This window comes from Tenrec ecaudatus, chromosome 3 (genome assembly GCF_050624435.1).
Source record: "Tenrec ecaudatus isolate mTenEca1 chromosome 3, mTenEca1.hap1, whole genome shotgun sequence".
Classification (NCBI taxonomy): domain Eukaryota; kingdom Metazoa; phylum Chordata; class Mammalia; order Afrosoricida; family Tenrecidae; genus Tenrec; species Tenrec ecaudatus.
The window spans coordinates 171,382,115-171,526,293 of NC_134532.1; the positions used below are offsets into that span (position 1 = coordinate 171,382,115).

Sequence of the window (144,179 nt, forward strand, 5' to 3'; positions counted from 1 at the left end):
TGACTCTCTCTTCTAGCTCTCATGCTCTCGATGACTATATTGTAATATTTATATATCTCCACCGTACAATTGTGCTTACTGACCCTGTGATTAGGGGTAGGGGGCTGGCACCCTGTCATACCACAAATAACAAAGCATAAACAAGCACTTCTTATCTGTCTGTAAGTCATTCCAAGATCTAGGATAAAGTGCTTTTCAAGATATGCCTCCCACTGAAACCTGAAGCCGAAAACAGAATGATCTCACTGCAGGAAGAAAATGTGCCATTTGCTCCCGCAACAGACCTGATCAGGACAATACCATCTTCCAGGGTTACATCATTGGTTCTCAACACCAAGGAGGAGGGAGGTCCATGTGTGGAGCTGGTTACCTGTGATCAGGGGAGGTGTCCACAGAGGCGCTGGGACTGCTTGTATGCCGTCAAGTTGATTTTGAGCTCATGGCAACCCCAGGTAAAAATAACTTAAAAAAAAATGCAAACCCACTGCCATCAAGTCAATTCTTCCTCCTGGTAACCCTGTGGAGCAGAGCAGAGCTGCTTCTGTGGGTTTCTGAGGCTGCAAATCCTTATGTGAGCAGAAAGCCTCATCTTTCTCCAGCGTTGCAACCTAATGAATCGGAATGTCCAGGTAGAAGAGCCAGAGATCTGTAGTTTCACAAGATCCCCAGGTGCTTCCAAGGATCAGCCAAGTTGAGAAGGTGAAGGGATCCCCAGAATCTCCCTTATAAAAGGGCCACACCTCCCAGGAGGCTTCATTACACTGTGACCTGATTGACAGGTTGGACTCCACCCCTACACAAGTGCAAGTAGGCATAAAGTCTGTTATATTTCACAAACTTATTTTGCCTACTACCCCTGTTTAGGAAAAAGAAATTACTAAGCACCTTCCCTGGGAATTAAAAAGTGTTGTACTCTTAGCTGGAATCCAGAATAAAGTGTAGGTATCTGCATTTGCAGCCCCCCTCACTCCCCGTTGATCCACTAGCCCACAGGTGACATCACCCACTTTGATAATGGAGACGGTTCAGAAAGCCATTGCATGAGTGGAGGAGGCAATATAGCTGGGCCCCCAAACACCATTTGTACTATGCGCAACAACTGCTCTGCAAAAATGACAGGATATTGTGAAATTTAATTAAGCTGACAAGGGGAAGGAGGCATGTTTTGGTTAGATAGTTACCTATTAAGAGCATTGTGTAAATATTAATTCAATTCTAATGATAGACTAGAGGGGAAATGTTTACTTTAGAGCAAAAGTGGCTCATACCGAACCTAGTATTTAATACCAGCCTTTTGTAAGTTGGATACATATTTATATCTATAAATCTATATTTATTCATTAATCTACTTATAGCCAGCACCTACCTCTCCGGCTGTTCAATGTTGATTCTAGGGACATCATTTGATTTGGATGCCAAGGCAGAGTTGGATTGGTGAAGCTTACACAATTTGGCTGTTGTTGCCATGTGGAGTTAAGTTGGTTCCAACTCTAGTGTCCCCGTGTACAACAGTAAAAAAAACCCTGTCCTGTCATAGTAAACCAGCCTCTAACAACCACAGGGTCCATAGGCGCTATTGTATGGCGATAATATATAAAGATTATAGTAAAGTCACAGAAGATAGGAGAAAAGATAAAATAAAGGAGTCAGACATATTTTATAGTAGCATGCTCACCTCAGCCCCTCTTGGGGGTCAACATGAGGTGGGAGAAGAAAGGAGGAGAGAGAGTATATTTCTAATCATGGCTTATATACACTTAGGGGGTGTGCAAGCCCCCTGGTTACATCATAAGGGGTAGGGATGGTACTATAGGTACTATAGGTACTACACTGTAGGTACTACATGCAATGGGAGGGGAACTATCCATGTGTATACACACAATAGGAAGGGGAGGGACTAGGGGTACATATGTGACAAGATGGATGGATCCTAGATTCAAGATGGCAGCCTAACCTTGGTTGTCCTTGAGTTGGCTTGACCTTGTCTCTGGGCTCTCCTTCAAGGAAGCAGTCCACTATCCTTATCAGCAGGGAGTGGGCCCCACCTAGGGTGTAACAGACAATAGTATCTGCTCTAGATAGCTGATGCCCTCAGGGAGATAACCTCTAAGCAGCTGACCTCCCACCATGCACCAGCAAGCAGCGTCTCTAGGTTTGGCATGCATTATGGTGGGAGACAATCTGGGCAATAACCCTTTCTGTATCCCACACTGACCAGTCCTGCACCATCCTCACAAATTATACCACGTTTGAGCCTTCTTTTGCAACCATTGTGCCAAGCCATCTCATTGAAGGTCTTCTTGTTTGCTGACCCTCTTTACCTGCTATTCTTTTTTGGGGACTGGTCTTTCCTGATCACTTGTCCAAAGCATCTGAGAGGAAGCCTCCCATCATTTCTTCTAAGAGCATTCTGCCCGTACTTCTTCCAAGACAGACTTAATTCTTTTTCTGGCAGTCTGTGGCACTGTCAATATTTGTCTCCAGCACCATAACTCAATGCATCAATTCTTCTACAGCTTTCTTTTTTTTTTTTTTCATTGTCCAACTTCCACATGTGTCTGAGGCGATTGAAAACACCATGGCTTGGGTTGTGTTCCCCTTGCTCCTCAAAGTGACATCCTTGCTCTTTAGCACTTTAAATAGAGTTCCCGTGCAGCAGATTTGTCCAAAGTAATAAGTCATTTGATATCGTGACTGCTGCTTCCAAGACCATTTATAGTGCATCCAAGGAAAAGGAAATTCTCCAGTTATCATGATGTTAGCTACTGGTCCAGTTGTGAGGATTTTGGCTTTCTTGGCACTGAGTTGCAATCCACACTGAAGTCTTTAGCCTTTGATTTTCACCGACGAGTGCTTCAAGTCCTCCTCACTTTGAGCAAGCAAGGTTGTGTCATCTGCATATTCCAGGTAGTTGCGGAGTCTCCCTCCATTTCTGGTGTCATGTTCTCCTTCACATAGACTATCAGCTCAGCATGCAGACTGAATAAGTGTGGTGAGAGGATGCAACCCCCGCATGCACCTTTCCTAAATTTAAATCACTCTGTATCACCGTGTTCCCTCTGAAGGACTGTCTCTTGATCCAGGCACACGTTCCTCATGAACACAACTTGGGGGGCCCTTAAAAAACAAACCCAAAAAACATTACCAAAAATGAGAAGCACCACACCCCTTGGTTCCATTTTCAGCCCAACAATAGACAGAGCCATAAGGGAACGATAACACTAGAGAGAGATGCATGCCTCAGAATGATCCAGAACTATCTGAGATAAAAAGAAGTCCTTGTGACAGAGTGGGTTAGGTGCTGGGCTAACAGCAAGGTCAGCACTCCTGGGAGAAAGAGAGATTTTCTGTTTACACAAAAGCTTTCAGCTCTGGAAAACCCTCTGTGAATCACCCTGAATTGGAATTCACTTGATGGCAATGGTGGCTGAGATTGTAGGATCGATTTGGCAGTGGAGAGAAAGCAGGAAGGCAAAGATAGAAAGTCGTTTCACAGGTTTATTTCAGAGCTCCTGGGGGAGGCTCACGGGGCCCCTAAGTCAGGGCCAGAGAGGTTGTGCTGCCCAGGAGGGAGGAGAGTATGGAGAAAGTGACAGGAGCATCCTGAGCTCCCATGAGAGGTTCATGGGTCCCCAGATGCGGGCTCCCGAAAAGTCGTGCTGCCTGGGAGGGAGAGGAAGCGATTTCTTAGTACTGGTCTGGGGTAGGGGCAGTTGAAGAATTTTCCATTGTGGTTTGGCTGTTGTGCAAGGTGGGCAGTTAGAACTCAGTAACAATGCAACAATGCCATCAGAGCTGCCATCCATCCCTCTGCTTCCGGGCTTCAGAGGCCATCGCCAGGAGTCGTTGTGCACCGTTGAGCACTGTCGTCAGGGTATTGCTCCACTTGCCGGCCCCACCAGTTCCCATTTCTGCCTAACAGAGACCAAAATGGAAGCATTTACCCCAGGAGCAGGTTGTTAGGAGGATTAGGAAAGAGGGAGGCAGGCAAACAGAAAACACAAGGAGGAAGTGGATAAGGGATGTTTTGTACGGGTTACAACCAATGATATGAAACAAAATGAATATGAATTGTTGGATGGAAAACTGATCTGCTCTTTAAACTTTCACCTTGTTCACATTGGTAAACAAAACAATTTAAAGATATTTTATAAGGAGGGAAAAAGAAGTAATTTTTCTTTTAAAAATCATTTTATTGGAGTCTCGAACAAATCTTATCACTATCCATACATACACCCCTTGTGTCAAGTACATATGTACATTTGTTGCCATAGTCATTCTCAAAACATTTGCCTTCTACTTGAGCCCTTAATATCAGCTGCTCATTTTCCCCCTTCCTCCCCACTCCCCCTGACCTCATGAACCCTTCATAACTCATAAATTATTATTTTGCCAGGAAGTAATTTTTCATGATATTTTCACATGCACATAGACCAACTTGGGGGTCGCAACCCCTTTGGGGGTTGAACGATCCTTTCACAGGGGTCATTTCCAATGATCTTAAGAACTGAGAAATCACTCCTCTATTCATCTCCAGGCTGGTCCGCCCACCTGCAGATCCACCCACATATGGGGTCACCACAACATCAGGAACTGTGTTAAAGGGTCATGGCATTAGGAAGGTTGAGAAACACTGACACAGACAAATGAGCACAGCGCTAGAATCGTTCCCAAACCCTGATGGGGGTCCACACAAACGAAGTACCTGGAACTTCAACGGGCCTTCAATAGTGGAGAATGTTGTTGTAGTCTACCATTCAGTCAGCCCCTATGTACAATGGGACATGCTATCCGGTCCAGCACTATCCCATAATCACTTGGAGAGTGGACCACTGGATTGCATAGTGTTCTTATTGGTTAGTTTAGGCCTTTCAATCTGGTCTGTCTCGTCTGGACGGTTCTTCTCAGCTGCATAGCAACTTGTAAGCCTTCACTGGCTGGGCAGTAGCTGCGAGTCTTCTACCTGGAAGTGAGGATTCTATGGAACCACCAACAGTTCAGGAGAAAGTGCTGGCTATTTTGTGTGTGAGCTTGGCCTGGCTATGGTTACCAGTGGTTTTGCCAAACACTAGACAAGAAGCTGTTACTTCTGGGCCTGCCACCACGTTCAGGGTTATTGGCTTTGTGCTTTGTATATTAATTTATCTCCCTGGAGTGAGTAAGGAGCCTAGGTGGTGTATTGGGTTATGGGTTGAGTTGCCAACAGCAAGGTGAGCAGCCCCAAACCACCAGCCACTCCGAGGGAAAAGACACGACTGTCTGCTCCCGTAAAGACTCACAGTCTAGGAAGCCCAGAGGGGCGGTTCTGCTCTATCCTGCAGAATTGCTGAGTCGAAATCAACTTGAAGGCAGTAAGCTTGGCTTGGAATAAGCGAGAAGGAGCTTCGTGGTGCCACGGTTATAGCACTCACTGTTACTGAAAGGTTGGCAGTTCAAATCCATTAGTGACTCCTTGGAAGAAAGAGATGGTCTGGCCTCACTATGAGAAATGATGCCCCTCAGTGGCTAAGGGCGATACAGGGGACAGCACCGGAGACACAGTGTGGGAATTGCACCTGACCTGATCCCACCACACCGAGGCAAATCACTGGGGGAGTGCAGCGGAACAGCAAGGGAATGGAGTGGCAAGGTCCCCAGGGAATGCTGAAAGTGGACTTTGGGGCCAGGGCATGGTGCCCCAACAGACTGGACTGGAAAACGCTCCTAAGGGCCAGCAAATGATCCCTGAACTAGCTACAAGCTTTTCTCTTGTGAAGTGTTCTGTTTTGTTCTTTGTCAGTGGTTGGTTTTTTTTGTTTTGTTGTCTGGTTGTATACAGGTGCTTTGTTTTCCTCTGTCTTGTTTTCGTGCATGTTAGTGTCTCCACAGGTCTGTCTGAATAGGACAGGCTGGATGAACTATCTGGAGGAAAAACAACGGGACCGACAGTTCCGGGGGGACTTGGGGTGGGGGGGTAGGGAGAGTAAGGAAGTGGTGTAAAAAAAAAAAGAAGAAAGAGATGGTCCTCTGCTTCCATGAAGATTTCGGCCTTGGAAACCGTCTGGAACAGTTGTACTCTGTCCTGTAGAGTGTCTAGGACTCAGGATCAACTTGACAACGATGAGCTTGGCCTTTGAGAGTGAGTGACGTACCAAGTTAAGCTCTAAAGGCAATGAGAGCAAACTGGCCTCTAAAAAATTCAATGACTGTAGATAGACCCTTTATGATTATTTTATGACTACAGAGATCTTTACAATATTGGCCACAGGACATACAGATGCACACCAGCTAATGAATTTGGGAAATTTGAATTCTCAATCTGAAGTCATTTTCTCTAGAGTGGCCAAGAACAGACTCATTTGTTGGAATTCTAAGCGAGCTAGACTTTCATTCTAGAAACATGCCATGACCAAGTACAACCATCGTTGCTTTAGGCACTCTCTCATGGTCTAAATACCATTTTTCCAACACCAGAAACTCCTGAGTCTGGAGAGCTTTTTCCCCTTAATTTAATAAAATGAAATGCTTTCCCTTAAATCAGTGGTTCTCAATCTGTGGGTCACGACCCCTTGGGGGTCAAATGATCCTTTTACAGGGGTCACCCGCTTCATAACAGTATCGAAATGACAGTTATGCAGTAGCAATGATAATAATCTTATGGTTGGGGGGGGGTCACCACAACATGAGAAACCGTATGAAAGGGTCGCAGCATTAGGAAGGTTGAGAGCACTGCCTTAAATCGATGAGCAATGCCAGTCAGGGTCTTGGAGTGGTCCTCCAGCTGCAAAGGGAGCTCCATTTACTCTGAGTGTCTCTTCAAGCAATTCCAGAGGAGAGTCGTAGTGCTCAGGGAAAAGGCACCAGTTCGTGGGCTTTGGGAGAAAAGTGGATTTTCAAATACGCAAGCGAAGCTTTGACTGTTCAGAAGGTGTTTATACTGTAGGAATGAGGGGCGGAAAGGGTCTGAGTACCTGCCTTAATAACTTCCACTTCCTGCTCAGTCCTCTTGACCTCATTAATCTGTCTACAGGTGCCTACAGCAAAATTATATACAGACTTCCCCCTCTCCCCACCCCATCTGAAAGTAGAACATTTGTATGAAACTTTTCGTGAGCTGAACTGGCATAGCGGGAAGAAACTAGTCCCATTAATTTATAGGGGGAATTTTTTTTAGAGTATTCCTAGACCCAGAAAGTAACCTACCAAATCATGCCAACACACAAAACCTACCATAGGGCTAATCTATCATGCTTACAGACACCGTTCACAGCTATGGTGGCGGGATGCTGAGCTGCAGCTTGTGGTTCTCCCAGGGAAGGGGCGTGGCCAGACCTCCAGCTGCTCAGGTGTCCACTGCCTCTTAATGGCTCTCTGCGGAACAACCGCTGAATGTGAACTTTGCTCTCCACCTTTCCTTCTACAAGCGCAAATCCTCTGTGGATTTCTTTCAGTTCATAAGACTGGTAGTAATAGAGATCTTTCGTAAAAGGGAAGTGGCGGTAAAGAGTATTTTCTAAAGTGGAGCAACACCTGTATTTAAAAGCGTTCTATGAGGGAACAGTTCCAGCCGACCCCAGAGTGAGCAAGGACTGGAACCGATCAAGCTTCAGCAATTGGCGACAGTTTGCCAGTCTTGTTGAGTGGTTCCCTACTCTTCTGTTTGCTCAAGTACATTCCCGCCAATCCCGACACTGCGTCATTTTAACCACAGACAATTTAGTGTGCCCTCTGCTTCATAACGACATCAGGGGAAGCCAAACCATCATGACCAATCTGTTATCCACCCACCTCACACGGATTCCTCCTATTCCGGCTCTTGACACCACCCCTTGTGCATCAGAGTAGAAGGATGCTCCCAAGAGTTTCCAATGGCAGATTCTTCAGAAGCATGTCATCAAACACCCTCCCACGCCCCATGGCACCTCTGGGGGAAATTTGCACCTACTACCTCTTGCTTAACAGCCAAGCACACTTGTTATTTACACTTCTCAGGGACTACTAATCCTCTGTTGTTGTGTTATTGTCAGGTATAGCTGAGTCAGACCCTATGTACAACAGAATGAAATACCAGCCAGTCCGGCACCATCCTGACAATGGTTATATTCGAGTCCTTTGTTGTCGTCAGTGTGTCAATGCATCTCCTCTAGAGCCTTCCTCTTCTACTCTGCCCCTCTAGTTTACCAAGCATGATGTCTGTGGGGGAATCAGCCTCCACAATTGAATAGGTCCAAGGGGGTGATTGTGTAATTGAGGGGTAAATTAAAGAGACACGAGACAAGCTGGCAAGGGCTTACCTCTTCCATGTTGACCCAGAACCAGAATGAGACCATAATATAGTCTCTCATAGGCTTATATAATCTCGGGCATGCACGCCACAGTAAGCACATACCTAACAAGGAGAAATATTAGAGGCATACACGTAGCAGAAGGAGGACGAGCTAGGGCTGTACATGCAATAGGAAGGGAAGGTACTAGAGGCATACGTGTGACAGGAAGGTACATATGTAACAAGATGGGCATGGGCTTTAGAGTCAAGATGGCAGCCTAACCTTGGTCGTCCCTGAGTTGACTTGACCTTGGATGTCTTTGAGCAATTCTCCAGGGAGATAATCTATGATCCTTATCAGAAGGGAGTGGGCTGTACTTAGGACTAGATCTGACTGCTTTGGATGGCAGATAACCTTTAGGCAGATAGCCTTCAACAGATGACCTTCAAGAGTATAAGGAACAACCATTGCACCATAAACTTGGAATTATTATGGGGGGATAGTGAGAGAGGGGAGGGACTTTTACTAATGCATCTCCAATGTATGAGCGTGAAGTTCCCTCCATGGAGCTCTGGCCTCCCACACTCCTTAATGTATGGCGGTTAAGAATTTGTCCATAAATGCTCTCTTCCCAGTTTTCAGTTTCCCACAGATGTCCTTCTGCAGGGACTGGTCTCTCCTGGCAACATATCCAAAGTACATGAGAGGACGTCTTGCCTTCCTTGCCTCTAGGAAGCATTCTGGTTATTTTTCTCCCAAGACAGACTTGTTTGTTCTTTTGGCAGCACACAGTACTTCCTATAGTCTTCTGCAGCACCTTAATTCAAGTTCGTCTATTCTTCAATCTTCTTTATTCAATGGCCAACTTTTACATGCAGATGAGGTGATTGAAAATACCATAGCATGGGACAGTGCACCTCTTCCCAAGCTAACGTCATTGTTCTCCAACACTTGAAGGAGGGTTAGTGAGACAGGCAAGCACTACCACTGTCACGCCGTCTCGTTGACTGCTGCATGACCTGCCTCCTTCCCCCTCCCAGGTCGGAAAGTCCCACTAGTGATTGATTTTACGATGTACTTTTATGTTCACAAGATCCGAACATTGTAATTAATAATATTGTTCCTTTTAATGTTGTAACCAGGATGCTACTATTCTTATTTATTAACCAGGAAGTTGTAATCAATGCTATACCCCATAATGCTCACTAACTCTACAGAATAATAACATTAATTTTGCTTTCTGCTCTGCCCATGCTTGCTTAAGTCCTGGACAAATCATAAATGAGGTTTTGCCATTAAAGATGGACTGAAATGTCCACTCGGAACTGCATCAAAGAATCACTCTTATAATCTAGCAGTCCAGTTATAACTGAATAAAGACTCTTCTAAGCTATCAAGGTACTATAGTGACTGTCATTTATTTGAACCCACAACATTGTACCCATTCCAAAGAAAGGCAACCCAACAGCATGCTCAAATTATAGAATAATAACATCGATATCATATGTAAATAGAATTTGGATGAAGGTCATCCAACAATGGTTGCAGCAATACACTGCCAGGGAGCTGCCAGAGGTTCAGGACAGATTCAGCAAAGGATCTGGAACAAGTGAATCTTGACTCAAAACACAGAATACCAGAAACATGTTTACTTTTCTTTTATTGACTGTGTAAAAGCTTTTGACTGTGTGAATCATAACCAACTATAGATCGCCTTGAGAAGGATGGGAATTCTAGACCACTGCTTTGTGCTCATGCACATTTCCTCTTCATCATCTTTTTACAGTTGGTTTTCTTATTAGGATCCAAATCTGGCTATGTCTTTGTGGTACAATCTTTGTGGCATAATCTGGTGTCAATTTGGGACATGAGAGGATTAAGAGTGATGGGGTGGAGTCTAGTCTGTCAATCTGGTGATAGGCAATGAGGCCTCTATGTGGGCATGGCCTTCTCCTGAGAATTCTGGGAAATCCTGATTTTCCTCCTTGGAGGCAGGAGACACTTTCTCTCTCTGCTGACTTCCTGTGAGACATCCCTGAGGACAAGCCACATGGACCTAACCGGATGCAGCCCTGGGATCTAGAGATGCCATGCCAACACCCCTGCCAGCGCTGAGATGCTTGCAATGCCGCTGGATCCAAAGACTTTCTACCCACTGGCCTGTGATCCTCCAGCATTCAGTGTCATCGCATGTGTTTTGTGAGTCAGAAGAGGGCTTTATAGATTGGTCTCAGGCATATGGGCTGATATCAGACTTATAGACTTGATTTGGACTGGGCTGTGATATTTTCTTAATGTATATTACCCTTTATGTAAAACTCTCTCTTATACACATATGAGTTTCTGTGGATTTGTTTCTCTAGTCTACCCAGACCAACAATCTTTAAGTTATTTTTATTCCGTAACAATCTCCTCACTTCTCCTGACCTCTGATTGGTTGTCAAAATAGGTCTTGTTCTGTCCAGTGACCTACTCTCTGCATTTGTCATGTTGTTTTATCTTAGGGTCATTTACCATGTGTTACCCTCTGTATTTCCTATAAACTGGCGACATAGGATTCCAGTAGGATTTTCTGAGCAAGAAAACACCACACTTCTTAGTGCATTACATCATGAGGCATAGCATATCCGCGTGTTCCACATTTAAGGAGCCCTAGAGGTGTAGTGGGGATACTAATTGGTCTGTTAATGACAAGGTCAGTACTTTGAAACCACCAGCCACATTGCTGGAAAAAAAATGAGGCCATTTACCCCTATAGATATTTACAATCTTGGAAACCCAAGGGACAATTCTATTCTGTCCTATAGGTTTGCTATGGGTCAGAATTGACCGTGAGTTTTGGGGTTGGGCCCGCATTTAGGGGTGTTCAGTTTTCTGAATGGCCTAGTGGTGTCCCTGTCACCTTTCCGTACAAAGTTAGGAACCCTTCTTACTGAATAGCTTTAACTTCCATTTCTGTTTATTGCTTACACGTTTCATTGGAATATCCATTGCTGTCAGGTTCATTCGGACTCATAGTGACCCAGTAGAACAGAGGAGAACTATTCCCTCGGGTTCCCGAAAGTTCTATCCTTACAGAAGCAGATTGTCCCATCTGTGCCCCCTAGTTACTGGTGCGTTCAATTTGTCTGCTCTATGACTGGCAGCTGAGTAACTACCCCCTGTGCACGGGCACTGGATGATGCAATGTGGCTCTTCTAGTCAAAGTCTCTGACTCCCACCAAGTGGCCTTTCCCTGCAGGTGTCTGGTAGGAAGGTTGGGGCAGATACTGATACAGATTCATTTGTCAGTAACTGTAAACAGGATCTCCTAGAGTGCCAACCTGCTGTGTATAAAATGAACCCTCTGAGAATCAGGAAGCGGGATCTCATTGCCGGCAAGAGCTAGGCGGGGAGTGTGTCTCCTGGACTCGAGATGCCCCTCGCAGTGAACCTTCTGGATCCAGAAAAGCAACAGCAGAACCAAGAGCCGGAGCCCAGAACAGAGTGGTGGACTTCCCGACACCCAGAGCAAAAGCAAGTCAAGCTGAGTGAAGGAGGCTGGCTTGCAGAGTGGGGTGCCTCAGGCCACCGGGTTCTGGGACTGGGTTTGCTGACCTGGGGCTTGAACTCAACACTATGCCTTCAGGTTGAGGCTTTCAGCAGAGTGGTATGCCCCTATGGCAGGGTGCTCAATATGTCGATCTCGATCTACTTACTAGCCAATCGCAAATGTAGTGTGGATAGATTGCATGGCATTAAAAAAATAGACATAAGCCTATCATCAGTCCTGTTATTTAATTGATATACAGCACAGCCAATCAGATGCAACCTTAGGTGTCAAATGCATGCACAAACAACTGCACCAAGTGCAGCAAAACTGACAAGCTAAGTTATCGCCGATTTTTAGACCTTGTTTTTTTCCCTCTTAAATGTAAGAAAGGGTATTAAATGAGTGGGCGAGCTGGACCAAGTAAGAAGACAAAAACGCATCACTTTCATATGGAATGGGAGATGTTGACACTACAAGCCAACAGACATTCAGCTGAAGTCCAGAGTGCACGAACAGTTCTGGAACTTACTTGTAGAGGGAAAGTACCCAAACATGAGAAAATGTGCTACCTCCTTGACTGCATTATTTGGCTCTACTTATTGATGTGAGTCAGCCTTTTAGCACATAAAGATCATTAAGTCCAAGTACCATTCCACCATGACTGATGATCATTTGGAAGTGTGCTGAAGGCTGGCTGTCAGCATCTACTGTCTGGACTATGCATCCCTGGCTCAGTCCATTCAGTGCAAGTCGTCAGAGTAAACTCAGGTCATGATAAAAATGTACATAGTTAATTGTGTTGTGTTGTGCAATATGGACTCATGCGGTTATGCAAGGTACATAAACATACATTGTACATATAAAGAATTCTCAATGCATTTATGAATGTAATAAATAAAAATATATATGTTTTGCATTTTTGTAGTTGGTAGATCATTTTGACTTGATCATTTCATAAGTAGCTCCCATGCTGGAAAACGTGTGAACACCCCTGCCCTATGGGCATTTATCAACAGCCCTGAAAGAACTTTGTACCGTGTCCTGATAAAGAACGTTTCTCATTGCCATTAGAATTTGTTAACCTCCTTAATAAACCCTTCAATCATAAATGTTGTCTGTGAGCTCTGTGTACCCATTGCAAGGGATATTTGAACCCACAGAGATAAACCAGAGATCATTAATTAATCATTCCTTCTGTATTGGTTATGGTTGATGAATCATGGAACTTAAATAATGAAGTTTAAATAAAAAAACTTGTTGGTAACCCTGAAGAAGTGTTCATCCAGGAAAAACAGGATGTAATCCTGTGTCTTTCCCTATACTCTGTAAATTTTGGCATAATCCAGCCTCTGCATAATGGTAGAGTAAATTTTGTTTTTTAATATTACTTTTGAAAATCATTTAATTGGGGCCCCATACAACTCTTATCACAATCCATCCATCCATCCACTGTGTCAAGCACATTTGTACATTTGTTGACATCATCATTCTCAAAACATTTGCTTTCTACTTGAGCCCTTGGTATCAGCTCATTTTCCCCCCTCCCGAATTCTTGATAATTTATAAGTTATGATTTTATTTTTATGTCTTACACTGTCTGATGTCTCTCTTCACCCACTTTTCTGTTGTCCATCCCCCAGGGAGGAGGTTATATGTAGATCATTGTGATTGGTTCCCACTTTCTCCTCCAGCTTCCCCTTCCCCTCCTGGTATCACTACTCTCATTATTGGTCCTGACCTGAGGGTTTATCTATCCTGGATTCCCTGTGTTTCCAGCTCTTATCTGTACCCGTGTACATGCCCTGGTCTAGCTGGATTTGTAAAAATTTTGTTATTATCATGAACTCAAGATTATGTGTATGCTAGATATCTCATCTGAAGTCACATGTTTGAAATCGATGCTGGAGATTACATTGTGAAATGCTATCAACTTTCTTCCTTCTAAATCCTGTTTCTCCAAGGAAGGGCACAGGCTGTTTACATCAGAATCCCCAGAGACCTTTGTTACTATGGAAATTCCTGGGCTCCACAAGGATTTAGTGGGTCAGCGCCTCTAGAGGAAAGCACCTTCATGTGCATCTCTAACAAACTCCTCCAGGGCCTTCCAAAATGGTGGTGGATGGAGTGCTCAATGCAGGCAGCCTCATGGCAGCGGGGGCAGAAAGCACTGTGTGGGCACATCCCATCAAGTTGGGCGCTGCCAATGGTTTGCACCTGACAGGTTGGCGGTTGGAGCCTACTGGTGGTATTGCCAGAGAGCAGTCTGGAGATCTGCTCGTGGGAAGATCACAGCCCAGTGCTGCCCTGCAGCTCAAGGGGTCGTCTGTCACAAGTTGGGGTGGACTTGATGACAATACATTTGGTTCTTGGCAGGAGCACATCAGAGCACTACTCCACAATAAAAGCAGTCTTTTTCTGTGGGTGGCTTCAAACTGCTGACCTTGAAGTTAACAGTCCAATTTATAACCCACTTACAGCTCATGTCTCCCTAATTCACTGTCGTCTCCGCCCAGCCCTTGGGTTTGAGATGCTGATAATTTAAGAGAGATAGGGATCTTCAGTCTCTTTGGGGCAGCCTAACGGACAAGGATAGAGTCATACAGAATAGACTCCTCGCAGGGCTGTGTCTTGGTTGGGAAAATACGGCCTCTGACTACCCATTGTTAGTACATCTCTGTGCAACTTGTGCCTTCCAAACTCTGGAATATGGCTCTATATGCCACTGAGCTAATTTCCCCTGTGGTTCCCGGTGGACGCAGTGTTAATTCTCATCCATCGCCTCAGATCCTGCACAGCTGCTCCCCACTGGGCCCCGGAGACTCCCACTGCATGATTTGTGTCTTCTCATCAGGCAACACGGTTCCTCCTCCATTAGGGTCTGGAGTACCCGTTCACATTTGAAGTATCAATTTGGATTGTTCTCCTACATTCTACACTTGAGAGGCTCCTTTCCTCAGGGGGAATGCATTTCCAATATTTTATTAAAGCCCCCTAATGCTTGCCATTTTGAGCATAACATTTGTTTAGTTGGCTTTCCATAAAGTGATGATCTTTTTTTTTTTTTTTGGTTGTTGGTAATTTCATTTGCCTTTATTTATTGAATTTTAAATAGCATTGCTGAGTACACTGATTCACAGGGGGGGAAATACAGATGCTTAACAGAAGAGCTAGACTTGCGGATCTCCTTGTCAATTGGATTTCTTGGCAGAACAGAGAAATCTAAACTTACATCTCTCAGCAGTTTTCTGCCTGAGCACTTGGGAAGAGGGAAATGGGAATCAGGTTGTTTGTTTTTTCGGGAATCAGGTTTGTGGGAGCATACCGGGAATTCCCAGATGGCTCTGTATGAATGCAGCCCACTGCGTGCCCGTGAAGCTCTGTGCTCTGCCAACATCCGGCCTGCAGAAAGGGCATGGCGGAGGGCAGGGCCGGGCTGCCCTGCAGGGAACGGAAATCATGTGCAGCCTGCACTGAGATTCCTCAAGCTGCTGCCAACGCCCTGGCACGGTCGCCTCCAGGCAGAAACCTGGCCTTGAGAATATTTTAATATGAACTCAAAGTGCCGATGAGGGCCAGAAATGTCACACCAAGGAGTGAAGACAGCTGGGTGAGAGTCTGCAATGAATTAGGGAGACATGGGTTGTAGTAGGTTACGAGATGGGCTGCTAACCACAAGGTCAGCAGTTCAGAACCCCCAGCTGCTCCTCAGAAGAATGGTGGTGTTTGCTCTCATAAAGATTTACATGATAAACAACCTGATCTATGGAGAAAAGATGGAAGCTGTTAAGGATTTCATCGTGTGTGGATCCACACCCAATGCTCATGAAAGCAGCAGGCAAGAGATCAAGTGACACATTGCATGGGGTAAATCTGTGGCACAGGACCTGTTGAGAGTCTTGTAGAGCAAGGCTGTTACTTTGAGGATGACACTGAGCCACACCCAAGCCATGGTATTTTTAATCACTTCACATGCATGTGAAAACTGGACATCGAGTAAGTGAAAAGGCTGAAGAATGGATGCATTTGGATGGCAGTGCTGGAGAGTATTGAAAGTACCACGGATGCCAAAAGAGCCGTCAAATTCTGTCTTGGAATTAATACAGCGAGAATGCTTCAAAGCAGTGATGTTTTAAGGATTATCCCATCATCCCATGGACTTTGGACATGTTATCACTTGAGCCCAGTCCCTAGAGAAGGACATGATGTGGCAGAGTAGAAGATGGAAGGAGAGGAAGGCCTGGACGAGATAGACTGGCCCAGTGACTGCAGCTATGGGCTCAATGAACTGAATACAGTGACCGACAGGGGACAGACAACAGGAACATGGGTGAAGGGAGACAGCAGATGGCGTAAGATATGATAATAATAATAATTATTATTATTCCTAATTTATCAGGGGTCTACGAGGGTGAGGGGATGGAGGAGGGAGGGGGACACAAAAGGAGCTGATAGATACCAAGGGTTCAAGCAGAAAGAAAATGTTTTGAAAATGATGATGGCAACATATGTACAAAAGTGTTTAATACAATTGATGTATGAATTGTTCTAAGAGAGCAACAATGGTACAAATGTGATTGTCACAATGGATGGATGTATGAATTGTGATAAGAGATTTTAAAAAGTAAATGATTTATTAATTTAAAAAAATAATCATGGGCTCAATGACAGCTCAAACGTAAGAGCCATGGTGAGGCTGGCCCTGGACGGGGCCATGCTTTATTCTGCTGTTCACCGGGAGGCTATGTCTCAGACCTGACTTGATGCAGATGGCACGTCACAACAAAGACTGACAGCATTGGGGACCCCAAAGGGGCAGCTGGACGCTGTCCTGGTTAGTAGTGGACTAGTCAGAATGGACAGTGGGTTTGGTCCCTACTGAAGGAATTCTTGGGTGGAACAAATGGTTAAGCATGTGCCTACCAAACAAAAGGCTGGCCTCTTGAACTCACTCGGAGATGCCCCAGAAGAAAGGCCTGGTCATGTGCTTCTACAAGGCCACCACTTGAACATCCTGCCGAGTGACATTGTCGGCAGCGGTAGAGTTGCCATGCATTGAAACTGACTCATTGGCAACTGCATTTTGCCTTTTGGGTTTTTTCCCAATCTCCTTGACGATGGTGTCCACCCTCAAACACCTCCTGGATGCTAACCTGACTTGGTTTTTTTTTTATGTTACCTGATCTACTGCTCAAGTGGATGTTCATATGAATTTTTCAGATTTCAAACATTGATAGATTTTTTTGAACATTTTATTAGGGACTCATACAACTCTTATCACAATCCATACATCAATTGTATAAAGCACATCTGTACATTCTTTGCCCTTATCATTTTCAAAGCATTTGCTCTCCACTTAAGCCCTTTGCATCAAGTCCTCTTTTTTCCCCTCCCTCCTCCCTCATGAACCCTTGATAATTCATAAATTATTATTTTGTCCTATCTTGTCCTGTCTGCCATCTCCCTTCATCCCCTTTTCTGTTGTCTGTCCCCAGGGAGGAGGTCACATGTAGATCCTTGTAATCGGTTCCCTCTTTCCAACCCACTACATTGGTCGATTTTAATGCAAATTTTTTTTTAAACACAGCTTGGGGCTTGTCCCGTAGGGAACACAGTACTTTAATACCACCACACAACTTATCAGAGTGTCTATTTTTCAGATCAAGATGAGCCAATCGCTGGTTTGCTGATGCTGTGGGCGGCGGCTCCAACCACAGGAATAAACTAGCTCGATTCTGGCCAGTAGCCAGAGGCTGGACTTCTGCAGTTGTGTGCCGTGTGTCAACTGGAGCTCTGGATAGATGAATATGGATCCAGACAGAACCATAACGCAGAGCCCCTGCTCTATTGATCAAGGGCCAGCTGTGACATCTTCCTACAAATGAGGTATCGTGTTACTGACTGCCCCCTCCCATTTCAAGAGTCCTCGGAGGAAATTAGAGCTCGGTATTTACATGTATTGCTTTATAGAATGGGAAGTTTCCACTTGCTGGCCAAGAAGGTTGTGAGAGTTGAGACAGGCAGATTTTGTCTTTCTGAAGAGTGATAACCAGATAGCGTGTTCTGTTGGGAGTGGATTTCAGTGTTGAGCTGTCTTCTAATTCATTGGGGAGAAAAAGTGTGGCTGTATATTGATGGAAAATGGACAACACGGTCTTTTTCAGGCCTAGTAAAGTGTATTTATATCATTAACCTGAACTTACAAGAAATTAGAATAGAGTGTCAAGAGAAATTTTGGGCTTAAAGTAAGTCTAGTGACACATTCTGGGTCCAAAAAAGGCTGGATGAGTGTGTACACGAGACTCTGGTCCTTCTAGTTCTGCCTCTGCCTGCAACGGTGTCTTAACCATTTAACTCCTCATGGCTGCAGACTGGGGCAATAAGAGGTCTCTAAGCATGTTAGGTCGGCATTGCCTCCATGGCTGTTAGAAACATAATACTCAATTATTCTACAGCTTACCTCCCTCTTATGTTTTTAACTTTTTATTCTGAACTGGATGCAGGCTTACCAATCAAATCCATCTTCTATTCAACAATTCATGTACTGTTTCATGTCACTGATCACACCCATCGATTCCCCACAACGGAGCACCATTGATCTCGTTTCCTTCTGGCTTTCCATTTCCAGTCCTCCTCCTTTCAAACCCTTCCTGTCTCCTGAACTTTGTCTCTGGGTGAGTGCTGGTCTCAAATGATTCCTTACAGAGATCAACTTAGAAAGTGATTGCTTACAAAGTGATTACTCACTAATGTTCCTGTTCACTTTATAGACATACCTGGACTTTGGCTGAAAATTGAGCTATGGAGATGCGTTCAGTTCCTGGCCTGCAGGATGATCAAAGGCCACCGTCTCAGGGGCTCTTTCAGTCTCTTTCTAACTAGCGAGCCTAGCCTTTTTTAAATAAAAATGATTTTCAGATAAATACACACATATGAAATAAAACACAGTGGTGAGGATGGGGGGTGGTGGCAGCCAATCACAAGGTTGGATAAGTAGCTCCCCACCAGGGGGATGAATGACAGAAAGGTGAACAAAGGGAGCAACGGACAGTGTAAGACATGAACTAACAATAATAACATATAATTGATCACGGATTCATCAGGGTGAAAGGGTAGGGGAGGGAGGAGAAACCAAGAGGAGCTGATACTAAGGGCTCAAGTAGAAATAAATTGTTTTGTAAATGTTGATGGCAACATATGTACAAGTGTGCTTCATGGAAGGATGGATAGTTTTAAGATTTGTAGGAGCCCCCCAAGAAAACAACTAATTATATATATATATACACACACACACACATTAACCACAGGAAAAGCTAAGTTATGAGACTAGCAGTCAGGATAGGGGTTGCTCTTGAGGAAAAGAGGGGTAGTGCTTGCGAGGGACCATGAGAACAAACATCTTGGAAGACGCCCAGACTGAATTCTCCTTGAGAGCAAGGGTGGTGAGACCTCATCTCAGGTGCTTTGGACATGTTAGCAGAGGAGGTCTGTCTTTGGAGAAGGATAAAGTGGGGGCAGCGGGGAGGTGGGCAGTGAAAAGGAGGAAGATCTTCAATGAAACGGTTTGGCCCAGTGGGTGCGGTGTGGGTTCGACCATAGCAGTCACTGGAAGGACATGGCAGGTCCGGCAGTGTTTCATTCTGCTGTACATAAAACAACATGACATCTTAAGTGTCTTGGAAATGAGTAGCCAATTCCTTCTTTGTAGTTTGTTCTTAGTCTGAAGCCTGTTCTCTTTGGGTGACTCTGCCGATGTTTGCAATACCAGTGACATAGCGTCTAGCATCACAGCAACATACAAGCCCCCACAGGACAACCGACTAACTGACAGGTGGTGGGCAGTGAAAGTAGAGTGGCGACCAAAAACAGCAAGGTCCCCCATGAGATGGACTGACACCGTGGCTGTCACCATGCGCCCAAGCCTAGGAACAATTGTGGGGATGGTGCATGGCCATGCAGTGCTTCTTACTGTTGTGCAGAGGGTCGCTATGGGTCAGAACCAATCCATGGCCCTACCAACCATAAGAAGAACCATCTGAGTACTTGGGGATGAGTGGGGTGGGGGGGATAGGGTTTCAGGGGTGGTGGTGGTGGTGTGTTCTTTGACCTGGGTGCTGGTTATGTCTGCTTTGTGATAATTCACTTGGTTTGTCAGCTTTTCTGTATGTATGCTATGTTTTGATTAAACTATTTTAAAAATATAAAATAGAATGTTTTATGTTTGGCATGATGACGATGATTAAAAACTTGTAGCAACCTATCGGGATCAACAATGTCTGTTTTTCCACTCCCAAAGCTCAGTGTTTTATAACACTCCCTCTGACCACACAGTTCAGAGCCGGTGGTTGTCTTCTGACTCTTAGCAATTCCATGTGTGTCAAGTACAACTGTGCTCCCTTTACATAAGCTTTACATATGTGTCTTTACATTAACATAGGCTTTTCAAGCTGGTCTTCCCCCCACCCCCCCATTTTTCTTTTTAAAAATCATTTTATTGGGGGCTCTTCCAGCTCTTATCACATTCCATCCATCCATTCATCCATCTATTGTGTCTAGCACATTTGTACATATGTTGCCATCATCATTTTCAAAACATTTTCTTTCTACTTGAGCCCCTGGTATCAGCTCATTTCACCCCTCTCTCATGATCCTTGATAATTTAGAAACTCTCTTTTTCATGTCTTACTCCGACTACTGTCTCCCCTCCCCCACTTTTCTGTTGTCTGTATATCTGGGAGGGGGTTATATGTCTATCATTGTGATCGTTTCCCCCTTTCTCTCCCTACCTTCCCCTTCCCCTCCTGGTATCACTACTTTCATTATTGGTCCTGAGGGGGTTTATCTGTACTGGATTCCCTATATTTCAAGCTCTTATCTGTACCAGTGTATGTGCTTTGATCTAGTTGGATTTGTAAGGTAGAATTGGGATCATGACAGTGTGTATGTGTGAGTTTGAAAGCATTAAAGAGCTAGTAGAAAGTTGTGTGTTTTGTCAGTGCTATACTGCACCCTGACTGACTCATCTCTTCCTTGTGACCCTCCTGTAAGGGGATGTCCAATTGTCTACAGATGGGATTTGGGTCTCCACTCCACCACCCTCCTCATTCACATTGATACAATTTCTTGTTTTGGGTCCTTAATGCCTGATGCCCGATACCATCGATATCTCATGATCACGCAAGCTGGTGTACTTCTTCCTTGTGGGCTTTGTTGCTTCTCAGTTAGATGATGCTTGTTTATCTTTAAGCCTTTAAGAACCCAGACGATATCTTTTGATACCTGGGCACCATCAGCTTTCTTCACCTCATTTGCTTATGCACCCATTTTGTCTTCAGCAATGGTGTCAGGGAAGGTGACCATCACAGAATGCTGGGTTATTAGAATGCTGGGTTATTATTACATCGAGGGGGTGCTTGAGTGGAGGCCAAATGTCCTTCTGCTGCCTTAATACTTAACAAATAAATATATGTACATAGATATATTTCCCTATCATTATATAAAATACATTTACATATGTACATGCCTGTATTTAGACCTATATAAATGTCCTTTGCCTCCTAGTTTTTATTTCCTCTATTTCCTTTTACGTTCATCTTGTCCCACTATCATTTTGGCCTTCATTCAGGTTTCAGTAATTCCTCTCAGCTACATTGCTCTTCATCCAGCCTTCCAGGCACCCTATGCCCTTCTCGCCATCGATTTTAGATCACTTGTTGTTCCCTTGTCTCTGGGTTTGTTAGATACCCACTTCCTTCCCCCCATCTCCTCCTCTCCCATGACCCCTGGAACCATCAGTCCTATTGTTTTTTCCTCCGATGGTTTATCCTGCCTATCTTATCTAGTTGGACATGCAGTGACAATAATAAGCACAAAAACAAAGCAAAGCAAAACAACAAACAAAACAAAAACAATAACAACAACAACTAAAAAAAAAAAGCAAAAAAAGAGAAGCCTATAAATAGTTCCAGGTCTGTCCATTGATCTTTATGAGTGTTTTCCAGTGGGGTCTGATGGGATGCCATGATCTGACTGGTTTTTTTTTTAATTTTTACTTTTCTTTTGTTAATAAGTGGCTGGACCTTTCTTCTGAAGCACCACTGGTAGACTTCAACTTGCAACCTTTCCGTTAGCAGCCGAGTACATCAGCCATGTGTACCATCCATCAGGGTACTTCTTAAATCAATACATATCTTTGAAATATTTGAACCTATTGATCTAGCTCATGGAGATCTTGATAAAACCAAACTCACTGCCAGTGAGTGGGAAGTCAACTCAAAGTGTTCCTGTAAAGCAGCGTAGAATGGCTCCGGTGAGTTTCTGAGAGTGGTCACAGCAGCATTGAGCAGCAGTGGGGCCCTCGTGGCACTGGTTAAGTTCTAGCCAGATGACTGCACAGTCAAGAGTCCAAACACAGCAACCAATCAAGGAAAGAAGAGGCTGTCTGCTTGCGTAAAGGTTATATTTGCTGAAACCCTAGGAGCAGTTCTAGGGGGTGACTATGAGTCAGGTGATCTTCATGGCAGTGGTGTCTGTGTGGTGTGTCTTTATAGTGTGTTGATCACTACACATACCACTAGAAGAATGTGGCCTTTTTGATGTAAACCACAGTTTTGCTGTCAGACATTTTTTCCAAGAAGAAATGGAAGAGGAGAACCTTTACTCTTGGCTGCAGAGTTAACCGTGAGAAAGTTCAGGGCAGCCTCACCTTGTTTGCAATAGACCTACCACATGGTTCGGTTCGTAGCCTGTCTAGAAGGGCAGGGCCAAGGTGCTGACTCTCTGGGAGGTCTCACTCCAGGTGTCTTCAATGCTCTTTCACCAGGTGGAAGTGTGTGTGTGTGTGTGTGGTGTGCGTAGGGGTGTTAAAGCTATAGAAGTGATCACACGTGGGCTGGGGTGTAATCCAGTAATCCAGCTACAAGACATAAATTTTCCTTGCCTGTCAAATCATGTGAGAAGTCCTGGTGGCATAGTGGTTCCTCTTGGGTTGCTACTGCAAAGTCAGCAGTTCAAAACCACCAGCTGCTCCTAAGGAGAAAGTTGAGGCTAACAGGCCAATCAGGCAATAGAACAGCTATTCTCCTGAACTCTTGTAGTTGTGAGTTACCACTTCAAGTCATGGTCCCCTTCAACCCTAGGTGCAACAGATTGCAATGGCGTCTGCTCTTTCCCCATCTCCATGAGTCTCAACACCCGTGGAGCTTTTGGGTCAAATGATCTTATGGATGATTTTGGCTTTCCTGTTTGTTTTTCCTAACCCTCAACCAAATGGATGGCTTTTCCTAGTGACTCGCTGCTATTGAGTCTATAGTAACCCTGCAGGGCAGAGAAAAACTGATCCATAGGGTTTCATAAGTTGTAAATATTGAAGAGATTGCCACAGTTTTTTCCCATGGAGTGGCCAAGAGTGTTAACCATTAAACCACCAGAACTCCTCTGGTCTTACCCTAAACTGAAAGCCAAAACAAACAAACAAACAAACAAACAAACAAACCCCAAACCACTGCCATTGAGTTGATTCTGCCTCATAACACCACTACGCAGGACAGAGTATCACTGCTCTACTGAATTCCAAGACGAACTCTTTAAGGGAATAGAAAGCCTCGGTGTTCTCCCTCAGGACAGTTGGTGGGTTCAAACTGCTGATTTAAAAGCCCAGCGCTTAACTCACAGCACCACTAGGGCTCCTTGGGCTTAACGGAGAGCCTCTAATTGTGGTTGTTGCTTGATGCCATCGAGTCGGTCTGACTTATTGTGACTCGGTGCACAACCAAAAGGAACACTTCACAGTTCCGCCCATTGATGCAGCCACTGAGTCCATTCATCTGGCTGACAGCTCCATCCTGGATCTTCCTCAGCAAGGGCTTTAATTCTTCCTCACTTTAGCAAGCGTGGTTATGTCATCTGTCTACCGAACTTTGTTAATAAACCTTCCTCCAAGCCTGATGCCGCATTCTTCATATAATTCAGCTTTTCAGGTGATTGGCTCGGGATGCGGGTTGAGCAAGTAAGGTGAGAGGGCTAAAACCCTGACACACACACCTTTCTTGATTTTAAACCAGGCAGTATTCCCTTGATCTGTTTGTGCAACTACCTCTTGATCCACGCACAAGTTCTACAGGAGCACAATGAAGTGTTCCAGAATTCCCATTCTTCTCAAGGTCATACCGTTTATTAAGGTCTGCACAGTAGAATGCCTTGGCATGGTCAATGAGACACAAGTAGACATCTTTCTGACATTCTCTGCTTTGACCCGAGATCCATCTGACATTAATAAAATGATATACCTTAGTCCATGTCGTCTTCTGAATTTGGCCTGAACTTCTGGCAGTTCCCCGTCAATGTACTGCTGTAACCATTGCTGGATGATCTTACACAAACTTTTACTTGTGTGTGAAATCAATGATATTCTACAGTTTGAGCATTCTCCTGGGTCATCTTTCTTGGGAATGGGCACTCTTCCAGTCAGTTGGCCAGGTAGCTGTCTTCCAAATTTCCTGGCAGAGACCAGTGAGTGCTTCCAGTGGGTATTCAATGAGTATTAGAATCTCTAATTAGTATTCTTCCAACCTGGCCCTCAGTTCCTCTTATTCTCAATGATACCCCATTCAACCAATATTTACTGAGCATCTATTATGTGCCTGTGGTTTTGAGATATCTCTCAAATGAAAGTAAATCCAAAGCCATCAACTTGCTTCCAATTCATAGTGACCCTATAGGACAAGGTAGAATTGCCACTGTGAGTTTCCAAGACTAAATCTTTCCTCTGCAGAGCAGCTAGTGGTTTAGAACTGCTGGCATTGCAGTCGGGCCCAGTGTAACCATGGCACCCTCCCTGGGGTCAAAGGCTTTATATTCCTGCCTATTCTGGAGAAGGCATCACTGGGTGGTACAAACCGTTACTGAACTTGGCTGCCCACCCATAAATTAGAAGTGTGAGTTTACACAGAGGTGCTTTTGAATCCCTTTCTCCCTCAAGATTTATCACAATATTCTCTAAGAAATCCCTTTTATTGGGAAGTTCATTTGCTTCAACTTCTTCCCCTTACACTTAAGTGCTAAACCTCACCCCCAACTCCCTATTCCTAAGGCCCAAGCAGTCATCGTCCTCCTGTAGAATTCTGATCTGAACTTGGAGGCTATAGACCATCAAAGGAAGGCTGGATGGTGAGTAAAATGATGCTGGTGGAGGAAAGCAAGCATTTCAGGTAGAAGAATTACCTGCTAAGTATCTCCTGCTCAAGTGCCTATTATGGTGCTAGGCTTTTTAGGTTTCTGAATACATAAAGTAATTTTTAAAAATCCCGTTTACAAGGAAGATGAGACTGAGATTTCTTGTGGAAGAGAGGTTGGAGTTGAGCTTTGAGGAATGAGATGGATCAGTTGACTGAAGATATGGTGTCGGGGTAGGAGGTGCAGCTGTTTGGCTAGAGAATGGATGAGGTAGGATGAGAAGTTACTTGCAAACCTGGCTGAGACCATCATTGATGGTATTTTTGAGCTGTCCAATGATCTATTACACCATCTCTCTTTTCCTGCAAAGACAAAATCTTTACAGGTTTCCATGTGTCTTCCCTTCCTTGCTTCCTTCCTTTTCATTTACCAAGCCATCTCATCTGTCCTAAGTACAACCCGCAAGGTCAGTGGTTCAAACCCAACAAATGTTCTTTGGGAAAGAAAAAGATGTCAGGACTTACAGCCTTGGGAACCCTATATAATGTTGACCTGATGGTAGTAGGTGTTGGTGGCAGGGAGTTTATGGACCCAGTGGCTGCAATGATGGGATCAAGCAGAGCAGGACGGGATAGTGTTTCCTTCTGTCATCCACAGAGGTGCCTGACAACAGCAATCCTCCCACCCAAGCTGCCCTTGAGCAAATTCAAAGGACTCTGGTGAAAGAATGCTCACATGACCCGAGATTCTCAATTATCTCTTCTTTAAAATGGGAATTATAGTGTTACCACCTTGATAGAGTTGTTGGAAGGTTTAATGAGAGAAAGACCAGGCTTTCTACTCTCATAAAGAGTTACAGTCCAGGAAACCCACAGGGGCAGTTCTACCTTGTCCCAGAGTCCCTGTGACTCGGCATTCAGTTTGGTTTTGAGTTTTGGAAGGATTAAATTTGGTAATGCTTGGTTAAGCCCTTGCCAAAAAGTAACCATACTTCTTTTAAAAAAATCATTTTATTGGGGGCTCATACAGCTCTTTCACAATCTATACATACATCCACTGTATTAAGCACATTTGTTGCCATTATAATTTTTATTTAAAAAATAATTTTATTGGGACCTTGTACAACTTTCATCAGAAGTCATATATATATATATATCCATTGTGTCAAGCACGTTTGTACATTTGTTGCCATCATCATTCTCAAAACATTTTTTTTCTACTTGAGCCCTTGGTACAGCTCCTCATTTTCTTCCCTTGCCTTCCCAATGAACCCTTGGTAATTTTTTTTGTATTCCATTTAATTTTTTTGTTAATATATAGATCTTAATCGTTTTATTAGCGGCTCATACAACTCTTATCACAATCCATACATACATACATCAATTGTGTAAAGCACATTTGTACATTCATTGCCCTCATCATTCTCAAAACATTTGCTCTCCACTTAAGCCCCTGCCATCAGCTCCTCATTTTTCCCCTCCCTCCCTGCTCCCCCTCCCTCATGAACCCTTGATAATTTATAAATTATTATTTTTTCATGTCTTACACTGACCAATGTCTCTCTTCACTCATTTTTCTGTTGCCAATCCCCCAGGGAGAGGATTATATGTAGATCATTGTGATCGGTTTTCCCTTTCTCCCCCCCACCTTTCCCTTACCCTCCTGGATTCAATACTCTTGTTATTGGTCCTGAGGGGTTTATCTGTCCCGGATTCCCTGTGTAACCATTAATTCTATTGTCCTTCATCTCTTAGCTGCATTTAATACATCTTGACTCCTCCCTCCCTCCCTCCCTCCCTCCCTCCATCTCACTGTCCTGTTGTTTATTTGCCTGCAGTTTTTCAATTTGAGTTGAAGGTTTGGCTTTAGTTTTCTTTGGATTCTCTTTTTCCACCTGAATTTGCAAGGTGGAGCTTTCCATGAGTCTATCCTCAAATCAAACCAAACTCATTGCTATAAAGTCAATTCCAGCCCATTGATTCTACCCTAGCCCCTGTCCATTCTCGCTTTATCCCCTCTCTGTAAGCAATCTCATGTTTAACCTTCTGTTCTCTGCAGTCATCTCTATATTAGTGCTTAAATAGAGGAGTACATCTCCAGCTCAGACTTTTCTCTGAGCCTAGGACTTACTTATGCAGTCCAGGGCTTCTATTAGAAGTAGCCATGTGTTTCAGGGCTAGCTCAAACAGAACTCACCTGAATGGAATAAACTTCCTAACCCAGTACACCTGGAGCTCCCTTAGGAAACACAATCTCAACGTAGGGGAGTGCTCTTCAAGTTAGAGGGGCCCTGATGTGGAATGGTTATGCTGCGATCCTCATGTTCAGCAGTTCAAAACCACCAGCAGCTCGGAGGATGAAAGACGGGGCTTTCTACTCCTGTGAAGAGTGAGAGTCTCAGAAACCCTTAGGGGCTATTATGCCCTGTCTCATAGGGTGGCTCAGAGGTGGAATCCACTTGATGGCAGTGAGACAACAACAGTCTTGGAAACCACATGGAGCTGTTCTACTATGTCACTAGGAGTCACAGTGACCCGATGGCAATATGCTTCTTTGTTTTATTTTATCCTTTTATGTGGAACACTTTCCCTTCAAGCTCTCTTCTAACCTGTGAGTGGTCTAACGATCTTATCTTCTGAATAACATTTCCTCACGGAGTCAAGCTGAGGTTCTAATGATGCTTCAATCCAAGCCTCTTCCGATTTAGATCTGTGAGCACTTACCACGTGTAGAAGTGTAAAATGTGTTTAATTATTCATGAGCCTGACAAGAGCTGCTATGTTCAATTGATTTGTTGTGTGCATAATTCACCGGTCTTGCTGTAGTCCACATTGAACACTGTGGTTTGAGCTATGGGCTGTTACGACACGGAAAAGATCCTTTAATTTGCGGATATAACATCCAGCAAGCAGATGACACTCATTTCTCATTATGGTGATTTCAATTCTGTGGACTCTGCCAACCTTGGCAGAAATACCAAACTCTATTCTGGTCTAACTTCTCCATGTCCTTTAAAACCTTGGGTTAATGGCGTTTATAAAGAAAACGTCTATGAAATTGAGTCCCTGGGCCCGAGTTTGAGCCTGGAGGTTGCTCAAGACATGTTTTGGGACTTTTTTTCAAATCATTCCACCTTTGTTGGCCTCAAGGACCTGACTGGCCCTAGTTTGGGCTGTGTTGTCCTTGTCATCCCCCTCCCCCGACAAACATGCTCAGCCAGAAGAACGAGCCAGTTTCATTGGTAACATGATCTAGACAGGACAATAGCTGGGCCAGCCTTACTTTACTCGTCTGCCAAAGGGAGTTCACAATGACACCCTCACCTGGCAGGGTTATTGCGCTGATGGAGACGTCGTGAATATAAAACTAGGACGAGTGATCACTGACACCCTCACCTGGCAGGGTTATTGCGCTGATGGAGACGTCGTGAATATAAAACTAGGACGAGTGATCACTGACACCCTCACCTGGCAGGGTTATTGCGCTGATGGAGACGTCGTGAATATAAAACTAGGACGAGTGATCACTGACACCCTCACCTGGCAGGGTTATTGCGCTGATGGAGACGTCGTGAATATAAAACTAGGACGAGTGATCACTGACACCCTCACCTGGCAGGGTTATTGCGCTGATGGAGACGTCGTGAATATAAAACTAGGACGAGTGATCACTGACACCCTCACCTGGCAGGGTTATTGCGCTGATGGAGACGTCGTGAATATAAAACTAGGACGAGTGATCACTGACACCCTCACCTGGCAGGGTTATTGCGCTGATGGAGACGTCGTGAATATAAAACTCGGACGAGTGATCACGACAAGGAAGCTCTAATGGGGATCACCTTGAAAATTAAATCCCAGCAGAATGAGTTACTACTTAAAAGAAGAATGCGCATTATTCCTTAAACTCATTGAAAAATACAGTATCCCTTCCACGCCCGGCCAGTGTTTGTTGTCCGGTATTTCTCGGCCAAGGTTCCTCATCTATTAGATACTAGGGTTTTCAAATCGTAAGGGCGGAACACTACAGGGATGCTGGAGGATAAGAGAGCAACATTTTTCTCAATATGTTACCCTTGGATAGATACAAGCTATCCTCAATTATGTTAATTTTCCTTCTAATTCAATTTGTCATTAAGTATACTCGGCTAAGTTTTATCGCCTGGCTCACTTCTACCACCTCGCCGTGGGAAGCACGGAATTGCAACTTTGTATGTTTCACGCTCTGGGAAAGGCGCTTGTCCCACTTCCGAGACCCACTCTGGGAAGCGAGTTCAGGCTCGCGATGTGAGCCCCAAGCTACGACCTTTTATGGCAGGAAATACGTGTTCTGAGTCCTTCCAGCGCTCTCCCTTGGGAAAGGTACACCTGCGGGGTTGTGCTTCCCTGGACGAGGTGGAAACATCTGGTTCTCTTTCTCAGGTAGCTCTTTTGACAGCTCCTGGTCCACAATCAGCCTTGGGACGTCTCCTTTCTCACTGTTAAGGTCACAGATGGGCTGCGACCCACCGTTTCTGGCCTCCACTCAGCCCCAGATTCCTCTCCCCTCCCGACGTCGCTTCTGACCACTCCCTTGTCCTGACCCCATTTCCCTTCTTGGGGGCCCGGTCCGGTGCCTTCTGGCTGGAACCCCGGAAAGGAACTTAAAGTTGGATATAGTTCCTCCTAACCACCCCCCCCCTTTGAAAAACCTAGGGGTCGGGGCTGCGATCCGGGTGGGAGGGAAGATTCGAAGGAAAAGTGAAGACGGAAAACGGGGCCGCAACCCTGCTGGCCCGGCCGGCGGCGATCGTGTCCGCGGCTCTGGTCTCTCCAGCTCCCCGCCGGCCTGAGACACGGCCCCTTCCGCCAGCTTGCGCCCAACGCCCGGTGCGGTCCCCAGTTCTCCCCGGGCGATCGGCCGCCGCCAGGGCCCGGAGGAACCCCGAGGGGGCCGCCGCGTCGGGGTCTGCCCGAGGCGCGGCTCCTGCAGTCGCGGAGCCCCGGCGGCCGGAGCGCTCCGAGCGCCGGGCGGACTCCACGCGGCGAGCGGGCGGGCGCGCTCGGGCCGCCCCTCCTCTCGGCGCCGCCGGCCGCGGCCCAGGCTCCCTCGCTCCGCCACTCCCCGCCTTCCCGGGCGCTCCCCCTGCGCTGCCTCCCCGCCCTCCTCCGCGCCTCCCCGCCTCCTTCCCCGCCTCCCGCTCCCGGCCTCCCTCTGCCAGCCCAACTGAAAGCCGGACCCCAGGCCGCCTCCCGCCGCCGCCTCGCCGTCCTCCCGCGCGCCACCATGGAGAGCCCTGTTTTCACCTTATAAAGATGGCGGTGCGGGATCGCTGCAACCTTTAGACTAATGACTGTCCGAAACATCGCCTCCATCTGTAATATGGTGAGTGGCCGCCGCCGCCTCGGTGGTCGCGCCCCAGGCGCGGGGAGGCAAAGAAAGGGAAACCCGAGCTGCACGCGCGTCCGGCGGCCGGGGGCGGCGGGGGGCCCGCGGGGCCGGTGCATAGAGCCGGGCACAGAAGTTCCTGGCCCCGGGGCTGGGCACGTCGGCCGCAGCACCCCCGCACCCCCGAGCCGCCGGGGGAGGGGCCGAGCCCCCTCGCGCTGGTCGGAAACCTGGGACCCCAGCGCCGCCGGTCCCCCTCCCTGGGGTTGCGGTGGAAGCGGTTTGAAGGGAAGATGTGGGGGAGGAGGAACCCGGACGTCCCGCGGGGGAGGGGGGTTGGAGGGATAGCTTGGGGGCGGGGTGGGGGGGCACCCTTCCTATTCTTGCGGGTGATATAGATTCCTGCTGGCCGCCCCGCCCGCCCTCTCCTCAATTTGAGTTCTGGCGTGAGGCTCTGTTTGCAGCGGCGGTCAGCGTATCTGGAGAAATTTGAAATGCAATGGAGCTATTTCAAAAAAACAAAGTGCAAAATCGTGCTTAGGGAAGCGAACTTCAACCGGGTTTGGAAACGTTCTGGCTGCCTCAGTTTCCCCATCAGGGCCAGGTTATCTGGTGGGAGCATTTGGAGGCCCTCAGTGGGGTGCCGGTGGGAGTGGAGGAGGTTTCCAGGGGTCTTCCTGCCTGCTCGCAGGTAGAACCAGTGGAGGCTGGTGGGCGTGGATCCAACCAGGGGACATTTCTTGAGCGTGGGTGCACGACCAGGTGGCCCACTGGAAGCTGCTTCTCTTTCGCTCCCCTCTGGTCAGTGTCTTCAGGAGCATCATCCTGCCCTTGGGTCCCTAGGGTGCACTGTGCAGCCACAACTTGTTGGAGACTTTGGGAGTGCGCCTGGACAATCAAAGGAGATGGGGTGGTGCAGTGCGTTAAGCATTGGGCTGCTAACTGCAAGGTCCTGCCTTCGAACCCACCAGCTGCTCTGGGCAGAAAGAGGAGGCCGTGTACTCTCGCCGCCACCCTTTGGAGCCAGCCTCTGCCTATAGGGTCGCGATGAGTCAGACTCCACTGCAGTCGAGGTGGGAGTGGGGGGCTTGCTCCTTGGAAAAAGGTGGTGCCCTCCTTGGAGGGTTGGAGGTTGTGCTAGTTTTGCCTCTACTTAAGGGCTCCCCCTACCACCATCCTAGCCTCCTTCTTCCCTAACGTGGGATATGCGCTTCGTAATTTGTTTTTAGTTGAGGCACATATAGATAACAATTTTCCCCCCAAATATTTTAATTTTGCTACTTCACAATATTTGCCACTTCAGTCTTCCCCATGTGCAGTCCAGTAACATTAAACACGTTTCATGTTCAACCCTCACCATTGCCAATGTTTCCGCTGCCCTTAGCGGAAGCTCCGTGTCCCTAAGCTGCATGCTGGGGAAACCTCTCCTGAAGCTAGTCATAGAGGTCCCTAAGAGGAATCCGAGGCACTTGGCTCTGAAGCCTTGGGGTAAGGTGAGCTGGCTGCCCTTCCCCCACCACAGGGCTTTTAGCTCCTGTGTTCCACATTCTGTTGCAAGATCAACACATGCAAGGGAGCGTCAGGGAAGCTTGTGTTAGCTCAGGGGTGGAATGGAGACCCGCAGACGCTGGCTTCAGTCTTCAGTTCTGTAGGACGTAGATTGCAGAACAAACAGTGGGTTACCCCCTGAGATTGGAGATTGGGGCCTGGCAGTGGGGTGGGGGGGGGGGGGTGAGGTTGGTGGCAGCAGAGCCACCCTGCACCCTTTCCCATCTCCAGGAGGAGACAGGTCTTGTCGAGTGACATGCATGTTGCTTGGTGCAGTGGGAAGGCGATGTCTGCTCTGTTTCTCTCCCAGCTTCCCTGGGCTCTGGAGGGGAACCATGGCAGGCCTACAGGGTACTCAGGCGGGGTGGTCTGTGTGTGGTGACACCTCTGCACCATAGCAGCTTGGAAACTTGAAAGCTAGAATGTCCCAAGAGGAAGCCAGCCTCCAGTTTTCTTTTGGAACCTCAGTGCAGCTGGGGCCTTTTGGCACACCTGGGCAGAATGTCACAACGGGTTTCCAATGAAATGCAGGCTCAACGCCTCCACGGGGAGCTGGTTGGTGCTGCCGCAGGCCCAGCACTTGTCCACAGTGGCCACCTAAGGAGGGGGGTTGGTGTGAGCATCCTCATCCCGGCCAAGTGAGGAACCGAGAATTGAGTTTGATGTTCCAATTTGGACAACACGGTTTTGAGCGAGTGAAGATGAGTTTGACCTCTGCCATCAGCCTTCCTGGGTTCTGTCCTGGTTCTACCTGTGTTAGCTTTGTCTCCTTCAACGGGCTCTTCTGTCTTTGCTGACCTTTAAAATGTGAGCATAGGTGAGTGACGGAGGTCCCGGGGTTAGTACATAGCCGGGTACTCGCTTAAAAGTTAGCCGTGATTGCCATCCTCCTGGATGCTCACTGTAAGGTTGTCTGAAGTAGGTGGCCCTGCTGGTACTAGCATCCCACGTGTTCATTTATGCAAACCAAGCTGACAGGCAGTGTCAACAAAGGTGGGAGGCCCCAACCCCGCCCCTTAGAAAGGCTGCTCAGGTCACTCCCGCCCCTCCCAGCCTGGCTTCGCAGAGAGGGCTTGGCGTGGTGAGGACTCACTGGCGGTTTTGTGCCTGATCAGACAGAAATTGCCACTGGGCCCCTTCCAGATTCTGCCCCTGATGATGAATTGTTTCCAGGTAGGTCTTTTATGAGTCTTTTCTCCAACTTTCCTCTTCTCTGAGACCCTTTTAGATGCTCTCCGTCTGCCTCCTGTGGTCCCAGATGGTGTGACTTGTACAAAGAAAAATGAGGATTACATTTTTTTTCAAAGCAAGCCATTTGCCCGTATTTGGACACACGTGTCCATCCAGGAAGGGTGTTAAAAAGATCCTCTGGGTGAGAGGTGAACAAACCCAGGCTTAGCATTGAAAAATGGGTTTGTTCCCGCCACCAAAATGAAAGGACCTAGCAGAGGAGATACCAGAATTTGTAGGGAATCTTTTCATGGCGTTGAGCAATAAACACCTTCTCTCCCTCCTCCTTGCCTCCTCCCTCCCCTCCCCGCATCCCCCCTCTCCCATTCTGTGGTGCCCAGTTAGCTATAGGGCCCTTGGAAATGACCAGCATCCTTTCCTCCCGGAAGTTTCATTGTCCACTGGGAGTTTAGTGGGGTTCCTGTTTGCTTTAATGTTTCCGCCCGTGCCCATTCCTGCCATAGTCATTTTTGATGAACTTGCTTAGGGCATGTCAGCTTGGCCGCACAGCAATGTCTGCTTCGAGATAGTAAAGCTTGTTTGGCTGGTGTGTTGTAATTTTCAAAGTGGACTAGCTGCTACCAAGCGTGAGGAAATATCTCCTGTTGATAATCCTGTGATTTTTGTCCAAGCCAATGGGTTTAACTCCCAATGTATTTTTATTTCCCTGTAAATGGGGACGGCTCTCTCTCTCAAGTTTTCCACTTGAGGAGCTTGAGGAATTTCCAGAAGAGGAGAGCATTTGTTAGGAGAAAGCAAATATACCTTCTAGAAAAGTTTCTTGGATCCATGCACACTGGTCTAAATCGCTATCTGATGCCTGGTGGAGGGACCTCTGAGGAAGGGCTGCATATCAAATAACTTACAAACCGTGTTCCTTTAACTTGTGGCTTTTATTTGATCTAAGGATATGATTGTAGAAAATATCATTTAGACTCAAAATCTGTAGCTTTGGAGGTGGCTCTGCAGTGGCACTCGAGTACCAGTGTGCAAATTCCTGTATTCTTGGGACCTTAGCTTCTCTCGCATGTAAGCTGTTAATGCTTCTAACCAAAACATTGGTTGTTCGAGTCCACCCCCGTCCCCGCCCAACCCCCACCACACACACACCATATGAGGTCACCATGAGTCCACAGGATGAGTTGCCAGCTGCTGTGTCAATGGCCTCAAACACAGGAACAATTGTGACAATGGCACAGGACCGGGCAGGGTTCTGTTGTTGTACCGTGGGTCCCTGTGAGTTAGAACCAACTCAGTGGCACCTGACGACACCCACATCACCAACAAGCTGCTGGTTTTGGTTTTTCCTCCCCTCCCGCCTCAGGTTGTAAGACTAATACGTTTCTGTCATTAAAAGTTTTCTAGTAAGTAGTGTTTCTCAGAGGTTTTATACAATTCGACTTAATTGGTTAGTACCCACTTCTGAGCCAAATGACCTGGTTTCCAATGCTGTCATACATTCCAGCTAGTAACCTTTCAGCATGCATTGAACGGCCCCAGGGATATTATTTCATGCCAACTAGGAATTATTTTAAATAAAAAAAGTCTCCTTAAAGTGAACATAAAATTCTTATGGGAAAAAAAAAACGAACAAAATACGAGTTTTTATAAAAGGAGCTTCATTGTGGTAAGTCACCTACTTAACCTGAGGCAGGTACTTTGAGAATAGTTGGAAAATTACCCCCAAAAGCCTTCTGATTTGGGGGAAGAGGTAAATGACTTCTAAAACTGTCACTGTATTTAATGTGCATGGCACATGCCTGGCCTGTGTGTCTGCCAGCTGTTCCTCTCTACATCTCCCTCTAGGCCCAAGGTATTTGTCCACCACCTGGAAAGACAGCCCAGAGTCAGAGCAGTGGACAGTTCTGAAGGTGGTAGCAGAAGGCAGGTGATTTCCAGTCCTGAGTGGGCAGGCGGGGAGGGGACCCAAGGGCGGTATAACACCCTTCCTAGATACAAAGACACCTGTCCAAAATATGCCAAACCACTTGCTTAACTAACACACACACACACACACACACACACACACACACACACACACACACACACACACACGATACAGGTCTCTCTCAGTGTTCTTTCCACAATTGGGACTACCTGGAGTAGAGGGGAGGTGATCAATACGAGCATCAGAGGGGAGGGAAGATGAGAGTTGAGATTCATGAAAGGCCTACTTGGAAACAACTCATTTGTATCAAGTGAAGAATCTGAAAGGGGGAGAAAAAAAGATATAAAAGAGGCCTGATGAACATGTTATTTTGGGAGAGAATATTTTTTGAAAATACCTAATGGGGGAGGGGGGGGTCAGGGTGGCTAGAGTGCAATTGGTAAACAAATGTATTTGCATAAAAAACAGCGTAGTTAGTTAGTTCAGCCATAACTGGAGACAGCTTAGTCCTTGTACCAGCTTCTAGTAGTTCCGATCATGTATGAGGGTGTACACCAAGACTGCCCTGAGTTTAGCTTTAGTTTAAGAGACAATTCTGTTCTCCCGCCCTGCAGATGGAGTATTCAAGGGCTCTGGGTTAGGTCAGGTGCAGACAATTAGGCCCGCAGAGTTTTCTGTTTTCCTTGAATTCTTAGGGGTAAACAACATTGAATGCCAGTGTTGAATTAGAATTGGATATTGTTCTACTGCGCCTTTTCTGGGTATCAAGTTTGTGCGCTCCATTCCACCCGTCCGATAGAGCCTCATTTATCTGGTTTTTGCTGATGTGGAATGCTTGGTATGTTTGGGTTGTAATTGAAAGTCATTTTCAATTTTGAGTCCTTCGCCATGCAGAGAAATGTGTGTAATTCATCAGCACCCCCCAACCTCTGCTCTCGCTCACCCTTGTCTCCCTACTTGTTTAGGATGGGCGGAGGTTTCACGGTGGCATGTAGTCCTGTGGGGCAGCCAGAATGCTGTGTCTTGGCTTTAGCTCAGCCTTCTGGTAAAGCCAGCTCAGAGCAGACTGGTTGAAAGAATTGTAAAAGATGATTTCCTCTATTTGATCAACATTTGGTGCCTAAATATTTTAATGCAATGTTTTATGATGAGCTTTTAGTTGCGGTAAAGCCTAGGTTTGAAAGGCCTCACCCCACCCCCAGCTTTAACCCTCCCTCCTAAACTGCCCCCACCAAAAACCCCAACAAAAACCTCGCTGTAATCAAGTAGCTGTACATGAGCAGGCAGCCTTATATTTGGCTGGTGATGGGCTTGAACTGCTGACCTTTCAGAGAGAGGCCCAATGCCAACCTACACCACCCTCAGAGCAAAACTAGTTAAGTCAGAATTACCAGCCAGTTCGAACTCATGTCTAAACCTGTGTCTATCAAGTAAAAATGCTCCATAGAATTTTATGGACGTAGAAGCTCGATTTGTTTTTTTTTCTTCCACAGTATCTCTCCATGTACTTGAACATCTAACCTTCCAGTTAGCTCTCACTGCCACTGTGTGGATTCTAACTCATAGGGACCCTATGGGATAAGGTGGAACTGCCTCTATGGGTCTCGGAGACTGAAACTATGGCAGCAGACGGCCGCATATTTTTTCCACTTAAGAGAAGGTCACATAAAAATGAACCCACAGAAAAATCCAACTTTTAGCATTAAAAGTATTTTGGAAACAGAAAAAAAAAGTATTTTGGAATATATCTGCTGGGATTCTGTCTTGTCTTAAAGCAAACAGCCACCTTAGCGAGGCATCAGCTAAGTCCACATGAAAGAGGTAACACCAAAAGAGGGAATGCTATCAAAGCTTAAATTTGGACCACTCGGTTTGCAGAAGGCTAAGGATGACAGAGGCAGCCCAAAATCCATTTGCAGGGTCCTACATGGATGAAACCAAAGGTCAGGGAGGTGACTGGCCACGTTAGCAGACTGAGGCATTGTAAAGTCAATTATGGCAGAAGTAGTTAGGTTAAAACGTAGTACCTTAGCATATGGTCTCCCTTTTAATTAATTTTAAAGGTGTTTCTGCTTTTAATATTTTCTGTGTTCTTTTTGATTGAGGTTGTGTATACATTGTCTAGTCATTGTTATTGATTGTTTGTTTTTGTGCTTGCTTTCTTTTTTTGTGTGTTAAATCCAGGATAGGTAAATCGATAGAGACAGTAACTGGATTGATAGTTTCCTGGCAACATGGTAGGGGAGGAAGCAGGGGCTGGAATGTGGGGAGCTAACAACGAATATAAGAAAGAAGAAAATGTCACTGGATAGGGCAGAGGTTGTACACTGGTACATATGGGAGCTGGAGGCACAGGGAGTCCAGGGTGGATGGTGCCTTCAGGACCAGGGGTGTGAGGGGCGATGCTGGGAGAGTGGAGGGTGAGTGGGTTGGAGGGGGGGAACTGATTACAAGAATCCACATGTGACCTCCTCCCTGGGAGATGGACAGCAGAGAAAGGGGGGAAGGGAGACTCTGGATGGGGCAAGATATGACAAAATTACAATCTATAAATTATCAAGGGATAGTGAGGGAGGGGGAAGCGGGGAGGGAGGGGAAAAAAAAGAAGACCTGATGCAAAGGGCTTAAGTGTAGAGCAAATGCTTTGAAAGTGATTAGGGCAAAGAGTGTACGGATGTGCTTTATACAATTGATGTATGTATATGTATGGATTATGATAAGAGTTGTATGAGCCCCTAATAAAATGTAAAAAAAAAAAAAGAAAGAAGAAAATGTCATGAAATCGATCGGGGTGATGATTGTACACATGTTCTTAATAAGATTGAATGATTCATTTGAGTGATAGGTGAAGTATTTGCTGATAGAACTATTTTAAATATTTAGGGGATAGAAGATGGATGTTACCCAGGGTTTTCCCATAATTCTCCACCTGGTTATTTGTAAAGGGTCATTCTGAGTCTGGGGGGAAACCATGTTGCTTTTTAAGGCTTCCATTTCAGTTCCTGGAGCCAGCCTTCCTCCTGCCCCTGGGTGGCTGGTGCCTCTGCCAGAACCTCCAATTGCTCTAATTTGAGGACTAAGTATTGGTGGTTCAAACCCACCAGACACTCCTCTGGAGAAATACGAGGCTGTTCCTGTAAAATCATGCAGTCTCAGAAAGCCCTAGAAACAGTTTGGCTCTGTCCCGGAGGAGCGCTCTAAGTTGGAATTGCCTCAGTGGCTGTGATTTGGTCCATTTCAGGCCCATGGAAATGTGTGGAAGAAATAAAACCCTAATAATGGAAGGACCCATGTCTAAACTCAAATCAACCTCACTGCCATTGAGTGGATTCTGACTTAGCAACCCTGTAGGGCATAGAGCTGTTCCTGTTGGTCCCCAAGGCTGCAAATCTTTATGGGAACAGCCAGCCTCATCTTTCTCCCTCGGAGTAACTGGTAGAGTTGAACCACTGTTCTTGCAGTTAGCAGCCCACTTCGGCTCCTTAAATGTAGTACAGTACTATGAGAGGCAAGGTTGGCAAGACTTCGCCTTACATACTTTGGATCTATTGTTTGGGCCAAGCATGATGTTGGGACATCGTGTTTGGTAAAGAGGAGGGGCGGTGAGGAAGAGGAAGGCTTTGATGAGATGGATGGACCCCGCCGGTGTATCAATGGGCTCAAGCATAGGAACAGTTGTGAGGCTGGCGAAAGGCCATGCATGTAGTGTTTCATTCTGCAGTGCATACAGTCGCTATCGGTCAAAGCCAACTTGATGGTACTTACCAGCAACTGCAACACTTGTCAATCGAATATTGTATTTTCTCTTGTTTCTGAGCATGCTCTGTAAACCAGGCTCTCCTTTTTTTTGCTGTTGTTTAAATTGTGACTTTGGGCTTAGATTCTATAGCTATTACAATTCTAGTTTATTTTGCTTGCTGTCTACTATACCAGCACATCTGTGTTACAGTTTATGCATATTCTTGTTGATAAAACACACAGACTTACGCTGCTCTTGTGTGTGGTTTCAGTGCTGTGAGCAGCCTTTTCCTCACCTTCCTGGATGCTTGAAAGTCTTCCTGGTTTCTACCTGGAAGGGTAATTGATGGGCTGAAGGAAGTAGTTCTCTCCAGCTCTTTTGTGTCTGCACTTGCTCTCCAAAGTGGTTCCAGCAGTTTGCACTTGAACCAGCAGTGAGGGGGTGTTTCAGTGGCTACACACTCTTGGGGACACTTGGTATTCTTGGAGTTGACATTTTAGCAATCTGTGGGGTGTGAAATATGGTATCGTCATGGTTTAAAACGTGCATTTCCCTGTTTATTAGTGAGGTTAGACATCTTTGCATATATTCGTGGTGCTGGAATGCTTCCAACCCAGGGTCCCAGGAACTCTTTCCGAGAACTGGACATTTAGATTTGCTGCATTAGTTTTAAGGAGCCCTGGTGGCATAGTGGTTAAGTGTTGGGCTGCAATCCAAAATGTCAGCAGTTCCAAACCACCAGCTGCTCTGTGGGAGAAAGATGAGGCTTTTTACTCCCACAGTTACAATCTCAGAAACTCACAGAGGACCTTTGATTCTGTCCTGTAATGTCATCGTGACTTTTTTCTTTTTTGGTGGTGGAGTGGGTTACAAGTTGAACTGCTAACTGCAAGGTCAGCAGTTCAAAACCAGGCAATTCAGGGAGAAAGATGAAGAGTCTCAGGGACCCACGGGGCTGTTGTACCGGGTCCCCTACCGTTGCTATGAGTCGGAATTGACGCAATGGCCGTGAGGTGTAGTCTGCTCCCATAAAGATTTATAGTCTGTGGAGCCCTACGGAGCAGTTCTACTCTGCCCTGTAGGGTTGCTGAGTCAGATCTGATTGGATAGCCCTGGCTTGGGTTTGGATTTGGTTTACCTTTGAATTGTTTGGTTTACCTTCGAATTACTCAGTTCACTGTTGAATTGCTTCTTCCACCTTCCCATTAAGTTTGCTAAGGGTCCTTTCCAACCTCCAGGTTGCTGTGATCAGCTTGATCCCCTGGAGATACCGTAGTTTTAGAGGACGCGATGCTCTGGGCACACCTGGAGTGGGCTTTGGTGAAATGTATGTGTGTGTGTGTGTGTCCTCTTCCCTCTGAGAGGAGCACAGCTCAACTGGGGAGTCGTCCTGTTCCTCCACTTGCTGTTTGGCTTTTTAGGAAGGTGATGTGAAAATCTGCTGCACACACACACACACACACACACACACACACACACACGGCTTTCCATAGAAAGCTTGTGGACAATTCCATCGCTTTTAAATCCATTTTTGTATTTTGACATCCCTTTGTGTGCATGTGTAAATACACAGTGGGTGGAGTTACACGTTATCACAACCTCAATTTCAAGGATAACTAACCTAGGATTCCCTCCCTCCCTCCCTTCTCCATAAGGTTAAGATCCTGCTCAGGACATTCTAAGTTTTATCAGCATTTGCTCGAATGTAGTCGTGGAGTTACCATCTCAAACATTTAGAAAACATTCCACTGTATTTTAATTCTTGGAGTATGACAAATGTCACTTTATTGGACACAGACATGTCAGTTATAAAACTAAGTTCTACTCCCCGGGCTCTTTGATGTGCCACAGATCCATGCCCCTGTGTGCATACTCTTCCTGCAACATTCGGGCTCTGGCAATTGTCTTGGCGATCTTACTCCAGTCCGTCCGGGGTGGAGCGCTGGTGGCGCTGTGAGCTAGGCACTGGACTGCTGACCAGCAGGTCTCCCTCCCGCTGCTCTGGGGCGAGGGAGGAGGCTGCTTCCTCTCATCTCAGAAATCTTACCACAGGGCCGGCCATATGAGGCAGAGCTGACGTGTTGGGAGTGGGTTTGGTTTGGATTCTGGTAAGGTGGCACCCTGGAATCTGATGTAAGTACACCCCCTTCTCCCCTTCCCAATTCTGTTATGAGCAAGCTCAGGACCACACTGTGGAGAAGACTGCTTGCTATTCCTGGTTAATAATCTTGGCCTATTTAAACAGAAAAAAAATCACCCACTACCTGAAAGCTTTCAAACTTCTCTGTGAGATTATTTGCTGCAGTTCGGTGACTTCCAGAGTTACGAACTATTGCCCTCCTGTCGTTCTGTTCGCGGGCACTGAATAAATAGCCCAATCTTAACTACTGCATGCTTTTAGAACAGAGGTCGGCCGGCGGCCGCTCTTTTGGTTCGGTTCCCACAGGCGGTTCTGAAATCTTGAAGGATCTTTTTCAGATAATGGTGATTTCATTTGCTTGTGCAAATATATTTATGGCTCTCGGATATTTTTACATGGTTGCGAGGGACAGGATTGATGCTCTAGAACACAGTGTGTGCATCACATGGACCAAGACGCTTTGCAGAGAAATGTCAAAGCCATTGCATTATGAAACAGGGCCCCTGGAGAGGAATGGGGATAACTTGGCGCAGGCATACAGCACCCAGCCAGATAGCCCCTCTGCAGGCGGAACAGATGCTAACCTCCGGTCGCACTCAGTTCAGGTTGTCTTTTTCCCCTTGTCCTTGTGGTACTTTAAAGGCACAACTAAGATCCCATCTCATTTCTCCTGAAGTTGCTATGTTGACCTTACTTTATCCCTTTCCTCCATTGTGGCCCACCCGGAAGCAGGATGTCAACCTTTACCTGTGATACAGAATGAGAAAGACACCCTGGTGTCCGTGCCCCCGTGGGCTGAGCACAAACCGGGAGTGGTGGCAGTGGAGAGCTGCGGGTACTTGGGATCCTGTGCGCTCTCTTGTTTCCTCATCTTTTTACCACAAACAAAGGGAGGTGATGAAATACCTTTGTCACAGCCTTTTTTTTGAGGAGAGGAGGGAAGGAGAATTGCAGGTGATCTTGCCCATGGGAGGATCCATCCATTGTGCACGTGATTATTTTATTTTGATTTTAATTTTCACTCTTCTGGTGAGCTCCCATTTTCCAGCGGTTGTGGGTTCTTTGATGCTGTCTGCCTTTTTTTGTGTGTGGGGGGAGGTTCTTGGGAGGAGTGGGGGTGGGGCTGGAGGTTGGAAAGAAGCAGAGGGACAGTTCACTGTGGTTCAATTCTGGCTGTGGGGGCCAGGAGGTGAGGGGTTTCCTAGCAACCGTTCAGAAGGATACTGAGTAGTGGCATGGACCTTCAGGTTTCCAGGGCTGTGAGTCATGCCACAGACGGTTCGAGCTGCCGCCTGGGCAGCCCAAGGCTTAACCCGTGGTGCCACCAGGACTCCTGTGGTGGAGCGAGCCTCTGACTTATTTTCTAAAGCAGCCACTTCTGAAAGGGAGAGCCGTGGCTCAAGTCCATTGACTAGGTGTCAAGTGACCCTGTACTACTATCAGATGGTATAATTTGAGCTTCTGGGGCCCGCTGCACCCCAGGAGTCACCGTGAGCTGCTGCTGTGGGTTACTTGCAGGGTTTAGGAGGCTGGGATGCCGCCCTGTTGCTTGGAGGGAGGCTGTTGGGGGAGGGGGGCAAAGGGGTGCTCGGAGGGTAATTGCTAGCACTTGGCAATTACTTAAGCTCGGCAATTACTTAAACTCGGTCTTGGTGTCCTCACTTTGGAAAGGAGGATACATCTTAGCCGTCTGACTGAGTCCTTGTGAGGATGAATTGAAATGGGAAAGCCCAAGCGCTGGGAGCCTCAGCCTCTGGTACCTCAGCAGTATCCTTTGAATGCACACCGTCCCTGTCTGTGGCCTGACGCACCGCCACCCCATGTGTGTCGGACAAGAACTGGGTCTCTAAGCTTCATTTCTGCGGGTGACTTGCTTTATCTTCCTGGTGGTTCTTGGCGGCAGACGCTGCAGGGCTTGTACGAAGTCCTCTAGTCGTGCGCGCAATGTCAGCGACACGGAATCCATGCTTTTTGTGCAACCTCCTCCCCCGAGTAGCTCCATCCTCATGAACAGAACTCAGTGCCCACTAAGTTTCCTGTCACATCTTTCAAGTTGCTGTGGTGCTCTGGATGTAGCTGGAGGTTAGAAAGGGCATGTGATCGAGGCAGACGCTGGTTTACTAAACCAACCTGGCTGCCATTCCGACTCAAGATGACCCTGTAGGACAGAAACACCGTGCGTTTCTGAGACGGTAGCTCTTGGCTGTAGTAGACAGCTTTGTCTTTCTCCCATGGAGAGGCTTGGGGCTTTGAATTGCCGACCTTGTGCTTAGCAGCCCGTGGTGAGCCACTACACGACCAGGGCTTCTCTTGGGCGTCTCTACTAGTTAGAAGCTAAATTCATCATGGTTTGGTTTTAAGAAAAGGTGTAAGGCTTAAACATGATCGTCCACAGGGCACTAGTTGCAAGGATTAGTCTGGCCTCCATGATCCCAGAAAGTCTCGATTCTATGAGAATTTGAAATTGTGCATTTCCTACCTCTTGATGAGGATTCAGCTATAGAATCTTTTATCAAAATGACCCATTACAATAGCCAGGCACCATCCAATTCTGCTGTTCACATGGCAAAGCGGGGAGCCACACACACCCCATCCCCTTCCTCTTATGCCTGACGTGCTTCCTCAGTTGCTACAGGTGAACAGGACCAATTGATGAACCATGGATAGTCACTAGCAGACTTTTAGACCCTAGATGCCATCCACCACACTAGGAGACAGAACAGATGCACTGAATACATCATTAGGCCAATTAGCTATGATGTCCCATTAAATCATGACTCCTACCCAGGGAACTGAATCCCATGAGGTGTCAAATAGATAGTATACAAGCTGCCTCAGCAGCTAGTTCCTCCCCCCCCCGTTTTTTATTGTCATCCTCATCAGTCTGTCTCATGTATTTTGCCAATTCTGCACTCTGCAAGTCTCTAACTTATTGACCACAATTACATCACTAGGCTGTGCAATCCTATCCTTAATGTGGTTTCTCCATCGCCATAAACTGTCACCAAGTGCTCCGTAGCAAAAGTTCTCACCCCCTTCCTCCCTGCTTCCCCTCCATTCACTGTCATTGAGTGGATTCCCACTGAAGGTGATCCTGCCGGAACCCTGGTGGTGGAGGGGTCATGTGTGGGGCTGCTAACTGAAGGTTAGCAGTTTGAAGCCACCAACCACTCTGCAGGAGAAAGATGGAGCTTTCTTCACCCTTAAAGAGTCACAGTCCTGGAAACTCACAGAGGCAGTTCTTCCCAGTCCTACAGTGTCACTGTGTGTTGGGGTCGACTCCATGGCAGTGAGTGAGTTTTGATTTATAGGGTGGAGTGTCACTGCCCTTGAGGGCCTCTGAAGCTGTACATCTTCATCTTTCTTCCATGGAGTGCCCGGTGGGTGTGAACCGTGGACCAAGCAGCCTCAAGGGTAATCCACTACCCTACCTGGCCTCCTGCCTTCCCACCCCTTCCGACCACGAGTACATTTTGGACTTTGTACATTTGCCTTTTCTTGTCTTTTTATCATATGCATTAGAGCCTGGCAATATTTCTCCTTTTGTGATCGACTGATCACTCAGTATACCGTCTTTAAGCTCTATTCTTACTGTCTAGCATGTATCAGAGTTCAATTTTTTTCTGACTGATTAAATAGTCCATTGTATGTATAAGCTGCATTTATTTTTAATTTTTTGTTTTATTATTCCTTTTTAAACTTTTAACTTGTTGGTTTTCTTTTCTGTCCACCTTCTGGCTCTTGTGCACTGTGCTGTCATGAGCATGGAGGTACACAGATCTATTTGAGCCTCTGCTTTCAGGTGTTTGAATATATGAGGGGGCTTCAAAAAGTGTGTGGAAAAACTTCATTATCTGTCCATTCCATTTTCCCACATGCCTTTTGAAGCCCCCTCTTATGCGTCGAAGTAGAAGCTACATAGGGTCTTCATTGACTTGATTATTTTTGGAAGTGGATCACCGGGTCCTTTCTTCCAATAGGTGGGCTTGAACCGCCAACCTTCTGGTTAGCAGCTCAGTGGGGGGACCATTTGCAAACCCCAGGAACTCCAATGGCTTTGTTTTGACTCTTGCTATTGGTTCCATCCCGACCATGGAATGGATCCAGGCCCTTAGGCCTGGAACTCCCAACTGTCAGCTTTTTGTCCTTTTGTGGTTTTCACCCTGTCTGGGCACCACCAGACGTTGTTTACTTAGCAAGTGCTCTTGAACTCTGTCCACCGTGTTTGTCATTTGGCCCCACTCTTTGCTAAGAGGGTCGGTCACATCATGGGTTTGATGAGCTGGTTAGATGCTTCTCCACCACACACGCAGTGCCCAATTGTGGAAGTGGAAAATGCTCCTTCTTGTGCCATGTAAGGCCATCTCACATCCCCGAGTCTGGGAGACAGTGGCCCAGGGAAGGGACTCTCTATGGTGTTTCCAAAAAAATAGAGGCTGCCCTTGTTTAACTGGTGTCAGAGCCATGGCAGGAGGGTCAGCACGTGCATTTGCTGGGGCCTGCCCTCCCCCGGCTCCAGTCATTGTCTGCCATACACAGAGGGATGCTCAGCAAGCTCTCCTTGGCTGTTGCCGGGCTCAGGTGCAATCCTTCCAGTCTGAGGCTTTGCTTGGGGCCTGCCCGTTTTTCTCACTGTTTTCTTTCCATGCCATTTGCTTTTGACTGGCAAAAGGGCCCAAAAGATGCAGTACGGACAGCAGTGAGCTAGGGAGCTGCGTCTGACCCTGCCACCTTTGGGCCATTCACGTGAGCCTCTCCGGGTCTATGAAGTGGTGAGGACCATTCTTTGCTGCTGAGCATCGGCAGTGGCAGGCGAGACGCTGTCAGTGCCGGAGCTGCCTCAAGCAGCGGTGGTTCCCCATCCACGGAGGGGAAGGGCCCCTCGGAGGTGCAAACGGCGGAAGAAGCGCTGGCTTTGGACAGACAGGTCTCTGGAGGACGCAGTGTGGGCAGTGTGGGTTCTGGTTCTTGCTGCTCACAATAGGCTTTTTCTTTTCTTCCCCATCCTTATAATGGAGGGCCCGTGGTGGTGGTTAGTTGGTGCGGAGTTAGTGCTGAGTCACGGCAACCCCAGGTGTACAGAGTCGATCTGCGGTATGGCGGAGTCAAAGCTGTTATCTTGGGGAAGCAGAGCATCAGACTTGGCTTCCCAGGCACCACGAGGTGGGCTCAGACTGCCGACCTTTTGGTTAGTGGTTAAGCACCTCACTGTGTACACCACCCGGGGGCACGATCACGTATGGTAAAAGATACTTAGTCATGTAATAAGCATATGCTTTGTTCTTGAAGGAAGTACAACCAGAATGCGCCTTAGAAGTGTGGATGGTCGTGGGTGAAGAGAGGCAGCAGACAGTGTGAGATATGAAAATAATAATAATTTATCAATGGTTCACAATGGTGGGAGGGAAAAACAGGAGCTGATCCCAAGGGCTCAAGTAGAAAGAAAATGTTTTGGAAAGGATGATGGTAACATATGTCCAAATCTGCTTGATACAATGGATTATGAATTGTTATAAGAGCTGTAAGAAGCCCCAATTAAAATGATTCATTAAAAAAAGGAAGTGTGGATGGTGAGACTTTGCTTTACTCCCTGTCGGCGCCAAGTCTTTCTTCAGCATCTCTGTCTGGAAGCTCTGCTGAGACTGTTCGCCATGGGTGACCCTGCTGGCCCTTGAGATACCAGGGACGTAGCTTCCAGCGTCAGTGGGGCAACATCTGGTTGGTCTGGCCTCAACAGGGCGACTGATGATCTCGTGGTCCATTCGTGTGTTGCTGTTTGTTTCCATACATCTTTTGATTTTCCTCACTCGTCTTTCGTCTGGTACCCAGAGTGGCACCTTAAGACAGTCCTGCACGAACTTTTTAGATCCCAGTCAAGGAGCAGTATTTTTTAATTTGAAGCCGCTTGGATTGGTTTCTTTGATTTTTAAATAATGCTTATGGATGGGTAATATGCATTCAGTCACATGGCAGAACATGAGAAATGTAAAAAGGGTACGTTTGAAAATATACTCTTTGTCTCAGTTTGGTCTACCAACTTAACTTGTCCACCGATACTAATGCGCGTTGGCGTGTACTTTCCCTTAGTGTTTGAAACACAAATAGCGCATGCGTGACACACAGATCGGGCCTGCTCTGCCCTGACATTGTTATCTTGGAGGTGAGTCCAGGCTGATGTTTAAAGAGCATCGTCGTTCATTTTTTATGGGCATGGAGTATTCAGTTGCTTGAACGTATTGAATTCACCTACCCAGTGGGTGTGCAGGGAGCCTGCGTGCATACGTGCGGTCAACAGCTTTACCCGTGCATCTGTGGAGGCATGCTGGAGTAGATCTGTCAGCAGCCTCCTGGGATGGAATTGCATTTGTCACTCGGTTGGATGGTGCCAAGCTGCCCTCCACTAGCAGTCTGGGCGGCTCTTGCCCTTCACACTCTTGCCAAGGTCATGTGCTTCCCTCAAACTTTTAGGTGGTCACCAGCCAAGGGAAAGAAGGACGCCTGCTATAGGTTCCATTTGTCCTGCTCTTAGTAGGCCCGCAGCAAGATCGAGCTTCCTACTGCTGTTCAGAGGGGCAGCCTCAGAAACTCACAGCAGCAGTTCCCCCTGTCCCGTAGGGTCACCAGGAGTCAGCATGGATTCCGTGGCAGTGAGTCGTCTCCTATTAGGTGTGAGCTTAAATGGCTCTTCACATGTTTAAGAAAAGACACTGAGGCCACCTCAGGCTCTGAATTTTGATTCTTATAATCCGGGGGTGCGGGGGGGAAGGATCTACTTTATATCCACATTCAGTCCATCATGAGGAGCCCTAGTGGTGGCACAATGGTTTAAGTGCTTGGCTGCCAACCAAGACGGTGGTTTGAACCCAGCGGCTGCTACGCAGGGGACGATGGGGCAGTCTGCTTCTGTAAAGTTTCTTCTTTCTCACTGCCTGTACGCTGATTCTAAACTCAGAGCCGCCCTATAGCACAGGGTTTCCAAGACTGTGACTCTTTATGGGGGTAGAAAACTGGATTTTTCTCCCTCGGAGCAGTTGGTGGTTTTGAGCTCTGCTGACCTTGCGGTTATCAGCCCAGTGGGGGAAGTTCTGGCTTCTCCTCTAGGTTTGCTATGAGTTGGCATTGACTGGAAGTCTTGTGTTTGGTCAAAGTGTCAAGCACACGCACAGCCATCAAAGTGAGTTCTCAACCAGAGTGACCCTACGGGACAGGGAGTGGAGAGCCTCATCTTTCTTCAGAGGAGTGGTGGTGGTTTCGAACTGTTGACCTTGCAGTTAGCAGCCCATTTCATAACCACTACGCCACCAGGGCTCCTCTCACAGACCGGCATTTGTGTAAAAATCAATGAAAAGGATGACTAGCAAAATGAAATGGAAAAAAAAATCTCTAAGCTATAAAAAACACAGCCTCGAGTCTTTTCCCAGGATGAAACTTGTCAGGGATAAAACGACTCTACCCACTTGTACACGTTTCAGTTTCTGAACTCAGTCAGGGCATGTCATTAGCTCTTTGAGTCAAGTTGCTCAAAGGACTTCTTGCTTATCCATTGCCCTCCATTGAGGGTGAGAGGAGAGCCTGCAGAACCTTGTGGTTCACATCGGTACGTTTCAGAACGTTGCCACTATTTAACAGTGGCACCCGCTGAGTTGACTCCTGCCTACCCCACAGGGGGCATACAGAGTAGAGCTTGGCCTTACAGGCTTTGAATTTTTTTTTTTTTTAGGCTTTGAATATTAAGGGATCCGTTGTCTGCCTGCTCTTTCTTTCTCTTGTGGAGTGGCTGGGTGGGTTTGAACCTCCAGCTCTTAGGTTAGTAGCTCAGTGCAAACCGCTAGTGTACCTTGAGACTCCGGTTGTTGTCATGTAGGATTAAACTCTCTCTGAGGGTGCGGGTATTGCTCCAGAGGACTTGCCTTCTCAAAGCAGCCAGGCCGGCACCTGAATTCCCTTGGCACATACAATGCAGTGAAGGACCCACCGCTTTCACTGGGGAAGACCAGGAACTTCAGAGGGACAAAGGGAGGCGGGGAGGGGGTGCCAGAGAAATATCGCAGATCAACCCATTAGTAAAGATCCCAGAGCTGACCAGCCTGTGTGATCACGAGGTGTCAAAAGGATCAGTTATCAGGCATCAAAGAACAAAAAATCATTGTGAATGAGGGAGAGTGTGGGGTGGAGACCCAAAGCCCATCTGTAGGCCACTGGACATCCCCTTACAGAAGGGTCGCGGGGAGGGGATGAGCCAGTCAGGGTGTTGTGTAGCAATGATGAAACATATAACTTCCCGACATTGAGCCTCTACTGAAGTACTCCCTCAATGCAAGAATACTTTCTTCTATTAAATTGGCATTCTATGATACTCACCTTCTCGACACAACCGCTGAAGACAAAATGGGTACATAAGCAAATGTGGTGAAGAAAGCTAATGGTGCCTGGCTATCAAAAGATATAGCGTCTAGGGTCTTAAAGGCTTGAAGGTAAACAAGCGGCCATCTAGCTCAGAAGCAACAAAGCCCACATGGAAGAAGCACACCAGCCTGTGCGATCACGAGGTGTTGAAGGGGTCAGGTATCAGGTATCAGGCATCATCAGAACAAAAAATCTTACCATAGTGAATGAGAGGGGGAGAGCAGAGTGGAGACCCAAAGCCCATCTGTCTGCCGCTGGAGATCCCCTTGTAGAGGGGTCTCGGGGAGGAGATGAGCCAGACAGGGTGCAATGTAGCAACGATGAAACATACAACTTTCCTCTATTTCCTAAATGCTTCCTCCTCCCCTCACTAACATGATCCCAATTCTACCTTGCAAGGCTGGCTAGACAAGAGGATGGACACTGGTACAGATAGGAACTGGAAACACAGGGAATCCAGGGCGGAGCATCCCTTTAGGACCAGTGGTGTGAGTGGTGATACTGGGAACGTAGAGGGAGGGTGGGTTGGAAAGGGGGACTTGATTACAAGGATCTACATGTGACCTCCTCCCTGGGGGATGGACAACAGAAAAGTGGGTGAAGGGAGACATTGGACAGTGAAACATGACAAAAATAATAATTTATAAATTATCAAGGGTTCATGAGGGAGGGGGTAGCGGGGAGGGAGGGGAAAAATGAGGAGCTGATGCCAGGGGCTTAAGTGGAGAGCAAATGTTTTGAGAATGATGAGGGAAATGAATGTACAAATGTGCTTTACACAATTGATGCATGTATGGATTGTGATAAGAGTTGTATGAGCCCCTAATAAAATGATTTAAAAAAGAAAGAAACATACAACTTTCCTCTGGTTCTTGAATGCTACCTCCTCCGACTATCATGATCCCAATTCTACTTTATAAGTCTGACTAGACCAGAGGATGTACACTGGTACAGGTAGGAACTGGAAACACAGGGAATCCAGGACAGATAAACCCCTCAGGACCAATAACGAGAGTAGCAATTCCAGGAGGGTAAGGGGAAGGTGGGATGGAAAGTGGGAACTGATCACAAGGATCTACATATAATCTCCTCCCTGGGGGACGGACAACAGAAAAGTGGGTGAAGGGAGACGTCAGACAGTGTAAGACATGAAAAAATAATTATGAATTATCAAGGGTTCGGGAGGGAGAGAGGCAGTGGGGGGGAGGATGAGGAGCTGATACCAAGGGCTCAAGTAGAGAGAAAATATTTTGAGAATGATGATGGCAACAAATGTACAAATGTGCTTGGCACAATGGATGGACGGATTGTGATAAGAGTTGTACGAGCCTCCCAATAAAAAGATTTAAACGAAGAAGAAACAAACAGCGTGTGCACCTTTAAAATAAAGTGTGTTTAGTCTTTAAAAAAAAACCAAAAACCTCCCAGAGCTGGGCATAACATCCTGTGCCCTGCCAGTAGCCCACAGTGTCCATGCTGCTTTTGGGGGAGCAGGTCAGAAAGGTGGGGCTGACCGTTGAAAGGCAGTCTCCCAATGACATTGTAAAGCATCGGATTGGGATTTTTGCCCTCAGCTTGCCAAATGTGGGTGACCACACAGTTGCTGGCTCCGGATGGGCAGACTGTTGATTCGAATACACTCACAGAAAGCCTGGTGCGGGATCTCCCCAAATGCTGCCATCGAACACCCACTCTGACCAACGTGGACCCTGCAAGTCAGGGTTGACTCAATGTCTACATGCACAGCTGGTCAGGTTTGGGTTTTGGTCTGTTTTCTGGCTTTATTCAGTGACTGTGGGTGAAGACTTTATCCTTCCTCACCTCCCTCCAGGAAACACAGGCTGAACAAGGCTTGTTTGCTCCGCTTCTGCGCTGGAGTTGTTCCTCTGCCGGGGAGACAGTCCCGGTGCTTTCTTTCTAAATGTGCTGCAACTTGTCGAACAGCCTGTCTTTGTTACCTGGTGCTGCTGTCGCAGGAGCAAGCACCTCCTCCAGGTGACTGTGCCAAACGGAAACACCTTTGCTTACAGTTTAGGAGGCCCAAAGTCCGAATTTAGGACGCTGCCTCTAGAGCAGCAGTTCTCAACCTGTGGGCCGCGACCTCCTTGGGGGTTGAGTGACCCTTTGACAGGGGTCGCCCGATTCGTAACAGTAGCAAAAATGACAGTAATGAAGTAGCAACAAAAATAATTTTATGGTCGGGGGTCACCACCACATGAGGAACTGTCTGAAAGGGTTGCGGCATGAGGAAGGTTGAGAACCACTGCTCTAGGGCAATTGTTTTTTGCCAGCTCACAGTTCAGGAGGGAGAGCCCTGTCTCCTTTCAGCGTCTGTGGGCTCAGTGCCTGCCCCTTGGAGAGCTCCTGGGTCTTGGCGTCCATCTTCCCCTGGGCCCAGGAGGTTCTTATCACAGGGATCCTGCTCCTCCTCAGGCACCACTTTGGCTGCTTGCGCATCCTCTCCTTCATCTCTTGCATGAGACAAGGTGATGCAGGGCTCACATACCCTCCCCTGCACCCCTTACCACTGCCGGGCTGGTCACATCACTGTGTGTGTGTGTGTGTGTGTGTGTGACCACATCACTGCCAAACCACTGAGAATCATGGACAGCCAAGTTGACACACGTATATTGGGGACATAATGCAACTCAAGACCAAACGAAAGCCTATAATAATTCTTCAGTGTTTCATCCTTATAAGAACTCGGGTTCACTGTGAACCCCCCTCCGGGTTATCTTTCTTCAGTAGGAGGAGGAACTCTTTGTGCTTCTTCATGATAAACTCTGAAACCAGACTCTGCCATTGAGTCAATTCTGACTCATAGACACCCTGTAACGACAGAGCAGGACTGCCCCTGGGTTTCCAAGACTCTAATTCTTTACGAGAACAGAAAGTCCTGTCTTTCTCTCCAGGAGCAACTGGTGAGTTTGAACTGCTGACCATGCAGTTAACAAGCCCAATGCATAACCACTATGCCACTGGGGCTCCTTATTATCAACTAGAAATCTTAAAAAGAAGCCACTTGGTTTCTCTCCAAAGGCATTTCTCCCCACCTGCATCCTGTAAAGCATGGACGTGGAAATGATATACTGCTACCATGTAGAGTGACAACGGCCCTTCCTTTTGGGTGTGTGGTAATAAATGTACACACACAAGCCTGCCATGCCACCATCTTTTTACATGTAGAGAGCCCAGTGACACGGGTATCTATTACCTCTTTCTGTTTCCAGTGTTTCTCTCATGGAACAGCTGGTGGTCTTGAACTGCTGACCTTGAGGTCAGCAGCCCAATGCTTAACCCACTGTCCCACCAGGGCTCCTCCTGCCCTTGGTAACCATTAGTAAACTCTGATCTTGCTACATTTGAGAAAGCCCTTTCACCTGCCTTATTGATGGCCGGATGCCCACCATATTGGAGGGGAAGGGGTTCTGGGTAATCTCTGCTGGACCAGGAGTCCAGGCTGTGGTATCATGAGACCAAAGCTGTAGCTCTCCAACCATGTCTGTTGTGGCCTGGGTGAGATCTCTCCATCACCCTCACTGGGCGGGTGGGTCTCCATCAGCAGCCACTCAGGGTCTGGGTAATGTGTGTGTGTGAGCCAGCAGCCCGAAGCAGACCAGTTCACCGACCGCCCTGGCTTCCCTGCCCTTGCCTGCATCTGAGCCGAGAACGAGAAGATCAGCTCTCATGACTTGTAGTGAAAGAAGGGCTCAGGCTGTGGAACTGAATGGCCCAGGTTTGAATCCTAGCCCTGCCTTTCCTGCCTGTGGGAGCTGGGGCAGGTGCCATGAGGACTTTTATGTGAGAAGCCAGGGAAAAGGAGAGCATGCCTCTTGGGGTGAGTGGGTCCCATGAATAACCTGTGGGTGTGAAGCGCCCTGAAGGCGTGGACCATGTGCTTCCTTGTTGCTGAAGGACACTCAGCTGATAGATGGATGGAGGGCTGTCTGTGGCCCTGACACCGTACCCTGGAGGTGGTGTTCCCGGCTGCCGACCAGCCAGCCTCTGGCACGGGTGACCCCTCCCAGTGATGGCGGTGCTGCCTGGCTTAGCTCCCTGGTGCTGCGGTGACGGAAGCACAGGGAATCTCTCTCCCAGTGCTGAGAGAAGCCCAGCTCCAGGCGCCGTGGGCTTTTTCTTCTCTCTTCAGCTTCTGTTTCCGGGATCATGTGGTTTTCACATGACATGGCCCCTGTCTCCCCAGCCAACTCTCCTTCCGGAACCTGCTCCTTTTCTAGCTCCAGAGACACTGCAGACGACCCTACACTAACACTGCCTCATTGACACAAGAAAGAGTTGCCCCAGTCCGGAATCAGAGCTCAGGTGTTGAAGGGGTCAGGATTTACGGCACATCTATTTGGGAGCCACGGTCGCCTCTCCCCCAGTTGAGGACTGGGCCATTGGGATCTCAAGGCTTTCCCTGATGGCCTTTCAGAATAGATCACCGGCCGGTCTAGTCTGAAAGCTCAGCGGAACCTGTCCAGCAGCATAGTGACACGCAAGCCCCACCAACAGATGGGGGTGGGGGCTGTGCATGTGGGGCCAGGGATTGAACCCTCATCTCCTTTGTGGAAGGTGTGACAGCTCCACTCCTGAGGACACTGCTCCATGGCCATTGAATCAATTCCCACTAAAAGGTCAGTGTGGAACTGTCCATGGGGGATTTCTGAGACTGACTATAGGAGCAGAAAGCCTCATCTTTCTCCTACACCGTGGTTGGTGGGTTTGAACTGCTGACCTTCTTAGCAGTCCACTTCATAATCCCCACACCACCAGGACTCTCAAACCAGCAGTTCTCACCCTGTGGGTCGCGATTCAGTGACCCTTTCACAGGGGTCCCCCGATTCATAACAGTAGTACAATGACAGTTATGAAGTAGCAATGAACTAAGAGCCCCGAATAAAGTGATTTATTAAAATTTTAAAAAGGAAAACTCGTAACATGAACAAAAAAATATAGAGTACTAATCTAGCAATAAATGCACTATATCAATCTAACAATAAATATGTAAAAATTAATTAGAAAACAAATATATATATAAAGAGGAAAATTTATGGTTGTGGGGGGGTCACCACCACGTCAGGAGCTGTATTAAAGGGTCGAGGCATGAGGAAGGCTGAGAACCACTGCCTAGACAACTCTGCTGGGCTCTGCCAAATGGTTCAGACACGGCCCTCGTCCTGTTGAGCTGCGGCCGCGTGTGGGGCGGGGAATCATTTTGGAAAGGACCAGAGGGATCTCAGTCCTTACAGGCCTTAAGGTCCCTGTCCCCGCTGCTTGCCTCAGCCGTTAGACGTGAAAGTGAACGTGCTAGGTCAGCAATGAGCTGCCTGTGTTCCAAGAGAAGGGTCTTTGCAGAAACCATTGGCAAGCCGGCCCTGGCCCTTGGGCTGTGGTTTGCTGCCCAGTGATGTACTGGCCAGACATGCGAAAGGGTCACAAGTAAGTTATTAAAAACTGATAAATGAGAAGAAGCTACACAGGGCCTGTGAGAGAAGGGGCAGAGAAGATCTCTCTGAAGATGTGCTCTTTCGGGCCAGCGGTGAGGAGGAGGGGCCAGAGGACGAGGGGTGGTATTCTGTTCCAGGCAGAACGGACGGTTTTGGAGAGTCAGAGAAAGGACCAAACTGGGATTGAGCATCTTAAAAATCCCGCAGTGTCACGGACTGTGCATTTCTCTCTTTCAAAGACCAAGCACTTACATTCTGCAGCTTTGCTTTGGATAAAGACGGTTACTGTTTTCTGATTTGGAATGCATGCGTATTTCAATAAATACCAAAGCACATCAGGTCGACGCTCTGGTAACATCATAAACTGAAACACTAAGGCCCAAGGGGACTCTTCAGGCTAGAGGAGAACTGGCCCTCTGGATACCGGAGATGAAATCTTTATAGGAGGAGGCACCTCATCTTTCTTCCGCGATGCTGCGGGCGGGTTTGGATGAAAAGATTGGCAGCCCAAGGCTAAACCATTGCACCATTAGGGCCTCTACGGACATTCTTGCTCATGAACTCACTGCCATTGAGTCGATTCTGACTCACGGCGACCCCGTAGAACAAGGCAGCCATGCCCCTGTGGGTTTCCAAGATTGCAATTCTTTATGGAACTAGGAAGCCTCATCTTTTTTTTAAAATCATTTTATTGGGGGGCTCCTACAAATCTTATAACAATCCCTCATCAATTGTATTAAGCACACTTGTCCAAATGTTGCCATCAACATTTCCCAAACATTTTCTTTCTACTTGAGCCCTTGATATCAGCTTCTCTTCCCCCCCTCTTCCTCTCCCCCTCATGAATCTTTGATCAATTATATATTATTATTTCATGTCTTACACTATCCATTGTCTCCCTTCACCCATATTTCTGTTATTCATCTCCTGGGGGGGGGCGGGGAGGCTATATATCTAACCTTGGATGGGCTTCCCCCTCTCCCCCTTCCCTACCATCTCCTTACCCTCATGATAACGCGATTCCAACTACTGTTCCTGAGGGTTTTATTTGTCCTGAATTCCATGTGTCGAGAACTCTTACCTGTAGCAATGTGTCTGCTCTTGTCTAGCTGGATTTGTAGGTAGAAATGAGTCATGGTAGTGGGGGAGGAAGCATTCAGGAACTAGAGGAATGATGGGTGTTTCGGTGCTAGGCTGCACCCTGGTTGAATTGTCTCTTCCTTGTAACCCTTCTGTAGGGGGATGTCCAATTGTCTACAGATGGGCTTTGGTCTCCATCCCAACCCCTCTCTCACATCGATATAATTGTTTGTTTTGAATCTTGTGATACCTGATACCTGATCCTGTCAACACCTCATGATCCCCAGGCCTGTGTGCTTCTTCCAAGTGGTCTTATTTGCTTCCCTGTTAGATGGCTGCTTGTTTGACTTTATGCCTTTAAAACTCGAGATGGTATATCTTTTGGTAGTCGGGCACCATCCACCTTCTTCACCACATTTGCTTTCACACCCATTTTGTCTTTAGCCATCCTGTTGGGAAGGTGAATATCAAAGTGTGGTAGATTATTAGAACAAAGTGTTCTTGTGTTTAGGGAGGCCTTGAGTAGAGGCCCAAAGTCCATCTGCTATCTTAATACTTAGCATAAATATATATACATTGGTCTCTGTCCCATTCATTATAAATTAGTATATTTACATATATACATGCCTATAGCTATACCTCTATAAATAGTTTTGCCTCCTAGTTCTTTCATCTATTTCCTTTCACCTTCCTCTTGTCCCACTATCATGGTTACCCTTCATTTGGCTCTCAGTAAATCCTCTCAAATTGCACCTGATCAAACCTGGTATGTTAAGGAAACAGCCCAGCCCAGTTCTTAAGTCCATAAGTTCAATATTAAGCCCATATGTTGATACTGGTCGATAAATTCCTCTTTAGACTCACGCAGCCATGCAATGACACAGTACAGGGAGACCACAGCCCAGTGGGTGGGAAGTCTTGTGGATCCAGTGGTGCTGGAAGCATCTCAGCACTGTTTTGGGTCTCCACGTGGCTCCTCCAGCTCCAGGGCGCTGGCTGCCAACAGCATAGCTCCTTGTGGCTGGTCAACAGGAATGTCTCGCAGAGTGTGCGGCAGAGAGAGTATGTCTGGGCTCCAGTGAGCTATTTATCTCCTTCGTGCCTCCAAATGAGGTCATCAAGTTGAGACCTGATTGATAGGCTGGACTCTACCCCCTTCACATGTTGACAGGAGATTATGTAACTGTCACAGTTCTTTATCCTGGACGTATGCAGAGCAGATGGTCAGTTTCACACAGAACGGAGCATGCCCCTTCTGCTTCAGCGTGTTTGCTGCAGTCCCCTCCATGTAACGTCATTCATCCCAGGTCCCTTGCTTCCGGTTTCCATCCTCCTCCTCTCCTAACCCTTGTGGACTTACCCGTTCATCCTTGGGTAATTGCTGCCTTTTTGGTCTTGGATGGGTGATTCATTCCAAGAAAGGCATACCTCCCTCCCTTGGGTTGTTGTTCCCCTAACGACTTGTCCATTGTTTGGCTGGAAATTGAGCTATGGAGGGGAGCTGAGATCCAGACCTGAAGGGGCCATTGTCTCCAAGGTACCACCAGTCACTAACCAACCAGAAGACTTACACCATTTTTATGACTTTACCTCAGAGGGTTAACGGAAGACGAAAATGACTACAAATGCATATAGCGTGAACAATGATTGGACATGGTAAATGCTACTTATGTGTTATCTATAAATATTACTAATGATATCTGAGGAACCATGGACTATAATTTCGCCTGCAAGTTTTCCCGGGGTTTGGGCAGGCTGCTCCTGAATCCTCCTCTGACTGGTGGCTAAGTCGTTTCCTCTGCCCATCACTTTCTTCATGGGGCGGTAGCAATGACTTGGGCATTGGACATCTGGCCATACTAACTCTCTGAGGACTCACCCTTTACGTACTGCCTGCCCTTTGGACACAGTTGATCAGGAAAATAACCTTTTGAACATAGACCTGAAAATGGGACTTAGTACAGAATTCTCCTGTGTTGACTGCTAACTGAAAGGTAAAGGTTGGCAGTTTGAGAACTATCCTTTCCCCTCAACATGGTGGCAGAAAAAAAACCCTGCCATCTACTTCCAAAAGATCACCTCCATTGAAACTCCATGGTGTACAGGCTACCGCTCCCATGCTAGCCCAGGCTAGGTCGGGCTGGCTGGAGAAGCAACAGCAGTGACACGCACATCTGTACAGGAAAGAACTTTGTGCCAAGAGAAGTCCTGTTCAACCAAGAAGGCATCCCGGTCAGTTCCCCTGAAGCCCATGCGTCCAAGGCCAGCCGGAGTCCTCTTCAGACTCACGGCGTTACGGGCCAACGATGCAGAAAGGTGAATCGGGATGCAGGAAGATCACAGGCTGGTGCTGAGTCACTGGATCCAGGGTTGGTACTAACGTGGCCGGGTTCAGACCACCTGGAGACAGGTACAGCGTCCAAGGGAAGTCTCAGTGAGGAGGCAGGTGAAATGCCAGAGAGGAAAGCGAAGTTCCCAGTGTCTCACCTCTGAAAAGGCCACACCCACCAGAAGGCACCATCGGGCTGACCTGAATGACAGATGGGACCTCACCCGTACACCTTCACACAGGGTCAAGCTGACATAAAATCTAACTGCCACAGAGACCCTTCGGGGTCATCCTGCATTGAAATCCACTCAAAGGCAATTATTCCCGGTGTTTATTTTGTTTTAAGCTGGTCATAGACTCATGGTTTGTAATTCATGACTTCTTCCCTGGTTACCTAGAAATGTTTGCCTTTTATTTTTGACCTTCCTTGGCTCCTCCCTTCTCCACCTTGCACAAAGGCGTGAGATACTGTGTCTCCGAGTAAAGATCAGTGGGCTGCCCTGTGGTGCTCTTGGGCAAGTTCACTTGTCTGGGTCTTTGGCCTCTTTGCTGGTGAACTGGTCCAGCTGAGCCCCAGGCCACACCTTGGCCCCCGCGGCTCCTTGGTCCCCCTTGCTTCATGCTGCGGCAGGTTTCTTGTTCTCCTGCCTGGTCTGGTACTGCCCCTGCTGTCCTCCTCTTGGGCAAGGGCTGCCTGGCTCCCTCCCTCCCTTTGTACCTCCTTAAGAAAGAATTTCCAACTTGTTTTTCTTCTAAATTGCTGTAAAAAAAGAAACCCTTTTATGCCCATCTTGTGCCTCTATGAGTCATCCCTTGTGGGCTTTTGTGACGGTTTGTTTTGGGGTTTGGTGCCACCCCTCTGCAGCCACAGAATTGCTTTCAGGGGTGCTTTGAAGAGCTAGTGTTACGGTCTTCCTGTTGGAACTTGTCCCAGCCCAGGTCTATTTTTAATCAAGTTGGGGGCGTTGCTTCTCGAAGGTCCCCATATCTCTTATTCCCTCTTTCCTCCCTTCGATGGAAATTAGGACTCTCAGTCTCTTCGTGTGGCAGAACCTATGATTCTAGCCCCCTCCCTCTTCCCACCATGAACCCCTTCCTGGCTTAGCATCTGGTCGTACAGTAAGCTTATTCCAGCTCCTCCGGTTTGCTTTTTGTGCCCTTGTGCTGGGTGCTTGAAATAGACTGGCAGCCTCTCAGGTTTGTAATGCATTCCCTCCTTGCTGTGCTTGGTTCTCCTAGGAACAGGCAGGTTGGGTGTCAATGGCCAGACCCCCTCAGTCAGGTAACCAAAGTCAAGGGAGGTGGCGTGACCAGCAGGTTCCTATGGACAGCTCTCAGGTGTTTGCTGAGGGCCTCAGGAACTGGCCTGCCCAGTGTTAATATACTAATGTTTTACTACAGTTTTATTTGCAAACACTAGATAGGCTCATTGAAAGAAATTCTAGCGGTTGAAACGATAAAAAGGAAAGCCCCTTCCTGACCTCAGCTCCCAGCTGCATGCTCCAGACACTGGTAACCACTGATAATAACTTCTCAGGGACTCTTCCAGGACTTTCAGTGAAAACACAGGGGATGGGGCTCCATTATGCCTTGGGCTGCTAACCACAAGGTCATCGGTTCTGACCTACCAGTTGCTCCATAGTAGAAATGTGAGGTTTACTGCTCCCCAAAAGACTTCTAGCCCTGTAAACGCCCCAGGGGCAGTTGTGCTCTGTCATGCAGGACTGCTATGAGTCAGAATGACCCGATGGCAGTGAATCTGTGGTCCATTTCTATAGCAAGGGAAGACTTACCCAGACATGGCTGGTCAAGTCTACATCTACAGGTAGCAAAGGACTCCCTTCTGAGCTCACTTGATTGGGCCATGTGGCTAGACTGGCCAGGGGGTCTTGAGCAGGGCTGATGTATGCAACTTTTTAGATACCCCCTTATGAGGGAAGGAGAAGACATTACCTTTGTTTTCTGTTTCCCACTGGCTGAGGTGAGAGGATGGGGTGAGGTGGTGTAGCTTGCTTGGTTCCAAAGACAGAAGCTGATCCTGGAGGATGGCAGAGCAACAGGGCAAAAGGAGCCTGAGCTTACTACCCCCACCCCTCTTGACCTATGAACAAAACTTGGCCATCATCTAGTTGATTCTGACTCGTGGAGACCCTATAGGACAGGGTAGGACTGTCCCTGTGAGTTTCCGAGATTGCAACTCTAAGAAACTAGAAAGCCACATCCTTCTCTCGCAGAGCGGCTGGTAGATTCAAACTGCTGACCTTGTCGTTAGCAACCTAACATGTAACCCACTACACCACCAGGGCTCCTTCCCCTACCCTCTAGAGCTGCCATATCAATCCTGCACTACTATTTCTTGAACATTTACATGAAAACAAACCTGGACTTACATCTTGTTTAAGCCCCATGCAATCGCCTCCATGGCGGTGAGGGAGTTTTGAAGTATTTGGACGAGGCAATCGCAGAAGTCCACAGGGGCAGTGTACTCTGCCTAGAGGGTAGTTAGGAGTCAGAATCAACTCAACCTTGTCTTTCTCCCCCTCAGAGCATCTGGTGGTTTTGAACGGCTGACCTTGCAGTTAGTAGCCCAATGCATGACCCATTACCCCACCTGAGTTCCTTCTGGAACCCTAGATAGGGTCTATACAAGTCTGAATCAACTTGCTGGCAGTGAATTTGGTCTGGATGTTATTTGTCAGTTCTTGCGTGGTCCATCAGGAGAAAGATGGGGCTTCCTGCCCCCACAAAGAGTGGCAGTCTCAGACACAGGGTCGCCTCTATAGGGTTACTGTGAGTTGGCATCGACTCAGGGGCAGTGAGTTGTATTGGAAGTGGTGTATTAGAATTGACCTGAAGGCAACAGGTTTGGTTTTTCTTTTATAGGACCTTTTGTGGCAGTCATACCTTTTGGCACTGGTGTAGCCTAGCATTGCAGGATCGAAAGATATGGTCATTGAACGTTTGCTCCAGCCTACCTAGTTGATCTTCGGTGGAGACATAGTAAGTACTTGCCATTGTTCTCCTCTCACGAAGCAGTCCACACCTGTCCGTGTTCGTCTATCCTGGAGAGGGTTCCTCTGAACACCGTGACTTCCAAAATCTCTTTGGGATGCTCACCTTCATGTTATCAGTGGAAGAGGCCAGCATGTGAAGCAACGGATTGCTTTCAAATATCTATTTGTGTGTGTGTGTGTGGCAAAACCTTCACTTTCTGTCCATGAGCGAGCAACAATTCTTAGAGTGTGTGTCTTGCAGAAGACAAGGGGGGTTGGAGGAACAGGGGCACAGGGCACTGAGTAGTCCTCCTTGTACGGCTGCCAGGGAGAGTCTGCACAGCTGTGTTCAAATCATCATGTACATGGAAGCTGCTCAGCCAGCCAGCCCTGTCTGAGCTTCCTCTCTGCCCATCAGCAGGTGTTGTGGGCTTTCTGTGTCTTGACCCCAGGGAATACAGCCCTGAGCAGATCAGGCTTTGATCTTTGACCCCATGGAGAGAGGTTTTTAAAATTATTAACCAAATAAAGATTGGATGTTTAAATTTAAATTTAAAAAAATACAAACAACTAACTCATAGCGGCGGAGTCAGTTCTGACTAAGTCAGACTCCGCAACCTGGAGAGCTCGGTACAGGCATGGGCACTGACTCGCAGGTGTCAGGGCTAGCATTTACCTGGAGATTTTTTTGGCGGGGGTGGGTGGGAGGGTGACTACATTCAATCTCGAACATCTGCCTATCGCTTCACATCCTTTCAGCTGCGTGGGCTTGACCTTCAATGTGGTGGGGGACCATTAGCTTGCTGTTTTTAACCCCTGCACCCCCTGGTGCCTCCACCGTGCTTCCTGCCCCTCACCCTGTAAAGGCTGCCCCAGCCAAGGTCTCTCTTTCACTCACCACCACACGCCACTCAAACTCACTGCCATCCAGTTGATTCCGACTCATCATGACCCTGTAGGACAAGGTAGAAATGCCCCGGAGAAATTTTGAGATTGTAACTCTTTATGGGAGCAGAAAGTCCTGCCCTTCTGCCTGTGGTTTTGAACTACTGTCTTTGCATTTAGCAGCCCAATGCATAACCACGACGCCCCTCCACCCCACTAGAAGACTGTTAAGGTAGATAGGAAAAGAAGTAGCGGAGACCCTAGCTAGAAATTTCCCAGTAGCAGAAATCACAGGTTAACTCAGACTCGATGGCCACCTCAGACAGAAAGATGTCATGAAACCTGGTTTCCTGTGCCATGCTTTTATGTCTGACACGCCTCCTGGGCTCTCAGCCACCCGTTCTCATTACGCTTCACAAATGGCTACTGGGGGTGTATTTAATATGTGTGATGCACATGGATTCATGGTGGAGATGGAGCTTTATTGGAATTGTTTAGTGGTTTTTATGTTATATCATAAAATTCTGCCAGAATTTGATGAGTACCGCTAAAAAAAATTCTGTTTTGTGTATGGAGGTGTGTTTTGTGTGTGTGTGCATGGAGGCAATGAAAACCAGGCACGCGTGCACACACACACACACACACACACACACACACACACACACTGAAATGTATCTCTCCTATCAAATAACCACTGCGCTCACGTCTCAGATGACGGGACGGGCGGAGGATGCAGAAACAGTGACAGGCTCCAGGAATCGAGTGGAAACAGATGATCTTGATATGAAGGTGCAGGCTTCTGAAGTTCTGTTCGCTCAGAATTCGGTGGCTTTTGCATGAAGCATTTGCATGGTGGTAAGTGGCCAGGTGTAAGGAGCCCTGGTGGTGTTGTGGGTGACACATTGGGCTACCAACTCCAAGGTTAGCAGTTCAAACTCATCAGCTGCTCTGAGCGGGGAAGATGAGGCTTTCTGCGCCTGTGGAGAAATCGCAGGGGCAGTTCTACTCTGGGTTGTAGGGTCACTGTGAGTCTGAATAGCCCCGATAGCAGTGAGTTTGTGTTTTGATGACCCCACTTCTGGGCCATGTCTTCCCTCAAGGAGAAATGATAATTATATGAGTCAAGTTAGGTAGCTTTGGTTGGTTTGTGCCCTTCAGTGAGATTCCTCCCTTGTAACCCAGCATGGTGTCCTTAGCAGATGTTGGAAACAACCCAACGTAATCGTCTCTTTTTACCATTTTTGAAAATACCTGTATCCTATATCTTTACAATCTGTGAAGGGTGATAAATTTAGGATGTGAGATTGCTCTTGAGAGAGCCGCAAAGGCAAACAAGCTTTTCCTACCCACCCCCCAAAGGCCTAACCATGTTGGACTGAGTTTTGGGCACTCTCTCTAAGCCCAGTATAGTCACCCAAGCACTGAGGTGCAGTGATATTGCCAGGTCCTTAGTGGGGCTCAGTAGTGGTTTTGAAGGATTACTCTCATGTAACTCCCAGGGTTATGGAACCCGAGGTGAAAATGCTAGCATCACCACGTGCTGCTCGCTGCTGTTGAGGGGCCTGCTGACTGATGATGACCCACACACGGGCAAGGAATGCTGTCCGGCTCTGCGCATTCCCATGATGGGTTAGCAATCAGACCGCTGTGGTCCACAGGTTTTTAGTGGTTGATTTCTGGAAGCTGATGGCCAGACCTTTCTTACAAGGTTGTCGTAGCCTGGTAGCTCTTGGAAGCCCCACTGACATCTGTTTTATAGCTAGACATCTGCAGACAAGAGTGGTGGTAGCTTGAGGTGTATCGGTTGGGAATCTCCCTACGCGGAAGGTGAGAATTCTTCCACTGCTTTGCTCCACCACTTACTGACTGCGGCCCCTGGGCAGATTGTGCAGCTAGGTCAGCAGTTTGAAACCACCAGCTGCTCCGTGGGAGAAAGATGGGGCTTTCTACTCCCGTAAAGAGTTACAGTCTCGGAAACTCACCAGAGCAGTTCTTCCCTGTCCTGTAGGATTTCCGTGAGTCGGCATCGCCTCGACGGCACTGAATTTGGTTTGGGTTTTCTAAGCTTTAAGTTTCTTGTTTGTTACATGGGGGAAGGGGCCACACTTCCTCTTAGGGTCAGTGTGAAGGTATGTTATGTGATGTGCATGTATGGAAATTGTTAAAAATAAATATACATATACATGATATACACATAAAAAATAGGGTCAGTTACTCTGTCCATGTTGAAGTGTAAAAGCGGTCCCTGTAGCTAACCATTTGAAAATTGGTAAGCGTTAGATTGTATTTCACCATCGTGCACAATATGCCATGGAACCTTCACCTTGGTGTCTACCATACTGAAAGCTGCTGCTGCCCACCCTACTTCCGCCAGCCGTCTCTTCTCCCCAGCCTCCTTGTCTTCCCCTTGCTCTGCTTTATTTCCCCCATGCTACTCATCGCTCTTTAGTATTCTGCCTAATGGGCTGCGTCGTGGCCCAGCTGCTTGGGTCACTAGAATGCAAACTCCATGCCAGTGCCTCGAATAGTGTCTGCGCAGAGAGGATGCACACTAACCGTTAGGATGAAGACGGCAACCGTGGAACCATGGACCGGGCTGACGTGATTCTTGCTCCAAGCTACAACCAAGCCCACAGCCAGTGAGTCGATTCTGACTCACAGTGACCCTATAGGGCGGAGTAGAATTGCCCTAGTGGGTTTCTGAGGCTGTAGCTCTTCAGCGGAGTGGAAAGCCTCATCTTTTCTCTTGCAGAGCAGCTCTGGGTTTTGAACTCCTGACTTTGCAGATAGCAGCCCAACCCACAACCCACTACGCTGACAGGGCTCAGTCCCATGATTCTACACACCATCAAATATCACAAGAGCCGCTGCCGCCCTCTGAACTTACACTCTGTTCTTTGGGAGGCCCCAGGGAGGTGTATGGAAGTGGCACATGGAAATTCTCCCCTGATAGAAGATCACGGCGGCCAAGTACAAGAGGTTTGCAGGGCTGGGTGCGTTGGTGAGGAGAGGGATAGGAGCGACGGGCTTGACGACTCACCTGTTCACATTGAGCGCCTTTACTTTCAGCCTCGGAGCCATCCAAGGGACATGCTTGTCTCAGGGGAGGACGCTTTTAAGTTGTCTTTTAACTTTCTTGTCTCCTTTGCTTGGAACCAATCCTTTGTTTCTTTTTGCCTTTCCTTAGGGCACCAATGCCTCTGCTCTGGAAAAAGACATTGGCCCAGAGCAGTTTCCAATCAATGAACACTACTTCGGATTGGTCAATGTAAGTATTTCAACATGCATGCTTTGAAAAAGAAAATCCAATGGCTGAGTGCTTGAAGCAGTTCTACTGGCATTTTCATCATTACCGTCTTCAAGTAATTGTTCCTGCTCCTTAGTAGCAGCAGATAACTGCAGAAAGGGACATTTTGATCCATTTGCGAAGGGCTGGGCTAGCCCGGGCGTGGGGGAGGTTTTAATGGGTACATCTGATTCTCATTTTTTCCTTCTGTGCTTCAAGGGGTTTCCTTTGCACCCACTACTTTCCAAGCCATCATGTTAGACTTTGTAGCAACGTCTACAGTGAAACTGTCTCCCTCCAGTGTCTGGATGGTTCCCTCTCGCTTCTTGTTTCAGTCTGTGTCCGTACAACCAGGGTTTTCAGTTACCAGCTCATCACCAGTCATGCTAACATGATAACCTGGTGGTGGCAGAGCCCGAGACTGAAACTCCATGCAGCAGGTACAGATGGGGGCAAATTTCTCTCGTTTCTATTTGACTGGCCCTCAGCAAGAAAACCAGCTGCCATCGAGTCAATTCTGACTCAGGGTGACCCTGTGTGTGTCAAGGTGGAACTGTGCAACTTAAGCTTCCCAGTAGCTGGTTTTGGGGTGTGGATTGACAAGCTTTTCTTCTGAGGTCCCTTGAAAATTTCATTTTTATTGTAAGAAATTATTTTATTGGGGGCACGTTCAGCTCTTCTAACAATTCACACATCCATTGTATCAAGCACATTTGTACATATGTTGTCTTCTGAGGTACCTGGGAGGAGATTCGGACCCCTAGACGTTCCATGAGCGGCTGAGTCCTTTTTCACCACCCAGAGACTCCGTGTTCACCACCCCCACCCTTGTATGTGCCTAAGCCCTGTGTCCTTGCTGTAGCCGCGGAGAATGGTAGTATTTCCCTCCGCCCTCCTGAGCTCTCTGCCTCCCCGGATCTGCACGGAAGTGTTAAAGTGCCGTCAAACATTCACTCGCAACACCGATTTTCTAGGACAACCGCCTGGACCACGTTATGTTAGTGCCCAGGTGTGGTAGGTAGGGCTTGCCACCGGGGAGGTCGAAGCTGATCTCGGCAAGCGAATGGCAGCCGGTGTTCTCGTGAGAAGGGACCTGGCTTTGCAGAAATGCTGCTTTAAGGAGGAGCTTGAACTCTGCCTGGGCTGCTCACTAGCAGGGCAATCTTGGGTAAGTTGCCTGACTTCTCCAAGCCTGTTTTCCCATCTGCCAAAGGGGGGATGGAGATGTCACCGGTGTCCTGGGCTCATGCAAGAAAGTCAGTGAGAGCTTCTATTTCCGACCCTGGCACGAGGCCAAGAGGCAGGTTTTGGGCACTTGGTAAATGTTAGCTCTTAGGGACCCGGTGTAAGGCATCATTGGGAAAAAAAAGAATATATATATGTGTGTGTGTGTATGTACATACATACACCATAGTGAATGAAGGGGGAAGTGCAGAGTGGAGACCCAAGACCCAAGTGTTGGCCACTGGAGATCCCCTCATAGAGGGGTTTAGGAGAGGAGATGGGTCAGTCAGGGTGCGATGTAGTACCGATGAAGAACACAGCTTTCCCCCATATCCTGGATGCTTCCTCCCCCCAACTACCATGATCCGAATTCTACCTTGCAGGACTGGATAGGACAGAGGTTGTACACTGGTGCATATAGGGGCTGGAGGCACAGGGAATCCAGGGTGGATGATACCTTTGGGACCAGGGGTCTGAGGGGCGATGCTGGGAGAGTGGAGGGTGAGTGGGTTGGAAAGGGGGAACTGATTACAAGTATCCACATGTGACCTCCTCCCTGGGAGATGGACGGCAGAGAAGAGGGGGAAGGGAGACTCTGGATAGAGCAAGATATGACAAAATAACAATCTATAAATTATCAAGGGCTCATGAGGGAGGGGGGAACGGGGAGGGAGGGTAAAAAAAAGAGGACCTGATGCAAAGGGCTTGGGTGGAGAGCAGATGCTTTGAAAATGATTAGGGCAAAGAATGTACAGATGTGCTTTATACAATTGATGTATATATATGTATGGATTGTGATAAGAGTTGTATGAGCCCCTAATAAAATATAAAAAAAAATGTTAGCTCTTTTTCTTCCCCAGAAACTGTCACTGGACCGACCCTTCCTCACCAGGCGGTGGGGCAGGGGGACTTGGGTAAAGGAGGGGAACTTGAGGAGAAAGACAAGAAGGTTGGATGGAGCAAGGCTAAATTTGTGGAACATAGAGAGCTGTGTTGGTTAAACTCTGCTGTCAGTCTCCCCGCATGGTCACGTAGCCATTGTGCCCAGGCCTCCGCTCAGCCCCGGCTTGGAGGGAACGGAATTAAGGCCACTTCTTCCTGGGTGGAGGGACTGTGAGAGCCAGGCGGATGAACTGCCCCATGGACGCTCCCTTCAATGATAATTGATGGACATTTCAGGCTCTCGGTTAAAAAAAAAGAAGAGAGGCTTATCTATTATATAATTGTGGTGAAGTCGATTAAAATTGCATGTGGCGATAGGAAATTTCCTATTTCAGCACACGTAGACATGCCCTCCAAAGTACAGTGGAGCATCTGTCTTGCTCTCGGCCAGGTGACACACGGGCCGGCCGCCTCGCGGGTTCTCTGTCCCTCCCAGGCGGCGCCTGCTGTTCTGGGTGATTAATCTTGCTCATTCTTCAGACACGCTCCTTTATCACTTCAGTGGGCACGGGCTGTGCCCTCCCCCAGCGTAGGTCTTCTCGTGGTGCCCACGTGTCCATCTGGGGGTCTTGGACCATGTGGAGGTACCCATCGTTGCTCATGTTGGCCCTCATCTGAGACCAGGAAGCTGAGACCAGGGTGGTCCATGGCTGGCGGGGTTGCCGCCAGCTGCCAACATGGAAGGGGATGTCGAAGCTAAGATGCTGAGGGGTGTGGTGGCCTTTCTGCCTCTGCCGCCCTGAGATGAGAGAGGAGACGGGGTCTGAAGCTGGTGGTGTGTGTGTGTGTGTGTGTGTGTGTGTGTGTGTGTGTGTGTGTTGCTACACTTTGTAGAAGGAGGGTTGCCACAGCCAGTTCTCGTTCAGCTGAGCCCGTGGGGGGGGGGGGCGGGGGCAGACTTCCTTTTGATTTGGATTTTCATTTCCACCCCCGGCTGCATTTCAGTGTCCCGCGTGTGGCATCTTCTCCAGCTAGCTGCCTTTCTCTGGGTCTCCACGTTCTGCGGGCGTTTATCTGAAAGCATCACGAGGCCCAGTAGACTCGATCAACGCGGCGGGCACTTTGACAAGCTGGAAAGGCAGCAGCAGCGGCGGCGGCACTGTTTCCCCTCGAAGGGGACAGGGTCCCCAGGCTCGAGTCCACTTTGCTTCTTGTTTTCGGTCGCCTGAGCTGAGAGAGCAGACACGCTTCGTGTCTGACAGCGAGCTGAGGGTAGTTGGCAGAGGGCGGTCGCCTCGCTGCCGTGCTTCCTGAGGGTCCCCATCCTCGCACCGGCGTTGAGCCATCCCTGTTGTTCTTTGGCAGTTCGGAAACACGTGCTACTGTAACTCCGTGCTCCAGGCGCTCTACTTCTGCCGGCCGTTCCGGGAGAATGTGCTGGCATACAAGGCCCAGCAAAAGAAGAAGGAAAACCTGTTGACGTGCCTGGCAGACCTTTTCCACAGCATTGCCACGCAGAAGAAGAAGGTTGGAGTGATCCCACCAAAGAAGTTCATCTCCCGGCTGAGGAAAGAGAACGGTGAGTGGCCAGGGTGCGGTGCGGTGCATGGGACGCCTGACAGTGTTCTGGGCAGCCAGGGCCCGAGGAGGTGCCTTGTTTTATTCTGTTGTCTGCTTGTTTGAGTCCATTTTGACTCTTGGTGACCCTATAGGACAGAATGGAACTGCTCCCGAGGCTGTACATCGTGAGGGGGACAGAATGCCATGTTTGTCTCCGTCAGTGCAGCTGGTGGGCTCAACCCACTGACTTTCTGGTTCGTAGTGGGGTGCTTTAGCTGCCACGCCACCAGAGCCTCTTAAACTCGTTTGGAAGAGCAGATATGGAGAACTGGCTCAGGAAGCAGAGTCCCTACAAACCTCTTGAGCACCCCACCGTTTCTCTTATGACGACTAGTCATAGAACAGTGGTCCTCAACCTTCCTCATGCCATGACCCTTTCATACAGTTCCTCATGTGGTGCTGACCCCCAACCATAACATTATTGTCATTGCTACTTCATCACTGTCAGTTTGCTTCTGTTATGAATTGGACAACCCCAAATGATGACCCCTGTGAAGTTTGACCCCCAAAGGGGTCGTGACCCACAGGTTGAGAACCATTGCTGTAGAGAGTCCTGGCGGCCCTGTCAGGTAAGTGGTGGGCTGCTGACCTCACATTTGGTGGTTCAAGCCCACCAGCTGCTCCTTTGAGAGGCAGAGGAGGCTGTCTGCTCCAGTCAAGATGGACAACACGTTTGGTTTGGGCTTTTGCAATCCTGTGGTGCATTTGTCATCACTGATGAACCAATAAACTCAAATTCACTGCCATCAAGGCCATTTGGAATGATAGCCACCTTATTATGGCACAGGGTGGATTTGAACTGCTGACCTTGCAGTTAGCTGTACAAAGCATAACCCACTAGCTACTAGAGGTCCTGACGAACCGTTTCCAGCAGGATGCACTCTTGTGTGTTGCGTGGCCTTGTAGGTCTTGGCCAGTGTGTGCTATCTTTCGGGCACTGTGGCAGTGTCAGTTTTTAAAGGAAGGATAACTATGTTCACCTATTCAAATAGCATTTCAAAGCAGAACAAAATCTACCAGCCCTTCTTCCGCAATAGACATAAACAAAAGTAGATAAGAACTGGGTTTTAAAACTGCTTTCTCAGCCCATTCTGGAAGGCTCCTCCCGAAGCCCCACACTGGGGAGGAGTCGCTTCTGGGCAGGACCATTGTCGGGTGGTGGGTAGGATGGGGAGTGCCCAAGGCGGACACTGATTGGAATAAATAGGTTGGTGCAATAGTGGAATAAAATAGCACCATTTCATAAACTTGTCATAAGCGATGTTAGCAAGTGCTTATTATCTAATCAGAGCCTCTGCCGATTTCAAAATAATGCTCCTGATTTTAATTTGCCTAAGAGAATGGAAAGATAACAAATTGATAAAATTTATAGGATAAAACTCTGTTGTGACCTGAATTTTCTGTGTGTCCCCCACTCTGCTTTTATGGGAGTGGTGGTGGGTAGGAGTGGGGCTACAGAAGGTAGGTGTGTCAATCCAGAGATGTTACTGATTATTTTGGGGGGCTATAGAAATCATATTTCATGTGACAACTTGTGTTTTTGTTAGATTCGTGCTTATTCCCACAGACGGGCACAGTTAATCAGATGTTTGTTTTAGAAACGCTCGTTTAATTTGATTGCTGTCTTCTGTGGTTGTGATAGTTTATGCATACCCAGATAAAAATAATTGGAGCCACGCAGGCAGCACGGCTCTCCAGTCTAGTTGTGAACGTGATTAATTATGCCACAGCCCACTATAGACTGGTGGTCCTGATGGCGGGGAACAGCCCTCAGCATCTGGAACCGTCTGTCTTTAGTTTCAGACACTCCCCACCCCCCGGTGGCCCCATCTTCATGCCCTCATCTCTCTTACGGGTTTCGGCAATGCTGCCTCCAGGCTTGTCCGGGGATTAACATGATCGGAGGCAGGAGACCCCAGTGTCTCTGGATAACTTCCAAGATGAATAATTGAACACTGGTGGTTGACATCGGCTGAAAAATGGATCATTTATCAGGGAGTATATCCAGTTGGCTTAGTTCTAATTTCCAAACAGTCCAAAAAACCTCATAGCTTTCTCTGTTTGATAGTCTTCACTGCCTACCCCACTGCCTTCATGCCAACTCCTGGCACCCTCCGGTGTAGCTTACAGAGTAGCAATGCTCCATGGGGTTTTCTTGGCGGTAATCTTTATGGAAGCCAGGCTCCAGGCCTTTATCATGGCATACAATAAAGGTATATATGTATATGTACATATAAAGGGTCATATATCGCTTACTACTAATTCATATTAGTATACTTGGTATAGTATGAGACCATCAGCTGCTTCTAGGGAGAAAGATGGACCATTCTACTCCTGTAAAGAGTTACAATCTCAGAATCTCACAGGGGGAGGTAGTTCCTGCCTGGGCTTAGGGGCCCGCCGTGAATCTGCCTGGCCTCGATGGCAGTGAGCACTGATTCATATAGAGTTGATGAACCAGGGAGATGATGGGAATGCCCTTCTTGGTGGGTGGCAGCAAATGGAAACACTTAAGACTGCTTGTAAAGCTCAATTGTTGAAGCTTCATATTAAGAGGTGAATGCGTTTATATCTACCACCCATCCACCCTTTCTGTGTGAAAAATATGAGCAGGTCCTTGTGCTCTCGAGAAGCAGAGGTTGAAATTATGACCTTCTCCTTTCCAGATCTCTTTGATAACTACATGCAGCAGGATGCTCACGAGTTTTTAAATTATTTGCTAAACACGATTGCGGACATCCTGCAGGAAGAGAAGAAACAGGAAAAGCAAAACGGGAAATTGAAAAACGGCAACATGAACGAGCCAGCGGAGAACAATAAGCCCGAGCTCACCTGGGTCCACGAAATTTTCCAGGGGACGCTCACCAATGAGACGCGGTGCTTGAACTGTGAAACTGTAAGCATGAGGAGGGCTTCCGTTTGCCTCAAAGTCTGTGTTTGCGCGGGGCTGCGTTGCGTGTGAGTGCAATGTGGGGCCTTCGCCGCTACCTGCAATAGGTGGAGCAGCTCAGGTCTATTAGATGAGACTCAGACGCGAACTTTTGGAAGTGTGTGCCCATCTAAGATGCGCCAGCTGGCAGAAGCAGAGCGCAGAGGAGGGCGGATCTGCAGAGCCCTCTTTGCGTTGCACCATGGGTAATTTTCACCGCCCACCCCACTGCCTTCATGTCAGCGCCTGGCAAGGCCAGGTGTAGCTTACATAGGAGCAATGCTCCATGGGATTTTCTTGGCTGTAATCTATATGGAAGCCAGGCCTTTATTCCGTGGAGCCACTGGCTGAGCCTTTCGGTTGGCAGATATATGCAAAATGCTAGTGTCCCCAGGGCCCGTCGGTGATTTGGGGGGAATCCCTATATTGAACTATGTTTGGTATTTTTATTAATTTTTAATTAAATTTAATTTTAAATCATTTTATTGGGGGCTCGAACAACTCTTATCACAATCCATACATCCATCCGTTGTGTCAAGCACATTTGTACATTTGTTGTCATCAGCATTTTTAACTGAAACTCTGAGTGTTACCGTATGCGTTCCTCTCCGGAGTCAGTTGGCTGCGTTTTTGTGTGCTGTCTCTGGGACTCTGGGCAAATTACAACCTCTCTGTTAGCCTTCTTCTCTGTGTAACGTGGGGTAGATGAGAGTTCTAGCTCAGAGGATTCAGTGAGTCGGCATGTGAAAGCACTTAGCAAAGAAACGCACTCGGTAGTTAGTGAAAACCCACTGCCGTTGAGTGGATTCTGCCTCACAGCCGCGTCAATGCTCACCGTTGTTACTTCCTAACAATGCGGAGGTCTGTGGCTTCTCCGGCCCTCCTGGCTTCGTGTACCAAATTCCGTAGGATGGTGGACTCTTCTGGGGAAGAGAAATAATTCTCGGCGCCTTCTGCAAAGGATCCGTGACCCAGAACTGGTTAAGAAATGTGAACCTGCCCATCAGCATCTGTGTATGGTGGGAGGTCTTGGTTCTTGGTCTTGCTTCCATCCTCTTAGACGATTTTTGATTCAACATTCTCATCTGTTAATGGTAGAAAAAAATTTAGCAAACGCAGCCAAGAGAAAAGAGAGCAGAAATGACCAGTAATCTCCTAACCCAGGGTGATAAATTTGCTGTGTTTCAAAAAATGTGACCACATTCGTTCAGTGATACTGCTTTGAACATTTTGACTTCTATCCTGCCCAACGTTTCCTGTACATGCTTATCTTTTATCTATTCAGTGGCCCTCCCACCTGTCTTGCCCTGTTCCCCCGCCCCCCTGCTTTATTGTCAAGCAAAAGCAAAAATGGCGAGGCTAGTGTTCCAGTCTGTTACTCAGCCCCTCCCCTCCGCAGGGTTGTCAAGGACGCCTTATTAACACCTCGGCCCTCCCTCGCTGGCTGTCTCCTTTTTTCCTGCCCCCTCATCCCCAATCCAGCTTAGTGTTCACTGTTAGGCTTTCATTCCTTTGTTCCATGTCTCCACAGGACAAAAGGCTTTTTAAAAAAAATGTAAGTACAGTACCATCACCACTCTAAATAGTTCCTTTAAGTCACATGCTCAGATTTCTCTGTCATGGCATACACATGCATGCACACACGCATAGATACATGCGAGGGGGCTTTAGAATCTTAAGGTAATAGAATTTTCCCATAAACTTTTGGAATTCCTGTGTATAAATGTGTATTGTTTTAAACGTTGTCTCCTATCAGGAGCAAACAACCACGCAAGCATCCTCAAATGCCCACACATTGCATTTAGTCAGTCAGTATGTGTCATCATCTGTAGGTCCTCCCCCCCCGTTTTCTGGCCGTTTGTTAAAGAAATGACTTGTCCTGTAGAACTCACCGCATCCTGGAAACATTCTCATTGTGTGAACACCTATCATACGCTGGGCATGTGTCTCCATGGTCTTCCTTGTTGTCTTTATATTTGGTTGTTGGTAGGTGCTGTGAGTTTGTTGCGACCCACGGTGGCCCTTTGGATAACAGAATGACACACTGTGTCACCCTCCTGATAGTTGAGCCTACTGTTGCAGACACAGTCCATCTATCTCATTGAGGGTCTTCCCCTTTTGGGATGATCTTGAACTTCAGTGGCTCTCAACCTTCCTAATGCCTTGACCCTTTCACACAGTTCCTCATGTGGTGGTGACCCCCAACCCTAACATTATTGTCATTGCTACTTCATCACTGTCATTTTGCTACTGTTACAAATTGGGCATCCCCAATTAAAGGGTCATTCGGCCCCCAAAGAGGTCGGGACCCACAGGTTGAGAACCACCGTTCTACTTTGCCACCTCCATGTTCTTATCCAAGCTGATAACACGTATACTGTACATGGGACGAGTCTCACCGTCTCGCTGCCCAGGAGCATTCTGGGTATGTTGCTGCCCACACGGCCACTTCATTCTTCTGGCAGCCCCATGGGGCATTCCGTGTGCCTTGCCAACCCCGTCATTCCAAGGCCTCAGCTCTTCCTCTCTCTTCCTTGTATACTTTCCCACTTTTTGTTGTGGTTTATGGTTGCCTTGTTACTGTTTGTAATGAACCTCAGCGGCTTTGAACATTTCATGTGTTTCAATGTATTGCAAGCTTTTTTATTAATCATTTTATTAGGGGTCAAATCTTATCACAATCCATGCATACATCAATTGTGCCCAGAAAATTCATACATATGTTGCCATCATCATTCTCAAAACACCAGTTTTTAAATTCATTTTGATACTGACTTTATTTTCAAAATAATCCCTTGTACTTTAAAAAGAAAAAAAGAAAAAAAATGAAAAAATAGGGTTATTTTGTCAACATTAAATGGGTAGAGTTGCAATTTTTAATGTCCCCCTCGATAGGGGAGGGGCTCCTTGGCTACTATCCGTACAGAATCTCTCCTCTCTTGGGTCACCAGTCTTGTCTGTGGTGCCTCCTTAAACCCTTCACTTCTCGTGGTCTTCTCCGGTCAGCCCCACCTTTCCCCTTCCATCAGCCATCAGCGCTCCCTGGGCAGCCTCAGGTAAACTGCTAGGATGATGGAGAACTTCCTCCCGGATTCTCTGCTTTTTCTTCCCCATGCTATTCCCCTGCTTAAAATTTAAAATATACTCGTTTCTTCGCATTTTATTTAAGAGTACCAGTGCTTCACCACATCATTTCCAATCGCGAGCCTTTCTGAATGATGTTGCGGTGGCCATCCTAATACATATGCTCTGGTGCCTATCAACCCAGTCCTTTCAAGGTGGACAGATACGAGGGGCTTCAAAAAGTTCCTGGAGCAGTGGAATTGAAAGGTGATGGCCTTTTTCCATAAACTTTTTTGAAGCTCCCTTGTATAGGTGTGTGTATGTCGTCACACCCACATATGAGAGAGACTCATTAGTTCAAATGGGTGGTGTTCATCATTAACCTTATTAGATAGTGTCACATCTCCAAAGCGGTTGTGCGGTTTACACATCCAGCATATGTGTGAACTCCCTTGTTGATCTACATCCTTGTCGTGGCCCTCGTCTCCCAGCTGCCTGCCTTTAGTGGATTGGATGTATGCCGGGGCAAGGATCCTTTAATTCAACCAACAGGCTTTTCAGCCTCATCTGCTGAGTGACGGTATGGGACATGGAAGATGCAGGAAGGGGGCTGCCTTCCTGTCATTTGTAGCAGTAGAGGAGAAACATTAATAGCAAAATGGGCAATTAGCTATATAATTGGAATCATAATGAGCATTTCGAAGAAGAGGTTCTGTGTTCTCTGTGAGCGAATGAACCAGGAACCAGAACAATGGGGCATCATCGGGAGCTCTTGTTGCCAGGAAACCTGCACCGGGTTTCCCAGCTGCTCTCATCCCTGCGGCTATCTCTGAAATTAGCACTGGGAATAAACCCATCGTGCGGTGCTCTTGTGGGGATTTTCAGGAAGCCTTGGAAGTTAGACTCAGCCACGTTTGTAGCATCCAGGTTTTCCCTGAACAGGTCAGCTGGGCCAAGGCTATTCAAACTGTGTGTCCTCAACTTTTTATCTTGACAATGCTGTTACCCTGTTGACTTCCCCGAAGGGCTACCATGGCTGGGAAACCCGTGCTCAAAGATTCCTCCCCACAGACTTCGGAACGATGCTGGCAAGGTCGTTCTAATGGGCTTCCAACCAACCATTTGACTTGGGGTGTGGGAGTCAGTGAGACCCTATGGGGGCATCTTTGTGGTTAGTGGTGGTTGGTGATGGCAGCTTTGGCTATTGACCTTTTGCACAACAGAAGGAACACCGTCCAGTTCGCCCCGTCCTCACAGCTGTTCCATATGAGCCATTGTAGCCGCTGTGTCGGTCCGCCTTGTTCAGGGTCTTCCACTCTTTGCTGCCCTTTTACTTTGCCAAGCTGATAGTCTTCTCCGGGGACCGGTCTCTCTTGACAACACGTCCAAAATAATGTGAGCCAAAGACTCACCATTCTTGCTTCTAAGTAACATTCTGGTTGCACTTCCTCCAGACAGACTGTTTGTTCTTCTGGCAGTCGACAGCACTTTCTCTATTCTTTGCCAAGGCCATGATTCAAAGGCACGATTTTGATGGTCTAATTCCTGATGGTGAAAACCCAACTTGCGGCCCTCCCCAGAGAGGAGTAGATCATTTCAAACACGAATATTTCCTTCTCTGGAGTACTTTGAATGATTACCTCCATTTTCTTCTATCCCGACACTGGCTGGAATCCCGGCCACTTCTCACCCTCTCTGACTGCCAGTGCCCAACTCCCTCATATGACGCCTGGCATCACATCACCGTCCACCCCCGGAACCTGGCCAGGGAGAGGGAATCCAATCTCCCAACATTTCCATTTTTAGAAGCTCTGCTTTTTAGAAAGCTCTGTACTTTCCAAGAAAAGCCACAGCCTACAGGCTCACTGTTTTAAAACATTGAGGGCGTAGAGTGGAAGTGTTCAGTCCCAGGGTGAGAAGCCTGGGCCTCTTAGGAAAGTCCTCTGAGGTCCAGGGCACCGCCGCCCTCTGGTAGCACTTCTGTGAGAATCCTGAGACCCAGTGTGAGAAGCCGCCAAAAGTGATGACCCTTTGCCGGGTCCACTGGGGCGGCCTTGCCCTTGGAGCCACCTCTGCCCCAGCTTCCTGCAATTGTGGGAATCCTTGTGTGCAAACCTCAAGCTTTCAGACAGTGATGATTTTTCTTTTCTTTTTTTCCTCTGGTTCTCAACTTTCGTAAATGTTACTTTTACAAAAGCTGGGGGATTTATGGAGACCAACGACTTCATTCTGTAGTTGATGGACTGAGAGAACTGTAAGGGGATAACCTTGGCAAAGGCGCTTCAGAATTGGGGCTGGGGTGTCTTCCCTGGGTGATTGGGAAAGTGACACGGCTGGGGTGTCTGGCCTTCTCTGACTTCACAAGGAGGAGGGACGGTGGAGACCAGCAGCCTAAGGGCTGATGCCTGTGAGGCTGACTCAGATGTAGCCCCTCTGACCAAACCTTTTTTTACCATTTCTGACATCAGCACTCCCTTCCCAAACACTCTCTACTTCTCTGCTGGGCTCCGTAATTTGTTACAAAACCACACACAATCTATACTCAGGAGTGTGGGGGTTATTGGGAAGTAACAGGTTACAATTCAAGATCTGTAACAAATGAGGATACAGTTCTTTGGCCTGAATGGCCCCTTCTCAGCCATTCCTGCAGGTGAGACTCTCCAGCCCTTCTGCCCCTGATAGTTGAGACCTTTGCCCTGCTTGGGCAAGTATTATAAAGGTCTTTCAGCACTGCTAATTGTATCCAGAGGCACCCTACTCCACCCATGAGCTTGAGCCTGAAGGCACTCAGCTCTCCTGAACTCCACAGGACTTTGACCTATTCAGCCTTCTGGTGCCTAGAGGTACCGCCTGCTCTGCTAGCAGGCCTTCTGCTTAAAGGCACTGGGTTTTCACACTTACTGGGCCAGAAAGCCTAGGGGCCATCTTCTGCCAGTCTCCTGCCTCTGCTGCCACCTCTGCTCTTCTTGCCGCCTCTGCCTCTCACCGTCTCTGGTGACACCACTAGCTCACTCTCCAAGGTCTTAGGAGGCTCTCAGCACGGGGATCCAAACAATAAGCTCTGCTCCTGGCCCTTCTGTCTTGGTGGCAGTCAGATCTCCTCCTCTTGTAGGATAAATGGTGACTCAAGCAAGGGCATGGCTTAAAGGGTGGTGACTGGAGTCCCACTCTCTAGTAAGGTGGTGACTGAAGATACATCCTCACCGAATCCTGCTTCATTAACACAAGGACCACTCCCTTCCACATAGAGCCACAGGCTCAGAGGCAAGGCTTGACAGCACGCCACAGGAGGAGGGATGGTGATGTCAGGCCACAACATGGAAGGTTACTACTGAAAACCAGAGGCCAGTCAGGTTGACGGTGACGTTTTTCATCACATGTTCCATGTTAATGTACCTTAGCAAGCTGCTCACTCTCTGTAGTGGACCCTCGAGTATCTTATTTGAATAGTTCACCCAATCATTGTGTCAACAAAGACCGGCATAAGGGACCTTATTAAGTTACTGCATTGCCATTGCTTGCTTCGCTCACTCGCTCGCTCAGTTCATAAGGTCTGCTGGGCCAGAGGGAGCTTCACTTTGCTGTTGCTTTAATTCCCACTCCTACCCCCTTATCCACGAAGCTGTGTTTTTGCTCTGCAACATTTGTGCGTTTGGGTGCTTCTCAGTGCCTTCAAGGCACATTGATATCTGTTACTGGAGTCAAATGGTTGTTGAGAGAATTGCGTTGTTTTTATTTTCGGATTGTGGCTGTTGTTGGGCTGTACAGCAGGGCTATCCCCTCACCCAGGCTCCTGCGCTTACTGCCACAGGTGCATGACGGCCTGCCAACAGCAGACGTGACACCTTGACACCTGCCAGGAAGACCAGCTGGCTCCATGGTGTCTGACGGATGGACTTGGACTGTTCCCACCCTGGAAGAGGGAGCAGTGCGTCTTCCCAGGGACACGTTCTGAGCCTGGATTTGCTTTTACTGACCATCACGCTTCTGACAGCCCCTCCAGTCACGGACTCCGGAATGTTGCATCCCTCCCCATGGCGTTTTACTACATTGCTTCTGACCAGTGACCCCGGTCTTCGCACATAATGGTGGGATGGCCTGATGCAGGCGTCCTGACCGAACCAACTCAAGAATTACTTCAGTCAGTACTGTCAAGCAGACACATGAATGACAAGCAGCTTGCTTTGATTTTCAGGTTTTTCATACGTATGAAACTGAATGTTAATGATAAAAAAAAAATCCTGACCCAGCAGCATTCATTGTAGGCTGCATGAAGCAGAGTCCACAAACCAGTGTTTTTATTTTAAACCCAAAGTTCTTTTTTCTTTCCTGGTTAAGCTAGACTTCTTCGTGCTGCTGGGTGGCATTGAGTTGACTCCAACTCTCTGGGGAACGCTGTGTACAAGAGAACAAAACGCTGCCCAGTCCCGGCCGCCTCCCAGCTGTTGTTCATTCGAGCCATTTGCTGTCACTGGTGTGTCAGTCTTGTCTCATTTAGGGTCTCCCTTTTTTGTTGTGGCTGACCCTCTACTTTACAGAGCATGATGTCCTTCTTCAGAGACTGGAGTCTCCAGAATGCATGAGATGACCAGGCCTCTCCACCCTTGTTTCCAAGGAGCATGCTGACTGGGTGAATCCTACTTCCCGGCCACTTGGGTTCATACTTCTGGCTGTGGTGAACTCACGATGCGTGGTCAGCCCTGTAATTGTGACGTGCCTCGGTTCTCCCGGGCTTCCTTGTTTACGGTCCGGCTTTCACATGCGTGTGAGGCTGTCGGAAATGCCATGGTTTGCCTCAGGCTCACCTTAGTCTTCAAAGTGACAACTTTGGGTCTGGTTCTATTTGTTTTAACGCTAAAACAACAACATCTTACCAGCAAATCTGCCAAATGGAATGTGCTGTTTGACTCCTTGACAGCGCTTCCGTGGAGCCGGCGTGGACCCGGGTGCAGTGGGCTTCATGGCCATTTGGGCCTTTTGGTATTCATTATGAGGCTGCTCACGTGACGGTGGGGGAGGGTGTGTGTTCCGGTCGTCCTTGACTGTCCCCCGTAAGTGCTTCAAGTGCTTCTCCTGTTCAGCGAGCAAGCTCGTGTTATCTGCGCCCCGAAGGCTATGATCGCGCCTTCTTCCAGTTCTGATGCTGCATTCTTCTTCATCTGTGCTGTGCAGTTTATCAGAGTATTTGCTCAGCCTACCGACTGATGAAGTGTGGTGAAAGGATCTTATTCGGACACACTGTGCCCATTTTAAACCGTGAAGTAGCCCATGGTCTAAGGACTGCCTGGTCTATATTATGTATGCCATGCTTACAGGATGTACATTTCCAAAGGTAGCACCAGACTGCAAGTGGGTGGAAGGCTGAGACCAGCGCTTCACCTGTTGTCAGCTGATGTCATTCAAAAAGGGAGGTCGGGTGTCCAGTCAACCATACTCAGATAAGCCGATCACCGATCGTCATCTCTCCTGTCCTCCTGCCTCTCCCTTTTTGAACCCTCATGGTAACCAGCCCCTGACTTTGACTTTATTTTTTAAAGAATCGGAATGGCCTCCCTATATGCACAGCCAGCAGATGCCAGATGCTCCACTGGAGGAAGGTGAGGCTCTCTACTGCCGCAGAGAGTGGCCGTCTCAGGAGCCCGTGCAGCAGTTCCACGCTGTCCTGTCGGATTGCTTTGAGTAGGAATTAACTCAATGAGAGGTTTTTTTTGGGGGGGGGGGGGATGCATATAGGACAATAGGATAGCTACTTAGAATAAACTTTATATTTCAATTTCTTTGAGTTTTAATTACTTTTAACAGTACCAATTTTAAACAGCCCCCACACACACACACAAACTGCCATTTAGTGCATTCTGACTCAGAGTGACCTGATAAGACAGAAGTGTGCTGTAAGGTTGAAAGGTTGCAAACCTTTAAGCGGAGGAAGGAGCCCAGGTGAAGTAGTGGTTACACAGTAGGCAAAGAACTGCGCTATGTGCAATTAGAAGCCAACAGCCCCAGGCCCCACGAGGGAGAACGATGAGGCTTTCTCTCGTAGAGTCTCAGGATCCACAGGGCAGTAGCTCTCCACTGCTCTGCTGAGTCACCATCGAATTGGTGCAGTGAGTCTGTTTGTTTTCGCTTTTTGGAAAACCAAGGGAGGAGAGAGCCTCGTCTGTCTCCTTCAGAGTGGCTGGCGGTCTCAAACTAGTGACCTTGCAGTTCGCATCCCGACATGTAGCCCCCTACACTACTGGGGTTCCTTTTAATTTTGTTTTATAGACGTTAAAACGGATCCTCGGCTTCTGAGGTCTCTCCACAGAAAGCTGGGGAGGATGCTGGATGTTGTGGACAGGCGATTCCCGCTTCAGCCATTGGGAAGATTCTGAATTCCAGGGATTTAGATTGGCTGATGTCCTTTTTCCAGGCCGGCCATAAGACACAGCGGCACTGCCCCCGTGAGTTTTGATGTGATGGCAGTGAGTGTGAACCTTGGAAAGACAGCTGGGGATTCAGAAGCATATTGGAGTATGTCAATCGCTTTAAATGGTGATTTAAGAATTAAGAAACTCACGATGCATGTGTATATCCTGTGTATTAAAGTGTGCCATTCATTGAGTTCTCATTAACTTACAGCTTAAAGAGAACAAGCAGGATCTCTTCCGCCTTTTCTAAGCTAGAGTTTCTTTGGGGGGAGTTCCATGCCCGGAACGTGGAGGAGTGAAACAAGTGACGAGGAGGTAGCCCTCTGCTTGCTGCTTGCTGAGCGGTTTGGAGTCCCGGAGACACACAGGTTTCCTTGGATACGAGCTGTGTGCTCACTTAGTCCAGAATGAGAGCCTTGTGAGTGGGAAGGAAATGATTGTTTTCTGGCAGCTTCCTTAGGAGAAGTGGAGGAAAAAAAGCACCCCAATAATTCCCCACTTCTAAATCAACTGACATCGATCAGTTGGTCAATGCTTTTGACTCTGCCTAGAACATAGGAAGAGTGAATTCTTCACGCACCTAAGTGATGCGTGGTTTATTCATTTCCTCCCAGAGGAGGCCCATTTAGATGAACAACAACAACAACAACAACATAAACACAAACCCGCCCTGCCACCAAGTAGATGCCACTCCTGGTGGCCATCTGAGCGGATTCGGAGGCTATAAATCTTTATGTGAGCAAGAACAGACTGCCTCATCTTACTCCTGGAGTGACCGGTGGGTTTGAACCACCGACCTTGTAGTTAGTGGCCCACTGCTTATCCGAGAGAGCTACCATGAGCCACGAGCACTGTTTAGGTTAAAAAAAAAAGTCCCTGTCACCCCCTCCCCTAAGTTATGCCTGGAAATGTATAAAAAAGGGAAATAGTCCATAATTCTACCCTTCTGACGGCACATTGACATTTGAGATAGCACCCACTTGCTCAGTCTTTCATTTTATTCTCCGCTCATGTGGCTCATACTTATTTGGTGCCACCTAGTGCCAGGCAGTAGGAGCCCTTGTGGAGGAGTGGGTGACGCGTTGGGCCGCCGACCTCAAGATCAGCAGATTGAAACCACCGTCTGCTCTGTGGAAGAAAGATGAGGCTTTCCGCTCCGGTAAAGATTTAGTCTGGGAAGCCCACAGGGGCCGATGTGTGCTGTCCTGTAGGGTCACTCTGCGTTTGGATCGCTTCGGTGGCTCTAATTTGGGTTTGTTTTGAGCCGTGCGGGGAATCATTTTGATCCTATGACTACAGCAGCTACAGCAAGCAGACAGAAGGACGGACCGTGCTCTCGTGCTGATCCGTGCACGTATGGAGCCTGGACATCTCCCACTGAGCACTGAGTTCCCTGCGCCCTACAGATTGTAGTTGTCATTAGCTCAAAATAAGGTCTAAGTTTGTTTCTTTTCCATCTTCATGGATTATAAAGGGGCTTCCAAAAGTTCATGGGAGACAATGGAGTTAAAAGATAATGATATTTCTCCCCAACCTTTTTTTTTTTAACGTCTCTTTGTGTTTCCTATTCCCTGGGTTATTTATGAACTTATTCAGCCACCGTTTCTTTTTGGAAAGGACAGTGTACACGAACACAGGTGTTTATTTTCCCAACTTACTTTACACAAAACAGCATGTGGACGTGCTGCGTCAGTTTTTTGAATGTGTAACCTTTTACTGTGTTTTCAGCGACAATTTCAACCGCACACTAGGTTCTCCCATAAAGAGTAACAGGGGCCGGTCTGCTCCATCCGCAGGGTCACGATGAGTCGGGATCGTCTCAGTGCCTAAGGCACAGATTGTTCTGCGGCATCGATTCCCTTCTTCACGCTGTGTGAGCATTCTGGTTATTTTCTAGTTTCTTTTGTGATTTCCTCCCTGACCTGCATTCCGTAGAAGTACGTACTTTACAATCCAAGTGCAGGCGTGTGCCACTTATCATCTGTTCCCTGAAATGGGACGTGATGTGATTGGGATGTTGGGTGAGGGTGGGATGTATGGGAGGCTGCTTCCCTTTGCCCTCATTGCTGCCACCGTGCTGTTGCTGAGGGTGGCGAGGCCTGGGGGCTGAGGGAAAGGAGGAGAGGCGATGAGTGGGCAGGGAGCAGAGGGGCCCAGGCCTGCCGACTGCACCCAGCCTGAGGCCTGGCACCCAGAGCCATGTGCCCTCCTCACCGGCCTGTGTCTGTCCCTGTGGCAGTCTAGTCCTGCTTGGGGATGGGCTCAGGGTCTTTCAAGTGACGAAGGGAAAATGAGAAACAGAGAGAGCCGCTGCTTTAACAACAACAGCAGCCAGTCTTGTGGGACTGTGGACGTATGTGGGGTCAGATTTTGCCCAAGTGGATAGTAAGTGATGCAGCCCTGCATTTGCTTCTCTTTCTTTCTTTCCTTTCTAGGTATCTTAAAATGACTGTTCTCTCATTTAATTCTCCTGTGCTAAGGAAAGGCCGTCTGCCGGATGTCAGTCTTTAAAAATGTATTGAGACGTATTTCCTGGTTTATCCTGGCAAATATACCTCGAACACTTGTAAAGCCAGGGCCCAGTAACCTTGGAACGGTTGTCGTTTTGGCCGAGATGATTCTTTGTTGTGGGTACCGTCCTTTGCCCTGTAGGACCTTAAGTAGCGTGTATGGCTCTGACCTATCAGATGCCAACAGCATCTCTACGTCGTCCCCGCCCTCCCGCCCCATTGTAACAACCACACCTGTCTCCAGATGTCCTCTGCAAACCTAAGTTCCTTTGCTGAGAACTGCTGAATTCAAAAGAAGGTATATTTTTAGTTGGGAGGTGTAAAAATCACTGTCATTGAGCTGATTTTTGCCTCCTAGTAACCCTGTAAGGCTGGGTAGAATTGCCCCTTGAGTTTCCTAGGCTATAAATCTTTATGGGAGTAGAAAGCCTCACCTTTCACTCTTGCAGGGGCTGGTGGTTTCAAACTGCTGACGTGGTGGTTAGCAGCCCAGCTCATGACCCACTAGACCACCCGAGTACCCTACTGACAGACCTAGTATTTTCTTAGCTGTTAAGCCAAGGTGGTTGATTGAATTACTCAGATAAGCTAGGGTGACTTTCTGTTTTTATGTTATTTTTATTTTTGGTTGCCTAGATTTTCAGAGAGGAAGAAAGGTGAAGGATGGAGTGGGGAGGGAGGGAGTTTTAAAATTTCAGCTATGACTGGAATTCTCTTGTTTCCCTCACTAGTTCTGTTAGTTTGTTTTATGAGATTTTTTTAAAAGCTTTTAGAAACAACTTGGCTATGGTATAATTTACATCCTGTAAGATTCACCCATTTGATGATCTTGTAGTTATTTACTGAATTATGCAACTATCAGCATAATCGAGTTTGAGAACATTTCCATTGTACCAGTAAGAGCCCCAGGCAACCACTGGTCTCTCTGTAGATTTGTGGTTTCTGGCCATTGCAGGTGAATGGAGTGCTCGTCCGTCCTTGTGTGGGGCCCTTTGTATTTGACCGAGGCTGTTTAGCAGGTGCACTCATGCTGGGGCACTCATGAGGTGTTCTGTGAGTCGCAGCACCTCCTTTTCATCTTGCAGTGTTTGTCCTCATTTCAAAGAGCTCTGAGTTTTGTTGTTGCTGTTAGTGATTGCCTGTTTGATTCCCGCTTACAGCAGCCCCAAGGGGGTTGAGCAGCTGGGGGGGGGGGTGTCTCAAGCTCCTCCCTTTTGGAAGCAGATTGCCAGACCTCCTCCAGGGCGCCTGCCAACCTGTCAACCTCTCTGCTGGAAGCTCAGCGCATATCCCTTTGTGGCACCTGGGACGCCTTATTTCAAGGCCTTGTTATAAGGAGCCTTTGTGTTTCTGGTTGTTACATTTCCCTGATAATTTGACCCTTTTAGCCTTAGCAAATGGCCTCATTTATTTCTCATAACAAGCGTGTGTCTTAAAATCGACTTTATCTAACATTAGCATAGCCCTCTACATAAAACACCAAACCAAACCCACTGCTGTCAAGATGATTCCAATTTACAGGACCCTTAATCGGGTTTCCGAGACAGCAAATCTTTATGGGGGTTGATAGCCTCAGATTTCTTCCATGGTGTGGCTGGTGAGTGTGAACCACTGACCTCGTGGTTGACATTTCAATGCTTAATTCATTGCTTGTATCTTTTCCCACCCACTTACTTTCAGCTTCTCTGTGTCTATGTATGTGAAGTATAGCACTCACAGACAACAGATAGCTAACTGTTGTACCCTCTTTATTGTTAAATACATGTTTAAAGCTCTGCCTTGTATTTGGAACGTCTAGTTTAATAATGCCCAATGCAAGAATTATTTATCTATTTGAGTTTGGGGCGATGATTTTATTCTTTGCTTTCCTTTTCTTCTCTCTGGTTTCCTTTTTTCCTTAAATCTTCCCTCCGCCCTCCCGGTATTTCTACTCCCATCACTGGTTCTAAGGGGATCATCTGTCCTGGATTCCCTGTGCTTCCAGTTCCTATCTGTACCAGTGTACATCCTCTGGTCTAGCCAGATTTGTAAGGTAGAATTGGGATCATGATAGTTGGGGGAGGAAGCATTCAAGAACTAGAGGAAAGTTGTACCTTTCATCGTTGCTACACTGCACCCTGACTGGCTCGTCTCCTCCCCGCAGCCCTTCTGCAAGGGGATGTCCAATTTCCCACAGATGGGCTCGGGGTATCCACTCCACACTCTCCCTCATTCACAATGCTATGAATTTTTTTTGGTCTTTGATGCCTGATACCTGATCCCTTCGATGCCTTGTAATCTCACAGGCTGGTGTGCTTCTCCCATATGGGCTTTGTTGTTTCTCAGTTAGATGGCACCTTGTTTATCTTCCAGTCTATAGGACCCCAGATTCTGTATCTATTTTCCTTTTTTTTAAAACATTTTGGATTTTTTCCCCTCTGGGCTTTCCTTTGTATCTTTTTAAAAGCAGTTGCTCTAAAGGTTACTATATACATTCTACACCTTTCACAGTCCTCTCACAATAGTGCACTGTTCCAATCACGTTTATCAAGCGTGCAACACGGTCCATCTTGTCTTCCAGGCACCATTTGTTGTAGTGCATCTCCTGATGTCATCAGTCTCCTTGGTCAATGGCCCGTTTTTTTTCCTTAAGTAGGCAACCGTGTTACAGAGGACTAAGAAACGTCAAAGGAAGTTGTCTTTTGTAGTTACACAGATATGAAGAACTACCTTTTGCTCTTTTCATTCACTCATGGGGGTCTTTGACCTAAAGAGCTTTCTCCAGCCTTTTTTGTGGTGTACTCTCTGCTATTTATTTATTATATCTTTATCCTTAAGGGTGTTTGTATGGGCTATAAGAACTCTGGGGTTGATAGTTTATTTTTCCCTTTCTTTTCAGCACATTAAGGATTAAGTTCCAACATTTTGCCACTTCTAGTGGTTAGAAGTTAGGCTGCTAACTGTAAGGTCAGTGGTTCGAAGCCACCAGCCTCTTCTTGGGAGAAAGACGAGGCTTTCTACTCCCATAAAGAGCTGCAGGCTCCATAAAAACCTGGGTGCAGTTCTGCTCTGTCCTCTAGGGGGAACTCTGAGTCAGCATTGACTCAATGGCAGTGAGTTTTCAAGTTTCTGATGAGGGGAGGGTCAGCTGTAAACTGAATCATTCTTGATGCTTTTTGAGGTTGGCGGTTTTTGTTTTGTATTTTTAATAATTTTATTGGGGGCTCGTACAGCTCTTATCACAATCCATACATTTATCCATTGTGTCAAGCACATTAGTACATGTGTTGTCATCATTTTCAAAACATTTGCTTTCTTTATTTCTCAACAAGGTGAACCCTTGGTATTAGCTCCTCTTTTTTTCCCCTCCCCTCTCCCACCCTCGCTCCCTCCCTCATGAACCCTTGATAATTTATAAGTTATTATTTTGGTGGGTTTTTTTATGTCTTATGCTAACTGCTGTCTCCCTTCACCCACTTTTGTGTGGTCTCTCCCCTGAGAGGGGGTTATATGTCAATCATTGTGATCAGTTCCTCCTTATTCCTGACTCCCCACCCCACTTCCCTTACCCTCCTAGTATCGCTACTCTCATTTTAGGTTCTTAGGGGTTTGTCTGTCCTGGGTTCCCTGTGTCGCGAGCTCTTATCTAGACCAGTGAAGGCTGGCATTTTGATCTTTAGTTCTCAACCATTTGACTGATGTACTTGGTTGATCTTTGTATTTTCCTGCTTGGTGGTAATCTAGGATCTTAACTATACATCTTCTGCCACATCGGGGAACACGTTACCCGCTATTTCTCCAAATCGCTTTTCTCATCTCTTTCGGCTTTCTGTTGTGGGTTGAGGGAAGGCTTCCAGAGCAGACCATCCAACGATCTAGCCAGCGATACTTTTTGTGACATCCCCTTCACGGCTGTCCCCTCAGTCTAACATCGCCGCTCCCGCTCCCTCCCTGTGTTCCCTGTTTCCATCCCTCCCCTCGCACCTTCTAAACTGTCCCTACAGCAAACATTCTCTCTCTCCTCCCCTTCTGAGACTAACTACACGTGTGATATTATGCCAACACATGTCTGTGTTCATCTTCACACCATCTTTTTCCTTTGCTTTTCTGGATGAGTTTTATTGGCCTCTTTCCACGTTTGTGTGGCTCTCCTGGCTCCGGCAGGGTGCTGCTTAAATCATTCAGTGTCCTGGACCTTTATATTCTAGAATTTCCGTAGGATTAAAAAAAAAGTGTTTCTAGTTCTCTGTTGGGATCCTTAGTTTGTGCTTCCTGGCCAGCACGGTTTCCTTGACTAAGGATAGCTGTAGTCGCCCTTGACAATGCTTGTGTGCTAATTTTCTCAGCATCAGTGTCATCTCAGGACTGGCATTGGTAGATTTCTCTAGGTTTGGGTATCACTCTGGACATTATAAATGCCAGAGACTCCGGTGTCTGTGGTTGCCCCCGTTTGGCAAGTACCAGATTAGTTATAGTAGACAAGTCTCCTGGGTGGACGCAGACTGCTTCTTGGGCAGCAGCTGGGTTCTTGGAGCGGATCTTGTGTGGCCAGCTGGGCTCCGTTGAGGATACACCACATGAACAGTTCACGGGTCGCTCAGAGATGTTGCAGCCAGAGTTGGGAATATCCTTGCAGGTTCCCTTCTGCCCGGGGGACAAAGCCTCCTAGATTCAGTCTCCTGACCAGGACGAGCACATTTTCCCATGAACCAACCCCGCCAAAGCTGTGTACCCACGAGCTCATTCCTCCTCTAAGCACAGGCCCCCTTCTGCCTGATGGTGCTCGGTCTCCGCACCTCTCCAGGCAGCTGATTCAGTGGCCAGTTAGTTGGCATCATTCATTGTTGGTTTGTTTGCGTGTGTTAGTGTGGCAGGATCTTAGCTGTCTCCCAAAGCCAGCCTTTCAGAACTTGCATTTTAGTCAAGAGGAGACAAGAAAATCAATAAATGAAAAATACAACTCTCCGCTGGACCTAAGCACGAGGGGCCTTCCAAAACGCCATGGCAATTGGAATTCTAATATAAGGAATTTTTCCTCCACAATTTTGTTTTTTGAAGTCTCCTCCCTGCTCCTCACGCATCTACTGCTTCCTCACATTTGACAAGGGCTGGCCGAGCACTTCAGAGTTGTGGGGGGTCGTTTAGCCCCCCTCCCTTGCCAAGAGCAAGGCAGTACAGAGCCGGGTTTGTCCTCGGACAGGCAGGTGGGGCCTTCCTGGGTGAGCTGACACCCAGCATTGGTGTGGTGAGAACTGTGTAGCTCTGAGAAGTGGCTGCAACAGAGGGCAGGAGACAGCATGGGGGACCTGTGTCCACAAATGCCACACGGTTCTGCACACAGCGGTCGAGTCTGGGCTACAGGGTAGCGGTGTGTGGGTTGGTGGGACTCTCTGGCCTGTCCCGTGCAAACAGTGGAACGAGGGGGTGACGGTCTGGGCAGCGGGCTATCTGACTCTCTTGTCCTCTTCCGGCGTCCATTGTTAAGGCCTGGGCTGTACTGTAGGGTGCTCAGCTGATACCCCTGCATGGGGAATGTAAATGGAGAGGAGAAGGCATCTGGCTGAGTTCTGATTAAGAAAAGTTCTGCATGGAAACCGGGACAGAGGAGGAGGGTGAGGTTTAGGGGAGACTCTGGGATTTTTCTGAGGAAACGCCGGTCACCTGAGGGCCTTTGCAGCCACTGGGGACATTGGTGCTGTTGGTTTGGGGGTGACCTGTCGATACCTCTGTCCGAGCCTGATGTGCTCTCTTCTGACCCATCCTTGTTTGTTGTTTTGGCGTTAGGTGAGCAGCAAGGATGAAGACTTCCTTGACCTGTCCGTGGATGTGGAGCAGAACACGTCTATTACGCACTGTCTAAGGTACCGTCACGGAGTGCCAGGGCGCGGAGGCCGCGTCCCATCAGGCGACCACACGCAGGGAGGAAACCATGCTGTATTTCTTTTGGATGGAGATAATCTTCCTTTCCCACGAAACCAACATAATCCTATTACTCTCTGGTACCTGTTTCCCCGGTCATGAGGAAACGCAAGTGACTGTGCCCTGCTGAAGGGTCCCCACCGAGGGCAGAGGGGATCAAGTGGAGGCTCATTAGTCATTAGCTTTAAAGTACAGTTTTAATCTGCAGCACAGGACTTGGGCCTGGGGCTCTCATCACAGGCACACACACGCGGTGCTGCCCATCAGGGCTACACATGCCCACCCCCGCTCTTTCCAAGCCAGCCTGGCCCCTTATATGAACAATTGGGCACTTTGGGTGGAGAGAGAGCAAGATGGGGCCCCCTGCTCCTCTAAAGAGTTAGAGTTCTAGGAACTCACAGGGGCAGTTCTACCCTGTTGATATGAGTCAGCATCACGGCAGTGAGTGAGTTTTTTTTTTTGGGAGGGTGGGGTGGGGTTTGTCTGTGGTTGAGACTCCATTGGGGCATGACCTTTCTTCCATCTCAGCATGCCCTGCAGCTCGATCATGGGTGCTGAGAGAAGGGAGGGCAGCACTCCCTGCCGAGCCTTACCTCCAGGTCATCCCTGTAGATCTGCTTCCCAGTGCCATTGACCCAACCTCCTGAGAGCTGACTGGAATGCAGAACCCCAAAAATGAATCAGAACCTGCCTGTGGGCCAGGGCCCCAGCTGACTGAGATCCCCACAGACCTTCTGGAACCCCAAACCCAGCCAAACTCACACCCATCCAGGCGATTGTGACTGAAGGTGACCTGAAGAGATTAGAACTGCCCCGTGGGTTTCTTTTCGGAAGCAGAAAGCTCCCCTTTCTCTGGAGGAGCCACTGGGGGGTTCCAACTGCTGACCTAGTGGCTCCTCAGCCTGACGTGCCGCCCACTCTGCACCAGGGCACCTGCCACCAGTAGAGATCCTATGTCATCACTTGGGGGCCAGAGGCCCTTAGGTATTAGAACAGATTTAAAGCCCCCCCCACCCCCCCTACTCTTGTGATTCTAATGAGCAGCTACAAAGCCTTTTCAAGCTTTTGAGGCAGGGAAATGGACCACACGTGTGTGTTGCTCCTGTCAGGGCCTGGAGATTGGGCCGGCCTGGAACTGCCCTCAGTTCTTTGGCCGGCTTCAAGAGCAGGTGCCTTGGCTTAGCCCAGCAATAATTGAGATGTTATGTTCTGCAAATAATATCCTTCTTTCTATGGGTCATGGTGTGAAAATGATTGGGAACCATTCTTTTTTCTTTCAAATTTTTGAATTCTGTGAAACAATGAAGATTTTATTTGAACATGTGTTACATGTAGAAATTAACTTGGGTGTGATAGCCAACTTCATGGTAGATACCCTTCTGTCCAAGAACACTTTCTCCACCCCCCCCCCTTTTTCTGGGGTGGTGGTAGTCTGCTTTTCCATAACATGTTATCATTTCCCCTTTAAAGGGGGTATATTAAGATTTGCACCCAATTTTTATGTTACATGTTGCCGCTATGACTCTGTGCCGTCTTGGGGGGCGAAACTGAAGGGCTCTTTCCTCCTTGCAGTTTTGAAGGTATTCAGATCTTGGAAGGAAACCCCAGGGCCTTCCATTTGACTTGGGTGTCTTCTCACGTTTTGCCAAACGCCAACACCCCCCCACTCAAGTGTTAGACATATGACCAGATTTTAATATTGATAAAGCGGGACACCACTGATAAAACTCATCTCCTGGTGAAATAGCCACATGGCAGCCAAAAACCGTATACCCTAGCTTGTCGTGCACTCTGTCCAAAAATCGGGACTTTTTAAAATGCCACGGAAGGCGGGAAAAATTATTAAAATCGGGATGTCTGGTCACCTTATTTAGAATGGGAATAAAAGGAAAGTGGGCCCAGAGCATGGGTCTTAATTAGCCGATTTTATTAGTTGTCGACCTGTGTGTGGGGAGAAGGCCTCCAACAAATCATCCCGGTCCGGTAGGCGCAATTGTACAGCGATAATAAGTAAAGACTAAAGTGATCGAGAGCGTGAGAGAGAGAAGAGAGATTGAAGTAATGGAGTCAGACACATTTCCCGGTAGCATGCGTACCTCAGCCCTGCTTGGTGGTTCACTGGAGAGCCGAAGGGCGAGAGCAGGAGGCTGAACTTTATTGCTAACCAAGGCTTATATCTACTTAGGGGGGCCTGATTACACAGGAAGGGGCAGTATAATAGGCATACACATCATAGGAAGGGGATGTACCATAGGCACAAGCATGACAGGAAGGGGATGAGCGAGGGTGTACATGTGACAAGATGGGTGGACCCTAGACTCAATATGGCAGCCTAACCTTGGTCACCCTTGGGCTTGACCTCCCTGGGCTCTCCTTCAGGGAAACAATTTACTACTATCCATATCGGAAGGGAGTGGGCTCTACTTGTGGGATACACAGTGGTGTCTGCTTGCTCTAGATGGCTGAGAACCCTTAGGGAGAATCACCCATGACCTACTTCTGTTGACCTCCAAGTGTATAGTCACTTGTCAAGTGTAGCAAGCAGCTAACTCTGGGATAGATTTGGAGAGACAGAGTGGGAGAAATCTTTGTTTCCCACAGACCTACCGGGGTGTTTAGAATGGAATGAGAGTGAAGGGGGCATGGGGAGGGGAGATTGGAAGACAGAGTGAAGAGAGAGTAGCTGAAAGTAAGAAAGGGAGAGCTAGGGAGAGGAAGAATGTGCGGTCACACGAGGTGAAGAAAGAAAGCGGGAACAAAGGAATCCCGTGTTAATAAACATTGGGGACAGAAATGAATTATCATGTCTAAAAGGAGCCTGTGGGACCCGCCTCGCCCGCTGCACACCCCCACCCCCACCAACTGGATATGGCAGCAGCAGAAGGATGAAGATATTGGTGCTGGAGAAGGGGTGAGAGATATGGGCTATGGTTGAGAACCACAGCATTACCGCTGGACCCTTTAGTAGGTAAAGAGGTGTTTTACCACCAAAATGAAGCTCCAGTTGCAGGCCACACAACAAAGGAACTCTGAGCCAGAAACTGCTGGAGGCAAAATAATTGGGGAGTCGTCAGGTGACAAGACACGATGGGAGGACCTGCCACATGGGACTGCTGACTAAGATTTTCAAAGTACAAGTTTACCCGGAGGTTTCTGGAGATCTACGTCCTGAAAAGCTGCCATTGAAAGCCCCAGAAGCACAGTTCTCAGAAAGCCCATGCTCGGCATGACTTGGGATTGACTGGGCAGTAGCTGGTCTGCCTTGGTTTCGAACAGGGAGAGAGGGCAGCGGCAGCCTTCATCAGTCTGTCACCACTTTGTGGCTGTAGTTGGCACCTGACTTAGTCTCATTTTCCAAATGTCAGACAGCAGGTATTCCAAAGCAGGGTGAGAGAAGCTCTCCCCTGTCAAGGGCCACTTGGGTCTCTCTGTGGGCATTTGTGGGCCCTGCTGGTCAGACCTTTAATGAACCCAGCCTCCTGTAATGTCTGGAGCGGCTTCCCTCGGGTGAGGTGGGTGGTGTTGGCAGGCATCGATGATTCCGGGGCCTGTGGACGGGCCGTTCCTCACCCCTGACCAACAGGGCTGCGCCGTCTTCGGTGGCAAAGAGCGGGATGGTGGTTATTGGTAATGGGGGACCAAGTCCTGAGGATGATGTTGTATGGTGAGCTACGAGACCGCCTACTAACTGCAACGCCGGCCGTTCGAACCCCTCGTCGCTTCTGGGGAGGAAGATGAGGCTATCTGCTTGCATAAAGAGGGACCGCCTGAGAACCCCCTCGGAGCAAGGCCGCTGTGCCCTACAGGGCCCACAGACGTTGGAATCGACCAGGCCCTGGAGAGAGGACATCATGTTTGGTCAAGTCGAGGGGGCCAGGGGAAGGCCCTCGATGAGGTGGATTGATACAGGGTCTGCACCTGGGGCAGGACCGGGCACTGCTCCCTTCTCTTGTGCCCAGGCCTCCGTGAGTTGGAACAGACTGCATGGTCCTAACAACAACGACAACAACATCCATACCTGAGTCCCCACCTCCGGCTCCCATGCCCCTCTGGACGGCGTGCATGCTCTCTGTTCTTCCATCCAGCAACTGCTATGGGGCACCAGCTTGTCAGCTGGAAGGCACCCTGGTGGCACAGTGGTTAAGGTCATGGCCTCCAGCTAACAGCCAGCAGTTCGAACTCAGTAGATGAAGGAAGTGCCAGTCTCCTTTGGGAAAGAGGACAGCCTCGGGCCACTCTGCCCTATGGGGTCACTCTGAGGACTCGAGGGAGTGGGCTTTGGTTTTCGGTCAGGCCTGGGAGCACAGCACCGAGCAAGCCCGGTCGGCACTGTTCATGCACAGGGAGGGCAGGTCACAAAGGGGGACAGGGATGGTTTCAGGGAGCAGCTCAGGCTTGAAAGGAAGAGAAACGGGGACAGGAGTGCAGCTGGAATGGGATGACGGGAGAGGTGGCCTTGAATGAGGAGGCGACATTTAGCCTGAGCTGAGCAGGAGGGGAGCCAGGCATGGACACATTCGATGGTGCAGAAACCAGCACCCGATTGCAGGAAATGGGATCTGACATTCTGGAGGGCAAAATTTATATGAAAGATACATTTGCAACAACCACAAAAGTGGATGCTTTGTACTAGGGGCTAGCCCAGAGCCTTGGGTAAAATGTGGTTTCTGAAGCCAGGTTTCTAAAGTTCACATCCTGCTCTGCTACTTACTAACATATCCATATCTCATCTAACAAGATTTTTCGCCTGTAAAATTGGTAGAATAATAATACCTACCTGCTGATACACACTAAATGCATGAGTACACGTACACCTATAGAGGGGGCTGGAGCAGGAGGTGGGCAGGTGGGGACGGGGGAGTAGATAGTAGTCTGGAGACCCATAACAGGGAGTTTAGATTCCTTCCTCCTGATTCTATCCCTCAGGGCAATAAGGCCACGTTGGAGGGCTGTAGGCAGTGGAATCACACGGAATGATTTATGTCTAAGCTGCTCTGAGTGCTCGATGTTGTCAATGGTCCCTTTGCACGAGTCCCCCAGCCCAAGCACCTCCATGGACCGACCTGGAGAGCTGCCAGTGTACGAGACGTGTGGGATTCAACACACAGAACAGACCCTCTCCGTTTCCTTTTGACACGCTCCCTTTAAATGGTTCAGTCACTTACCTGGTTTAAGGAACTGGCTTTCACAGAACAAAATCCGATGCTTCTGGGGCTATGAATAAGCAAATGTCACAGCCTTTTCCCCAGACGCCCGGGGATCATGCTATTCTGGGTGTTCTTTCTGGCCTTTGAGGCAGTATCACGGGAATGTTAAGCAGAATCTCTCAATGATCAGGAAGGAATGGCATTTCAAGAATGAAAACGGTAAGTAAGTAGTACAGCCAACCCTCCTGGTAGGAAGGTCCATGCAGGCAGAACAGACAGGGTGGCATGTGCTCCCAAGGGAGGCAGCTCACCTTTGGGGGTGAAGACGGGCTGGAGGGGGGCGGGCAGACACTGTCTCAGTTCAGTCTAAGCTCAGCAGTAGTTGGCTTCAGCTTCACTTATGATTTTTTTCTGATCTTTGACAATACAGAGGCCTCCTGAGAAAGATGTTTTGTTTTTCGGTTCCACCCCCTCAGAGTAACAACCCTCCGACTATTACGGAGTGGACTTTGACTGTAGGTAATGATTTTCCACAAGGAGCCCTGGTGGCATAGTGGTTACTCGTGGGGTTGCCAACCTTCAGGTCAGCACTTCTAAACCACCAGCCACTCTACGCGAGAAGGACGAGGCTTGAAGAGTTAATCTCAGAAACTCACAGGGGCATTGCCACTACATTCTACCGGGCCACGATGAGTCAGAATCACCTCATTGGCAGTGAGTGAGTGAATATTTTTCTACCACTCTATTCTGTTTTAAGCTTGGAGAGAGCTTATTCCTCTCTGAGTTTCTGTGGATCAGCCAGAAACCCTAGTTTAGATGGTTATGTGGGCTGGCTACTAGCCCCAAGGTCAGCAGTTCAAAACCACCAGCTGCTCCTGGGGAGAAAGAAGAGGCTTTTTGCTCCTATAAAGAGTTACAGTTTCGCTAAGGGCCTACAGCAGAGCAAGGGGAGCAAAGCAATGAAGTCCCTGATGAATACCAAAAAAAATTGGGGGGCTAGGTCGTGGTACCCCATCAGACTGGACCAGAAAACACTCCTAAAGGTCAACAAATAGACCTGGAACTATTTACAGGCTTTTCCTTTTTTTATTGATGGTTTTTGTTTTGTTTTCTCTTGTTGCTTTGTTTTGCTCTGTCTTGTTTTTGTGCTTATTATTGTCTCTACATGTCTATCTAGACAAGATAGGCGGGATAAACAATCTAAAGGAGAAAACAGGACAGACTGTTCCTGGGGGGCCATGGGAGAGGGGGAGGTGGGGGAAAGGAAGAGGGATGTCAACCAGCCCAGGGACAAGGGAACAACAAGTGATCCAAAATTGATGGCAAGGACGGTATAGGATGCCTCCTGGCACTTGATCAAGGGCAATGTAGCCGAGAGGAATTACTGAAACCCAACGAGGGCCAAACATGATAGTGGGACAAGAGGAAAGTTAAAGGAAATAGAGGAAAGAGCTAGGAGGCGAAGGGCATTTATAGAGGTCTAAATACAGTCATGTATATATGTAAATATATTTATACATAATGATAGGGAAATAGATCTATGTACATATATTTATATGTTAAGTATTAAGGTGGAAGACAGACATTAGACCTCTACTCAAGTACTCCCTCCACACAAGAACATTGTGGTAATAATCTGGCATGTCTGTGATGCTCATCTCCCCGACATGATCGCTGAAGACAAAATGGGTGAAGAAAGCTGATGGTGCCTGGCTATCAAAAGATATAGCATCTGGGATCTTAAAGGCTTTAAGATAAACAAGAGGCCATCTAGCTGAGAAGCAACGAAGTCGACATGGAAGAAGCCCACCAGCCTGTGTGATCATGAGGTGTCGATTGGATCAGGTATCAAGCATCAAAGACCCAGAACACAAAATCATATCATTGTGAATGAGGGGGAGACCTAAAACCCATCTGTAGACAATTGGACATCCCTTTACATAAGGGTCACAAGGAAGAGAACACCAATGAAGCATACAACTTTCCTCTAGTTCTTTAATGCTTCTCCCCCAGCCCCCAACAATCATGACCCCAATTCTACCTCACAGATCCAGCTAGACCAGAGCATGCACACAGGTACAGTTAAGAGCTGGAAACGGAATCCAGGACAGATAAACCCGTCAGGACCAATAGCGAGAGCAGTGATACCAGGAGAGGGGAAGGGGAAGGTGGGGGGAGAAAGGGAACTGATCACAATGATCTACATATAACCCTCTCCCATGGGAATGGACAGCAGAAAAGTGGCTGAAGGGAGATATCGGTTAGTGTAAGACATAAAATAATTTATAAATTATCAAGGTGGGAGAGGGATGGGAAAAATGAGCTGATACCCAGAGCTCAAGTAGAAAGAAAATGTTTAGAAAATGATGGCAACAAATATACAGGTGTGCTTGACACGATGGATGTATGGATTGTGATAAGAGCTGTACGAGCCCCAATAAAATAAAGATAAAGTGACAGTTTCAGAAATCCATAGAGCTAGTTCTGCTCTGTCCTGCAGGGTCCTTCCTTAGAGTCTGCATCAACTCAATGACAGTGGGTTCGGTGTCCCTTTGCACAGAGTTTGAGAAGCGCTCATGGTGAGACAGTCACCCAGCCCTGGAGGTGTGCGTTCTAGTGGCCTAATAGCACCTGCCGACTACTCCTCTCCCATGTTCACTTCAGCGACCTTACGGACCGTCTCGGAAACTCACAGGGGCCAGTGCTCCCGCGTGCAGTAGGGTCGCTATGAATTGACTTGGGCTCTAGGGATGCCAGTTGCCAGAGAGAGGGTCCAGCTCCTGGTGATCCCCATGCGTATCACAAAAGGACTATGCTCTTCAGAACTGAATTCCAACCACCGGAGTGCACCCTGAGCTGTTGGCACCACCTGGCGGGGACGTAGCCACGTGCTACGCAGGGGTTGTAAGCAGTGGTAGGCCAAGTGCATTTTGAACTCTTTAAAATACGAAGGAAAAAAATTATTTTCCCCCCCTTCTTCAGAGACTTCAGCAACACAGAGACACTGTGCAGTGAGCAGAAATACTATTGCGAATCCTGCTGCAGCAAACAGGAGGCCCAGAAAAGGTGGGTGGGCGGTCTGTTCGCCGAGGGGGTGACTGTGTGTGGCTCCGGAGAGGGGTGGTTTTGAAGCCTGGCTCCGTGGAGCAACGTGCTCACTGAGGTTGGGGAGATGTTCCATCGAACCAAACAGGGCCTCTTCGTTACCTTGGGACTTCTCCCAACCTTCGGAGTCTCGGTGTCCCAGTTTCTCGGGCCCCAGAGCTCCGTGTCTGTCAATGCCCCCACTCTTCTGCTGAACCCCGTTTGAGAAGCGTAGCCCTAGGCCAACTTCGGAAGCTTATACATGAGGAAACTGAGCCAGACAGGGCAGTGGACGCATCCAAGGTCGAAGGAGCTAAGGAGAGAGACCCAGGTGTGTGTGTGTTTCTGCTGGTTGCTCCCGCTGGTCTTTAGTAGCTCTCTGTCCAGCACGCGTCTGGCGCCTTGTCTGCTTCCCAGATTTCCTCCCCGCGAGCTGCCCACCCTCCGTGCATTTGCCACAGCGGCTGGCTTCTCCAGATGTTCCTCTTGGGGCTGCGGGCCACAGTGGCAGCCGTGTCCCATGAAGACCTACTTCCTTCAAGCACTCCCATCGGTGTGCTTCTCTGTCTCTCTCTCAGCTCCAGTGAACCTAGACTGTGGGTTGAGTAAGTTCTAGGCCAGTGGTTCTCAACCTGTGGGTTGAATGACCCTTTCACAGGGGTCACCCGATTCATCACAGTCGCAAAATGGCAGTGATGAAGTACCAACAAAAATAATTTTACGGTGGTGGTGGGGGTCACCACAACATGAAGGACTGTGTTAAAGGGTCGAGGCATTAGGAAGGTTGAGAACCATTGCTCTAGGTGAGCAAGCATGCTTATATTTTAGGTGGACCGTTTAGTAAAGGGAGTCCTGGTGGAGGAGTGGGTTACGTGTTGGGATGCTAATCACAAGGTCAGCAGTTCGAAACGACTGACTGCTTGGCAGGGGAAAGATGAAGCTCTCCCCTCCCATATTGGAGACCCACAGGGACAGTTCTACCCTGTTCTAGAGGGTTGCTGCGATGGCCACGATATTTGCGTAGGTCCATTTGGCCCCTCCTGCATGCGTGTGACAGGGTGACGTCTTTCATTCCCGCCCCAGGTTGAGGGACAGCTGAGGATGTGCTCTGTCTTCCTTAGGATGAGAGTGAAGAAGCTGCCCATGATCCTGGCCCTCCACCTGAAGCGGTTCAAGTACATGGAGCAGCTGCACAGGTACACCAAGCTCTCCTACCGGGTGGTCTTCCCCCTGGAGCTCCGGCTCTTCAACACTTCCAGCGACGCGGTGAACCTGGACCGCATGTACGACCTGGTGGCCGTCGTGGTTCACTGTGGCAGGTAAGGGCTTGGACACAGGATGCTCATGGTCAACGGAGGAGCTGCCCCTTGGCCAAACTGGACCCAGCCTCACATGCACTGAAGTCCCCAGGTGGGACAGATAGGTCAGTGCCGGACTATCAGCGGAGAGTTTAGAGGTTCACCCCTGACGCACATACCCCTCCTCCCCGAGATCTGCCCCTCAAAGGTCACAAAGGCCACGGAAGCCCGAGGGAGCAGATCTAGCCTGCACACCCCCCAGGGCAGTGTCATTGGTTACAGTATTTGTTACTATTTGCTGACGATGAATGTCTGCTTTCCCTGCTGGATGGGGGCCTTTGAAGGCAGATGTTTCTCTCTTTTTAAAATCATTTTATTGGGGCTCATACAACTCTTATCACAATCCATACATACATCAATTATGTAAAGCACATCTGTACAGTCATTGCCCTCCTCATTCTCAAAACATTTGCTCTTCACTGAAGCCCTTGGCATCAGGTCCTAATTTTTTCCCCTCCCTCCCTGCTCCCCCATCCCTCATGAGCTCTTGATAATTTATAAATCATTATTTTGTCATATCTTGGAAGGCAGATGTTTTATAGTGTGTCCGGCCTGGGCCAGCGGTGCCCCGTCACAGTGTGGCCAAGTGGACGTGAACAGGGAGTTGAGATCCATTCTTCCAGTGAAGCAGAGTTTTGCAAAACTGATCTAAGAAATCCCATCTTAACAAGAGCCATCTGTTAACTTGTTACCTTCCTGTGCTGACACCTTTTTTTTTTTCCCTTTCCAGCGGTCCAAACCGCGGGCATTACATCACCATCGTGAAAAGCCACGGCTTCTGGCTTTTGTTTGACGATGACATTGTAGAGGTGGGTATGGCCTTCCTGCTCCCCTGGGGCTGAGTCAGTCTGTGTCTCTGTGGACTCTGATGGAGGCCTGTTTTCTGCTACTGTACCTGCACAATGACCTTCCTAAGGGGGAGAGAACATGACATGGGCTCACGGATACGTGATGCCCTTGTAGAGGGACCTCGTTGGCCGTAGAGGTGGCCTCTCTCTCTGCCACCATGGTCTGTATTGATTTGAAAGTTTTGAGCCATGCCTAAGGCATTCTCGGGGTACAGGAGTCATCAAAACTCTATTAAAATTATCTCATGAATGATGAATGTTTAAAAAAATCCCCGCCCTCCCCGGCTTGAGCACGGCCCTCCTGACCTCCTGTGGAAGTATATCCTACATTAATGCTGTTGTTGGAAGTGTGTTCGCTGGGGGAGGTCACATGCAGGGATGCGGGCTATTCTAATCCGCTGCTGGGGTGGCTGTGGGGACAGTAGCACTTCAGGAATCAAACCTGGTGGCCAGCAGGAGCTGGAATTATTCCTGAGCCTGCCCTGCCCCCAGTCTACCTCCTGATGAGCAGAAGTCCTGGGTTCTTCAAAGGATCCTCACTGGGGTTGCTAGCAGGTTAACAAGAGTGGCTTTCTTCCCCAAGCCCCCTGCAGTTTTATGTAACGCTTCCCCTCTCTGCCCATCGGAGTCGCCCATGTACAAGTTGCTAGTTGTCGTGTTGCTTTGCTGCGTGATTCTCTGGTCTTCCTCGGCTTCCCCCAGTCAGCTTGTGAAACAACTGTGCCGTTTGATGTCTCTTTTCCTTGCAGAAAATAGATGCTCAAGCTATCGAAGAATTCTATGGCCTGACGTCAGACATATCAAAAAATTCAGAATCTGGATATATTTTATTCTATCAGTCAAGAGAATAACGGACAGAACTGTGGAACTCATTCGAGAGGGGAGAAGGTTCAAAAAGCACTATTCCCTGGTTTCTCTGCAGACTTTTCTCCTTCCCAAGTGGTCCACCAGTGGTATCACTCCGAGTCTCAGTGGTCTGGCTGTGTTAGACTCGCCCCACCATGCCCCCATCCCCCCCACCCCAACTTTTTATTACCTGCAGCACTACTCGGATTTATGATAGTCTGACATAGAGTTAACTGCAGTCAGCGTGTAGTGAGATTTACACAGTAACATTTGCTCACCGAAGGATTGGGTGCCCAGTGTTTCCCTTGCTGTGTGTGCCTGGCTGAATTAGGATGGCGTGTCTTAGGAATATTCCACCGTCTACTTGGAGTCTTTGCTAAACTTCATAAGTAGCTTTCGGGGTCTCTTTACAATGCATCCTCTTAACTCATCCCAGGAAGCATTGCCACCCGTCTCCAGCTTCTCTTTCGGGTCTTCCGACAAAAGAGCAGAAGAAATCAGGCAGATGGCCACGTTTTAGGGCAGCAAGCATCGCACTATGTTTGCGCGAGCGAAACCGTCTCAGAGGGCGAGCAACCTCAAGACCGAGATCATCCTCCGAGTGGACCGGCCTGAAGAGAGGGCAGTGCACGGTGGTAGGGGCTCCATGGGTGGAATCCCGGGGCCACGAAGGCAGGTATGGCGCTCAGGGCAGGCAAAGCCCAGGGGAGGACCCTTTGGTGGACAAAGTTACCTTTCCTAATCTTTCTACCAAAATGAAATTTCAGGAAAATAACTGTATACTGTTTTGTTGGTTGGTTGGTTTTAGTGACACCCTTACAAGCAAAAACAAGCCCCTTTCTTCCCTACCGTCCCAGGAGTAGTCATTCTCCTTTACCTGGCTCTGCTAAGCATTTCAAGGTGTGCACCGTTCCCATCCTGCTGATGTCCTGCAAGAGTCCGCCGTGGTCAGGCTAGGCCCCATCTCGGCGGCCTCGATCGCCACTGGGATCATTCTTGCACCGGGAGCAGTGAAGCACCGTGTCCGCCAGCTGGTCAGCTGCACCGCACAGCTGTGGACGTGTTTGCTTTTCCAGTCTGTTCCCCGAGGCCCTGACCAACCAGTCCCGGCGAATGCAGGGCCTCCCCAGAGGGGGAGTGCGAAGTGGCGGGTCTGAAGGCGGAGCCGGGACGCAAAGGAAGTGTCTGTGGGCAGGCGGAGGAATGGACGAATTGGGGGCCATTTCTTTGGCTCAGAGCCCTAGAAGGCTTTGCAAGAGGGAGTATTTTTTGGGGAAAGAACCTCATCTCACCATAGTTAGTTTTTCCTTATTTTCATTTTTGTTATATTACCTGTATTTATTAGTGCATTCGAGTATTAGGACCTTTTATTAAAAAGGTTTATTTGGACGTTCGGCCATTGACCTGGTTTTTGGCTTCCTACAAATATGAGTTGTAGATTTTGGCTTTCTTTGGGGATGTCCGTTAACTTCCATACATTATTCTATACTGTGAATGTATTATTTTGTTACCTAATAAATCGGTGAACGAACATGCAAACTTTTGGCAGAATATGAACTAAAAGCGAACAATGGTTGGGGAGGGGGGTCCATTTTGCAAAAATTAAGAGGATGGCACTTTATCTCAATGAAAACTAGATTTCTTCTCTCTGACATCTTGAACTATCTGTGACTCAGAGTGGAAGTGATGAACACGCCCACACTTCCTTTGTTCACACCTGAGGGGAAATGTTTGACTTTTCACTGGAGAAAAGACAAAAGCAGGGTGGGCTTCACGTATTATTTTATATGAGTGATGAAAATATTAATACCTTGCCTTGTATAGAGGCCGACTCATATTTATAAATACTTTTGTCTTTTTAAAAAATTTCTTCCAGTCATGATATGCCGTAATCACGTAGAGCTGAAAGGTCAGCCTTTATTTTTGTGTTTCAGGAAAGGCACTTTGCAGTGATTGATGACCGATGTCGGGAAATGTTTGTACTAGATCATCACCCATCGATGTTAATTCAGGGTGACAAAGTTTAAAAATACGTACCGACTGATCTCTCATTAACATATTTGGAAACTGATTCATAAGTAAAACCATTAAAAACCATGTTTGAAACAATACTTGGGACTAATTTATTAACAAAACTGTTTAAATCAGAATCCCATCAAAGTCATACTTAAGTGTAAAGTCATACTTTCACCCAAATCACAATAAAAAGAAAACAACAAAAACAACGCCCCCCCCAAAACAAAGTTCTGTGTTCACTGTGTTGCTCGTTTCTTTGGAGGTATAATTCGGGAATGATTCTTTTGTCATAGAATTGCATATCCACAGATGGATTTTTGGATGGAAAGAGACAAGTGTGACAGGGCTGTGAGAGTCAGGGATGAAGGTTGGAGAAAAGGTCAAAACGTACAATGCTAGAGGGCTTTGATTTTAATATTTTTCAAGACTTTAGCAGTCTGGTAATATCGTTCCTCTTCCTCTCTAAAAACTGAAATACTAGGCAGTTGTAACCCCACTCCACTCCCTTTCCCTCCTCCCCCATGTCATTTCATTTTATGTAAAGACAATAACATGCAAAGAGTTTTAAATTTAATTTTTTAGTGTAGCAAGGCGGGGGGGGGGGCATCTGAAACTACCCAGAGGACACCATAGCACAAAGGCTCAGCAATAGTCCCTCAGTGCTGACCTTTTGTGTTCTTCCCTTACACCTGCTGGGTGTGTGTGTGTGTGTGTGTGTGTGTGTGTACACACAGCTAGTGGTTGGGTGTTTTAAAGTAAGTGGCAGTGTTAGGCATTTGAAAAAGAGAAGCCTTCTTGGCTTTCTTGCTTATTTCCTGGGTGGGCATGCAAGTAGTGGTCTCTGTGTGAGAAAGCAGTTTGCTTAGGCATACATCCTGGGAAGACGCTGGCGTCAGTCTATGAGATCAGGAGAGGGGTCACTGTGAGGCACACTGGCGTGGACTGGTGTGGTGGAGGGCCAAGGCCAAGAGTCAAGAGCAGTGTGTCGGTTTGAGCGCGCAGTCATTCTTGGTGTGATGGCTGGTGTGTTTTGGATTTAAAATGAAACAGAAAAAAAATGACAGAAATGACCCCTTATGCAGTTATTTTCATGGATTTGCCTTTATGGGCAAACTTAAAGAAACGGACGCCGTTCGGATGAGAGCTTAGGGTTTGTTTATAGACATTGCAGTGTGGCTTTCCTCCAGATGATTGCATCTGTAAACACTGCATTCTGATCAGCTAGGTGTGTTCCTGTGTTATGCACACAATTGGGCCCTAAGTGTTTTGCCCCCTCTCCCCGCCACCAAGGCCATGAGGCCTGGGCCTGTGGCAGCCCTGTTGAGGTGAACTCCTGGAAGCGGCAGGGACCAGGGAGAGCGCCTTCCTCATTTTATGCCTTGTGAACTTCCTCTTGGCCAGTATTACATGACCTTATTTGTGGCTTCCATTTCTGTCGGACCCAGAACAGTTAACCGTATTTGTGTGGCAGTCACTTGATTTGATTGCTTCAAAACAAATTATTTAAAATAGCCTGTATTTTAATTTCCCCTTTCAAGTGTGTAACCGAGTACTTCAAGCAATAATGTCAATCTTGTGAAGTGTCAATCCGTTGAACACCCCCGCCTCTCAAATTGTTTGCAGAAATAAAGAAATAACTGGGACAGGCCATTCTCCTCCCAGAGGATTACATCCTGGTCATGTTAGCACACACAGGTTTGAAACTTGCCTTTTAAAATAGGAGAGTGAGCCTTCCTTGTGAACCTAACTGAAGCGGGAGGGGGCGGAAAGAAGACAGTACGATACAAAGTCAGTGCTACCCGGTCGACGGGTAAAGTCAGAGTTCTAACCCTAACCCCCACCCCCGACCCTTTCTATTTCTAGTGAAAAAGATCCAAATTAATGTAGAAATCAGAACTGTGAACAGGAGTAAAATGAGACTATCAGTCGGGGTGGGGATGGGGGAAGGAATTCATGGGCTAGGTGATCCGGTCTAAAACCTGGTGGCCGCTGTCCAGTAAATGCTGGCCTGCTGGCCACCAGCGAAGTGGTTCACACCCACCAGGCGGCCTGAGGGAGAAAGATGAAACGATCGGCCCCTGGGGAGGGTCACATCCCAGGGAACCCCCCCCCCCCCGCCCAAGTCCCATTTGAGTCAGAAGGGACCCAATGGCAGTTAGTTTGGTTTGTAAAACTATTGTCTCAGATCATTGCATAAAAGAGCCTGCGGGAACCAGTTTATTGAGCTTGGAGTCCACCTCGAGTCACCTCTGAAGAAAGGCCTGGCAGTCTATGACCAGTAAGCTGGACATTGAAAACCCTGTGGAGTCCAGTTCTACTCTCACACGTGGGGTCACCATGAGTCAGAATCAGCTTTTAGCAACTGGCTGATAAACTGTCCAAATGAATTGGCTGGGCTTTGCCAATTAGGCTGGGTATAGAGAAACAAAAGCCGTGACATCCAGCTATGTGTAAGAACTTTATATCGAAAAATCATTTTATATCAAGAAGGCAGCCCAGCCCAGGCCTACTTCAAGTCCATGGGTCTCATGGTAGCTGGAGCCCTCTTCTGCTGCAAAGAGCCGCAGGCTGATGAAACAGGTGAAGCGGGAAGCAGGGAAAGTACAGGCTGGTAGGTGCAGAGTCTGGTGGATCCAAGGTCAGGAGAAGCATGGCAGGGAGGGCAAAGGGACACACATTCTCACTGTCCCTTTTATGTTCATGCCACCCCAAGGAAGCAGCAGATTGTGACCTGATTGCTAGAGTGGCCTCCAGCCCTATACTTTCACACAGGTTCAATTTGACAAAAAATCTAGCTGCTACACATATACATCTCCTTTACCAGTTTAAAAGTAAAACATCCATTTGAAAACAAGTGTTCTGAACACTTGCCTCTACCTCACCCCCTGTCATTCAAGGGGTCAGTGTATAGACAGGAGATTATGATATGAGTTCACTTAAGAGGAGCAACCTCCCTGCAGATCAAGAGCAGGGGAACTGTACCCTGAGCAGAGTGAGCTTGTGGGTCCCTTTCTTCTTTTTTGTAATCGTTTTATTAGGGGCTCATCACAATCCATACATACATCAGTTGTGTAAAGCACATCTGTACATTCATTGCCCCCATCATTCTCAAAACATTTGCTCTCCACTTAAGCCCCTGGCATCAGCTCCTCATTTTCCCCCTCCCTCCCCGCTCCTACCTCCCCCATGAACCCTTGATAATTTATAAATTATTATTTTGTCATATCTTGCCCTGTCCAACGTCTCCCTTCACCCATTTTTCTGTTGTCTGCCCCCCAGGGAAGAGGTTATATGTAGATCCTTGTAATTGGTTCTCCCTTTCCAACCCACCCTCCCTCTACCCTCCCAGTTTCGCCACTCACACCACTGGTCCTGAAGGGATCATCCTTCCTGGATTCCCTGTGTTTGCAGTCTCTATCTGTACCAGTGTACATCCTCTGGTCTAGCCAGACTTGCAAGATAGAATTGGGATCATGATAGTGGGGGGAGGAGGAAGAATTTAGGAACTAGAGGAAAGTTGTTTCATTGTTGCTATATTGCACCCTGTCTGGCTCTTCTCCTCCCTGAGACCCTTCTGCAAGGGGGATGTCCAGTGGCCTACAAATGGGCTTTGGGTCTCTACTCCACATCCCCCCTCCCCCCCTCATTCACTATGGTAAGATTTTTTGTTCTGATGATGCCTGATTCCTGATCCCTTCGACACCTCGTGATTGCACAGGCTGGTGTGCTTCTTCCATGTGGGCTTTGTTGCTTCTGAGCTAGATGGCCGCTTGTTTACCTTTAAGCTTTTAAGACCCCAGATGCTATATCTTTTGATAGCCGGGCACCATCAGCTTTCTTTGCCACATTTGCTTATGCACCCATTTGTCTTCAGCGATTGTATCGTGGAGGAGAACAAACTGATAGGATTTTTTGGTTTTTGATGCCTGTTAACTGATCCCTTCGGCTGTAGGTCCCTTTCATCTCCCTGACTATTCATATTCAGAGGGATGTGACCTGGAACCCAGGCCTGATGGGACGGTCACCTGTCTGTGAAGAAGTCCGTTGGAAGGTAAGATCTTGGACCTGCTGTTTCTCAGCCTCATTGTCCTCATCTGTCAGATGGGCTTTATAGGATCAGCCTGTCACTACCAGGGGGCACTTTCTAACGGAGAAATCTTCCTCCTTCCCCAGCTCATGCTCCCCATTGATCCTCAAACTATGCATAACTGGGAAAGAAATCTTTGTGGCCATTGCCTTATAGCCACACAAATAGAAGATATTTACATCATGACCCCCACCCCCAGGGAAGATTCTGATTATGGGGACACTGCTGTGGAAGACTCCACAGGCAGCCTAGAGATGGTTCAGTGGCAGGGGGTTTTATGGAACGGTTATTTACCGCCCAATGTAAGGGGAGGAGCCCGGGTGGCACAGTGATCACTCGGCTACTAACTTGCAGAGTCAGCAGTTTGAAACCACCAGCCGCTCTGTGGGCGGAAGATGAGGTTTCTACTCCTGGAAAGAATTACTGCCTCAGAACCCCCCAGGGGCAGCTCTCCTCTGGCCTGCAGGGTTGCTCTGTGCCAGAATCGACCAGAAGGCTGTGTGTTGGAGAACATATGGCAGGCCTGGGCGTTGTGGTAGAAGCTGCTGAGCTCCCTCTTCTTGTTTCTTGCCTCAGGAGAAATGCCTGTGGAAAGGACATTTAAATGGTGGCAATCCCAATTTGGTGCACTTTGGTATTTGCCCCGGCTCTCACGGTACATGAAGCTATGAAATAAATCAGGCCTGTTTCCATCTTTCTTGGATCCACTACTTGCTGCCCCATTTTCCTCCTTGCGGGCTTTTGATGGTGTCTTAGTTACTGGTTTAACCGTGGTGCCGGGAGCCACGGTAAAGCACTTGACTGCAAACCCAAAGGCCAGTGATTCGAACCCCTAAGGGCTGGGGAGGACCTCATGATCTGTTCCCTCTTAAAGCGCTCGGCTTAGGAAACCCTTTGGAGTGGTTCGACCCTGCCCTGTGAGGTGGCTATGGGTTGGATCGGACTTGAGGGCACCCAGCCACCATAGTGACACACTTTCTAAAACAATAAATAGGTCAACCGGTTCCATCAGAGCCGTGAACCGACCTGGGTGCTTTGCTGCTTAATCTATTCCTCCAAAGAGCGACAATTTGGGGAGCCCAACAGATATTGTGAATTTAGTATCTGCCCTTTCTGAACAGTCTGTGGACATTTTGACCTAATTATAGACTGTCCGAATTTTATTCAAAATAAGGGCGGGTGTTTGCTGGCTGGTGACTTCATTGGTCTGTCTGCCTGTTGGTCTCCTTGTTTGGTTCCCTTGGGGTTTTAAAATAGGCTCTGGGCCCAAGCACATTCCAACACTCACTGCCACGGGTTACATTCCGACTCAGCGACCCTGTAGGGCCCCTGTGGGGTGGGAAGCTTCAAAGCTTTATCTTTCTCCTGCAGAGTTGAGGGTGATTTCAGCCCAACATGTAGCCGCTGTTGTGCCCAGGGCACACTGGGAGCTTACAACTGAAAGATCGCTTTGTGTTATGAAGAATCAGAAAGGACATTTGTTTGTGTGAAGAGGATTTCTAACTGTGCTCACTTCCCACAGGCTTATTCCTAACAGTGCTTACTCTTTACCCTGGGGTGGCCGTATCCAGGTCGTGAATTGCTCATGCGTGCACCTTCCAACACCCCCTCATAGGAGTGGGGGATAGAGGTTACCTGTAAGTTGACATGGGGAGGCAGAGGAGATTAGCAGCTGGTGCTGTAAGATGGAAGCCCTGCTCAGCTCTCACGTTCTCAGAGTTGGGGGCATGGTGGGGACCCAGGACCCTGCATTCCCTGATGCCCAGCAGGGGAAGCCAGCACCCCCTCCTGTGGGCCCAGCTCAATGGTGAATGGCTGACCTTGCTTGAGAGAGAACATTATGCCGAGACAAGGAGAACAAAGACAAGGAAAACTTGAGAATGAGCCGCCACACCTTTCACTGCAAGCCGCCCCTCCTCCTCATGCTAGCCGTCCTCAAACTGATAATTGCTTGTTTTCCTGCCTGGGGGTGGGGTGGGGATGGAGGGTTAGGAAAGTATTTATACTCTTTGGTGGATTACAAAACCCGTGTAAAGAGATTTATCCTGTTTGCTGATGTCGAATAAACCTATTTTGAAAGTCTCTATATTTTTTTCAGGTGTGGAAAATGCTTTTGTTGAATGAGTGTTGGTATGCTGAGTGATTGTGTAAAGACTGGAATAATTACGGTGGCTAATTCTTAGTATTCTACACGTATCATTAGGCAACGGTTCAGGAACATTTCTTGGCTCAAAACAATATAATGTTCCTAATTTGATCTAGATGTAATGCATTTAAAATTTTAATTTTTAAAAAAGTTTATTGTAAGTTTGGTTTAGGGCCTTACCTATGAGATCATAAGGTTTGCATTCAACTGTTTGAACCCCTGATCAACCTCTCCCTGTCTTGTGTTTGTAGTTAAGAGAACTTGCTTCTGTACTCTGCACCTACTCTTCCCCCCCGCCCCGCCCCCACCCCATTTCTGCAACACCAAAGTTCAGGAAAGAAAATAATAAACACATTGTTAATGTAGAAATGTTGTCTGTAGCCAGCCTGGGCTCAGAGGTTTCAGCAGAAGGGCAGGTGAAGGCCGTCGACTAGCAGGCAGCCCCCTTCCTGCACTGAGCCTGGCTCTTCCACTGCAATGTGGCTGAGGAATCTATGTCTGGGCTTAGGAAGAAGGAACTCCCGGCAGAAACTGCCCTGAGGTGGGAGTTGACAAAGAATGGACAAATAAGCGGTGTGAATCTGTAGTAGGAATAAGTGGAACACGATTTCAAATCTCAACACCGAATCCTTGGTTCCTACTCACAGTGACCTTGTCAGACCAAGTAGAACTGCCCCATGTGGTTTCCAAGGCCGGAGAGCTTGACCGACACCGAGGGACACATCGATTTCCCTTGGAGCAGCAGGGGGGGGCGATCAAACCACCCACCCACCTTTCCGTTAGCTTCTGAACCGGTTCATCGGTGCACCATCACGGCACCTCTGACCAAGTCTAAGACCCTGATCAATTCCTGTTCATAACTCGGAACTCACTGAAACCTGGCTCAGTCTGTATTCTTAAGAGACTCCCAAGTACTCCTCACTGATTTTGTGACTTGCAGATTTTGTACCCTCTTTGTTACTGCCCTGACCTTGATCATCTCATATGGGAATCTTAGGAGTAGCATGGAAAAGCTCCAGAGTTCTCTTGGCATCTTGGTGCTAGTGTGGTCGGTCATTGGTCAGCATCATTGTGTGGGGTGTGGGGTGGGCAGGAGATCTGGAAGTACCAGATCTGAATTCCTCTTCTGACCATGGCTACTTGGATGACATGTTTGTGACCCAAGTCACATCCTGGCCATAATGCTGGGCTCAGGCTGCTCTCCAGTGGTGGTGGTCAAGAGCTCTTCTCCAGGGAGAGAGAATTGTGAAGCAAGTGTTCTAGGCATGCTCCCATACTGTTTACATTATACAGCAGTTCTCAATCTGTGGGTTGCGATCCCCTGGGGGTTCGAAAGACCCTTTGACAGGGGTTACCTAAGACAACCTGAAAATACATATTTCCGATGGTCCTAGGAACTGAGACGCCGCTCCTCCATCTCCAGGCAGGTCTGGTCCAGATGCAGACACACCCACATACGAGGACCTGGCATCAATACTGTTACCTGTGCTATACCATACTTTAAGACAAAATTTCATTTATTTGTCGTTAGAAATTAATATGTCATAATATATAATTGCATATTGTTTTTGTGATTCATCACTATGCTCTAATTATATTGAATTTATAACAATGAAAATATATCCTGTATATCATATATTTGCATGACGATTCATAACAGTAGCAAAATGACTGTTATGAAGTAGCAACAAAAGTAATTTTGATTGGGGATCACCACAACATGAGGAACTGTAATAATGGGTTGGGGCATTAGGAAGGTTGAGAACCACTGGTTTATAATGTATGTCCTGCTGAACACAAAGCCCTGGCATTAAAGGCAAGGCTGAAGAGAGGGGAGAAACGGAAACGCAGGGGTCCTCAGGGGTGCAGGCGTTGACCTGTTCCGCAGCTCACCACTTATATGGTGGTATCCACCCAGAGGCGCCTCAGAAGAAAAGTCTGGTGATCTCATTCTGAAAATCCTGAAGAAGCAGACTCCTATTCTGACACACATGGGTCCCTGTGAGTTGGAACCAACTCAAAGGCCATGGGTTTTCAGTGTGAGAGAGGTGGGCTTTGGGTGCTGTGAGGAGCTGGTCTTGCGCACACACCTCTCAGCCCTGGCGCTCCCCTGTGTTGGACATAATCTCACAGGACACCAATATCAGGTAAGGTCATGCTATGACTGTGATAAAATGAGAGCAAAAATAAATGACTTCATAATTCTAGGTAAACCCAGACAAAAACAGGGTCACTGCATGCCATCGAATACCACATCTCTGCCTTATCTAAGTGATGCCTGCTGCCTTACCAATATCCGCTTCACCTCAGCTGTAGGCTGCCCTTCTAGACAGGATGCATTAAGATACCCACTCAAAGGGCTGTCACGATTCCTGACAACCCTCTAGAATGCCCTGAATCACCTGTCCAGAGCGCAGGCCCGGTGTGATAGGCCCCACCATTCCTCAGGGTGGGAGACGCTTGTTGCAGTCAACGTGCATCTGTTCCACCACAGCTGTTTGCTTGGTGGTCTGACCGCATGGCACTGGCAGCGGAATGTGCAGGCCTGTGCGGCTCTCCCCAAGGTCTAGCTGCTTTCATGGGTGGAAGGCGACAAAGATCGACACACACCCTGAGGTGTTCTAGTTATTGAAACTCCAAACTCACTGCCATGGAGTTGATTCTGACGCACAGTGATCTCAGAGAACATGGTAGAACTGCCCCTGTGGGTTCCTGAGACTGTAACTGTTACAGGAATAGAAAGCTTCATCTGTCTTCCGAAGAGTTCCTGGAGGTTTTGAACCGCCAACTTTGTGGTTAGCAGCCCAATGGATAACCATGACGCCACCATGGAGATGTGATATTATTGAAGTTACTTCAGGATGACATCACATGTTCTGCGTTAGCAGCCCAAGGCAGGAACCACTGCACCGCCAGTGTCCTTGGGGTTCTAGTTACATCCTGATCTTGAATGGGTAGGTAGCAACTCCAACCAAGAGGAAACAGAAATCCTCACAGTGGGATCAGTAGGTAACATCCTGATAGACAGGAAAGATGAAGTCGTCCAGGATTTCATCTTGCTTGGATCTGCAATCTGTGCTCACGGAAGCAGCAGTCAAGGAATCAGGAGACGGACTGTATTGGGTAAATCTGTTACACAGGACCTCTCTAGAGTGTTGAAAAGCAAGGATGTTGCTTGGAGGACCAAGCCATGGCATTTTAGTCGCCCCCTAGGCATGTGGAAGTGGGGCACTGAGTAAGGAAGACCGAAGAAGAAGCGATGCACTTGGGGTGCGGTGCCGGAGAGGAACAGTGAAAGCGCCATGGACTGCTCAAAGGACAAACCAGTCTTTCTCGGAAGAAGTGCAGCCTGAATGTGTTTTAGAAGCAAGGGCGGCAAGACTTCGTCTCACACACTTTGGATCAGTTATGGGGAGAGAGCAGTCCCTGGAAAAGGACATCAGCAAGGAGCTTCAGAAAGAAGACCCTCAACGGGATGGACGGACACAGTGGCTGCATCAGTGGGCTCAACAATTGTGAGGATGACACAGGACCAGGTGGTGTTTCTTTCTGTTGTACACAGGGTCGCTGTGAATTGGGATCAACTCATGGCACCTAACAAAAACAACCATCACAGGATAGATGGAAGAGGGCGGTGAGATGCCAAGGGAAGCTTCTTACAAATAACTTTGGATAAAGCTAGACCTGAATTTCTCCTAGGCAAACTGTTAAAGAGAGATCAGGACTATGATGCGCTGAGACTGTTGGGTGTCAGCCAGGCAAAAGTACGATGACTGTGGGCAAGCCGGCTGTATTGCTGATGGACTCCTGGCAGCACCAGGCCTTCAGAAAAACCCACATCCAGAAGAAAGCAGAAAACAGTAAGAAGTAAACAAATTAAAAATGTGTCCAAAGGCGAATAAATGATAAGATGTTGAAAATTAACTTAAAAGCATTAATTCACTTTCTGATGCACTCTGAAGACAAGCTGGTACACAAGGGCCTAAGGGAATTCAATGGAGGTTTGATCCCTATGGGGTCTCTACAAATGGATTTTGGGCTTTCGCTGTGGTCTATCTATAGCCTTCCGCAAACCTGGTGCTCAGAAGTTAAGCTCTAATACAATTCCCTTCTGTAAGCTTGGATTTTGTTATTTACAATCCTTCGATTACACAGGCTGATGTGTGCCTTTGGTGTGGGCTTAGCTGACCCCTCACTTAGGTGGCTGCTTGTTATAAGACAAGCTTTGCAGACCCCAGATGCTATTCTTTCTGATGGCTGGTCACCATCTGATTTTTTTCCCAGCACACTTTGCTATAGACCCATAATTTCAGTGGTCCACTCATGAGGGTAGTAAGAATTGAGCAGGGCTGAACCTGAAGAACTGCAGGTTAGGGCTTATGGTAAAGGGAGAACACACTTTGAGATCAAAATCCACCTAGAGATCTAAGGTTTACCTAGCATCCTGCTCCACTTTAGTGGTAGCATCTCACAGCTTTTTGAGAGCTCATCTTAGTGCCTCCACGGGATTTTTAGTAATCGTATCATTAAACTAGCCAATGGCATAGGATTTTAAATATTATTGAAATAAGGGAAATCATATGGGAAAGCTTTTTAGACAAAAATACATGGGTGCTCACTTACACATATTAAAAATCTTAAGTGACTCCATCCTGTTTAAGAAAACCAAGTTAGACTGTGGGCACAAAGTTCAATAAAACTCACCAACGCAACAGTGTCTGCAGAACTAACACATAAAAACAAGCACTGAGAAAATACCAAAGTGGCAAATGCATGGCAGTCTTCAGGTGCCTGTTATCGGGCAGCCTCAAAAGCAAGATGTTTGAACTGAATGCAGTCCAGTGACTTCCATTTCTGTCCTTTGGTTTCTTGCCCGCGGCTCCCATGTATGAGTGTTGACCGTGGATCCAAACAAAATGAAATCCTTGACAGCTTGGATACTCCCCTCCCCCATTTATCATGATGTTGCCTATTTGTCCTGTTGCTAGGAGTTTGTGTCCTTCACATTGTCATCAGCAAATAGTCAAGTCCGCTTTGGTTTCAGCAAGGAAGGTTGTGTTCTCGGCGTATCGAAAGTTATGGATAAATCTTCCCTCTGTTCTGATGCCTCATTCTTCATATAGCCCAGCTTCTGTACTATGCTGACTCGAATAAGCACAAGTAAGCTTGTATTTACCTTATTGAGTAATCCGCCCCGGGTACAGCACTTGCCCTTGGAGTTACCTGAAAGGGGGGTGGGGCTCCAGGGAGTGGTTTCTATTAACCCAATGGAGTCTACCTCCTTTCTTCAAGCACCGTAGACGGGTAGAGGGTAGAGACAGAGGGGGGTGGCACACCAGGGGGTGGAATGGCTTTCTTGGTACCACAAACGTGAAAGGCGCTTGACTGAGCAGATGGACAAGAGGGCTGCAGGCATTTCTGCTGATAGAGTCGCTGCTATCAAAGTCTATTCTATTCATTCTGCAATTGGACGGGAGCAAGAATTACAGTTTCAGGATTTCTCTGGCACACTCTTCACAAATCTCCCTGCTTCTGGGCTGGGAGTGGAGGCTGAGGTTAGTGAAGGACGCAGAAGGCAGTGGACTTTGCAGATGATGGACGGCACAAGTGCACAGTCTGTGCCCTCTAGTGGCCATGGCCTGAACTACCCTTGATGTGCTCCAAAGCACCCAGAACTCCCAGACCACAGAGCTGGCCGAAACTTTTTTGTGTCCATGACTTTTTCTTCCCACAACAACAACAAAAAAGATGACAAAACTTCAAAACCAAGGCTTAAGTCAAACAGACCTTTACTTCTCTGCAAGATGGGGTCGTACCAGGAACAAAGAGCAACCAAGGTCAAAGGAGAGGCCAAGCTTCCAGCCAGTGTGCAGCTGTGGCGTGAAACCCAAGGCAGGCTGGCCGACAGGTGCTAGAGAGGAGGCACTAAGAGCAGCGGACATTTGATTCCCATTCTGTTTTACTTGTTAACGTTATATGTTAGGGGAAAAGAGGGGGGGGCAGAGAAAACAGAAGCGTCTTTGAAAGTAAGTAATATCCAGGCTTAACCGGATAACTCAGAGCCACTTTCTTATTTTGGAAATCAGGGCAATTAAGGTGGCAAAACATGTTTACTCCCTACTGCCCTACTGAAGGCCAATCCGCTGTTTTGTTTCTGCTATTCAAGTTTTGGTTAAAAGTTTAAAAGCCATTGCAGAGCTATTGAGTTTTGTAGACAAAGCCGTTAGATCTCCTCACAAAGTAATATGCGGGAGGGACTCATTTGCTGTTTTCGAATTTCTGGAAAACGGCTTTGCATTTTTGGAGCAGTCCACAGAACTTCTGTGGGGGGAACTGGTGCCAGGGTGACTCTGATGAGCTCTATTTTGTCTTCCAAATAATAAACTCTTAATTGCATGATGCTCTGGCTTTTTTTTTTTTAACTTTCCCAATTTGGCCGTATGGGGGAGTGAATTTCTGAACCGAAACATATGGAGGCATTCTGAAAGCAAGGGCTGTGAATGAGTGAAATTCAGAGAATATTCACTAAGGAAGAACTGCATAGGAGAGCGTGCGGGAGCCGAGAGAAATGACTGGGTGGTGAGTGCTCGACTCCTATCACACGGAGATGAAGCTGAAGCTGATTGATGGATCCTGTCTGACAATAGGTTTCAAGGAAGGCAGGCCAATTTTACATTTGGAAACTTTTTAGTATATGGCACCCTTAAACATGTTCAAAAGCAGGCTACGGGAGGGAAGTTACCACCTTACTTCAACGGTTCCTCTGAGCAAGTTTGTTCCAGACTAACAGGATTTTCAGACAACATTGGAAAGTAGCCATTCTAAAGCACCCAACTATTCAAGTAACCGAGATGCCAGAAATTCAAGCTCAATTCAGAAGAGGGTGTGGCCTGAGGGATATCATTGCTGACCTCAGCCAGATCGTGGCTAGAACGAGAGGGTAGCCAAGAAGTGTTTACTTGTGTTCCATGGGCTTTGCCACGACATTGACTGTGAGGGGTAACAAACCATGGATAACCTTGAGGAGGATGGGAGTTCCAGAACCCTTCATCGTGCTCATGGAGAAGCTGCACACAGACCAAAGGGCAGTGGTTGGATCAGAACGAGGGATACTGCCTGGTTTACAATCAGGAAAGGTGTGTGTGTGTGTGTGTGTGTGTGTGTGTGTGTGTTGGTCTGGGTTGACCAGAGAAGCAAATCCATAGGCACTTATATAGGTGTAAGAAAGAGCTTTTATCTAAAAGCAAGTACATATTGAAAAAACATCCCACCCCAGTCCAGATTAAGTCCATAAGTCCGATATTAGCTCACATGTCCAATACTAGTCTATAAATTCCTTTTTAGACTCACGCAGCACATGCAAGGATGCCGAATGCAGGAAGATCACAGGTCAGTGGGTAGGAAGTCCTGTGGGTCCAGAGGTGGTGGAAGCCTCTCCAGGGTTCTGGCTGCCATCAGCGTGGCTCCAGATAAATTGCCATCAGGAATGACCAAGGCAGAGAGAGAGTCTGTCCCACCTCCAGGGGAAAAGAGGAAGTTCCCAGAATCTTCATGAGAAGGCCACGTCCACACAGAGGCATCATTGACTATGACCTGATTGACAGGCTAGACTCCACCCCTTCACTCATAATACCCTCAAGTTGACATGAGATTGTGGAACCACCAGAGTGTGTAAGGGTTGTATCCTTGCAACAAATGTATTCATCTGTGTGCTAATCAAATCATCTGAGAAACCAGACTATGCGAAGAGGAACATGGCACCAGGATCAGAGGAAGGCTTATTAACAACCTGCGATAAGCAGATGACATAACTTTTTTGCTGAAAGTGAGGAAGATTTAACCATTTGCTAATGAAGACCAAGGATTACAACCTTCAATATGGATTATACCTCAGTGTCAAGAAAACGACCAACAGATAACATCATGATATGATTATTGAAGTTGTTATAGGTTTCGTTTTGCTTGGATCCACAATCAATGTCCCTGGAAGCAGCCGTCAAGAAACCAAATGATGTATTGCACTGGGTGAACGGATCTGCCGCACAAGACCTCGTTAAAGTGCTGACGAGAAAGGAGATCACTCGGAGGATCCAGGTGCGCCTGACCCAAATCACAGGATTTCCAATCGACTCACATGCATGTGAAAGACAATGAATAAGGAAGAGCGAAGGAGAATCGATGTGTTTGAATTATGGTGTTGGTGACGAGTCTTGAAAGTCCCATGGCCTGCCAGCAGAGCGAACACATCAATCTGTCTGGGGAAGATGTACAGCAAGAATGCTCCTTAGAAGGAAGAACGGGGAGGTTTCATCTCGTGGATTTCAGACGTGTTATCAGGTGAGACCAGTTCCTGCAGAAGGACATGATGGTTGGGAAAGCGGAGGTGCAGGGAAAACCAGGAAGCCCCTTGATGAGATGGGGTGCAGCGGCTACAACAATGGGTTCAAATGTAAGAATGAGTGTGAGGATGGGCAGTGCATTGCTCTGTTGCACACAGGGCCTCTGCGAGTCCGAACTACTCAACAGCACCCAAAACAAAAGCAAATGGTATTTTCATATGGCTTTTTGGGTGTATACTCATAAGCTATGTTTTATAAAGTTACTGAGTGAAAACAAGAAGGCTGTTTGTTGAACATGAAACTTGGAAAGCAAGGATTATTGATGGCAGTAGAGGTCTTTTTGGTCTCAGCATCTAGTTGTCATCTAAATTTTGATTTGTGTACATGAAAACCAAACTCACTACCATTAGGTTGATTTTGACTCAGAGTGACCCTCTTGGACAGTAAGATAGCTCCATAGAGATTCCAGTGCTACAGTTATTTAGGAGAAGCCTTTGTGTCCCCGTGAGCCAGATATTGGACTACTAACCACCAGGTTGGTAGTTCAAACCCGCTAGCCCCTCTTTAGGAGAAAGATGGAGGATGCCTGCTCCTGTAAAGATGTGCATTTTGAAAGCCCTGTTTAAGGTTGTCATTAGTTGAAATCAACTCAGTGGCAGTAGGTTTGTTTTATGTGTTAACCTTTAAGGAAGTCAACTGTTACATCTTTCTCCCTCTGGGCAGCTGGTGGGTTTAAACTGCTGCCATTTGGGTTACAGCCTAGTGCTTTTTCATGGCACCATCAAGACCCCCTCCAGCTTAGACAGGATCAAGGAAATCTATATTCCTATAGGTATATCGTTGCAAATGGGAGCTGTGTGTGTGTGTGTGTATGTGTGTGTGTGTGTGTTTGCATTTCGGTGAAATCAGGATTCGTTTCAATTAGGGAGAAAAGGGAGAGCCCTTTGGCTTTTGAGTGCTTTGTAAAAATCAGCTTGTCTTCCAGGGGAGCTCACTTGGGATCCCCAAACTACACAAAAAGCAAAGCTCACTGCTGTTCACTGCTTTTGACTCATCGCGACCCAAAAGGACAAGAGAGTTATAGGACAGGTTGACCTGCCCCTGTGGGACACCTTTAAAATGAAAGACGTCAACTTGGCTGAATTAATATAAGGCCGTGCTAACACCATTTTATTCTTCGGTCTCTGGTGGAATAAGTGACTTCTCTGAGAGATACCAAGCGGCGCTGCCTCTGCTGTGGCCTCGTCACAGTTAGCTATGAAGCCTTTATTTCCCTCCCCGCTGTGGGGCAGGGAACGGGAGGTGGGTCTTGGGCATAGACCCAGGGATAATTCTCATCAAAGACTTCAATCACTGGGGAAATCCCAAACACATTTCTACATTTGTTGCCATCCTCATTCTCAAAGCATTTGCTTTCTACTTGATCCCTTAATATCAGCTCCTCATTTTTCCCCTCCCTCCCTGCTCCCCCTCCCTTATGAACCCTTGGTAATTTATAAATTATTATTATTTTGTCATATCTTACACTGTCCGATGTCTCCCTTCACCCACTTTTCTATTGTCCATCCCCCAGGGAGGTTATATGTAGACTCTTGTAATCGGTTCTCCCTTTCCACCCCACCCTCCTGGTATCGCCACTCTCACCACTGGTCCTGAAGGGATCATCTGTCCTGGATTCCCTGTGTTTCCAGTTCTATCTGTACCAGTGTACTTCCTCTGGTCTATCCAGATTTGTAAGGTAGAATTAGGGTCATGATTGTTGTGGGGAGGAAGCATTAACGGACATACAATTAAAGAAAGTTGTATGAACTGATCTTCGACAAGGGCCCCAAAAACGTCAAGTGGGAAGCAGATGCCCTCTTTAATAAGTGGTGCTGGAAACAATGGATATCCACATGTAGAAAGTTGAAACAAGACGTCTACCTCACCCCATGCACAAGAATACACTCAAGGTGGATCACAGATCTAGAAGTCAAACCCCAAACCATCAGGACCATTAAGGAAGGAATTGGGACTAATCTCAGAGCACTGGCCCAGGGAGCACATAGGCTCACTGCAACAGGGAAGGGGACACACACAGGTGATCTGGAAATCGACAAATGGGATCTAATAAGAATAAAACACCTGTGCACCTCGAAGGACTTTGCCAAGAGGGTGACAAGGCAACCCACAGACTGGGAGAAGATTTTTAGTAATGACACGTCAGACAAAGGGCTCATTACTAAAATCTACAACACCATCATGACCTGCAAAAAGAGGAAAACAGTTAACCCCCTAAGGAAGTGGGCAAAAGAAATGAGAAGAACTTTCACTAGAGAGGAGATCAATATGGCCAATAAATATATGAGAAAGTGCTCGAAGTCCCTTGCCATAAGAGAAATGCAAATCAAAACAACCATGAGATACCACCTAACACCCCTGAGGCTAGCCCAGATCAGTAAATCAGAGAGCAACAAGTGTTGGAGGGGCTGTGGTGAAATAGGAACCCTCCTCCACTGCTGGTGGTCGTGCAGATTTGTACAGACACTGTGGAAAGCAATCTGGCGATACCTAAAGAAAATGGAAATCGATCTACCTTACGACCCAGCCATCCCTCTACTGGGCATATACCCGGTTGAAGCAGCAAATAAAACACGACCAGTCATATGCGCTCCAATGTTTATTGCGGCACAATTCACAATAGCAAAGACTTGGAAACAGCCTAAGTTTCCATCGATAGACGAGTGGATTAGCAAACTTTGGCACATACACACAATGGAGTATTATGCAGCATTGAAAAGCACCGATGAGCACATGAAACACGTTATTTCATGGGAAGAGCTGGAAGGAATTATGCTAAGCGAGGTAAGCCAGTCCCAAAGGGACAGGTACAACATGAGTCCCCTGAGGTAAGTACAATCAGCATGACAGAAATGGGGCATTAATCCACCCAAGGGGAGGGTATTGTTTATATCTCCACAGGGAAAGTGGGACCAGACTTCAACCCAGTGTCGCAAGGTGTGAATGCATTATCCCGGCGTGGAGGACGGAACCGGTGGAGAGGTCTGGGAGGCAGGCCCCAGCACCATAAATTAAGTGGATTCCTGCCCCTCCCCCGAAAAGAACTTGTTCCAAAGGACGACATTGACCCTGCAGCTATGGGAGATGGTCATATTTGACCAGAGCACACGGGAGCAGATGAAGGGGCAGGAGGAGAGAGTGGAGCACAGCCTGGCCCACCAGGCCGTGATGATGATGTTCCTGAGTAGAGCAGCCAGTCCACAGAGAGAACAACATGGCTGGCCCTACTATGAGACATGATGCCCCTCAGTGACTAAGGGCGATACAGGGGACAGCACCGGAGACACAGTGTGGGAATTGCACCTGACCTGATCCCACCACACCGAGGCAATGCACTGGGGGAGTGCAGCGGAACAGCAAGGGAATGGAGTGGCAAGGTCCCCAGGGAATGCTGAAAGTGGACTTTGGGGCCAGGGCGTGGTGCCCCAACAGACTGGACTGGAAAACGCTCCTAAGGGCCAGCAAAGATCCCTGAACTAACTACAAGCTTTTCTCTTGTGAACTGTTTTGTTCTGTTCTTTTTCAGTGGTTTGTTTTGGTTGTTTTGTTGTCCGGTTATATACTGTTGCTTTGTGTTCCTCTGTCTAGTTTTCGTGCATGTTAGTGACTCCACAGGTCTGTCTGAATAGGACAGGCTGGATGAACTATCGGGAGGAAAAACAACGGGACCGACAGTTCCGGGGGGACTTGGGGTGGGGGGTAGGGGGGGTAAGGAAGTGGTGTTAACAAACCCAGGGACAAGGGAAAAACATGGGACCCCAAAGGGTAGAGAAGGGGGAGTGGCAGGCCTGGTGGGAAATGATCAAGGGTAAGGTTGATTAGAGAAGAGGTATACTCTAGCCCAGGTGGCAATGAAGCATGGTAGTAGGGCAGGAGGAAGGTCAAGGGAGATGGAGGAAAGAGCTAGGAGTCAAAGGGCATTCATGGAGGTCTAGACAAAGACATGTACATGCAAATATATATAGGAGGTTTGGGAAATAGATCTTTGTGTCTATATTTATAGATCAAGTATTAAGGTGGCGGAAGGACCTTGGGCCTCTACTCAAACACTCCCTCTATGCATGAATACCTTCTTTTATTAAATTGGAACTCTATGATGCTCACTCTCCCGACACAACAGCTGGAGCCTACATGGGTGAACAAGTAAATGTGGTGAAGAAAGCTGATGGTGCCCGGCTATCAAAAGAGATAGTGACTGGGGTCTTAAAGGCTTGAAGATAAACAAGCGGCCATCTAGCTCAGAAGCAACAAAGTCCACATGGAAGAACACACCAGCCTGTGTGATCGAGTGGTCCCAAAGGGATCAGTTACCAGGCATCAAAGAACAAAAAATCATATCATTGACTGCACACCTCCATGATAGGATCGCTGAAGACAAATGGGTGCATAAGCAAATGTGGTGAAGAAAGCTGATGGTGCCCGGCTATCAAAAGAGATAGTGTCTGGGGTCTTAAAGGCTTGAAGGTGAACAAGCGGCCATCTCGCTCAGAAACAAATAAGCCCACATGGAAGAAGCACACCGGCCAGTGCGATCACGAGGTGCCCAAGGGACCAGATATAAGGCATCATGCAAAAAAAAAATATATAAGTGTGTGTATGTATGTGTATTTATGTGTATATGTATATATGTATGTGTATATATATATTATATTAAATGAAGGGGGAAGTGCAGAGTGGAGACCCAAGGCCCAAGTGTCAGCCAATGGAGATCCCCTCATAGAGGGGCTTAGGAGAGGAGATGGGTTAATTAGGGTGTGAGGTAGTATCGATGAAGAACACAGCTTTCCCCCAGATCCTGGATGCTTCCTCCCCCCAACTACCATGATCTGAATTCTACCTTGCAGGGCTGGATAGGACAGAGGCTGTACACTGGTACATAGGAGGGTTGGAGATACAGGGAATCCAGGGTGGATGATACCTCCAGGACCAAGGGAGTGAGGGACGATGCTGGGAGAGTGGAGGGTGAGTGGGTTGGAAAGGGGAAACTGATTACAAGGAGCCACATGTGACCTCTTCCCTGGGAGAGGGACAGCAGAGAAGGGGGGAAGGGAGACCCCGAATAGGGCAAGATATGACAAAATAACGAGGTATAAATTACCAAGGGCATATGTGGGAGGGGGGAAAAGGGAGGGAGGGGGGGAAAAAAAGGAGGACCTGATGCAAGGGGCTTAGGTGAAGAGCAAATGCCTTGAGAGTGATTGGGACAGGGAGTGTATGGGTGTGCTTTGTACAATTGATGTATGTATATGTATGGATTGTGGTAAGAGTTGTTGGAGTCCCTAATAAAATGTAAAAGAAAAAAAAAAAAAAGAGAATGATTAGGGCAAAATATGTACAGATGTGCTTTATACAATTGATGTATGTCTATGTATGGATTGTGATAAGTGTTGTATGAGCCCCTAATAAAAGGTTTAAAAAAAAAAAAAAAAAAAAGAAAGTTGTATGTTTCATCAGTGCTATACTACACTCTGACTGGCTTGTCTCCTCCCTGGGACCCTTCTGTAAGGGGATGTCCAATTGCCTACAGATGGGCTTTGGGTCCCCATTCCGCACTCCCCCTCATTCACAATGATATGATTTTTTTGTTCTGAGGCTTTGATGCCTGATACCTGATTCTATCAACACCTTGTGATCACACAGGCTGGTGTGCTTCTTCCATGTGGGCTTTGTTGCTTCTCAGCTACATGGCTGCTTGCGTATCTTCAAGCCTTTAAGACCCCCAGATGCTATATCTTTTAATAGCCGAGCATTATCAGCTTTCTATACCACATTTGCTTATGCACCCACGTTGTCTTCAGCAATCATGTCAGGAAGGTGAGCGTCATGGAATGCCAGGTTAATAGAACAAAGTGCTCTTGCATTGAGGGAGTACTTGAGTAGAGGCCCAATGTCCATCTGCTACCTTAATACTAAACCTATAAATACATGTACATAGATCTATTTCCCCATTGTCATATATAAATATATTTGCATATGTACATGTCTGCATTTAGACCTCTATAAATGCCCTTTGCCTCCTAGTTCTTTCCTCTTTTCCCTTTTCCTTTCCTCTTGTCCCACTATCATGTTCGGCCTTCATTTGGGTTTCAGTAATTCCTCTCATTTAGATTACCCTTGATTAAGCCCTGCCAGACCCTTTACACCCTCCTTGCCATCGATTTTAGAACACTTGCTGTTCCCTTGTCCCTGGGTTTGTTAACACCCATTTCTTTTCCCCCTCCTCCCCCTCTCCCATGTTGCCCTGGAACCATTGGTCCTGTTGTTTTTTCCTCCAGATTGCTTATCCTGCCTATCATATCTAGATAGACATGCAGAGATAGCAATATGCACAAAAACAAGACAGAGCAAAGCAAAGCAACAAAATAAAAACAACAACAAGACAATGACAAAAATAGCAAAACCTATAAATATTTCAAGATCTGTCTGTTGACCTTTAGCAGTGTTTTCCAGTTGAGCCTGATGGGGTGCCATATCCTGGCCCCACGGTCTATTTTTGTTATTCATTGCTCCTTTTGCTGTTCTGTTGCACGTCCTTCGTGTTTTGCCTGGGAGGAGTGGGGTCAGATCAGGCACAATTCCTGCACTGTGTCTCCAGTGTTGACCCCCAAGCGCTATTGGTGACCATTTATTGAGGACTCACTTGAGCTAGGTACTCCACTGGGGGCTCTACAGTCATCACCTAATCCTTTTTGAAACCCCTGCAAGTTAATTTTTACCATCCCTAGTGTATTTTGTTTTTTAAGAAGTCATTAGTTTTTATTTTTTTTATTAGGGGTGCATACAACTCTTATCACAGTCCATACATACATCAGTTGTGTATAGCACACTTGTACATTCATTGCCCTCATCATTCTCAAAACATTTGCTCTCCACTTAAGCCCCTGGCATCAACACCTCACTTCTTTCGCCGCTCCCTCCATCGCCGCTCCCACCTCCTTCATGAACCCTTGATAATTTATAAATTATTATTTTGTCATATCTTGCCCTGTCCGACTTCTCCCTTCACCCACTTTTCTGTTGTCCATCCCCCACGGAGGAGGTCACAAGGTAGGATTCGGATCATGACAGTGGGATGGGGAGGAAGCATTTAGGAACTAGATGAAAGTTGTAATTTTCATCGTTGCTACACTGCACCCTGACTGGCTCATTTTCTCCCCGAGACCCTTCTGTAAAGGGGTGTCCAGTGGCCTACAAATGGGCTTTGGGTCTCCACTCTGTACTCCCCACCTCATTCAGTATGGTAAGATTTTTTGTTCTGATGATGCCTGATATCAGATCCCTTCGACACCTCATGATTGCACAGGCTTGTGTGCTTCTTCCATGTGGGCTTTGTTGCTTCTGAACTAGATGACTGCTTGTTTACCTTCAAGCCTTTAAGACCCCAGACGCTATATCTTTTGATAGCCGGGCACCATCAGCTTTCTTTGCCACATTTGCTTATTCACCTGCTTTGTCTTCAGCGGTTGTGTCGGGAAGGTGAGTATCATAGAATGCCAATTTAATCGAAGAAAGTGTTCTTGCATTGTGTCTTGGTTTCTAAGACCATTGGAAATAAGTGTTTTCTGATGGTCTTAGGCGACCCCTGTGAAAGGACCATTTGAAACCCAAAGGGGTCGCGACACACAGGTTGAGAAACACTGTAAAGCAAGGAACCAAATCCCATGAGATGTTTGGTTTACGTAAGCCGCTTCAAGCATCTATTTTTGTTGCTGTTGTAAATATATCTTTGACATAATTTTTGCCAATTCAACTCTTTATAGGAATACCACTTAATTGTTTAGGGCCCAACTTACTTATAGTGATTACTTTAATCTGTTTTGTGACTTTGCCCTCAATCAATGTGATTTTTCCTTCATCGCAAACAGAAACGTGAGGCTCTATTCTCATGTGAGTGAGGTCATATAATATCTATCCTTTTGTGATTGACTTAGTCCATTCAGAACGATGTCTCCAAGCCCCATCTATGATGTAGCATGCATGTAATGTACTACATTGGCTTATCCATTCATCCCTTGATGAGCATTTAGACTCTCTGCCTTTTGGCTACTATGAATTGTATTGCAGTGAACACTGGTGTACATGTATTGTTTGAATCTCCATTTCCAAGTCTATTGGCTATGGACCTAAGAGTCGAATTGCTGCTTCAAATGGTGATGCAGCAGTTAAAGTCACCAGCTTCTACATTCAAAAAGATGTCACATGGCAGTCTGCTTATGCAAAGCTTACAGTCTTGTCAAGCCTCTGGAGCAATTTCACTCTGCCCTATGGATTTGCTATGAGTTGGAATTGACGACAATGGCAAGGAGGACGATAGTTTCAATTTTAGTTTTTTGCGGGATGTTTTTGATAATAGTTATACTACTTTGTATCTCCACCTGCAGTGGATAGCATATTAATCATTCCACATTCTCAGTAACATTTGTTGTTTTCTGCTTTTGTACAAAAAAACATCTTAGCAATTGTAATAGGGAGGTGTCCTGTTGGGACAGTGGATTACCAGCTGGGCTGCTAACCACAAGATCAGCAGTTTGAACCCACCAGTGACTTTGTGGGAGAAAGATGAGACTTTCTACTCCAATCTTGGCAGTAACTAGATTAATGGTTCCTTGGGTGTATGGCAGATATGGTAGTTACATAATTTCATTTCAACTTGAAGTGTACGGTCCCAGCCTGATGGTGCCTCCTTGGTTGTGACCTCCTCATAAGAAAGGAACCTGGCAATCTATTCTTTCTCTCTGCCTTCACTTTCCTGCTATCGAGTCGCTCAGAGAGCCACCAGAATCACCGTCATTGGATTCACGAACTTTGCACCCACTGGCCGGCTGTGTTCCTGATTCTGTATCATTATATCTGCCTTCGTGAATCTGAGGGGGACTATGAACTAGTATTGGAAAATGGACTTGAGTTGGACTGGGCTGGAATGTTTTTTGTTTTTGAATGTTTTCTTGATTGATATATAATGACCTCTTGATATGAATCTCTTTCTTACAATATATGAGTGTCACTGTATTTGTTTCTCTGGTCAACCTGGCCTAACACAGCAGGGAGGTTGGGCAGAACTAGGAGTTGATAACAATGAGTGTAAGAAAGAAGGAAATGTTCTAAAATTCATTGTGGTAATTGTTGTACAACTCTTCTTGATATGATTAAACTATGAATTATATGATATGTGGATTATGTGCCAATAAAATAATAAAAAAAGAGTTAGAGTTTCAGAAACCCACAGGGTCAATTCTACACAGTCCTATAGGGTTGCTATGAAACAGAATCGGAGTTTGAGTTGGATCCTAGTGGGAGTGAAGTAATGTGTCCTCCTGGTTTTGATGTACATTTCACAGACAGGTAATCATGGTGAACATATTTTTGTGCGTGCAATGTGCATTTGTATGTCCTCTTTGGTGAAATATCTATTCATGTTCCTTGTAAATTTTATGATTAGGTTGGCTGTTTTTTTTCGGGGGGAAGAAAAGACTAAATTAACTAATGCTTGGTAATAAAGAGGAAAGTTGTTGAAGCTTTATATGTATATTAATTATTAGATTCTTTTAAAAAGTTATTGGATTGTTACAAGATATTATATCTTTCTCATTTATAGGCTTTCTTTCCATTCCTTTTAAAAAACATAATTCATATTTTTCTTTCAAAATCTAGTCTGAGTTTTATATTAGGATGTCTTCTATATATTCTTTAAAAAATAATTTTATTGGGGCTCATACAACTCTTATCACAATCCATACATACATCAATTGTGTAAAGCACACTTATACACATTCATTGCCCTCATTATTCTCAAAATTTGCTTTCCACTTGGGTTCCTGGAATCAGCTCCTCATTTTCCTTTTTTCCCTCCCCCTCCCTCCCTGTGCTTCCCTCCCCCTCCCTCATGAACTCTTAATAATTTATAAATTATTATTTTATCTTATCTTACACTGCCTGGCATCTCCATTCACCCACTTTTCTGTTGCCCATCCCCCAGAGAGGAGGTTATATGTAGATCCTTGTGATCCATTCCCCCTTTCTCCCCACCCCTTTCCCTCCCGGTATTGCAACTCTCACCGCTGGTCCTGAGGGATTCATCTGTCCTGGATTCCCTATGTTTCCAGTTCCCATCTGTACAGCTGTGCATCCTCTGGTCTAACCAGGTTTGCAAGGTAGAATTGGGACCACGATAGTTGGGAGGAGGAAGCATTTAAGAACTAGAGGAAGGTTGTAAGTTTCATTATTGCTACACTGAACCCTGAGTGACTCATCTGCTCCCCATTACCCCTGTGCAAGGGATGTCTAGTTGTCTACAGATGGGCATTGGGTCCCCATTACACACTCCCCTCATTTATGATGATATGATTATTTCCCCCCGCCTTTGGTGCTTGAGACCTGGTCCTCTCAGATCACACATGTTGGTGTGCTGCTTCCATATGGGCTTTGTTGCTTCTGGGCTAGAGGACTGCTTGTTTACTTTCAAGCATTTAAGACCCAAGATGCTATATCTCTCAATAGCTGGGCACCATCAGCCTTCTTCACCACACTTCAGCATTTATGTGGGGAAGGTGATCACACAATAAGAGTTTTTATCCTTTGGTGTCTGCTACCTGATCCCTTCAGCACCTCGTGTTCACACAGGCTGTGGGCTTCTTCTCTGTGGGCTTTGTTGCTTCTGAGCTAGATGGCCGCTTGTTTACCTTCAAGCCTTTAAGACCCCAGACGCTATATCTTTTGATAACTGGGCACCATCAGCTTTCGTCACCACATTTGCTTATGCACACGTCTGTCTTCAGCAATCATGTCGGGAAGGTGGGTATCATGAAATGACCATTTAGCTGAGCAAGGTGCTCTTGTATTAAGGGAATGCTCACGAAGAGGCCCAATGTTCAACTGCTACCCTACTACTAACCTTATAAATATATGCACATAGGTCTATTTCCCCCTAATCATACATATATTTACACATGTACATGCCTGTATTTAGGCTTCTATGTATGTCCTTTGCTTCCTACTCCTTTCCTCTATTTCCTTATGCTTTCCTCCTGTCCCACTGCCATGTTCAGCCTTCATTCTGGTTTCAGTAATTCCCCTCAATTACCTTGCCCTTGGTCACTTCCTACCAGTCCTCCCACTCCCTTCCTGCCACTGGTTTTGAACCACTCATTGTTCCCTTGTCCCTGGGTTGGCCAACACCTCCTCTCTTCCCCTACCTCCCACACCCTCATGTCCCTCCAGGACCATTGGCTCCATTATTTTCTTCTCAGATTGTTTGTCCAGCCTGTCTTATCTAGGTGGACCTGCAGAGATATTAATATGTGCATAAAATTGGGGATGGCTTTGAGAGCACCAAAGTGGCACATAAGGACATGGCGACAACGGCAGCAACACCGACAAGCTAACAAACAAAAAAGCCACTGACGTACAAAATTTAAAAGAAGAGATAAAAAGAAAACAAAAAGAAAAAAAGCCTGTTAGTAGTTCCGGATCTGTTTGTTGACCTTTAGGAGTGTTTTCCGGATGAGTCTGATGGGGTGCCACGTCCTGGCCCCAAAGTCCATCCTTTATACTCCCTTGGGACCTCCTTGCTCTGCTTCCCCCGCTGCTCCATTGCATGCCCCCAGTGTTTTGCCTCAGTGTGGCGGGGTCAAGCCAGTTGCACATCCTACATTGTATCTATGGTGCTGTCTCGTGTAGGGTCGTGGGTCAGTGCAGGATGTCGCATCTCGCCATGGAGCCGGCTATATGGTCCTCTCTGTACATTGGGCCCTCGGAGCCGGGCTATCGTCCTCTGAGCTTGGTGGGCCCAGGTGTGCTCCGCTCCGTTCTTCCTCCTTCCTGTGCTTCAGCTTCCTCCTGGGTGTGGTGTGGTAGGTCAGTTCCTTTCCCACACCAGATGATCTATTTTCATTTTCTGTGGTACTCCCTTCCATGGTGGGGGTTGGGCTAATTCTGGTTAGGGCCGACGTATGGTCCAGTCTCTTTGTGGATTCCTCTGTGCGGTATGTTGCCCTCCTGGTTTGGCGTGTCATGGTGGGGTCTGTATGCATGTTCCAGTTCTGTGGGGACACAACCAATACTCTCCCCCTGGTTGGGTTAATGCCTTGTTTCCCCCATGCCATCATCTCAGTTTCTCTCCACCCCGCTTCTCCCTCCACCTGCCCCCCTTCCCCTTCTTTATGCTGGGCTCTCATGTACCTCCCTAGGTGTGGCCTGCCCTCCCTCCAACTATCTTCGCTTCCACCCGTTTATTGTGAGAGAGGTGTTTATTCTTCTATTCCTGGCATGCTGATTGTACTGACCTCAGGGGACTCATGTTGTACCTATCCTTTTGAGTTTGGCTTACCTCGCTTAACATGATTCCTTCAAGCTCTTCCCACGAAATGACGTGTTTCAAGTGGTCGTCCGTGCTTTTCAATGCTGCACAGTACTCCATTGTGTGAATGTTCCAGAGTTTACTAATCCACTCATCTATCTATGAAAACTTAGGCTGTTTCCAAGTCGGTGCGATTGTGAATTGTGCCACAATAAACATTGGAGTGCAAATGACTGGTTGTGTTTTATTTGTTGCTTCCACCAGGTATATGCCCAGTAGACTGGGTCATAAGGTAGATCAATTTCCATTTTCTTTAAGTATCTCCAGATTGCTTTCCACAGTGGCTGTACAAATCTACACGACCACGAGCAGTGGAGGAGGGTTCCTACTTCACCACAGCCCCTCCAACACTTGTTGCTCTCTGATTTGCTGATTTGGGCTAGCCTAAGGGGTGTTAGGTGATAGCTCATGGTTGTTTTGATTTGCATTTCTCTTATGGCTAAGGACCTGGAACACTTTCTCATATGCTTATTGGCCATATGGGTCTCCTCCCTAGTGAAAGTTCTTTTCAGTTTTTACCCACTTCTTTAGGAAGTTAACTGTTTTCCTCTTTTTGCAGGTCATGATGGTGTTGTAGATTTTAGTAATGAGCCCTTTGTCCGATGTGTCATTACTAAATATCCTCTCCCAGTCTGTGGGTTGTCTTGTCACCCTCATGGTGAAGTCTTTCGAGGTGCACAGGAGCTTTATTCTTATTAAATCCCATTTGTCGATTTTCTGTTCACCTGTGTGTGTCCTTCCCTATTGCAGTGAGCTGGTGAGCTCCCTGGGCCAGTGCTCTGAGGTTAGTCCCAATTCCCTCCTTGATGGTCCTGATAGTTTGGGGTTTAACTCCTAGGTCTGTGATCCACCTTGAATTTATTCTTGTGCATGGGGGGAGGTAAATATCTTGTTTCATCTTTCCACATGTGAATATCCATTGCTTCCAGCACCACTTGTTAACAAGGGCATCTGCTTCCCACTTGATGGCTCTGGGACCCTTGTCGAAGATCAGTTGTCTATATGCTGATGATTTTACTCCTGGGCTTTCTATTCTTTTCCACTGGTCTGAGTGACTGTCGTTGTGCCAGTACCAAGCTGTTTTGACTACTGTAGCTGTGTAATAGGCATTCAAATCGGGTAGGGTGAGTCCTCCAACTGTGTCCTTGAGGAGTTCTCTGCTGTTTCTGGGTTTCTTCCCTCTCCATATGAAATTGGTGGTCAGTTTTTTTCAATTCTTTGAAGAAGGTTGATGGTATTTGAATTGGTATAGCATTGAACTTGTAAAGTGCTTTAGGTAGGATTGTCATCTTTACTATGTTAAGCCTTCTAATCCACGAGCAGGGGATGTTCTTCCATTTGTGGAGGTCGCTTTTGGTTTCCTGTAGTAGGGTCTTATAGTTTTCCTTGTATAGGTCTTTAGTATTTTTTTGTTAAATATATTCCTAGGTATTTCAGTTTGTTCTTAGCTACTATGAAGGGCACTTCCTTAATCCCCTCTTCCATGGTCCTGTGTGATGTGTATAGAAAACCTACCAACTTCTATTTATTGATCTTGTATCCTGCCACTCTTCCATTTTCCTCTATTGTTGTAAGTACTCCAGCTGTGGAGCTTTTGGGGTCTTCAATGTACAGGATTATGTCGTCTGCAAATAGTAATATTTTCACTTCCTCCTCTCCCATTTGGATCCCTTTGATGTCCTTCGACTGTCTTATGTTGTTAGCCAGAACCTCCAAGACAATATTGAATAGAAGTGGATACAGGGTGACCTCCTTCTCTGGTACCCTTTTTCAGTGGAATTGTTTTTGTCTTTTCTCTATTGACTATGATGTTGGCTATTGGTCTATCATAGATAGCTTGTATCAGCTTGCGGAACTTATCTTCATGAGTGTCTTGATTAGGAATGGGTGTTGGATGTTTTCCAATGCTTTTTCTGCATCTATGGATATTATATAATTTTTATCCTTTTCCTTCTTAATGTGGTGTATAATATTGATAGATTTTCAGATGTTAAACCATCCCTGCATCCCTGGGATGAATCCTACCTGGTTGTGATGGATGATATGTTTTATATAGTTTTGTATTCTATTGGCCAATATTTTGTTAAGTATTTTTGCATCTATGTTCATTAGAGATATTGGTCTGTAATTCTCTATACCTGTGGGGTCCTTGCCCTGTTTGGGTATCAATGTAATTCTGGCTTCATAAAATAAGTTTGGGAGTTTGCCACCTTCTTCTATGTTATGGAATACTTTGTGGAGGATCGGTGTCAACTCTTCCGTTATTGCTTGGTAGAATTCTGCTGTGAAGCCATCTGGCCTTGGGGCTTATTTGTTGATAGGTTCTTCATGACCCTCTCTATTTCTTCTTTTGCTATGGGTTTGTTGAGGATCCTGATCTCTGTCTGAGATAATCTAGGGAGAGACTGTTTTTCCAAATATTTATACATGTCTTCCATTTTTCTGAATTCATTAGAATACAGACCTTCATTGTACTTTGTGATTATCCTTTTAATCTCATTGGGGTCTGTTGTTATTGCCCCTGTTTCATCCCTCTTCCTGGCTATTGATGTTTGCTCCTTTCTATCCTTCGTAAGCTTTGCCAGAGGAGTGTCAATTTTGTTAATTTTTTCATAGAACCAGCTTTTAGCTGCATTTATCTTTTGCATTGTTCTCTTGCCTTCCCACTGGTTTAACTCTGCCCTGATTTTTATTATTTATGTTTTCTTGTATTGGAAGGGTTGTTCTGCTGAATCTGCTCTAGTTGTTGGAGGTATTGTGTTAACGTATCTGTCATATGCCTCTCTTCTTTTTTCATATATGTGTTTAATAATATCAAGCTACCTCTGATAACTACCTTCACAGTGTCCCATAAGTTTTGATACGTTGTATTCTCATTCTCATTAGTTTTGAGAAACTTTATAATACCCTCTCTAATCTGGGCCTGTACCCATTCATGTTGCAGGAGATCGTTGTTCATCCTCCAATTGGTTGCCCTTGCTTTTCAGGACATTCTCTTATTAATCTCCAGCTTTATGGGATGGTGATCTGAGAAGGCATGGTGATCTGAGAAAGATGTCTGGATAATATCTATGTGCTTGAATTTACTCAGGCTGGACTCGTGTCCCAGCATGTGGTCTCTTCTTGAGAAAGATCCATGTGGACTTGAGAAGAATGTGAAATCCTTTGCCTTTGGATGGGAAGCTCTATAAATGTCTATCAGGCCCTGCTGCCTAATTACATTGTTTAGCTCTATGGCCTCTTTGCTGAGCTTCTCTCCCAGTGATCTGTTTTTCTCTTATAGCAGAGTGTTAAAGTCACCTACTATGATTGTTGAGTCAGTGATTTCTTTTTTCATCTTTTTAATAGTTTGACAAAATTCACCGCACCATTATTTCGAGCATAAATATTCAATATGCTATGTGCTTCTTGGTTTACTGAAACATTGAACATTATGTAGTGTCCCTTTGTCTCTTTTTATGGTTTGGTTCTTGATGTCCATTTTGTCTGAGATTAAGATAGCCACCTCTGCCTTTTTTGAGTTACAATTTGATTGGTAAACTTTCTGGCAACACTTTATTCTTAGCATATTCTTGTTTTTGAGCTTAAGATGTGTCTCTTGCAGGTAAGAGATTGATGGATTATGTTTTCTGAGCCAGCCCTCAAGCCTTTTTCTTTTAATGTATGAATTGGGTCCATGGGAATTCAGAGTTATTATCACTATCTGTGGCTTCATAGTTGTCATACCCTGTTTTGTGCAAGACCCTGTTGCTTGCGCTTCTAGTAGGCAGGGGCACTCGCTGCTCTGCCTGCCGCTGTCAGAAATGGAGGGGGTGCCCCGCGGCAGGCAGACTTAGTGCTCCAGGCCACGGGCCTGGGTCTCAGTGGCTCCGGTGGAAATGCAGTGTTGGGGGTAGAAGCGGGATGGGCTCTGGCTGCAGGCCATGCTGGTGGGAAGTGCACAGCTCAGGTTCCTGGCTGGGAGTGGAGCAGGAGCTAAGCTGATGAGGGCAGGCGGCTGGGTGAGCGAGGTGCCAGTGGAGAGGTCCCAGGCAGCAATGGGGGTGGATGGTCCCCCCTGGGGTCTTCCAGGCAGCCCCTGGTAGATTGCAGGTCAGTTACCCAGGCTTTGGATAGATGGAGGGAGGGACACGGGCCCAAGGGAAGATCGCTGCCACATGGGGAAAGGGGATCTGTGGGAAAGGGAAGCGTCTCTCCTAGTGGGCAGCTGCTGTAGGGAGTTCTGCCACGTCTGCATGTGTCTAGGCAGAGTAGGCAAGTGACTGTGGTGCAGGGTCCTGGTCTGAGGATGGAATCGGGCTATAGCTAATTGTGGCCACGTTGGCACAGCTTACTGACCCGAGATGTCCCATGAATCAAGTCCTGGATCACCGAGGCCCCGACTCAGGACAAATGCATGGGGTGGGTGTGGGGTGCTGTCCCAGGGGGATATTTCACTCACCAGACTCCTACCACTCGGCTACCTGGACACCAAACCCGCCTTGTTTGAAAGAGCTCTCAGAGTATGCGGGGGCCCCTGGTTCGCCATCTTCCCAGAAGTCGCCTTCTATATATTCTTGAACTCAATGTTTGAAATCCCTTTATGTGGGCTAGATATACAAGCAGAGACTGCCTGTCGTATCAGTTTATATCTATCAGTGTGTAGAGAAAGACATATTAAATACAGCCAAGCAATCCTTTGGGAAGGCAGGAAGGTGAAGATTGAATAGAGACTTGGTTGTTTGATAATGATAGGATTTGCCCCCTCTCCCCCGTCCCCCCAAAAGGATTTGCCCAACATAGGCTTAGCAGGAAAAAAAAAAGAGATATGAGTTTTTGTGTATGTCTATAAGATTAAGGTGCCCAGACGTCCCGCTTTTGGCGGGACAGTCCCAACTTTTAACAATTTTTCCCGTGTTCCGCGGCGTTTTTATAAAGTCCCGATTTGGAAAGAATGCACGACAAGCTAGGGTATGTGGTTTTCGGCTGCCATGTGGCTATTTCACCAGGAGATGAGTTTTATCAATGGTGTCCTGCTGGTGTCCCGCTTTACCAGTGTTAAAATCTGGTCACCTTAATAAGATATCTATAGTAATATTTATAAGACGACTTTAAAAATTACATACTGATGGATTAAAAATAGAGTCTCTGATATCTATCTGCATTCAAATCCCAATGTTGTCAACTTTTAATGGCTTTGTGGCCTTGCACAAATTATTATTTCAAAAGGGATTTTCTTGTGAGCTAGGCTGAAGGTTTTCAGATCAGATCAGGACATTCACATTCCCTAATCCGTACACAGTTTGTTTGGACTCATTGCAACCCCCTCAAGGTGACATCACTCATTCTACTTTCTCTCCATCTTCCTGGTTTCCGTTTCTCCCACTTTCCTTGTCCTGTGAACGCCATGGTTGGGTGAATGACAGCCGTTTCATCTGAAATGGTTAAGTTTCTAACCACAAGGTTGAGTTCAGTTCCAGACCCAAAGGGTGACCAAAGGTCATACCTTCGGGGGTCACACCTGTCTCTTTCTGACCACTCCGCTTGGTCTCTTTCATTGTGTAGTTTATTTAACATTTCATTGCCTCAGCGATCTCTTCTGTAATGCAGGCTCATTGTATTAATATCTGGTTGCTGTGAGGCTCAAATGAGGAAATCTGTGTCAGGGGCTTGGAGCAGTGATTGGCATGCACCTGAAAATTACAGAAATGTTTTCAAACCAGTTGCAATGATGATGCCCAGTGGGGAAGTCAATGCAACATTATTAGGTGAAATTGAAGGCGCATGCTTGTTGGCGGTTGAGTCCGTTCTGACTTGTGGTGACGCCATGTGTTCACATTAGAACTGCTCCACAGAATGTGCAGAGCTGTGACGTTTTGGAAGCAGATCGCCTGTCCTGTCTTCCGAGTCACCTCTTGGTAGGTTCCAAAGGTCAACCTTTCAGCTAGTGCCACCCAGGGACACCTAATATACATGCTAGCGTTTGCCCTTTATTTATGCGCTTTCATTCCCGGGAAATTTCCAGCTCTCATGCACGTGATAGGATATAATTAATTCACCCACAGCTGTTCTTTAATCTCCGTCTATTTTCTGACTCTTTGCCCCATAAATTATCAGCCTTTAAATAAACAGTTTGTCCCAGCTTGAAAGCATTTGTGTATAACTCCAAGGCCATGCACAAAGGAATAGATCCTTTGTTTCCTCTGTTGACTTAAACTGCGGGATTGGACCGCTGAGGACCTCGGCCGCCCATAGGGCACCTCAGGACAGAGAAAGAACTACCGCGGCTCATGTTCAGCAACAAAGAGGAAAGGGAATTTTTCTGGGCCCATGCTTAAAACCCAGGAAGCTCTCTCTGGAAGTCTGTTTCCTGTAACTGTGCTTTCTAATTTTTGTGGATGCATCCTTGTGATAATATGGGGCATTTTAAATTTTAAAAAATCAGAAATTGAGGTAGATCTGGATATAGTTTATGCTTGCCAGTGTAGACATCCACCTACCTGCACATGCTTTGTATTGATACGAAATGCAGTTGTCAATCCATCGCATTGAGGGTCTTCCTCTCTTTAGTTGGCCTGCTACTGGACAATGTCTGCAACAGGGGGTCAAACAGAAACACAATCATGAGGGTGATGCCGGACAGGGCAGTGTTTTGTTCTATTGTTTGTAGGGTCGTTGTAAGTCAGAACTGACTCGAGGGCACTTCATAACAAATGTAGTGGGGACGAGGGTAAGTTCTGGTTGACTATCAGAGTATACACCGATGCCCATGCTCTCAAGGAATCCAAATGATTGAGTTATGTTAACCTGATATTTCTTAGCTATTTCAGAAGACAAAATCATCAGAGACCTGTGAGTTATCTGAGGTGCTTCTACTCTTACACAGACTTCTAATTAATCACCAAGTTCTAGAAGTGTGAGGATGTCACAGGGCTGGGAGTTCTAGGTTCAGTTGTGCAACATAGGGTCACTGTGATTTAAAACCAACTCGATGGTGTCTAACAACATTCTATACATGTTACTTTTCATGTGTCTTATAGAGACATTTGTGTTTCAGGGGTAGAATTCTTGTCTTCCATGTCTCCTGGTCCCAGGCCTGCTTTCCTTCAGGTCTTAGTAGTGAGGTGTCCTCTCCCACCCACTGATGAGCACCACATAATCTATCAGCTGGGCTTCTTTCTCTGGAAGTGACAGTACACGCAAAGCAAACTGGCTCCAGGAAAAATAGTAGACTACTGATTCACAAAAGAAGCCCTGGTGGGGTGGGGGTGGGTGTCTTTGTGGGTTTCCTGTTGGGTTGCTAGCCACAAGGCCAGCAGTTGGAAACCCCTCCCCCCCAGCTCCTCCTAGGAGAAGGATGAGCCTGTGCAATTCCTGTATAGATTTACAGTCTTGGAAACTTACAGCTTCAGGGAAGTTCTACCCTGTCCTATTGGGTCATTGTGAGTCAGAGCTGACATGGTGGCCGTGAGTTGGGTTTATTGATTCACACACATGAAAAAGGTAGAACTCTCTCTAGCTTCAATAGTGGTTTGATTCAGGGCTTGTGTTTTGTTGAGAAATCCAATCTCTCCTATTCCCCAATGTACCGTATCCTCTGCCTTTCTGGCTTCCTCTTGCTTTCACCTCTAGTCCCTCAATTTGAGCTCAAAACTCAGTTCTCACCTGGTTTAAAGATACCTACAGTTTGAGATCTTCTAAGCTTCCAAGTTTCAAGCTCAACAGGAAAGAGCCCCTTCTTTGGTTCTTGCACGTCCACACACATACAGATCTCCTTGTGTTTCACCCAGCTGCGATCAAAGCATGTGCTCAAACTTGGAACTGAGGCGTGTGAGTGAATTGTTTGGCTGAGGTCACTTGCTTCAGCCTTTGTGCTTTGTGGGTGGCCGTGGGAAGTGAGGAGTAGTATACATCCGAACCACATCATCTAAGAACAGAGGAGGATGGATTCCTGAGTGGAAATTAGTGGGTGTTGATTGGAAGTAGGATGACCTTCCATCAACAAGTGCACAGTACCCTGTCTTTGCTTTTTGCTCTAGAAGAAGATAGCAAAAGAAGTCTTTAATCTCTGAAATACTAAGGGGAGATCTTAATTTTTCTTGGCAATGATTTTGCATAAGAAATTTTACCTAGAGTGTAAATGCAAAATTCTCAGAAAAGAAAGTTTCAGGTAAGAGGGATGCATGTTTCTGGGAATGGATGAGCACACTGTCAGCCTTAAGAGGGGTGTAAAATCAGCCTTTAATTTCAGAAGCCAGATTAGCATTCACCCCAGAGCACTGTGCTCAGCACTCTCCATGTGTTTCTGTGTTCACAGAAAAAGCAGACCTTTAAAAATTAGTGTGTTCCCAGCAGGGTCCCCAGGGAATGCTGAAGGTGGACTTTGGGGCCAGGGGTGGTGCCCCAACAGACTGGGAAACACTCCTAAAGGCCAACCAACAGTCCTTGAACTAACTAAAAGCTTTTCTTCCTTGTTTTGTTTTGTTCTTTGTCAGTGGGTTGTTGTTGTTGTTTTGTTGTATATTGTTGGTTAGTTTTGCTCTGTCTTTTTTCTGTGCATGTTATTATCTCTGGAGGTCTGTCTAAATAAGATAGGCTGGATGAACAATCTGGAGGAGAAAACAGTGGGGCCGACAGTTCTGGGGGGTCCTGGGGTAGGGGGAGGTGGGGGAAAAGGAGGTAGTGTTAAACCCAGGGACAAAGGAATAACAAGTCATCGAAATTGGTGGTGAAGTGGGTGTGGGAGGTCTGGTAGGACATGAACAAGGGTAATGTAACCAAGAGGAATTGCTGAAACCCAGGTGGGGACTGAGCATAATAGTGGGACAGGAAGAAAGTCAAGGGAAATAGAGGAAAGAGCTGGGAGTCAAAGAGAATTTATAGAGGTCTAGATAAAGACATGTACACATGCAAATATATTTATATATGAGGATGGGGAAATAGATCTATGTGCCTATATTTATAGTTTTAGTATTAAGGTAGCAGAAGGACATTGGGCCTCCACTCAAGTACTCCCTCAATACAAGAATACTTTCTTCTATTAATTGGCATTCTATGATGCTCACCTTCCTGATACAACCACTGAAGACAAAGTGGATGAATAAGCAAATGTGGTGAAGAAAGCTGATGGTGCTCAGCTATTAAAAGATATAGCATCTGTGGTCTTAAAAGCTTGAAGGTAAACAAGCGGCATCTAGTTTAGAAGCAACAAAGCCCACATGGAAGAAGTACACCAGCCTGTGCGATCACGAGAGGTCGAAGGGATCAGGTGTAAGGCATCATCAGAACAAAAAAATTATAGTGAATGAGGTGGGGGGAGTACAGAGTGGACACTCAAAGCCCATTTGTCAGTCACTGGAGATCCCCTTGCAGAGGGGTCTAGGGGTGGAGATTAGCCAATCAATGTATGATGAAAAATACAACTGTCCTCTAGTTCCTAAATGCTACCTCAACCCCCGCCCCAATCATGATCCGAATTCTACTTGCAAGTCTGGCTAGACCAGAGGATGTACATTGGTACAGAGAGGAACTAGAAACATGGAATCCAGGGTAGATTATCCCTTCAGAACCAGTGGTGTGAGTGGCGATACTGGGAGGGTAGAGGGAGAGTGGGTTGGAAAGAGGGAACCAGTTACAAGGATCTACATGTGACCTCTTCCCTGGAGGACGGACAACAGAAAAGTGGGTGAAGGGAGATGCTGGACAGGGCAAGATATGACAATATAATAATTTATAAATTATCAAGGGCTCATGAGGGATGGGGGAGTGAGGAGAGGGGAAAAATGAGGAACTGATGCCAGGAGATTAAGTGGAGAGCAAATGTTTTGAGAATAATGAGGGCAATGAATGTACAGATGTGCTTTACACAAATGATGTATGTATGTATTGTGATAAGAGTTGTATGAGGCCCTAATAAAACGATTAAAAAAATTAGTGTGTTCCATCATCAGCTCGTCAATGGTTGGGGCAGGGCCATCTGGTGTATCCCTCACTGCTTGGTCAAGGAAGGTTGCTGACTCACTGCTGACTCACTAAGTTGCCATTCTGTTCCAATGTGGTCTATGGCTTCACTTCTTTTGAGTTTATAAAGATCCTGTGTTTATGCTGCAGGAATTGTCCCTGCTGGGACACCACCACACCGAGGCAAAACACTAAGGGCATGCAACAGAACAGCAAGGGGAGCAGAGTAATAAAACCCCCCTGGGAACACCCAAAATAGACTGTGGGGCCAGGGTGTGGCACCCCATCACACTTGACTGGAAAACACTCATAAATGACAACAAATAGACCTTGAACTATTTATAGTTTTTTTGGTCATTGGCTTTGTTGTTGTTGCTGGAGCTATTGTTTTATTCTATTGTTGCTTTGTTTTGCTAGGTCTTGTGTTTGTGCATATTTTTATCTCTGCGTGTCTATTTAGATAATATAGGTGGGATAAACAAGCCAGAGGAGAAAACAATGGGATGAGAGTTCTGGGGGGACATGGGAGCGGGGGAGGCAGGGGAAAGGTAGTGGGTGTTAACAAACCCAGGGACAAGGGAACAACAAGTGGTCAAAAAAGATGGTGCGGAGGGTGTAGGAGGTCTGGTAGGGCTTGATCAAGGACAATGTAGTTGAGAGAAATTACAGAAACCCCAATGAAGGTTGAGTGTGATAGTGGGACAAGAGTAAAGTAAAAGGAAGTAGAGGAAATAACAAGGAGGCAAAGAGCATCTATAGAGATCTAAATACAGGCATGTACATATGTAAATATATTTATATATTATGATGGGGAAATAGGTCTATGTACATATATTTATAAATTTAATATTAAAGAAGCAGATGGACATTTGGCTTCTACTCTATTACTCCCTCAACACAAAAACATTTTGTTCTAATAATCTGGTATTTTGAGATGCTTATCTTCCCGACAGGATCGCTGAAAACAAAGTGGGTGCATAAGCAAATGTGATGAAGAAAGCTGATGGTGCCCGGCTATCAAAAGATATAGTGTCTGGGGTCTTAAAGGCTTGAAGATGAACAAGTGGCCATCTAGCTGAGAAGCAACAAAGCCCACATGGAAGAAGCACACCAGCGTGTGTTCATGAGATGTCAATGGGATCAGGTGTCAGGCATTAAAGACCCAGAGCAAAAAAATCATAATGTGAATGAGGTGGGGAGTGTAGAGTGGAAACCCAAAGTGAATCTGTAGGCAATTGGATATCCTCTTACAGAAGAGCTGTGGGGAGTAAAGGGGGCAGTCAGGGTGCAGTATAGCACTGATGAAACATACAGCTTTCCTCTGGGTTTTTTTTTTATGCTTCCTCCCCTCCCCCAATATCATGACCCTAATTCTTCCTTACAAATCTGACTAGACCAGAGCATGTATGTGGTTACAGATAAGAGCTGGAAACACGGGGCATCCAGGACAGATAAACTCCTCAGGATCAATATTGAGAGTAGCCATACCAGGAGGGGAAGGGGAAGGTGGGGGGAGAAAGGGGAAACTGATCACAATGACTTACCTATAACCCCCTCCCAGGGGGGATGGACAACAGACAAGGAGGTAAAGGGAGACATCAGACAGTGCAAGACATTAAAAAATAAAATAACTTTTAAATTATCAAGGATTCCTGAGGGAAGGACGGAGGGGGAGGGATGGGAAAAATGAGGAGCTGATACTAAGGGCTCAAGTAGAAAGAACATGCTTTGAAAATGATGATGGCAACATATGCAGAAATATGCTTGACACAAAGGATGTATGTATGGATTGTGATAACAGTTGTATGAGGCCCCAATAAAATAATTTATAATAAAAAAGGAAACATTTAAACTTTACGTCTTCCAATGATCACTGGCATATAAATAAAGCTAGAATATTCTTGCAAATTAAAAAAAGATCCCGTGTTTCCTAGGATTGCAATGCGAAAACACACAACATATGTGTTCTTGTTTCTTACCCAGTTAGAATGGTGGTAGGCTTTTCTGAAAACTGATCTTACTGCCTTTGAAGTTTAGTTATGCTCCATTCCAGCTCCACAAGGGTGGGACTTTGCCTATTTTTTTCACGGTTGCATCCTCAGTATGTACAAGTGTCTAGCATAAAATGAGCAGCCTTTCAAACTCTTCCAGCCTCCCGAACTGTCTTAGATTTGAATCCGCTTGTGGGTCAATTGGAAGCCTGGGTCAAGTGGCCCATAAGAACTCTTAAGAGAAATTATAGACAGAGAGAAGGAGACGTGGCACCCATTCAGAGGACCCACCCTAGAATAGAACTGAGGAAGTGGATTTGTGCTAGTGTGTCCCCGGACCTCATTCAACAATGACTCCCAAAGACTGTGGTGTGAAGTCCCCAGCTACAACTCTTTTCCAGAATATAGGAAATCCATCAGTTAAAATAGTTCAAAGCCCAAAAAGACAATCCAATTAAAAAATGGGCAAAGGACTGAAATAGACATTTCTCCAAAGAAGACATACAAATGGCCAATAAGCACATAAAAAGGTGCTCAAAATCATAGGACATTAAGATTGAAAAACTACACTCCTTGCCTACTAATAGTGATCCTATGGGATAGAGTAAGGAGCTCAAGTGGTTTAAGAGGTTGTGTGTTGATCACCATCTATCCACAGGAGAAAGGATTTTGGGGGGCTCCATTTTATTTATTTATTTTATTTTAAAAAATCATTTTATTGAGGGTTCTTACCGCTCTTGCAACATCCATACATCAATTGTATCAAGCACATTTGTATATATGTTGCCGTCATTATTTTCTACAAACTTTGTGTTGAGCCCTTCATGACAGCTCCACCCCCGCCCCTTTTTGGCCCCTTGACAAATTATAAATTAAAATTATTTTCATATCTTACACCAATCACTCTCTCCTCTTCCCCACAGTTTCTGTTGTTCTCCCTGGAGCATATGTGTGTGTGTGTACGGTTATGTGTTGATTATCTCTATCAGTTCCCCCTTCTTCCCCCCTCTCCCCGCCTTTTCTCTACCCTCCTGGTGCTGCTACTCCCATTTCTGTCCCTGGATTCCATGTTTCATGAGCTCTTATGTCTTTTTTTGTTTTTTGAGCTCTTATGTCTTATCTGTACCTGCGCACATGCTCTGGTCTAGCCCACAGTGAAAGGCCCTACTAGGGTCACGACAGTGGGGGTAAGAAAGCCTCAAGGAACCTGAGGAGTATTGTGTGTTTCATTGGTGCTGGACTACACCCTGATGGACTCACCCCTTTCCTGTGACCCCTCTGTGAGGGGATGTCCCATTGTCTACAGCTGGGATTTGAGTCTGCTCCAACCCACCTTGTTCTTATGTGCTATAGACATGTTGTCAGGGGAGGACATAAGAGGAGAAGGACAACATGCTTGGTGAAGTAGAGGACAGCAAAAAAGAGGAAGGCCCTCAAGCAGATGCATTTGCACGGTGACTCCAACAATGGGCTCAAGCATAGGAACAATTGTGAGGATGGCACCAGACTAGGCAGTGTTTTGTTCTGTTGTGCATAGGGCTCAATGGGCCAGAACCCACTTAATGGCATCTAACAACAACAACAACAAATCTATGCCTAAGGAACTGAGTTGGCTCTAGGGGCTAAGTGTTGAGCTGCTAGCTACAAGGTTGGTGGTTCAAATCCACCCACTTCTCTGAGGCAGAGAAAATGAGACTGCCTGTTCCTATAAAGTTTTCCAGACTTGGAAACCCTTTTACTCTGGCATGGAAAAGACTTTGCAGCACAGAGTTCTATCTATTGTTTATTCTTCCCAGAAGCCGAAGGCCACATCTTTCTCCTGTGGAGAAGTTGGTGTGTTCAAACGAATGACCTTCATCAACTGAGCACTTAACAACGGTGCCAGCAGGCCTCTGTTAGTCAACGGGGAAACTGCAGCGAGAGAGCACTTCAAATCCACTAGCTTGGGCATTATCAGGGGGAAATGCCACCTAGAAAATAACAAGTGTTATTGAAGATGCAGAGCAATTAGAACTCGTGTGCATGAATAGAAAAATGAAAATAACATGAAAATTCCCCAGAAAACTAAGTAGAAGTGTTCAATGGCCCAGGATTCCACTGCTAGGCACAAACCCAAGAGAACCAAAAGTGGAGCCTCAGAA

At 47.1% G+C, this 144,179-nt stretch overlaps 1 protein-coding gene across 1 annotated transcript; it reads left to right on the forward strand.

Moving 5' to 3' along the window:
• Nucleotides 1–30,121: 30,121 nt before the first annotated feature.
• On the forward strand, nucleotides 30,122–102,494 carry USP46 (ubiquitin specific peptidase 46). The gene is made up of 9 exons (XM_075544347.1): nucleotides 30,122–30,312; nucleotides 65,191–65,271; nucleotides 68,761–68,974; nucleotides 71,682–71,911; nucleotides 89,688–89,764; nucleotides 97,952–98,035; nucleotides 99,175–99,372; nucleotides 100,142–100,220; nucleotides 101,009–102,494. The coding sequence occupies exons 1-9, from the start codon at nucleotides 30,277–30,279 to the stop codon at nucleotides 101,108–101,110; spliced, it is 1,101 nt and encodes a 366-aa protein (XP_075400462.1). The 5' UTR covers nucleotides 30,122–30,276; the 3' UTR covers nucleotides 101,111–102,494.
• The last annotated feature ends 41,685 nt before the right edge of the window (nucleotides 102,495–144,179 follow it).

Excerpts from the sequence above, each read along its gene's own strand:
- USP46 (XM_075544347.1), top strand. The coding sequence starts at position 30,277 with ATGACTGTCCGAAACATCGCCTCCATCTGTAATATG. Across the intron at positions 71,912-89,687 it reads GGTGCTTGAACTGTGAAACT|GTGAGCAGCAAGGATGAAGA; the intron begins GTAAGCATGAGG and ends TTTTGGCGTTAG. Across the intron at positions 99,373-100,141 it reads GTCGTGGTTCACTGTGGCAG|CGGTCCAAACCGCGGGCATT; the intron begins GTAAGGGCTTGG and ends TTCCCTTTCCAG.